Here is a 144,179-nt window from a genome sequence, read left to right on the forward strand (position 1 = left end):
CTGAAAAAGCTTCTTTATTATCATTCTATTTTTCTATCAAATAAAGTGAAGGAGCAGAAAAATAAAACTTCTAAATTTGAATTCTCAGCCCTCTTTTAACATTGATACATGTTATACATGCATGTCCTATGCTTATCAAATGCAAGAAGTGGGAAACCAATTATGATCGTAAGCTTTTATCTTTGACAAGTGTTTATAACTTCAAAAGGTTGCTCTCTAGTTCAAAAAGTAGATATTAGGGGAGTCAACATTTTTAGTTTTTTCATTACAAAGCTTACAGAATCAGCGAACAGGTTAAACTGGAAACCAATGTGGAAACACTAAATCACATTTCAGGGAAAAGTCTTTATTTAGGGTTAACAAGTCGATAATAAATAACAGAATATACTAATGTAATAACAGATGGTCTCATGCACTTAAAACATACAATAAAGCTGGCTTACACTGCTGTTTGGACAAACTGAGAGAGGTACTTGGCAATACTATAAATCTGAACAGTTTAAGGATTATAGAACAAATTCTTTCTGCTGTTGATTTTTTACATTTCCTTTATACAACTTTGAATAAATATCAATACATCTATTTATTCTCAGATCCTGTCTTCACTTTTAACATGCCGGATAGCTAAGCCACAGCAATACACAACTGCCAAGAAAAAGCATTTATGAATTATACTGAGTAATATTCCTAGAAATATATCATAATTATACCACTTTTGTGCAAGCTGTTTAGTTAAAACCAGATTTTAGAAAAAATTGCAGAAAGTTTAAACTCATTTAAACACATTCAGTGCAAAGGCTAATCTTGTCCAAAAATTAGGATACTGTAATGTAAGCCAGTATATTCAAATAATAAAACATGGCCAAATGATTCAAGAAGCAGCAAAGGAATGGTTTTATATATGAAAGATCAATTTGATTCTTAATATGCAGATACTGCAATATTGGACACTTTTCAAATCTTTGAGATGCTAAATAATCTTAGACTGAATAAATGGGCTTTTTAAAGAAACAAATTTACATTAACAGCATTACAACGGCCAAAAAATGACAAACTATTGTAATAGAAATCAATTTGATTAAAAAATTAAATATTCCAATTAACACTGAAAAAAGTGTTTGTAATCATTATTTACAGTTTGTCAATGATACCAGTGTATAACTTCTTGCAGCCAAAGTATAGCATATACTGCCATTTCCTATACCCTCATTCAAGCATTAGCTAGTGGTATGGTATATAATTTAAACGCATCAGTTTAATGAAGGAGATCGATCTGTAGTCCACAGTAACTCTATATATGGCCACTTGGTTTGCAAACAGCGTTTCACTGGAGTGTCGTCAGTCTGTAGCATTGGCTCTTCAAAGCCCATAATAACTGCTGTTCCTTCTACATACATGACCTGTCAAAATAAATCCAACTAGATCAGTCTATATTATCTAAGAAACCTTTTATGAGTATGCAAACATCCATCCTTCATGAAAGATGTATGTCATAAAATATACCACAACCAAAGGATGTGCACTTTTATATTTGTTTCTGTTTGTGTATATACACAAATAGTTCATTCTTATTTATAAAAGTGAGATAGAAGATCCAGTGCCAAAACTTCTGATTAGGGCATATGCAGCACATGATTTGCATGAAGAGACCAAAAAGGCTAGAGCAGAGGGAGAGGCCTGATGAAAACTTGATACAAAAGTTGTGTGACAATCGGTTATTCAGACAATGAACTCAAATTGCCAGTATCTTTCAGGTCAGAAAAAGGATGAAATAAACACAAGCTTAATGTGAAATTCCTTACAGAAAATAAGAGAAAGAAATATTTTGACCAGATTTTCAGGTGTGAAACAATATAGTTTTGAAATAGAGATTTTTCTTGGCAACAAGTTTGCATTTAACTCTTACAGCACTAAAATTTGCTCTACAGGTAAATATTACTATTAATAATAAAAAAAATACTGAAATATTTTTCATCCAAATAGAAGAGAAAAAACAGGTAACAAAGTGAGTTAACATAAACACACACGTGTCAAGAGCAAGGCAAGTGGTGAAAATTACAGCTGCACAAGAAAAATTTAATGAAGCAAAAGATGAACAAACTAATTCACTATTCATTTCATGCCTTCATGCACCCAGAGCTGGCACTTAAGTCAACAAAAGCTGCAGGTGCACAGCACTTCTGGAAGTCAGGCAACTTGTTCAAGTATCCAGCGTTAGGCAAACCAATGTTCAATGTTTTGTTCTTCAAGTAGCCAAAATGGCACAAGAAAAAGATTTTTTACCACAGCTTACCTATCCAAAGTCAAAATATTTTCATTTCTCATTAAATGCTAGCTATACCCCAATTCCTTGGAGTTAGAGTTAACTAGATCCTAAAGTCTCTTGGAACAAATTTAATTCTTAAAACTCAATGAAGCAGCAAAGATATCTTTAAACATATCTGAGCCAGCATTTCCTAGAAATAGTTATTTGTTCAGCAAATATGTGAAGGTCAAACATTAAAATAAATACATGTGCATATATTACCTAAACATTGTTTTTGAGTTACCTTTCCCTACATTTTAGGTTTCACAGGATTTCATTTTAAGGAATGTGTATTCAAATGTATTAAATAATGACTGAACAAAATGATCTCTTCACTTGTAACTGTCTCTGTGATTATTTATTCTCACACACTACTCAGATAGCTAATACATGCACTAATCCAGGGGGAGTTCAAAGTGCTTAATTCTGCACAACATTTATAAAAAAAAGCAAAAACGGCTTATTTTTCATCTACATTTTCTACAGAGAATTTTGAGCTGTGGTAGAAGTTGGAACCAAAAATTTAAATTTGGAAATGCTGATGCTTCACTGGAGTTTGTCTCATGTCTCCATTCTCATGCATAGGAAGTGCTTTGCTCTGAGTACCATGCCAGGAACTACCACCTGATGCACTGTCTCCACTTTCAGGGAGGCAGACCATGCTATAGCACATGAAATGTAGCTCAACCAGGAGTCCCAGACTGTAGAAGAGATAGGAGTATGAAACAATCTTTCCAAATTCAAATATTTGTAAATGGAGGTTTGGGGAAAATCAAAACTATGTGTAGAAAGCAGACTGTTAGCTAAAAAAAAAGTTTGTGAGTACAAATATTTTACTCACCTTAGCAGAAACTACTGCTAAATGTTTAGTAGTTTTATATAGGTATATAAGGAATGGAATTTCACAAACTCCTTTTTTAGAGGCTGTTGAACTGCTATCATATGGTGAAAACTATTGGTTTCTTCCTGACCTAGGGTATTTTTTTTCTCAAATCATACCTTTTCATTATAATTAGATTGCTTCAATCCATTGTAGTGATAAACAGTGAATGACTCTGGAACCCTGGAGTCCTAGTATAAATAAAACAGTTAATTTCATATAATAAAATCATTGTATCCTGCCAACTTTTTCTCATCATGAATACAAGTTGCAGTTGGTGGGACAAGGAGGTAATAAAAATGATCAGATACAAGATCCTAAAGATTTTCTAGGCTTTGGATTCTCCAACCAGGACAAAACAAAATACCCTGATGATCAGTCCAATTATATTGTAACTGAACAGACAAACCAGTATTTTCAAGAGTAACTAATTACATTCACTGCTCAACTGGAAATAGCATGATTCTTCAGTACCGAGCACAGATAGTCTGATAATTCATTTAATCTTTCTATTACCCACTGCATCATCTAATTATGATGTTTTCAGTCATTACAATCTTTGGCAGGGTGGCTCCAATGTTTCCCAAATCACCTGTAGTATATCACACTGCGGCACTGCTTTGGTACAGCCATCTGACTCTGCATATTACATCTTTAAGGGACATTGCCAAGTATATTTTAAAAATGTCTTAAGCATTCTACTTTTCACTTCAAATCCTGAAAATAATTTTCCATAACTTTCACACATGCAGGCTTTCCTGTATTTCCTGCATGATGTCACTATTTGTTTAAAAGTCATAACTTCCATTTATGTAATAGAGATATCACGATCTGCTTGTATCCTAACATCATTTATGTCACCAAAAGTTTGGGAATAGTATTTGCTAGCTGCTGTAGATCTTTATGATATTGCTACAAAGCTCCATGGGCATTACATTCTCACAAGAGACTAAAATCAAATTCAAACTAATAATTTTCAGGTGATTTCTCACTTCTGGGGAACCAAAAGCAAAAATATCAAGGTCTCCCAAATCAAAGAGCCCACAGTACTTGTGTGGTTAAGGCAAGCTGTTTCTGTAGCCAGTCTCTCACAAAAGACTGGCATGCTTTAGCCCTCATATCCAATCACCTCTAATGTACTGCAGGGTTTTGGTGGGGTTGGCTGGAGGTAGCCTCCTGCACAAACCCAGACCAGTTTTATGCTTTTGGAGCTGTAGCAAGATGCCTTATCATCTGCTCTGCCCTCATGCCTGTGTACTTCTAGGTAACAGACAAAATGAAATTTATATTTAAGATACTTGACAATGTGCCTTTAACTGAACTTTAAACCTGCAACTTCAAGGGAGTTTCCTTTTAGTGGAAAGCCTAAAAAACATAGGAAGGTTTTTATAATGTACAATTTTTGTAATGTTGGTTTCTAAAGGAAATCTATTCAACTACATAGTGCAAATAGTTACCTGCTGACCAGAAGTGTCAAATAAATGCAGTATTTATTAAAAATACTTCTGCAAAAAGGTTTTGCACATTAGATAAATAAAAATGTTTAATGCATCACACCAAAAGATGCTGTTAAGCAAAATACACAATGTTTCATGCTATAACATAGAAGATAATGACTATGTTACCTGCTCAGGGAAAAATTCTTGCAGAAAGGGACCCAATAATATAATTCCTAGTCCTTCTGGGTCTAACTTGGTCTTCATAATGTTTACACTAAGACAAAAAGAAAAGTGTAAGTAGTGCATTTTTATTTTTTCATGGCTCAGTTATGCAATTATACAATACCTTTGTCTGCCAAATATACTGATGCTGTTCTATTTATAATCTTAAATGACAAATGGACCAGAAAAGCAACTTATTTCCCCAAAATGCAGCTATTCTGAAAATCAAAATAATCTGTTATTTAAAACGGAGGTAGTAATGATAATTTTGCGAGATCACCTTATTAGGAAAAGTCATTTAAAAACCAGTCTAGATTCTAACTTAATAGTTTAGAAGACATCTTAAAACCAACTGCTAGCTTGAAATTGAATACACAAACCATCTTTTAAATACAACTGTGCATGAATTAACAAACCTGTTTTTAAACAAAGATCTAAAAAGTTCTCAATTAATTAACTTGAGATTGATAAATTTAATTCAGGCTTATCGAAGTCCCCAGTTTATCACTGCATATTTACTTAGTGCCATTTATACTAGAGAAGTCAAAAGCATTTACATTTATTTTAGTATTACACAGAGAGATTAAGAATGTACAGCAAGTAGTTTGAAAGTTTTATTGGCATAAGCATGGGATATTTGCAGGTCACATTAAATGACTGTCAATAAAACATTCATGCTTGTATTTCTGCAGACCCTATTCTATAAAGTCTAAAAATATATTCATATTTCTTCCCTATCCCTCTGCCTAGTATGATGAGTACCATCTGGTACTCTTAAGTTCTACAATACTGGCCTTTGAATGAAAGGTTTTTGAATTCACAAAATGGTAATTAACTAGCCCTCCTGTAAATCATGCTGGATTTTAACATTTGAAATAAGAAATACTCAGCACTTCACAGAACTAGCACGGACTGTCTGTAAGATATAGGACTTTAAACCCATTGTTGGTTCTGAATGGAATATTACCCTTTCTGTTACAAGTCTGGAAGTACTTCTACCCCCCTCCCCACCCAAAGGCAGCTGTCTGAAAACTGCCCAAGAGTTTTGTATTGTTTGAAAGATGACAGAAGAACATAGGTGGGGCAGATTTAGGTTTATACAAGCCTTTCAAATACTCTTAATTCACATAAGAACATATATGAATCCTTTCACTTGCTAATGAAATACAGCAACTGTTTAAAAACTTAGACATATTAAGGGTTTAAGCCTAGAAACTTAATATAAATGAAAGCTAGACAAACTTTAAACAATTTGAAGACATCTCTAATTTTACTAAGAGTGCCACAGAACTTTAGTAACCAGAAATGAGCAAGTTGCTAATAAAAGACGATGCCCCTAACAACAATGCCTTCACATACATTGTAGGAATAGATTCACAACTAAAATAGAATTATTCCACCTAGTGAATATGCTTTTGCTCCACAAAAATCTTTCCTTGGCATCTTCTCACATATTGAGGCCTGAAAGGACTTCATTCTTTTGAGATTTGAGATGCTCAAAACCTAAGTGGCAAACTACAGGACCTGACATGTTATATGTAATGCTATATAAAGATATGCAAAGATACAATAAGCTTGGAAGTATATGCAGGTATATCCATCATTTTCTTAAAATTTTAAATGGAAATAGAACAACCACTTACATGGAATATAAGAATCTGAGCCCTGTTTACATTATTACAGCTCCCGTTCTATACTTTATTAATGGGACATGTAACCACAGGTCATGTGTGCAGACACACAATACATATAACCTGAAGTAATTTAACATTTATTTTATTCTGCAATAAAAATCACACTTCTATGCTGAATGGACATAAAATCAACTATCTAGGGTAACTTTACCTAGTTGACTTCGTAGTAAAGCTCAAGTCTACAAGGAGGTTTGTAGCTTAATCAGGATTAAGTAAAAAATTACTAAAACCCAAGCACCCACTTGAAAGGAAGCTGAAAACAGAAAGAGGAATTTTCCTTTCAGAAATGGAAATTATAAAAAAAGTTTCCCAAACTTCCTAAGTCAGGTTCTTTCCTTAACACTAACGTTTTCACTATTTTAAGGACAGAACTGGGTGCCTACATTTGCCTCTTAGGCATTTCCTTTATTGTTTGTTCCCATAATTCACATCATCATATTCCTATCACTTCCATGGCCTCTCCTCCAGGTTCATAAAGAAGAACAAAATAAAGGTCAGTTTTACTATCTGGGATGTGCAAGTTTGAAAGGAAAGAGACTGTTCCATTCAGGTATCAAAGATGGCTTTCGTTCTCGGAAGAGTACTCAACTGCCTTATAACACAAATGCTTTAGACTAAGACAAACTGCAACTTGGTCTAATGGCTAAACACAACTAAAGTCTTGGAGATGCAAAAGAAGTTCAAACTCAAATTTTTCCCCTTCTGGGCTAAGTATACAAAAAAAAAATAAAAATGCAGACCTTAATACTAAAAATAAATGCGCTTACCAAGCATTTGGAAAACATGCTGTTAATACAAGTCTAAACAAGAGTTATATGTTCTGCTCCAAAAGTAAAGAGTTTTATCAAAATAATCACTATTAGAGCTAGAACATATGTAGTACTGATGGATAAATGCAAAGGGTAAGTGCATCAAAATCAATCTGAAACAGTTTTAAGTTCAAATGCTACAGATGTGTGACATTGTAGTAGGCTCCCTTGAAAGTCCTGGTTTCCTCCAGCACAGATTCATCTTGTTACGTTAGGTGGTCATAAGCAAATATGTATACATGAAGAAAAACATGTCACAAGCAGTTAATAAATAGAAGCTGAGACAAGATTCTTTTCTAAATTAAAGACAAGATTTAAAACCTCTCTAGGTTGTTAATACAAATAACTCTCACATTCCGAGACATTACACTAATCTGTTTTATTAACAATATTATCAAAATATAACCAAACCATTTACTAATGCATTGATAAAGGAGGAATTTAACTACACGACTTATACTTACTACTCAGGATCTGATACAAGATCTAAAGCCTTCATTACATCCTCTAGAAGTGTGTCAGATATAAATCCATTATCTGTGAGAGAGAAATGTTTTCACTTGGGGGAAAAAAGAATATATTCCACAAGCACAAATCCACTCAAAATGATGGCAATTAAATGTACAGCTTAAAACATTACAGCCAGATGTAAAGTTGAAAGACAAGGTGCTAAAAATGCACAATTTCCATACACATTTCTCATCATGACAAAAATTCATAATTTACAGAAATTAAAAGAATGAAGTACCATCTTTCTACCTAACAGAAATATGAAAGTTATAAATATGAAGGCAGTTTTATTAATAAGTATGTACCACTTGAAAGCACAGAAAAATAGTACTAAGCTTTATTTCTTATAAAAATGACACCTAAATTTCATGCTGCTTCCAGTTTCCAAATAAAACTGGTGAATTTTCCAGCACTTTTCATATAAACAAGTGGAATCAGGTGTGACTGCACTGATTAGGCAAGTTATTCTTCAAAAGTGTAAAATTAGGGTGAGTCACTTGCCAAAGAGACTCTCTTACAGCTTAAGAATTCTATTTTGTATTGTGTATTGCTCTACTTGGCTGTATTAATCAAAAGGTTTATTCAGCCTTTTAGGCTGATAAACAGCTGCACTCATAGCTCCTTGATTTGCTGGTTAATCAGTAAATACTACACTCCCCCAAGTCTGTACTGAGCCTAATGATAAGCAGGATGCATTAAAATGCAGGAGACTGTGCTATTAGAGGTGAAATATTCTAGATGTATGATACAACCATTGTCCTATTTCTTTAAGGGATTCTTTATACATAGAACAGTCAAAATCAGGATAAGCCTGTAAAATAATTTAGTGAACCCATTTCAATTCAAAATCTCAGTCCAGCAATCAATGCAAGCCTTACCTTCAGGATCATATGTTTGAAAAACTCTTCTGGCTTGTTCTGAAGGAGCTTCAGGCGCAACAAGGGCCATATCCTTAAAAAATTAAAAGAAAAAGAACATTCTATGATATTCTTAATTTCAAACAAATGCAAAGTACCTCACTAGGGAAAGACTATGCCACCCTAAAAATAATTCACTCCTTCAAGTAATAAAAAACTACAATTTAAAGGTGGAGTGGATTAATTAACTTCAAATTAATCCCATACATAGCTGAAACACAAGGAATATGCCAGGGTTTATTTATATGTCCTTATATAAAGAAGGGCATATTAGACAATATAGAAGTCTGACCACGTGAATGTCATAGCATAAAAATGCATAAACCAAGAGCCAAATATGTTAACTGGAGATTCATACTGGCAATTAAATCCTTTTAAATCTAAAAGGGTAAATACAGTAAATCAGAATGAAATTGTTTGCTAGTTTAGCAAATGTACTATGGTGAATATCAGGAGAAAGTGAGTTGGAGGGCCCGATTACAGCAAGTAGAAAGAATTTAATGAAGAATTCTGCCCATCAAAAACAAATGAAGAACACAAACTACTCAATTTAGTAGTAGGTCATAGTTATCAAAAATACTTTTGATAACTACGATATGTATTAAACCTTTGATTCAAATGCAATCAAATATGCTGAAAACTCATGCACTATGCTACACAGCTATGAATGTACAAAGGTAAGTCAGGAAAAAAAATTAAACTTGCTATCAATAGATCAGTTTTTCAACGAAAAGACTACAAGTAAATGATACAACAGATTATTATTTAAGAATATAAGAAAACATATGAAATAGGTAAAGAGGAGTACGTCCTGCAATACAGTTTGCCAAAAAGTGACAAAAATATTGCTAAGTAGAAGTAACTTAAGAAAATGGTGCCAAAAATTCTGCATCTCCTTTGACTTCTTAAAAAGGTGTGTCAGTGTTCAAAGGACAGTCAGCTACAATATGTAAGAGTATTTGAAATTATAAGACCCCTGCAGGATTTTTTGGCGGTTTACAATCATGAATTTTTAGTTGTTCTTCCTCTTCCTTTCCATTGAAAGACACAAAGAGAATCACTGCGTATGATGGCACTTCATGGGTACCCAGCACTGTATGGGTTTCACTCAGCCAAACTCAAAACTTCCTTTTGTCAGCAGTCTGTTGACTTAAAAATGAAAAGGAGCCAGTATCATCTGGCTTAGTCCGCATTATGAAGTTTAGCCAGCAAAACTCCAGCTGACAAAACTTTGAACATGTCCACACCTAAGGCTCCTCCTGCAGCATCAGAACCCTCCTTTCAAATGCCAAGTGAAGTAGTACTTCTACTGCTGTCTGAGAACTGGCAAACACTCTTATACTTTCTGCCAAGTGCCACACAGCCCTGTCCCAAGGTGCACTGTGTGCTCTCGCAGCTTGGCTCCACACGGCTCCACTAACCAGGCACCAAAAGCACATGCATGCGCACACACACCCTTATGGCTGGACAGAAGCAGCTGTTGTCTGCTTTTAGACATTCCAGCGATAGAGGCATGCGAGTGCAGACAGGAGCCTTACAGGTCCTCATTAGTGGTAAAATATTTATACAGAAAACATTATTATGGACTAAGCTGATACCATTTGAGTAACATTTTCTTCAAAACTTATTAAGTTTATGTATTTTGCACTAAAATATATCAGAAGTCATCATTTTCCTGAGGTATCCCACAAAATACTCAAACAAAGTTGGCAGCAGATTTTCCTATTCAATTGCAGGTTGCTTTTTGAAGATCTACTTTGATTTTGTTAAAGCATAAAAACAAAGACATTTACTGACTGAACGGATCTTGAACAGATTTTAGGTGACATATTAGATCTGTGTAGACTGCACAGGCTTCAGTTACTATTATTCCATTTAAGGGAGTACAAATAAAATGGCAATCAAGCACCTACGTGAAAGAATCAAAAGATTAGTATAACAATCCACCATTTGTTAAGCATTAAGGAAATTTCCTCACAAAAAGAAGAGAAGTAAAATTATATTAAACTAGTATTTCCATTTCAATTAAATTCTCTTCAAAGACCCCAAATCAGCCAGGTATTTAACTCATCTCCAAATGAAAGTTGGCATATACTAAAATACATTCTTGAATAGGGACACAAGTTTTAAATTTGTTCACAAACAGCCCTGAAAAGCAGGATTGGCATGTTCAAGATCTACAACTGGTATAAAGTAAAATACTGGGGATCTGCAAATGTGATTAATCATGATTGTTTGTATAACTTAAAAATAAATGGCATTCCTATACAAGGAAAATTATTAAAAAGGCACTGGAGTGAGACTGATGATTACAGCATTGTTATAGAATATTCTGGGAGCTTGCATCAGTTTAAAGCAAAACTCATAACAATCCCTCTTCCTGCTTTTAAACATATTTCCATTTAAATATTTAAACATGTTTATTGCAAAATAATACTAGCTGAGTGTCTTCCAAATTATTTCATTATTGGATTGCAGAGGAGAGAGGAGTTTTTTGGAACCCAATTAAATATTTTATTACCAGGTAAGATGGGAAAACTGGGTGATCATTCTGCTAATGACAGTATTTGCTCCCTCTGAACGAGGCTCAATCATGCTCATGAAATGTATGTAAGAATATAATTGGATCTCAAGTACTTTAACAAAACTGTTTTGCCTTTGGAATTCATTTAATCTCCTCAAGCAACCAATATTTTAAAAAACATTTTCAGTGAAGAAACAGCACTAGCAAACCCCATCACGTATCACAAACACTGAACAAAGATACTATTTTATCTATGTAATTTCTTTTTTCAAGCTCAAGTAACAATTTCTGGCAAGTTCACTTGACCTAGGTTTGCACAATGATGTCTGCTTCCCACTGTTAATGTTTTGAGAAAGATTCCTTTCTTGGTTTAAAGTGGGCAGTTGTCGAGGTGAACTAGAGATATTTTCACTATTTCTAAAAAATGTGCTTTATCTAGCCTAAGGAAGAAAGCACAAGAACCAGAGTCATCCCCTAAGAGGAAATTTTTTGTAGTAGCCTCTTGTTAAAGAGCTGGCAGCATATCAAGCTACTCCGTCATTAATGTGTTTGATTTTCACTTTGGTGGGGCATAAGACTTGGTCAGATGTCAGATTGTGGGGAAGTGCATGGGTTCTCAAAACGGTGAAAGCAGCAAAGAGTGGAAGCTTATTCAAAATGTGTTGGTTAACTTTATCAACAACACATACTTTGTTAAATTGCTCCCTTCCCCATTAAAATGTGATGCAAACTGAATAAAGATAATTTATCCTTCTCCTTGCCTCACCCCACCCAAAAATATGTTGTGTAACCTAGTATTTAATTTTCTTCAGTTTCACATAATGCTCCAAATATCTTCAGCTGCCTTAAAATATCTCCAGGAACTTCCTAGAGATGTAACCTGTTTATTTAAATTATCTTTGCTTGCTATCTTAAATATAATACTGCAAACTTTAATCATTTGATTGTAATCTAAATACCTGTCTGCCTATCCTTATTTTTAACAAAGCATCTTGAAGGAACAAGGAGAGAGCAATTCTATGCATAAGGTGGCATCTAGGGAAAAAGCACTATTTTTTTTTTTTTTACTAAATCTTTACTATGTTACTTAATGTATTGCATAACTGTTATACATTAATTCTTTAAAGGCATAGCATTTTGCTGCTCAATGCAAGTCTCTCAAAAAGAAATCTGCCATATTTCTTTGCCTACAACACATCTCCAAATAAAACATGCACTTTATTTTTCAAGAGGCAGAGGGAAGAAAAAGATCTTTCCTTGAAAATACTGGTAAAGTATGGTATTTTTCCAGGGCAAACCAAGGCAGCTGGAGTAGCCAGGAAGCAAAAACACTGTGGCTACTTTGTTAACCCCCTAGAAGCAGGATGCTATTGGTGCTGCTGGCTGGAAAAAAAAAACAAAAAAAAAAACTGACCCCACTTCTCTTCCTGAACTGAGCTGGGTGGGCAGCTAACAGCATTTGTCAGGTCAGCTGAGGGCCTGATCCTAGCCAACAGGGCCTGAAGCCTGGTTGAGGGACCACTCCGCTAATTCAACAGGAGCCTCTGCCCTGACATCCAGGGCGCAGCTCTACTTTAGAAATAGCACTGTTGAGCTTCTGCTGCCTGAATCTCTGACAGGGAAAAGAGAAAGTGTTCACAGCCAGCAAAAAGGGAGCCCAGAGCGTTCACTGTGTTGCCTCTATTATGTTGTACATGCAGTGTTACTATATTTTCTCACATACAGTATGCCCCTGAATCTAATACACATCTTGTTTCTGAAAGGCAGAATGAAGAGGGAAAAATCTTTCCTGTGAGTGAAGATTTTACTGGTATTTTTGCCCATAACTGGCAGAAACACTATTACCATATTTCTTACATATAATGCACACTGCAATTTTCAGCTTCTGGTGTTTGGGGAAGCATTATATGTCATACCTGCTCCTCCCCCCAGCAAAGACTCAACCTACAGCAACTAGTATTACCATATTTTCTCACTTATAACACATACCTAAATTTTTAGCATCTGATTTTGGGGAAAAAGGTATGTGTTGCACACAAGAAATATAGTAATTTACATGTAGATTTAACTATGCTATGGGTTTCATTTTTCAAGTCCCTTGTAAGAAAACATATTGTTTTAGAAGTAAAACAAGTGAATCTAAAAGTAAATTTATACTTTGTAATAATACTGTCCTCTGAGAGCTAAAACAAATGAAAATCCCAACATACACAGACTGCATCCCTATATACTTCTGTAATTTTACCACCTTGTCCATGCTTACTAGCTCAGAAAACTCAAAGCAGCACTGAATATTTTTATAATTTGGAAAATGAAATGAATAATGTACCAACTTCAGGCAGTGAAGACTAAAAATGTAAGACATCTAACAAAAATGTACTTCAAACTGCCCAAATTGAAATTCCATCACATCTGCCAAAATATATAAAAAAAACCCTTCCAGCACAGTAAATTGTATCTGATACATCCCACACGCTGAAAATTCCATACAAGGCAGTCCCCTCAACAATTTATTGCAATTATTATTTTCAACATTAAGTACACGATGTCCTAAAATACAAGAAAGTCATGTTTTACCCCTTGGCTTTTGTGATGTACAAACAAGCCTGTTCACAGTACTTTTGAAAGTACTTCTCTTTAATACCAGTTATTTTAAGATCACGTTTACCCTTAGAGGCAAAATACACTCTTAGTAAATTCTAACAAAAACATTCCAGAAGTTTTCATCCCACAAGTCAAAAGCACACACAAAAATCCACATAATGACTAAGCTGCACAAACATCTTGTTTGAGTTCTACTATACTTTATTTTGTTTTGGAAAGATCTCGACCGTGGCTTTGATGACGTGGACACAAGGGAGAGTGGCTAGAAGTCTAAAGGTTGAGAGTTTGAGACCATGGCAGAAGTGCTCATGGCATGATCATGTCAGATTCCAATGAATCTGTGAATTCTGCTAAATACCTTGTTGCAAGGATATGAGAAAGGAAGGAAAGACCATCTTCCCTTTAAAATGAAGTCTACTTGTACAAGGAATGTTTTGAAGTTGTACACATACATACTATTGTGGTGCTATGATGCTTTATTCCTATTAAAGCTGTCCACTGTAGAAGAAAATCTTTCTTTTTCTAGGTCATCTAGTTACAAGGGTATTTGTATATATTGTTGTTTTATTAAATACTTTAATTTGATAAAACTAATTCCATTTGTAAAAGCTGCTTCTGAACTAGTCTGCAGATCAATGCAATTCCTGAAGCATCAATGACCACCTTTTGGCATTCATACAAACTCTATATCTTGTTTCTTTCAAATTAATTACTGTCATCTCAGGGATACCTTGAGCAGGTAGCTGGACTGAATGACCTCATGAGTCCCTTCTAGGCCTAATTTCTTTAAAAATTTATTAACTTCTAAAACATAGTACAGTAAGCTCTCTCATTGGAAAAAATGTATAGGCTAAGATTAAAAAATAGATTCCTAAACTTTTATTTAACCTACATGGAATGATTTTCAAGAATGCTAAGACCCTAGCAGTCAATTTCATTAGTCAATTAAGAGTGGTATCTTAAAGCCAAATACATCTCTCTACACATGATTCTGCCAATTCAGCACAATACTGACAAGTGAAATTCTTTCTACTCCAGCTCATGACACATTTCATATCTATAATCCTATTCATTACACCACCTTTCATGATCTAGATTTTCTATACTTTTAATTTAGTGTTTGTGGATAGATTTCAAAACCAATTCAAAATAAATGGCTTGAGTAGTGGAATAAATAAAGCGTATTTAATGCCTAAATAAAAATGCATAGATGATTTGCAAGCCAATAAGATGAAAGCAATTATCATATTAAGTATAAAGGAAACTGGGCAACTGAAGGTACTATAAGTTGAAGAAAGGAAGGTAGGTGGTTTTGAGGGAAGTGTTTCACCATGTCTGCTTGTTCTTACCAAGTAAGAATAATTTTATAGTCATAAGAATAGTTTCTTTTTCCCATGAAGAGAGACTGGGTGTGATTCCCTCTTCCCAGACCCTTTAGGTCATTAAATAACTTAACTTAAATATATTGGCTGGAAAAAAGATACAATGTTGCATCAAGTCATTTAAACCAATATTTAACATGCTGAATGAATTGCTGTTAAACTCTGCAAGTGCTTCGCTGCTTGCTGCATGAAGCATTGAAATCAAGCTGGTGTCATACATGGTAGCAAGCTACCCAACCATTTAACTACTGGGTCACCCATAAAACCTTACATGTGATCAATTCAGTTATGGCATCAGATGGCTTCGATGTAACAAAAATCAGTAGCACTTACACGTCTCTCTTTTTGGTTTCTTTAGTGACAGGAAAAAATATACATTTGATTGAATATACCCTGTACTTTTTGTTTTAAAATAAGACTGCCCAACTTTGTTGCAGCTGGGGGCTGCACGCAGTCCTGAAGCTGTACATGGACTACATGCTGTGACAGCAGCATGTAGCTTCCCCCACCACATCACTTGTCCTCCTCCACACAGACTGTACATAGACTCCCGAGTTCTTCCCCAAAAGAGGCAGCCACCAATTGGATGGCCCTCTTTTAAAATACTCTGATATAATAAAAGGATTAGTCTGTCTGTTTATATGTCTGTCTGTTCGTAATGCTTTTGGGCAGCTGTGCATGTGCCGCTTAAAGTGTGGGCGGCGAATGGCTGCGTGGCCTGGGCTGTGCGGGCCCAAGTTTGAGCCACTGCCAGGGAAGTTTGTGGTGGCAGTGAACACACCCTGGCTGCCCAAGCAGCGGGGCTTCCCCACACCTCCCTGCCCGAGGGTGAAGGAAGGAATCCTGGTGGTAGCACCCCACCCGGATGCCTGGCCCCACCGCCCCCCAGAACAGCTGGCAGGGAGGGGGGAGGCAGTGTGTAGGGAGGGAGGCTGATGTGGGCTAGGCAGATGCGGAGCAACCAGGGCAGCAGTACAGCAGGGCCAGACCTTGAGCAGTGGGGATGGGGGGTAGATTAGGGCCAGCATGTGGTATGCTACCTAATGCTGAGAGGTGTTTGTGTAATGTGTAAGGCAGAGGGGAGGGGGGAATCCCTGCCTGAGCAGGGAGTGGTGACAGGGAGGGCAGGGGAGGGAGCAGAAGGAAGCCAAGCAGATGCCTGCAGTCTCTGCCACAGCTCCAGCCAGGGAGCAGAGGGGAGGGGCCATCCCTGCTTGGCTGGAGCACAGAGCAGAGCCCCATCCCAAGTTGTAAAGCAACTGGGATGCTGGGGGGACTCTGGTTTAACTTAAACCAGGAAGTGGTCTGGGACAGACACTGCATAAACCAGTTTGACCCAAATCAGTTAAGTCTGATACTACATTCAACCAGATTTCTCTCAAACCGGTTTCAGCCATTTTCAAACTGGTTTATGTGAACTGAACATCCGTTCTGCTACAGGTTTAAACCAGTTTCTGATCACTTAAACTGGTTTATGTGTAATGTCTGTCCCTATCCTACAAGGTGCCACTTTCCTTTTTGGCATACTTCTTACATGCTTCATATTTTTTTTTGGTAAAATAATTATAATGGAGAAACTTGTTCTGGACTGCAGGACTTTTTAGACCATCTAGCTGGGGCTTTGGTGGTGGGGAGATGTTGCCTGCACTGCACTGCACTGCAGACAGGGAACTTTCCTGCGCCATGCTGCAACCAGGCAGTGTGGAAAAGCCCTGGCAATTAGGTCCTATTGGCAGCCCACCTCAGACCTGAGCTGGACCATTCTAGCTCGCTGCCAGGAAATGTTGCCGACTACTACTTTTGTAAGAGTAACGTTAGCTGCTCTTAAATAACTAACGAAAGAGCAACACTAGTTTTCAATCCAAGTAAATTACTACTCAAGAACTTTCTGTTCTATTATTAACCCTTTCACTGCTAAAGGCATTCTTCTGCTTACCTACATCAAATACACAGAAAATGAAACCAAAGAAAGCTTTATTTGTTTACAAATAATTGGTAACAACCAAGCAAGTTACACATTAACTTGGGAGGCAGTATTTCATCACACGCATGTGCATAAATGCATGTGTGCAAGGGGGAAAAAATTATGGAGTCCAGATTTTTAACACAATATTCTCTATTCTTTAGGAAGGTCTGGTAATTTAGCCCAATGGCTGTGGTCTGGACTACATCTTAATGGATCCCATGGCCTTGCAGGGGCCTCAATCTGCCCCTCCCCCCCCCCATGCTCCTTCCTTCGACAAACTTAATGGCAGGACGCCATTCTCCATGCTGCCCGGCTGCATTCCTGGCCCTGTACATGCTGCAGCTATGCACATGCACGCAGCATTTATCAGTAACATTATTGGCCACATCAGCCAAAAAAAGCCCACTGCCGATAATGTCAGTTTTCCTTTTATCAGTGCTGATACAATACGGACCGGGAATGCTCTGTACAAATTGTACATTTGGTTCACATGCACAGCTATGGCACTTCCAGCAAAGTCAAAGGCCTCCTATCAAGTTCACCAGTTATTTTTCTTTCCTTCACTAAGCACCAAAATAAGTCACATTATATTAGGGCAGTTTGTTTAGGACACAAGGACTGTGAAATAATGAAAACACCAGTCTGGTATTTTTATATTTGCCAAAGTAATACTGTGCTTCAAAGAATTTATTGAAAAAGCTACCCCAACAGTACCATTATGATTGATGAATGACTATTGAAGGTCCTTGTTTTAGAGGACTTAATATGGTCAGTCCACAGTTGAATTTCTGACTTCTAACATTCTGATTTTAATTTAGTACAAAGAAACCTTACCTTTTCATAGTGTTGTCTTGAAAGCAAATTATCATTGCTGAAATATATCCAGCAGTTTCATCTCTGCTCAAAGTCACCAGGAATTCCTGGTAGAACATCGTGGGTCAAAGCTATCTGTAAAGGCAAGTGGCTCCAGTGTTGATCCCCACCAGGTTTCAAATAGGTATATGTGACATACTAGGTGTTTCACTGTAGTATTTTTTTGTGATAGCTGTGTTCATGCTGTAATATGGATGCATGCCTGATTTTCTCTGGAGAGCTAGTACATGTGGAAAGAAGAGTCAGAGTCCCTACTAGGTCCTGGCTGCCTACCAGCAAGGAGGAAAAAAAAAAAAAAAGACAGCCCCCAGCACACTCCAAGAAACCTGAAGGTGATAAGCAGGACAACAGGCAGAGCAGGGTAAACAAGCTGATATGGTCACTCTGAGGAGAGAGACCAGCTGAGCAGCCTGGGGGCTTATAGCTGCATGGACTGCAGAACAAGCAGCTGAGCTAACTTTAGGGCTGCTCAGGGCTGTGCAGGCTAGCTTTGGGACAGAGGGACTTTGGAGGTGGCCGAGAACCTCTGACTGGGTGGCCACTGCCCCAACTAATACCTTTATTGAAGAGGAGTTATCCACTTTTCTAACTAGAATTTTAGGGTACACTTCTCCCTGTCAAGAAGTAAAGTCCCTCCCTCATGAGCCGAACTGAAAGCAGGACCATGGACAACCAAAAGGCCAGGGTCTCAGAGCTGGAAGGAGTCAGGAATTCCCTCTCCCCTCAGAAGCCACATGTGATCTGGCTCCAATGGGGTACTCAGGAACCAGAGGTTGGGTGGGTTGCACACAAACTCCCCTCTTGGGTGGATCTGTGGTAAATTTTTGTATTAACGATAGAGGCTTTCTATCGTGTGGATAAAACTCCCCATAACTCCCCCTGATCTATGTAGATAATGGGTTTTCAGGAAGGTTCTCCCCCTTTTACATCTTCTTCTGTGATTTTTTTTTTTAATTTCTTACAGCAGAACAACATAGGCCTTTAATTAACAGGATCAGTCAACATTTTTAACACAAACTGTGAACAGAACTACTGCCAACGCTATCAGTTTTGCAGTTTTTCAAACTAGAAATGCAACTTAAAATTTGAGACTGCTTATATGTTTTAAACAAACCAGTTTCCACATTCTATATGCATGTTACATGGCACCTCAACAGGAACTACCAACCTCTATAACGAGATTTATTGTACAAAAAATTAAGTCCTATCCCCGAACCTCCTAATGAAATCGTAATGAAGTAAGGGCAGGCAGTAGCCAACAACCATTAGTCGCCTCTTCCTCCAGCTCCAAAGAACAGGTCATATGATCCATGAGAGAAAACAAAAAGCAGAATTTTCTAACAAAGTAATCTGTAGTAAAACCAATGTGCCTCAATAACTATCTTCTCAGCAGGCACTCCACAAAACCCAATGTATCCATTCCGGGGGCAGGGGCAGGAATGGTTCAACATGGGAACCAACAAAACAGCTCTTGGATTACACAAATTCTGAGGAGTAGAGACCTAAACTGTATTCAGTATAGTGTAACCATAGTAACACTGCCACAGAAGTTAAAGCTGTCTAAATGTTTTATTTCAAAACAATACAAGAGGCAACAACTCATTTATTAGCAATCCTTCTATTTCCTACTCGGAGAAGAAACTATAGGACATACTTTCAGAAGGGACAGAGTTTGCCATTACATTAGATTCTGTTGGCTAGCTACTAAATTGATATTCATGTATGGCAAGGCCTTGATTTTAAAAGCAACTTTTTGCAAGTGAACAGCTGCAACAGCAGCAGATAGGCAAATGTAGCAGTCTTGCTGAACTGATAAATTCAAAATCCAGTCCCCTTCCTCTCCTGAAATTATTCATAGATGCTAGGGTCAGAAGGGACCTCAATAGATCACCGAGTCCGACCCCCTGCATAGGCAGGAAAGAGTGCTGGGGTCAGATGACCCCAGCTAGATGCTTATCCAACCTCCTCTTGAAGACCCCCAGGGTAGGGGAGAGCACCACCTCCCTTGGGAGCCCGTTCCAGACCTTGGCCACTCTAACTGTGAAGAAGTTCTTCCTAATGTCTAGTCTAAAGCTGCTCTCTGCTAGCTTGTGTCCATTATTTCTTGTAACCCCCGGGTGTGCCTTGGTGAATAAATACTCACCAATTCCCTTCTGTGCCCCCGTGATGAACTTACAGGCAGCCACAAGGTCGCCTCTCAACCTTCTCTTGCGGAGGCTGAAGAGGTCCAGGTGCCCTAGTCTCTCCTCATAGGGCTTGGCCTGCAAGCCCTTAACCATACGAGTGGCTCTTCTCTGGACCCTCTCCAGGTTATCCACATCCCTCTTTAAGTGTGGCACCCAAAACTGCACGCAGTATTCCAACTGCGGTCTGACCAGCGCCCGATAGAGGGGAAGTATCACCTCCTTGGTTCTGTTCGTCATGCATCTGCTGATTCAGGATAAAGTGCCATTAGCTTTTCTGATGGCTTCGTCACACTGACGGCTCATGTTCATCTTGGAGTCCACTAGGACCCCAAGATCCCTTTCCGCTTCCGTGCCACCAAGCAGGTCATTTCCTAGGCAGTAGGTATGCTGGACATTTTTCCTCCCTAGGTGCACCACTTTGCATTTCTCCTTGTTGAACTGCATTCTGTTGCTTTCTGCCCATATGTCCAACCTGTCCAGGTCTGCTTGTAGTTGTTCCCTGCCCTCCAGCGTGTCCACTTCTCCCCACATTTTTGTGTCATCTGCAAACTTGGACAGAGTACACTTCACTCCCTCGTCCAAGTCGCTGATGAAGATATTGAAGAGTATCGGTCCAAGGACAGAGTCCTGCAGGACCCCACTGCCCACACCCTTCCAGGTCGATACTGACCCATCCACTATGACTCTCTGGGTGCGACCCTCTAGCCAATTCGCCACCCACCAGACTGTGCAATCATCCAAGTCACAGCCTCTTAACTTGTTCACCAGTATGGGATGGGATACCGTATCAAAGGCCTTCCTGAAGTCTAAGTATACGACATCAACCCCTACTCCTGCGTCCAGGCATTTTGTAACCTGGTCATAAAAAGAGACTAGTCAGGCATGATCTACCTGCTACGAACCTGTGCTGGTTTCCCCTCAGCATAATTTGTCCTGCTGGGCTCTCGCAAACATGAGCCTTGATAATTTTTTCAAAGACTTTGCCTAAGATGGAGGTGAGACTGACTGGCCTATAGTTGCCTAGGTCCTCCTTCCTCCCCTTCTTGAAAATGGGGACCACATTGGCCCTTTTCCAGTCCTCCGGGACCTGGCCCATGTGCCACGACTGCTCAAATATTACTGCCAGTGGTTGCGCAATGATGTCAGATCATTAGATCCAAGAGGTTACAGCTTTCCCGACACACATTCACTTTTACTTCAGGACAGGACATTAGTCTGGAAATACCATACATCTTAGTTCTAAAAGCCAAGTTTAGAAAGCTGTCTAGATTCTGTAGGTTTACAGACAGTAGATCATTCTGAGGAACCTTCACTCAGAATTAGTGGCTTCTGATGCCATGCAGGTCTTTCATAGATTCAGAGATGCTGCTTACTTCAAAACTTTGTCTATGGCTGCTCCTTAAAAAACAAATTTCAGGCATCTGTGAGCAAGCATTAAAAAAACCCCTACATAATTAAGAATCCATTCTCACATATTACAGTAAGAAAGCTGGTTTTGAAGTATGCAGTTGAATCCAGATGTCTGACTGAACAATGGTTCAATAAGAAACTTGTTCTTACAGTGGTACTTCCCTTTTCTTGTTGTCCCCAGAGTTTGCCTCACTGGAAATACACAGTACCCAAAGCCGTTGCTAGAACAGAACTTTTAAAATGAATGGTTTGTATGCTTCAAAAATAAAGCATACTGAATTCTTTTCTATGAAAGGAAGAAAAGTATATAGCACTAACCACAAACTTCCATGTGCTCTATTTTCCAACCTTAATGCTGTAATAGGGCATTTTTAATATTAACCTTTACCATATACTTTGGGCACAGTGATTTTCTTGATTATAGATATTAATAAGTATACTAGTTTTCCAAATATGTTAGCAACTGTCTTCATAATCCTAGCCCACCAAGTCTCTATCATCTCATCAATGTCTTTCATTTGCTGTCTTAGGGGCAGCCTCTGCCTAAAATGCCTGAAGTGAGTTTTCTAAGTTACAAAGCACATGTACTGGTACGTGTGTGTGTGTGTGTGTGTGTGTGTGTGTGTGTGTGTGTGTGTGTGTGTGTGTGTGTGTGTGTGTGTGGAGACAGAGAGTTTTGGGACTCTCTCCATTGTCACTATTTTTGTATTCCCTGGAAGAGTACATGTTATCACAATGAACTTGATAAAACAACTTAAAATATTAAACTAAAGTGTTTGATTGTTTAAAAAATACTTAGTATTAAAAAATTTAAAAGACATCTTAGACATGCAGACAAAACATTATCCAAGTGTTTACTTAAGTGTGACTTCTGATGTTACATGGAAAGAATAAATAAAGACATCTGCCGCATAAGGTATCAATACCAATCTAGTCTCAGTAACAGATATCACTAAGTGTACTGCCAGCTTACCTAGGGAGAGTTAAAAGCTTCCTCCAGCATTAAAGGTAGTTTTCCTTACATTTTTTTTAAGTTTAGTTTTCAATACGTTCCTGTATGTGCCCTCACTGAAAGTGAAACTGCTTTATCAGAAAAGGTCAAAGGTGTTATTCTATACACAAGAACAACCCTATCACCATGAAAGGGGACAACGAAGGGGATGTAAAACTCATTTCCCACCACTTCAAAAGAGAGTTTGAAGTGGATTTCCAAGGGTATTAGTCACTGTACTTGTAAAGGATGAAACTGGATGCTGTATACAGGTTCTAAGGTTTTATGTGAATTCAACAGCTGGTCACACGCATTAAGATTTCTGTGATCAAACAACAGCCAAAAAACAAAATGACTTCAGTCAGGATCTTGACATCTTTACAGTTTCTGATTTTCCAAGGGATATGTTTAGGAGCCTATATGCTCTTAAGATGTATATGTACTTATACAGTTCTGCATGATTTCATGAAGAGAACTAATGGTGGTGCATATAATTAGCATAACACACTACTGACCAACATGTTGTTTAGAAACTTTGACAAGAAATTCAACAGCTTGCTGAAAGACCATGGAGGATAACACCAGCTACATTGCTATCCCTCAAATGCTAAAGCCGTCTCAAAGAATAAAGCAGCTTCTTTCTCCTCTCTTATTCTTTCACAAGTACAAGGGTATTGATTTTGGCTTGCCTAGATTTCTGAAAACTGGAATGTGCTATGGCATTAATGCAGTTTGTCAAAAGGTACAATATATTCTTAAGACAACTTGTTCTTCTCTTCTACTCACTTCTTACCAGATTAATATTTACAGTAAGGTGATGTCTATAGTTGGTATTTAAGAATCTGCATCCAGCAGCCAATGCAGCTGCAGTAGTTTGCTGATCACAAGGCAATCTTAACTAGTGATGCCATGGCTTGGGTATTTTTTAAATGTGATAAGACTTTAAAGAAACTGAGAACAACCCACAGAATAGACAATGGATCTTTAGAGTCATTAGACTTTAGTGGAAATACCTGCTTCAGTACTGACAATGCTCAAATAAGCAAGACTGAAATGGTAACCATAGTACTGAGATGAAATCTGAATGCACAATCCAAAGCTTAGACATACCAATGAGGAAAGGACCTTTACCACTCGATCAGGCATCCTTTTGGGGAAATGAAATTACACTTTGTGCCTGCTGAGTTGCTACAAGCATCAATTCTGTAGGCAGTGCTAGAACTGTATGTTTCAATTAACCATTTATACTGAATGGGGATGTCTATTCCTCCACATTTGAAAAACAAAATATCTACCCATCATTTGGTGATTCAGGCCCAATGTCTTCTATTGTATCAAACATTGCTGGAACCAACATTGGTTTCACACCTGGAAGGGATACAGAATGATACAATGATGTTCTCAGCTTTCTTTTCTACTGGCATGTTGACTTTTTGAATTTATTTGACACAATGACTTCCAAGTAATAAAGCTGTACTGACCAATGCATTTTGTGTGTTTAGTGTTTGCAAATAATTATTCTGCACTGTCTACAAAAAAAGCTTTTGGGAAAATTGTACTGTATTGATGGTTAGAACTCAATATCTTGAGCATAAGTTTGATATAGTTACTGCATGCGGCTCATACCCAGGAAGTGCGTTATGTTAAATTATTCAGGTTACTGTAGACTCATATTCATAAATTCATCTAATCTCATTCTATACCTGAAAAGAATTCAGTCTTCTTACTGACGTTAAATTTATTCTAATAAGCCAAAGGAAAATGAAAATAAAGTAATAGTCAACACTTGCTTGGGGAGAGACTTTGGCTAATATTTTTGCATAAATGGCTTGTGTTTTAATGTAAGTTTTTTACATGTTAATTTTCTATGACAAGGTAGTTTTATTCATATTTATCGCTATTGCCCATTTCACTTGAATAGCCGAGCTGCTTTTCCTCTGTGCTGCCAAAAAATTTTTAAGGTGGCATAAAAACATGTTTCCAGCATCAGATGGTCTGCTAACAGGAGCACGAAACAACTGCCACTTGAGGGCTGCTAGTCCTCCAATGCCTTCCCACAATTCAAAGTGGCTCAGCTTAATTCAATTCTGAGAAACACGAAATGTGTTCCTAGAAATCTCAGCATTATATACAAGGAAGAACACCAAAACAGCAATATGAGCACTATTTTGCAAGATGGTCACTGTGTTGAGTAACACTAACTCAAAAGGAGTACCTGGAGCACCAACACAGTGTGCTCCATTTAAAGTATGGCCACAGGACTGGAAAAAAAAAAGACAATGCACTTATCCAGAGTAGGCATTTATCCAAACTTAGGGTGAATACACACAATGTGGGAGAACTGTCCCAAGTTTATTCTCATGACAGAAAAACTTACCCAGAACCGCATGTACAGACATTCGAATACTGAGCCCCTGAAGAGAGGACAGCTTGCAGCGCCGACACACTGTAGCCAGGGAAGGGCTCTGTGCACATATCTACTAGCTCCCTTAGTCTGCCTCGCAACAGATGACAGCAGTGCCTAGGGCAGCCCTGAGTGGTTAACCAACACAGCCCATGATCAGTGTGTATTATCATCACACACAGACATTTGCTCTTCCAGGGAAAACTCTCCTCAAAGTGATTTGACCCTGGTTGCGCCCAGGTTATTTTTCCCTTGGAGTGGCCATTTTTACTCTGGGTGAAAAAAGCCTGAACATCTGTACATACAAGGCTTTAATGTGAACAAGTAATACTTGTTAAGTCAGCAATACCTAGTTTCTCTCATTTTCAAAGCTTTTAAAAACATCCATGACAGTGATTGTTAGAAACTAAAAACGAGTGGGAGCAAGTCAGTTTTGGGGCTCCTAATACCACACGATTAACTGTGCTGTGTATTCAACCAGTACTGCCTACATTGCTTTCGTACCAATATCCCTAAAACCAACTAGCTGCCATCCATCTGCAAAACATTGTTTCAAGATGAGAAAACTGAAATGCTTTCAAGGAGAGCCAAGATTCAAGAATATGAAAGTGGTATCTTTTACTGGACCAATTTCATGGTTGAGATAGATTTAGAAGAGCTTTCCGGTATTACAGTACCCTTCCTCAGGATCTCAGAGGGGAAGAGAAACAAAAGCAAGTGTATTGTGATACCCGAAAGCTTGTCTAAATCTATCCCAACCATGCAGCTGGTCCCAGAAAAGAAAACCCTCCATAAAAATTCTTGCCCCTTCAATGGAAGCCTATGCCTGAAACTTAAGATGTTTCAGATATAACACTACTTGCTTATATCCGATTTTCAGAGGCTAGAAAGATGATGATGAACAAGTGGCACTACCCTAGTCTGCAGCAGATGGATAATTTCATTCATGTCATGCATTCCTGAGAGTTGGAATGGAATAAAGCTGTACGTGAAATTCTAGCAGAGCTCCATATGGACAGTACTGAAAAATATCCAGTGTCATTATTCAATCAAATCTATAGGTAAGCCCTTCTGCTTCCAAAATGAGCATGTAATATTCAAGGTACTTCATAATTCTAGCTAGCCTTGTCTGCATTTTGAAAACTGGCATATAGATGCCTGCTGCCTTATAGCTACCTGCTGCCTCACAGCTTATTACAGTTACCACTTGCAAAGAGGTGTTTTGTCCTGTTGAACATCACCAACTGTCTCAACTTGCCACATGACTTATGTTCTTTTTGATAGTTTCTGGCAGGAGACAAACTTTTCTGCTGATGCTAAATAGCCTCAGCTGTCCATGCAATTTCCCACTACATTACCAAGATAACAGGGAACAGATTCAGAGCATCTGATCCAAGTAACCCTACCTCTGCATCAACCAGATCTGGATCCCCTGTTTTTCCTGCTTCATTTATTAGGGAAAAGTCCTTAACCGATGCAACTCAGCTGAAGAACAACCTTGCAATACTTTCTATTCTCATAAGCAATGTCCATGAAAGCTTGCAGAGGCACTTAACATATCAGATGAAAGTTCATTTGTTTATTACTGTTGGTCCGAGGCCACCTAGGAGTTTTCATGTTCAAAAAATGGGGCGGAGACTGTATCTGCCTAGAGAGCAAGGCTATTGTATCAGGTAAATTTCCACATTTAAAACAAAGTTGCTGATCATGAGGAAAAAAAAAAAGCCATCTTACCTTTAGTTAAAATACTAGATTACACTTAGATTGTTGTATACAGAGGAACTTTCTTGATATTATAAAATGATACCCAAGAGAGAGAGAGCCCTTTTAGCAATCAACTGCTTCTCAGTTCTGTCACATCTAAACTGCTGTGCTTCTCACTCTATTGTTGTCCATAAGGAAGGGAGGGCTGTGTTGCCCATTTGCAGTGGAAAGGAAGAGCCAGAAGACATTAAGACAGAATAACACACGTTAGCAGCTGGGAATAAAAGCTAAATAGTTACAGCAAGGTTACTCCTCGCAGCAATTGAAGGCAAGTCTGATACTTTCTCAACATTTAGGTGTGGCAGAAAATAACTTTTAAACCTTCCCAGGATGCATAGGAAAGAGCCATATAAAAAGCATAGCTTCACAGGACTGTGTCAGTCTAGCCTTTTTTGTCTGATGTTATTTCTTTTTTTTCCTCAGTTCTCTTTCATTATGAGAATGAAATCAACACACCTACGATCTCACCATTTCTTCAGTGATTGGACATGACTGATGCACGTGAAAGAGAGAAGTAGTTAGCTGTATTAATCTGAAGTGAGGCAGAAGACTGGGTAGATTTGGAACCAGACACTGAGAAAAACCTACCCTACTGCAAGCCATGAAACAAAAGATATGAGCAAAAGAAACAGCACTAATTTTATTATTCATTTCCATTTTGACAGTTTGCCTTAATAACTACTTTGGAGTAGGGACAAAACAGAGCTCAGAGGTTACTTTGAAAAATATTTCAAGTAGCCAACAACTCCCCCATCCTCAAAGAGGGTAGGGCTCATTTGCTCTCCTTCTTGTAGGCACTTTCAGGGTCTCAGAGATGGTACTAGCTTGGGGATCAAGGATAGGTTCCCTACACAGCTTCAATATAGAGACCTTCATCAATTCATGTTGACTCCGGCCCTGCCTATTAAAGTATAGGCCAAGGCAAATGCACCAGGACTGGGCTATACCACAGCATTGTGACCTATTCCTTATATGAGCACTCAACTCATTGAGGAGAGGAAGCAAAAATGGTGCCCATGACTAGACCTTTCCCACTGCTTCGCTTTTGTTAAAAGTACTTTAAATGAAAACAAAATGTTGCATTTCATGCTTACCAAAATATTTTGTTCAAGATAAAAACATGGTTTCATTTTAGCAAGAACATCATTTTGTTTCAGAGGCAACCAAGTTTTTCCATTAAAAAAATTCCCAACTTAAACCCTTTTGAAATCTGTTTGGTATCTACTTGTCTGAGGCAGGTCAGTATCCATCCATGTGTAAGTGTCTTCAGAAACTTAAATTTGAGCTCTTCTGGAATGTCAAGGTTAACTGTTTTTCTTACCTCTTTTGAACACGTCTGGATTTTTTTTTTTTTTAATTGCTTTGGAAAATACAGAGACAATCCACTTGAAACCACCTGCATGGATGTGCCAATAGGTTTTCAAAATATATGAAGGTAATGAACCTGGAAACCTGGCTTCCTGGTTTACAAACAATAAATATCTGCAGATCAACGTATTTACAACCATGAACTAGCTAAAGCTTGAAGCTAGAGAGCCATCAAAAGGAGCTGTTCAGGATATTTCTCTACGATACAATTCAGCTTTCTTTTTCTTCCTTTTTTTTAAATCTCTCTGGAGGATGTGGATGCCATTTGTTCATGTCAGACCAGGGCAGCCCTTAAAAGCAGGTCAGGCTATTGAAGTGTTGAGGGACAAAACAGAAACTCTACAGCTGAATTTCAGAGAAAAATTGGCTATCCTTTGCAGGTTCTCTTGGAAAAAATCCTGTAGTCTAAATTACTGTTCCTCTCAAGTGTGGCATCACAGAGTACTCCCAAACACTATAGTATATTTTATAGGGAAAGTTTTGGATGCTGTTCTTTCTTTTTCAGCGTTTTATTGCTGAGTGGGCTAATGGCTAGATGCTCAGTGATGTTTGCCTTAAAAAAAAAAAAAAAAGTGGAGGGGAGAAGGAATTATTCATTTCTTATTTATTAATACTATTTGGATTAACAAATTTGGATCATTCTACCTCAGTGCACAATAATAAGTGAAGGTACATGCCCTTTATATCTGTTGGATTTGTGCTGCCAATGGCTGCGTACATGCATTCAAATGGCCCAAGAGAATTCTCCTGAGTTTATTCCTCTGGCAGAAAAAACTTACCCAGAGATGCCTGAACATACATTCCAGTGCTGAGCCCCAGAAAACCAGAGAGCTTACAAGGAACTTCTGTGCACACATCTTACCTTCTGCAGGCTCCCTCAGTCTGCCTGGCAACAGATGGTAGCAATGTACAAGGTAGCCCTGACTGGCTTATGCAGACTACTCAACTGGATTGTGAAGGGGTGCATTCTGGTCCATGCTTGGCTTTAGTGGTAGAAGGCAGGCCAGAAACAAACTGTCTCTGGGGGAAGGGTGGAGGAGAGAGAGGAAGTTGCAGCAAAGCACCTGGGCTGCTGGAGAATTGTGCTGTGGTGTCTCTCAGAAGGGTAACTTTGTATAGATATTCATTCTTCCTGAAGAAGCTCTCTTGGAATGATTTAACCCTGGGTGTTTCCAGGTTATTCGTCTCCTGAAGCACCATTTCTGCTTGGGAAGAAAAATCCTGAACATTTGTATACTCGTGGTTTCTCCTAGGAGAGCAGCAAATCTCCCAAGAGAAAGCAAATGTTTGCCAGTCAGTGAACAGGAAGGCCAAAGCCAATGAACAGGAAAAGGTCTGATAAAGTTGATGCACGTCCAATTCTTTTTGCTTCCCCTGAATTCTATACTGATTTGAGAGAGAGAGTTAAATTATTGTTTTCTGCACTTTAGATTAAGAACTTTTTGTTGGTCATTAAGTGATGGGAACAGTAAGAAATGATCATTCAGAGACAAAGTCTCTGAAGTCCCCAGTTCAAATTCCTGCTTCCTCATAAATTCACTACGATCCTGGAACACCGGAGTCTGTCTCTCCACCATTCAGTCCTCTTGCTAGAGAATGGGGATAACAGTACATCTTTGTGTCACAGTGGTGTTGTAAGGTAAAATACAATAAAGATCATGAACTGGTCACATTCCTTATGAGACGAGGTCATGTAGGTACTTACAAACTCCACCCTGGATGGAAACAGCAGCTGATTCAGACTAACAGGCTTGTGTTAAAACTAGAAAAATCTCTGAACTGTCATTGTTTATGCCCACAAGGAAATGCATGACATAGGGACAAAAAGAACTAATATCTCCTTGTTCCCAGTTATGTGTTTTAGCAAAACTGTTTTGTTCTATATAAGGCACAAGTGTTAAGTGATATTAAAAGCTACAGCACCTTGCATTCACAGCAGGCTAAGTGCAAAAGCAAATTCCTTGGGGGGAGGGGGGCGGAGGGAAACAAGAGTGAAGCCTGAGAATGGCAGTTATAAAAGTTAATAGAAGATTGCTGAAAGATAAGCAGAATGAACAAGTGATGAAACATGACAGGAGAAAATCTAAAAAGCTGGAAACAGAATGAATTATCTATAAAGTAAGCCTACGCTAAGACTAATTTAAAGCATCTGAGAGAACAGGCTATGAACAACTAAGGTCAGACTAATAAAGCTTTCAATAGATGTTAACTCAAAAGAATTTGGATGAGTTCCTTGAAGAAATAATGACAGGCAATCTGCAGTCAAGAGTCACTAATAAAAGCAGAACTCAGTTAAAATGATACAAGCAACTCCTTGTGGGCAGACTGGGCTACTTACTGCATTTTAACTTAAGTCTGAAATGTAGTGATGCAGCAACCCAAGGTAGGTGATCCTTTATTCTGTATCTGAGAGAGCACCATCTCCTGACTGAAGCTCTTGTAGCACTCTAGCAACAGCAGGCAAAAATGTTTAACGTTAGTTTTGAAGAACAAATACACAACACATGGAGGCAATTTCTCCAGAACACTTGAGTGGTACAGAATGGATGGCCAACCTCTTTTCAGGGAAAGGAAACAGAGCACAGGGGAACTGGAAGTTTAAGTAAGACACTTTTCCTATGTTGAGCTTTTATTGTTTTGTGAGCAGATTGTTCCCGCATGAATCATCTCTAATCGTGATGAGGAAAGGTTACCCGGGTCCAGTTAATGTTTCTGTAAATCTTCATATGCCCCAAACTAATTCATAAAATCATGCTTTAGAAACAAGGTTTGGTCATTATCAATTCTTATTTAGACATCTGAGGTCAACTTTCTCCCTCCAAATGCCTTCAATTTGGGAGTTCTTTGCTTTGAAGCTTTATGTTGATTTTAATATATCAGTTACTTCGCTACTATTAGTGAACTAGGTGAGGGAAAAATAGGTTTAAGCACAAAAATCTTCGGGGGCACTCAATTCTCTTCTGTATTGAAATTAGAAAGATAAGCATCTGCTAGAGCCACTTGGCAGGATTTAAGAGTTCTCAGTTAATCAGATACCCAGACACTGAAGCACACTGAATGTCGATGTTTATCCAGATAGAATTTTCAATACACCAGCAATTCTTAATAGTTCCTGTTTTTTCCAGCTGAGATGACTATAGGACATAGATGACTTGGGTACTACTGCCTTAACCAAGGATGAGAGTATAAACTGGAACTAGGTCTCCTCCTTGCAATTCCTTTTGTGAGCAGTGAATGGTTTGCTTTAACAACGGTGGAGCATGATGAGCTGGTGATAAAACTGCCACTGGGGAGTTGCTGACAAGAAAACTTAGCCTTTATTTGGAAAACCTAATGCTGGTCTTTCTAGCATAATATTACCCCATGGATATTAATTGGGTCCTGTGCAAAAGGGGAGGGTGCCCAGGAGCACTCCACTTAGTGCTCTGTCTCCCAGAAGCAAACAGGCCAATATTTCGATCTTGACTCCAACATCCAAATTGGTAAAGCCACATTTTGTCCTCAAAATCTCAGTAGAAAAGCATAGCAGTTAGCATGCTCAGAGTACCCAGAGAACATGCTCTAGCTGGTACCAAGGCCATACGTTCTACTGATGTCAAGATGCTGCTGGTATTGCAGGAGAGCAGCAGAGAATCTGAATTAAGAAAAACCAGCCTTCTGAGGCAATTTCATTTTTCAGTATCAAATATTTCTGCTGAAAGATAGTAAACACAAGGTATCACGAATCAGGACTCTGGTAACAGTCCATGTATGTTGACCAACATATAAACCTAAATCACAGTACCAGTGCCTGAATGGGTGCTGGCAGTACCCTTCTGGGCCTTAAGCTACCCTTCAGCCTAAAACCTCAGTATTTATGGCTCTTAAAAGTACTCAGTGAAGTAGAATCCGTCTTTCCTTTTTGTGAAACAAGCACTCTTTGCTTTCTACCAATTAAAATGCCTTTTTAGTAAAAAAAAAAATAAAAAAAATAGAACCTTCATCCAATAGGTAGAGGCAAGGAAGAGACCTAAATTCCTAAGTTTCCACCCCACTGTCCCAGAATCTGAGGACTGCATACATCTATTCAAAAGACTGAACAGATGTTGTTAGCATATTGTTAAGATGTCCTAGTTCTCCTAAAAGATATTTACAGCTGACATCTCACTATAAGGTCTCTTTCCTAGCTGCAATAAGCATCTTCTGTATCTATGTTTAAAGACATTACAATTCACGAAAAAAAGTATAGTTTGAGTTTTGAAGAGCTCAGAAATTATGACCATACCCAGGACTGAAAGTACCTCGACAGACCAAGTAAAGTAATTTATTCCCCCAAATGAAGTAAAAAATACTAATCACTAAGACACCCCCTACACATGCAGGTAAAGGTGCAATGGGATCTAATGCGCAATCCAGTCACAGCTCCTGCCATGCCACACGTGAACAGCAGGAGGTACAATTGAGGGACTGTTTATTAGATCCTATTGTCTCTTATTGCCGATGCTGAGGAAGCCTGATCCCAAGCCCCTCCTAGCAAGCTCCCACAGCTAGAAGCCCCCCTCAGCTGAATGACTCCCAGCACCAGGGATGCCCCACACAACCCTAGTGCTGGGGGGATTGTGGCAGCTGTGATCCAAGGTTCAGGGGTTTCATGCACCCCTGAGTCCTAGAGGTTTTATGCTGGGCATGGTGCACATTTGCTACCTGTGCAAATTAAAGCTCACCAGCAAACAGCTAAAGTTAGCACACATTTTGAGGTTTAACTTTACAGCTGGTTGGAGCTGTTTGTTGCATAAGTACTTTGCTTGTATAGTTGGTCCTAAGGTAATTGTGCAACTAACTAGTTAACTGTATGATACCCATGTAGAGGGGGCATAAGGGCTAGATTCTCAAAGTACCTAAGCTTTATAAAGCTTGAGTATTGTAATTCCTACCTTCTAGGCATCCTGCCAGGAAGCAGAATCTTCAACCCTGAATATCATGCCTAAAAAAGGGCATTTTTAAAGTCCATTGGACAGGAAATGACCCAAGCAATCCCAAAAGGAAATGCAGAGAAAAGGGATGGGGTTCAAGACTCAAGGCAGCTAATCTGCACAGGTAAATACTTGACCCCTACTCTGCCCAATACGGAGCAGAATTTTTAACCCAGGTCTCCCACATTCCAGGTGAATGACCCAACTACTGGAGTAGGGTGTCAGTCTTCCTGGTGCAAGAGGTATTTAAATGCTGAGGATGTTAGTGGCACATAAATGATGGGTTACATCATCTAAAGAGGCAGATGTAGCCAACCAAGTATCTACCAATTTATTAGAGGTAAAGATCTCTTAAGGTGGTATCTTTTATTGGACCAACTGTGCAGTTGGGATAGTTAGACAAGTTGAAAAAGTTCTTGCATTTTATATCAGGTCTGAACAGTTCGAGCCAACAGAGCACAGTAAAAAAACAATTGTAATGGGATAGCGGTGGGAGGAAAAATTCCTAGGGGTACCAGGCAAACAATTAGCTGAAGAAAAGAAGCTGATCATTGGGAGAGCAAGGTCTAATAAAAAAGGAAGAGGTTCTTTCTTATCTTTCATGTGTGGGGAGAATTCAGGGATCAGGTAGGTTATAATGTGCCAGAAAACCAATAGCAATGTTAAGTCCTTGGGTCTCAATAGCAGCTTATGAATTTTTGTCCCCAAATTCACCTTTTAAAGGTGTTCAGTAGATTTCACTTGAGCATGAGAGTAGTGAGTTCAGAGAGGGAGTGGCCATTCTGTGAGAAATGGCCCCTAATGGTGTATGTGTCTCTGCCCTTTACATTTTTCCTGTGAGACTTCACTTGGGTATAGAGCTGCTGTTTAGTCTCACCCACATAGCTGCCATGCAGGCATTTCGTGCACTGGATCAGATGCATAACATTGTTAGACGTGCATGAATGACGGATTCTGATGGTTTTGTTATGGTGGAAAAGAGGGTGTTGATTGTAGAAGCAATGGAGATGTCTTGACAGGTTATGCATTTCTCGCTAAGGCAAGGCTGTGTCCCATCTGATATCTGTTAGGCAGTGGGGAGTCTGCCTTGAATAAGTTGGGCAAGGTTAGGGGGTTGTTTAAAAGCCAAGAGCTAAGGGACTAGGAATCTCTCTCAGGGCCTGATTTTGTTGAGTATAAGCTGTGCTTGTTTGATGATTCTTCTGATTGGTTCCATCTCTACTGGGCTGTCGTTGTTGTATAAACAGAAGATTTTAGGTTGGCAAGGTGGTCATTGTAAGTATTCTCCTCACAGTAGATGCAGTAGTATCCAAGGGCCGGACTCCAGATTATAGCTTTTTTGATGTGCTTGGGATGACTACTGGCCTTGTGGACATGCATATGGTGATCAGTGGGTCTTTTTGTATATGGCAATTTGTAGGATGCCATTCTGGATGTGGATGGTGGTATTTTCTAGAAAAGCCGATGTTAGTGGGGAACACTTCAGAGAAAGAGTTTGATTGAGAGGTGATAGTTGTTTAACCTGTGGTGGAAGTAAATAAAGTGAGTCTAAGTGTTCAGTTCAGATGATGAAAATATCATCTATTCCAGAGGTTCTCAAATTGTGGTGTGAAGACCACTACTGGTCCGTGAGCTCTATTCAGGTGGTCTGCAGAAAGGTTGTGGAACAATCGAGAATATCTGTACTTGTAAGGTAAGACTACTGATATTAAAATATGAGCTGTGTGCTTTGATTTGTAGAAAATTAAAAAGTTTATTAAGTGGTCTGCCAAGACGCTTAGCAATTTTCAAGTGGTCTGTGGGAAAAAAAAAAGTTTGAGAACCACTGATTTATGCAATACAGGTATATGGCAGGTTTGATACTGCAGTTTTCTAAAAGTTTTTCCTTCAGGTGGTTCATGAAGAGGTTAGGATATTGAGAGGCCATCTTTTTGTCTGCAGCTATGCCCACAGTTTGGAGGAAATACAAATTATTAAAAGTGAAGTTACTGGAGTTGAGGATGAGGTAGAAGATTTGTGCAACATGTTGCAAATGAGAGTCTTCTAGGTATTTCAGGCAGGTAGCTGTGTCTTCATGGTATGGGAAGTTAGTGTACAGGCTGGTGACATCCATGGTTGTAAGTATGACCTTCTTGAGGATGTAGGCAACGTTCTGGATTGTGCTAAGGAAATCTGTAGTGTCTTGTAATGAACTTCCTCTTTGAGTGACAAGTGGCTTCAGAATGGTTTCTATGCATCTTGATAATTCTTTAATGAGGACATCACAGTTGTATATGATGGGTGTGCCAGGGTTACCTTATTTTTAGATCTTTGGGAGCATACTGAAAGTTCTTTGGGCAGGAGTGTGGAATTATTTTTTTCCAGAACCTGGTATGGGAAGGATTTGATATTTTCCAGGTACAAATTATGGTGCTGGGTCCTCCACAAGTTGTTGTTTTTTTTAATAGTATTTGGTGTCAGAGAGTTGCCCATTGGCTTCACTAATGTAGTCCAGATGGTTGAGGATGACTTTAGCTCCACTTTTGTCTGCTGGGTTGATTACTATTTCATTGCTGAAACTCAGGGAATCAATTTACAGAAATTATTTGTATATACAATGGAAGAGACCATGCAATGCAAGAGGATTAAACACTGCAAGTTCAAACTCCTAGCCACTGGTGACAGGGAGAAAGAAACTAAGGGGCACTTAAGGCACTCAGCCCCTTACGCTTTCAGCTGGAAACGTGCATTCAGCAAACAAGCACGGGTACTACAGAAATTGCCGACAAGCAGTGTGGACTAGCAGGCACTAGGTACACATAGGCACCAACAAAGAAATTCATGTATTGGCAAGCATTTGAAGAAAGAACTGTTCTTCAAGACCAAAGAGAGGCTTATCATATCTTACATTTGATACAACACTTAAATGATATTTAAGTAAACTAAAAAGTGCTTAGGTCATGCTTTGGAATGAATAAGATTGCTAGATGGTATTCGCACTTGACCTATTTCTATTAAACTAAACACTAGCAATATTAAATGTTATGGAGCCCAGAAACCAGTTATATATTAGGAAATCTTAGGCAGCTAATTAATGTCCTAGTTAACGAACTAGGACATTAATTTTTGAATCTCTAAACACAGGACATGCCCTAAGTAAGTTAAGGAAGTCTATGTCCTCAGCAGCTTACAAAATCTTGACATGACATTATAAGTATAACATGAAAATAAAACAAGACAACATTTAGATAAAATGGTGTATATACATCTAGGTAATTCTGTTCCTTATAGGTTAGTTATTTTTTCCTTCATTTCTTCTAGACTTCACATGACAATTGATGATTTTAGAGTTTTGAATATGGCAAGGTAAGCAATTTATCAAAGAAATTTGGCATAAAAGAAGATACCAAGAGAAGACTGAGAAGGGAAAGGTCTAGACTTGTTGACTGAGTAAAGTCAGTTATAATGCACCAGTCCAACTGATTTCAAGTTTTGTTTGGGATTTTTTTTAACCATATGCTGCATAAACATACATCTAACTTGAAGCCAGCTTATATTGGAAAAAGTGGGAACAAGGATCAAGTGCGTTTCAAAATCTCCTCCTGAATTAAGCCTGCGATAGGGAAGTAGCAAAAAGAAAGAATATTGATAGGCATCTTGAAAAGGCAGCTATTACTATGGTGCTGTGATATGTCTGTATCAAATCACCATATTTACTCAAATTTGAGTCCTCCCGCCTCCCATCAGCATGGGGGGAAAAAGCCCCTTGTCTTAGGTTCACATAAAAAGTGGGGTGCAGGTGGCTCTGACTCTGGTCCTAAGCCCAGGTAGGAACCAGAGTCAGATCCACAGAGGCCTCTTGCCCCTCCCTCCACTTGCCCTCTGCAGCTTCTGTGCCCCCCACTACTGTCCCCTCACTGTCAGAAGCAGCTCAGCTCCAACTCAGGCTGGGTTCCCTCCTAGGCACACAGCACATCGAAACTCCATCCCCTGCCTGGCCAATCAGTAGCACCAACACTGCTGCACTTCCTGCTCAGCCAATCACCAGCACCCAAACTGCTATACAACCAGCAGGGGTGTGCTTCTACTGACTGTGCTCTGGGAAGGGAACAAAGCCCGGGGAAAGAGGGCGATAGGTCAACTGGAGAAACAAGGTAATAGGTCCAAAGAAAACACATGGTTAAGGAAAGAAACTCAACTGAAGAGTAGGAGCCTGTTCTGAATAAGTAGACTGACCAGTGCACAAAAGTAAGATTTGCAGGTAAGAAAAGATCCTGCTCAGTCTGAAACCTCAGAAGGAGCAAAATCATAAAACTGCAAGGGTATATTTCAAGATCTTGGCTATTTTAATTTCTCTCTCTCTAGTCCTTTTAAAGTAAGTCACTGTGATTAATACAATTCTTTGCCAAACTGATATTCCAACTACGCTGTGCCCAAAGGTATTATTAACAATTGGTAAGGAATCTAGAGTACCCACAGTCTAAGCCAATCATTCTCAACCTTTTTAGATTCAAGGCAGTCCTCAGACTCAAGGTACCAGTCAGAAAATGTCAGTTCTTATTTTTCATTCAATTTTTGACTACAGAAAAAAATAATTGAGTTCTTTTCAAAGAAGAATTGCTCTAAAAGACCACAAAAGGTTATAGTTTTTAACATTATGAATTTCTGTTTGACATTTCTGGGTTCATCTTGTGAAACATGCCTGCACACCTAACAATGTTAACACTGTGTGGCACCTTGCAAAACGCTTGAAAGGATCTCAAGGCATCCTGTTTAAGAATTGCTAATCTAGGTCAGGTTGCTCAAACTCTCGCCCATGGGCCAAATCCAGCCTGCAGAGCTGTGACACTCAGTCCACAGGGATCACCACAGGTCAGAAAACTTGGCAGCAGGGAGCAGTGCAAGCTCCAAGCAGCTGGATCCAGCCTCACCTGTGCAGTGGGCAGAGCAGGGTCCACCCCCATGTTTTCAGATTGAGCTGGGCTGCTTCCCTCACCCCTGCTCACATGTCTAGATCAGGGCCAAAATGCCCCGCCCCACCCCGGTCCCTGCACACATCTGGATTGGGGCCACTGTCTCTGTTCCCACTACCATGTGAATCCAGACCAGGGCCATCCTGTCCTGCCTTCACTCCACAAATCTGGATCAGGACCTGGCTGCTTCCCCCCACCCCTTATGTATTCCGATCAGGGCCATTCTGCACTGCTTCCATCTGGATTACGGCCACTCCACCTCACCTCCTCTCCTCCCACGCACCTGGACTGGAGTCACTCCGCCCTGCCCTTGGCAGACAAATGACGATCAGGCTGCATAACCCCCTGCAGCCAGACCTGACACTGCCTATTTGGCCCACAGGGCAAAAAAGGGTTAGGCATCACTGGTCTTGGTGAAGTTCTAGGAAGAATGCATACAGAACTGGAACTGGGGGCACAGGTGTTAGACACTGATTTCTGTCCATGAGAACTAGACAGGAGTTCCCAACACACCAAGGTAGGGCATCAAATAACATGGCCTAATCCTAGGCTCAGACCTCAAGACCCAGAAATAACACTGAGACTCATTTGCCTTGGAAATGTGGGCACAGTGCATTGCCCGCAGGTTGATATCTGTGCAGTAGGATACCAATTCTATAATTGATAAGAGGGACCAAATACAATGCTCTTAATATTCCCAATGAAGGTAAAGGTCACATTTGTAATTTTAATATTGCCATATGACGTAAAAAGTTCTCCTGGGGAGAAACTGCTAAGGAAGAGTTTTTATGTTTAGTGGGAGAAAATGGAAGAAAATGGAAACCAAGACTGACAAATTCACCAGAAAAAGTGCCTGACATTTTTAAGACAGCAGAAACACTGTAACAGGAAACATACAATATTAATCTTCAAGATAAATCTTCCTAGAAACTATAACTTGTGGAGACCACTGCTCCTGTGTTTTCACTTTGTCCTAAGTTTCAGCTCTTGTTTCAGGATTCATACATAAGAAAGTTTTCATTGTAGGGTTTCTGAGTTAGGGATGAGAACAACTAGCAGCTCTTTTAATTAAAAGCCACCACTTCAAGTCTTAGCTACAGTTAAGAAACTTTATGCAGATAATACCTTTTCAGAGAGGGGAGGTAAAGTTAAATTAATAAGGGAAAATGTTTTTACATCCACAGATAAAGGAATACCAAGTGCGTAGAACATTCAATATATGGTTTGTAAACTGAATAAGAACTTATTTCAATCTTACCTCAAAAGTTCTGTATGTTGTAAAGTTTGCAAATGTTAAAATGCTTTCCAGCTGATTTTAAACAGTTAATATACATGCACATAAAGATGTTCATTAAGAATTTTTAAATTTACCTCTTCTCTAATCATTAAAATGTGCAAAAAGCACTGTCAGACAGATGGAGTTGCAATCTGCCACTATACACTGCTTTCAATCTTTCCCACAATTGCAGCAATTTGAGATTTAACACACGACAGCTATGGCATACTAAACTACAAAAATCAGTGGCTGAAAAGTTTGTGTTCTTTTTAAATCCAACACTTTCAGCTTAGGAAAACAAAGATTTCCTAAACATCCAACTACATTAATGAAACTTTTTGAACAAACATGTTTTTAAGGGAAGAGTGTTTAAAAATGGAAAGGTTTGTTTAAAAATGCTCAGTGATTTAAATTTTATATTAAAGGCAGAAACTTACATTGTAGCAAGATCTGAACACTGGACTTATATGGAATTTAACTAACTAGAGTCAAATAACAGAAACCAAAGTTATCATACCTTGGCAAAAAAGACTGTGAGGTGTGTTTCACTGCCAAGTATCCAAATAGGGAACTTTGGAGATTTCAAGTAGGAGCCAACCTTAGAGAAAAAAAATGTAAAAGCACAACAAAAACAGTTATATATTTAGTGAAAGTGCCACCCTCCCTAAAAGTAATGTGAAGTAATTTTGCTCTTTAACCCACAGTAGAGCTGCTGCTGGTATTCTGGATTAAGAGCACCACTGCTTCTACCCTTAATAAAGGTAGAGTCCACCTGGTTGATTGATTTGACTAGGTATACAATAAAAAGAATCCATATTTAAATAAATCAAAATAAAGAGGAAAGAAATAAAAAACCAGACCCATCAAATATAGTTCTTGGTCTTTGTTCAAACCAAAATGAATGTCATCATCACCTCACTTGTGAAAGGAAAACCTCTTCAATACCCCAGAGCCTAGGGCATTATACCAAATGCAGTACATGAAGTGCATTTATGTCTACCTCAGTCTGCTGCTGCATATCCATTTAAATGAAGGGACATGCATAATTGATACACTGAGGTTCTGACATTTTTAGGTATTTGCAAGGATTACAAAATACGCTGACAGCATTAGGCAAGTCAAAAGGACTCAAGGAAGACAAAAACAAGTGAACAACCCCTTTCAGAAATGTTACCATAACAGTAGTGTGCATGCATAAAGATAACTAAAGAACATCAATGTCAAGGTTCCAAAGTATTACAACTGAAATAGCAAGAATTTACAAATGTCTCCTAAACGAAGCTTCCAGGACTGAGAAAACTAAGGTTCTCTACCACAAGAATCTGTAATTTTTTTGTTTTCGATTTTTAAACATGCCAGGACACCTACACATGACACTCGAAAAGCACTGCAACTGGAACAAAGAGATACTAAAAAGCACCAAAAATACCAAGTAAATATCTGTGGCATTTTGCTTTTGTTTCTAATATAGGAAACAGTGGCAGCAACCTCAGAATTGCAAAAAGAATGTTGTAAAACACAACATCCATCTCGGAATTTAATCTTAACTAAAAAAAAGTGAAGATTAATAAAAAATTTAATTGTTAATATACCACCATTTATCGATTTCCCCTGCAGTGTTTTCTTTCTTTTTTAAACCGCTGAGGGTGACCAGAAAAGGTGATATTAGTTACTCAAACTGGTTTTACTTCGATGCATTCAAAACTTTGTGAAACGGATAGTATTTCTGAGAGAAGCCAGACTTTTACACGCAACTGATTATTTTGTTCAAGGAGAAATTGCCACCAGCTAACCATAGTCACTCTTCAGTGAATGAATAGCATCCCTATATAACAATTCCTTTCAAAGGTTACTCATAAAGATTTATTTAACATCATTAGAGATGCATTGTTACATAACTTTATCCTGTTTCAGTTTGAAGCCAGAAGTATTATTGCTAAATAATATTCCTCAAGATTATACTCTTCAACACTTGAAGATATTTTCAGAAGAGCATAATGCTGCAGAAGTAGAAAACATTTTAAAATTACACAAAAAAGGCAGCTTACCTTACAATATCTCAGAGATTCCATTACGGTCAAAAAGCCTACAGTTGCCTGTTTATGTATGCCAAGAAGTTCTGTTTAAAAACAAATCCCAAATATTTTAATACACAAAAAATACAAAAGCCTGGTTTCAGCCATTTTCACTTTCTTCTAAAAATTCCTTCAAAATAACATGATATAAAATGATACTCAAGCCTACAAAACCATGCTAATTTTTTTTTAAAAGAGTAGAAAAAAGGTTTAGGTAAGGTCATTTAGCTACAGACTTTAATACTTCTTTTATAAAATGAATAGAACTGACTTAGTTTTAACAGAAGCCTGCTAGTTACAGCTTTGTTTCAGAAAGTTGTTAGATTGAATGATGTAAAAATTTGAAACTTCTCCAATGCCAGGGACAGCAGACACCAGCAATCAAATATCACAATTATTTCACTGATTAAGGTCTATTTATTGACTAAGTTGTTTTCTTAAGCATCCATAGTAACAATGAAAACTGTTTTGAATATATGATACATAATCCAGACAGAACTAAGACAGGGACTTCAGTAGGTTTAGACACTAAATTGAACTCTTATGGTCACATTGCTACATAAGGGCTGTATAAAGAGCAATACAGGAATCCACAGATTTCAGAATTCTTAAGAGAATACTGAACAAGCCAGATACAAGTGATATTTAAAGCAGCTAAGGTACAGTACGGAATATCTGGCTTCTCTATTAGTACTAAGGGGAATGGCACTTCAGGTAGAAGTTTTCTCCCTTCCAGGTACACAGCAGCACAGAGAAACTGCTGTCACATAATGAATGTTCAAATAACCACTGAGAAAAAGATCTGGCAAGGGTGACAGAACTGCCTACTTTTTTGTGACATGTAAAAAGAAGAGTCATCTCTGCAGAACTTCAAATAATTTTTCCAACTATTTAGTTGGTCTAATAAAAGATATCACTTTTACCCAAAGAAGCTTAAGTTGAAGCAGTTCACCTAACATTAGAATGCTGTCACCTAGTGTCAATACGACACAATGCAGAAGTTCTCACAGAACTGTACTTAAGATGGTACATAATATATTGCTGCTTCTTTCAGGTGAAACTGTCACCTTCCAGACTGATGCACATGACCCAATAAAAATGAAACCAGTAAGATCTGGTACAGTCCACCAAAATGCTTCATGAAGAAAATAAAGATGAGTTTCAAAGACAGGACTCAAAATAAACTGGGTACCACGAATAGAAAAACATGTTCCAACTATGGAGAGCTGTGGGAATAAGAGAGAAGACCAAGACCATGTAAAGGAAAAAGTGTATGTGGTCAGAGTGAAACACATTCAGAGATAATTTTCTGAATAAATTATATTGACTAGAAATTTGTAGGAAAAGAGTTACCTAGCACCTGCACTTCTGTAATTTCATGAATTAGAGTATTTTACACTACCTGCAAAAGTTTTGAATCCCTAGATTTTATAATCCAATACCTTTTTGAAAACTAAGCAAAAACAAGTTTGCTCAAAATATGAATTTCTAAATGTTATGCTACACCAGGGAAAACCTATCCTAACTGAAATTAAAAGGCAACACATCGACAAGTCATAACTTTATCAGGAATTAGTATCATACATATATTTGTTCAATTTTATAAATACTGAAGTTTCAAATACACCTTTACTAATAAGTCGGTCTGAATAAAATTGCTTTAGGGTTTGAAATACTTAAAGGAATTGAAAAAATAATAAAAAAGCAAGAGACAGGGAGGTAGCCAAAGGAGACCAAAAGAGGAATAAGACAACAAAAACAGCCAGAAAGGGCTGGAAAAGAAAAAGCAGTGGTGTTGCCAATGCAGCAACTTCAGTTTCATTACTGAAAACAGGGGAACTTTAGAGTCTGATGTAACTGATCAAAATATGCCCTCTGTACAATTTTAAGAAACAACCCACCCCACCCAATTTGGATAGTCTGGGGCCAGAATTCCATTTACTATCCCCCACATACATAACTGAAATAATTTTTTAAAGTTACACTAAGTTCTGTATCAATATTAGCTGTCTAATCCTCACAAAACTCTGAGGTTTATGTTTAGGTATTATTTTTATTTGATGAACACACTGAACTAAAGGACAGTATAGTAGCTTCTCATCTACAGAACTAGATAACACGTGTACCAATACAAGTTTCTAGCATACAACTGCTATACCACATACAATTAGGTTAAAATATAAACTAAAATTTACTTACTCATTCCTGAGCACTCTCTATCTCCATCCCACACATTAGAGACTGCATGTCCCGTCAGCAAGAGATTAATTAAGCTTTGGCTATGTAATGGAAATAAAGACCCTATGAAAACTTAACATGCAATAAAATTCTGACAATTTACTTACTCTTTAACAAAATAAAGAAAAATTACTCACATCTTACTATTTACTACACTATTTTTTTACTGCTTATTTTCATTATTGCCGAGATAATCTACACTTATCTACCAGCACATTTAAATGCAGTACTGCTAACTTCTCTCATAAAAGTTTGTATGCTTTTGTTGTTCAGTATTAAGAAGATATTTTCTTAAAATCAAAAGGCTGCACAGTTGAGCTACCAAGAAGTCAGACAAAAATTATATTACAATTAAGTTGCTTTTATTTACAGCAAAATGACAACTGAATTCTCTTCATCCTTTGCAAACTGGCCAACTTTATATTATTAGTCTATTACTGTACAGCAAAGAACATTATTAATGAATTATTCTGGTAAAAGTTTAAGTGGCAGCAAGCATAAAATCATTATTACCAACTTACCTTCCATGGCCATAAACAGGATCTATTAATGGTTCTGTTGAGTCTTCAATTTCGTTTTTTATGTTTTCAATACCCTAGACAAAGTAGAAACTACTCACTGGAATATTTATAAAATGGTTTTTTTTTTCCCGTTAAAGAAAGAACACACATTTAAAACTAGGAGATATAATATAAAGTAACAATCAGACAAGACATAACAGGGACTTCCTATACTGTCTGGCTACAATGTAATGCCTTTACCATACAGAGATCTGAAGCTGTGACTTGAACTATGTCCTTCATCCTTGGGATAGTAAACGTTACAAACCTGCAAGGCAACACGTGTCAATAATGTATAATCCTGCTACAAAAAAAATTAGCATGTACTGGTCCTAAAATGAAGATCAGTTTTCAAGCCTTCCTCTGGTAGAAGGATGCAAAATAGTAAGATGGAAGGGTCTGTTAAGTAAGGAAGGAAAGGGAATGGCAACCAATGGATCTCATTTTGATTATATAAGAGCACACAAGCAACTGAAAAACTAAAACTAGAAAACAGGCCTGCTTTTACTTATTCCAATTACTTTATAAAAGTTTTACTTTTGTTTGTTTAGCACTGCAGAACATGCATCTGTGGGACAGCAAAAAAAGATGCTATTCCTGTCTGTGCAGCATCAGTGTTACAACCAGTTACAAGGCCCGTTCTTGCCTCGGCAACATCCATGCAATCCCAAAGACACCAGATGGAGCAGAAGACAGAAATAATGGACACAAAGGGTCTATTTACACCAGTGGTTGTCAGCCTCCATCATGTAAAAGGCACCACTGAAAAAATGCTAACTTAGCTATCACTTTTTTTTTTTTGATTAAAGAAAAATAATAGAACAATTTTCTGTTCAAAGAACTCAAGCCACAGCAGGTCAGAAATCAGGTTTGCACACCTAACAATGCCAACATTGTGTAGCACCCTGAAGCATATCTGAAAGTACCTCAAGGCACTGCAAGGTGCTGAATCACTCTGATTAAGAATCACTGATCTACACATCTTCAGTTTCTGTGGAGGGAACCTCCCACCCTGCACATGTTGAACCTGAAAATGTTCTAGAGGCACACTTCTGGGTTTAGTGTCTGGAGAACTGATGAAGATCAACGTACACACTGAAGCTGCTAGGATACTGAAAGCCCCATGGGCCATTTCATAGGGATGGTAACAGACAACTACAACTCTAATAAAATAAACAATTAGCAGGTCCTCTGCAAGAAGATCTTCTGAGCAATTTTCTTTTTTCCATGGATTTCACTTACCAGGTAAAAAAAAAAAAAAAAAACCCTCAAAAATTAAACCCAAGTTTCTGATTTCTAGGCTGAATGTGATCTTAATCAGACAGAGTTGGAAGATACCAAACACAGATAAATTGTTTTAAATGGAAGAATACTGTCCACCCCTTTTCTATACCACTACAAAATACCAGACAACATTCAGAACACAAATTTAATTCTAAATTTATATTTACAAGTTTTTGTGCTGGATGCCCCCTCTCAGCATGAATAATTTGGCCATTCTAACCATAAATTTAGAACTAACTCTGAGTTTGCTGCTCACCTTCAAGCAAAGAAAAAGGAAACAATCAAAAATATTCTTTTTTAAAAACAAACCTTGGTCAATATCACAGAATACAGAAACAGCAATACTCCAAATCTGTTTGTCCACATTGAATACTGATCCCAAACTGCATCCTTGAGTTCTGGAAAGCTTCTGAACGCTTGCTTGCTAAAAACAGAAAACGGGAGAATTAATTTAGATGAAGCATTAGAATAGTGTCAACAGAAACAAAAACAATGTTTGGACTAAATATGAAATTATGTAAATAAAGGAGAGTAAAGTTGCCATTACTGTAAAGATGAAAATGTAGTAATTTCTGCACTTAACATACACATCACAAACCATTTGTATTTACCTATTTATCAGAGACAACAGATGATTTTAGAGACACTTGTAACAATTCACACAATATTTTTCTATCAATATGCAAGCATGACTTTAGATTGTATAGTCTATCTTTTGCAGATAGTATACAATTGTGAATTAGTACTAAATGACGAGATTAATAGTTATAAACCATCTTTTAAGTTGCAATGAACTGAGTAGGTCTACCTGCAGAGTGGTATCTGTTATTGCATGTTAGCTTGACTAGCACTCAGTTTAAGTGAGGGGGATAGGTTTTACTTTTAGAAAAATGTTCATCAACCTAAGAAATTACTTTCCTCAATAAATGATAAAGAAGGCCCCATCAGAAGCCACTTTATTCAATGGCAGACTAGTCTTTGAAATGCAGCCTCAGACAAATCATTACTGAAGCCTTTAAAAAGGCAGCTATTAAAATCATATTGAGAATATGATCATCATAGATGTTGGCTGCACAAAGCCTTAAGAGAAAGCAATATGTGCAACAGCATTTATAAGTAAAAAATAGGGAGAAAACTGGTGTGAATAATAAGGTAACTGCCCTCGATAATGATAGGTATACTTGAACAGGCAGCTAGACCTTAAGTGAAAAACAGGGGTGAGGAGGGAGAGAGGAAGAGCTCTCTTTGAATGCAGCACAGTGATCTGCTTGTTTTGTTTTGGGACACCATGCAGTCAGGGCCAGATTGCTGTTCTGGAATATGCAAGCACTGATCTTATTTTCTGTAATTGGAGCTTTGAGTACTTACTCGTTTAGTGTACAGCAAGTATACATTTAGGCATATTAAGCAAGCTATTTCTTTATGTTCCACATACTTTTCTTTTTTTTTTTTAAACACAAACTTTTTCTGAAAAACTTTGTATAGTTATAGTACAAATTTATTTTTGCATGAGGAAAAGTTTACCCAGGTTATTAAGGACAAAGCATACCTTGTGATCTCAGAAAAGAAGCACAGGAGACAAAAATTTCAGAAACCTACCCTGCCCCTCTGCTCGGTTCAAAAGGCATAGAAAAGGTACATATTCCCAGTGAAGTGGGCTGCATGAAGCTGAGGAGGATAAATATCAGAGGACATAGTACAGGACCAGGGAAGGGACAAGAATTGGTAGCAGAGTTAGGCAACAGAAGTCAGAGCTTCTCACAATTTCTTCCTCCATCATGTAAATGGCTTTAAAAAATTATGGACAGAGACCATTTTCTTAATTATCCCTGTAGTGAGGGTGAGAAGCTAAAGGTCATTTGAGTTTTAATCAGAAATTTGCATTTTAGCAAAAATATTCTTGAACTTCTAACAGTGTTCTCAGTTTGCTCCTTATACTCTCTTACAAAAATAAAATATAAACTATGCATTTTGAAAACAAAATTATGATCATTCTCCAAGACAAATCTAATGGCATGTAATCTTCTTATGAAGGACTTATACAAAAAGAAGAAAGAATAGTGCTAAAGCTAAAACAGAGAGTATCAGGGATATCTGTTAAGGTGAAGTATTTCTCAAAATACTTCTGCCCTATGTTACAGAGAGATAGCCTGTGCTGCAAACTGCTTCTGGAATTACAAATCAAACAAGCATTTCAGCCAGAATAATTTTTAAAGAGTTTATCAAGTCAAATTTAGAAGTTTAGTTTCTTTTACTCAAAGCCTTCTAACTACTATGTCTAAAATATCTGAATCTTGCATTTTGCCCTTGACTACACTAAGTTCTTTCACAGGTAGATTTCACAGACATTAGGGCTGGAAGGGACTTTGCAAGATCATCCCTTCCAGCCCTAATGTCTATGAAATCTACCTGTGAAAGAACTTAACATAGTCAAGGGCAAAATGCAAGAGTCAAATATTTTAGACAAGAAATCTGTAATGTTTTGGTCCTAGTGGAAAAAAAAAAGGGGGGGGGCGGGAGAAACAAAGTACTGTTTCCCTTTGAAAGGTAAAAAAATACAGTGCACAGATGAAGATTGTTCAAACAGTATTAAATTCAGTTTGACCCCATTTGTATATGTCATATAAAAAAAACTGTTGCCATTCAACATGGAGATTTTGAATATTAGTGTGACAATTAGTGTATTTTAAATGTTCCAACATGTTACTTACTGAATTAATGCATGAAATCGCTCAAAGCCAAGCTCTTCGACAGCCAAGGCAGCTATACACAAGAGACACTTTTCAGCACTACACATGGCAAAAAATGACACAAGATACACACAGCAAGCTAGTATACTTTCAAGCTTCAATTATGTTTAAATTTTATTTCCCCTCTTTTTGAAATCTAAATTTTGGTTTCAATTTTGTAAGTGACTGGTACAATCTACTTCAAGGCAACAATAAGGGTCTTAAGCATACAAATCAAGGAATACACCAATATTTGGATTAAATGACAGTATCTTTTTAAGAGTACAGAGCCATTGGAGTTTGCAGCCTTTAAAATATTTGGAAAAAAAAGTAAATTGTTAAATTTGTGTAAGTTGATTGTTACAAACTCCATGAGCATAAGCATACCAAAAACAATTTTGTGAGTCAACTAGAAGTACTATTTCTAGAGAAAAGCAAGCATGATTATTTGAATCATTTTAGAGAGCAGCGGCAATGTAAGAAAGCTGTATTTTTCTTTCTTTTTTTCCTTTTTTCATTGCAAAAACTCTTAACTAGAAAAGTTCCAGACATCCTTTTCTCTTCCTTAAACAAACTTTTCATAACTCTTAAATTAAGTCTGCTTAGCCACCCTTGTTATATCTAGAGCTAGAAAAAAATACAGCACATAGTATCTTCCCAGGTTCAATGCAGACTTTATATTTTTGTTCCCTCGCATGTGTTTTTGGAAGGGAGAGATAAAATGTACTTCTAACTTAAAAAAATACAAGTGCCAAGGACTTAAGTATTTGACACCTTAGATATTTTACATGCTTACTTTATCTCATTCTTCCTATATAATAGACTAAACAGATGCCATCACTTAAGGTTAAGGCATATTCTTCTGCAATATCCCTCTGATCCTATGACCACTGAAATCAGAGATACTTTTTCCATCTACTTAAATAGATGGTCAAGGCCTATATCAGTCAAATATATAAGTAATGCTACTGATTCAGGATGGAGAGCTGAATTTCAAAATTTTCCTCAAATTTCAGTAGAATAATTAATTGTACACTAGGGTTGTATTGTGAAAGGTCAGCTTATTTTGCCTATCTCCAAAACACATTGTTACTCCCTATAATGAAGTGACTCTTGCAATTTACGTATGATTAAGAAATACAGGAGATTTAGGGTGAGGAAGTTCTCTGCTTAGCACTGCCACTTATGTATTTAAGACAGTGTTTAAGAAGTAAACTTAGCTATTACAATTCCTTACTTATGACAAGTCTTAATATAAACGTATGCATGTACGTTTATCCTTCCATCCATCAGTATGTATAGACATATGTATACACACAATTTGGAAAAATAAGAAACTAAATATTTGAACTACAGTAGAAGATACTAGAAGTATGGCCAAGACTTTTGCTGTTGGAACCTGAAAATCATTCTTGGACTGACCAAGGAGCCTCAATTTATGGAGCTTTGTTAAATACAGTCCTATGGAATTTTCAGATAAGAAAGTTCAGAACTACTGGATGTAAGATGTCACAAATCTTTTGCTCTACCCAAAAAACGAGCTAATAGAAATGTTACTCTTGGTGATTTAAGTTAAGCTACTTGAATCAGCTCAATAAAACAGCTGAAGATAGAATATTATTTTGAAAATAGGAAAACACCATCTAATCTTCCTCGATGAATGGCTGAAAAGCTTATACTCACTTGGGAAAGAAAACGTGCTTGGAAAACACCTGTGCAAAGTATTTTAAAAGAAGAACAAACAGGAGACCCAAATGGGAACTAATGTAACTTTAAAGAAGTGGTTAGAACCGCTACATTGGTTTAAAAGAATATTTAGATATCCATGAATAAAAAGGAAAATGGTAGAGGGAATAAATATATAAAGCAACCTTTGAACCTGAGAGCTTTTATTATTACAATAAAGTGCATGGCCAACAAGTCATGAGTGTACATCACAAAAGCAGATGAAACAAATGTAATTGCATTCAGTGCATGTGTGCGTGCACGCAAGCACAGATTCTTCTGATATTCATGGGGTGCTACGGTAGCCAATTTCACTTTGTTACTACTGAACAGAGTGAAATAGCAGAACAGGGAACAGTCACACAACAGACTGGGGAAAGGGGAAGAAAAAAAAAAAAAAAGAGATAGCCCTAAAAAAAAAAAAGGGGGAGAGAATATTTATTGAAGACAAAAAACAGAAGAGAATGGATGAAATGAGATCAGTATAAAAACGGGTGAGCAAAGAAAATCTACATTAAATATTTTCTATACTGCCATATCAAGAGTTATATTTGAAAGTTTTAATAGTACACTAGATACTGAAATGTATACAACAATTATATTTCACTTTTTAGTAGAACTAACTAACGATTAAAAAAAATTCATTGCAATTAATTGCGAGATTAAAAGTTGCAATTAATGGTCATTTTAATCGCACAATTAAACAATAATCATACCCCCCCGCCGCAACAGCCTGTGTGCCTTGCAACTCCTTCCTGCCACCACCAACAGCGCACAGCTTCAGCCCTGACACCACCCCACACCTGCTGCAGACTCACTTGCCCACGATGAGCAGTGGCAGCAGCCATGCAGAAGCTGCTGCTCAGCACAGATGAAAAGCAGTCCCTTCCCCTCACTGCAGCAGCCACCTGGAGCCTGTGCCTGGGTTGCCCTGTGGCTCCTCTGCACTGCCACCACAACCCTGCTGGGTGGCCTGGAGGTGGCAGTAACAGCAGCAGAGAAGAGCTGCAGCACAGCACGGGCGCAGGCTCTGATCAGCTGCAGCAAGAAGAGCCCGGTAGTAGTGAAGAGCCTTCCCCGGTGCCGAGCAGCAGCTTCTACCCGGGTGCTGCCACTGCTCAGCATGGGCAGGTGAGTCTGAAGCAGGTGTGGGGCAGGCTGGAGTCAGGGCTGTGCGCACAGGTTCTGGCTGTTCCACTCTGCTGGTCATAACAATGTGCGTGATTAAAAAAGTTAACACATTAATTTGCTTTTGCATTAATTGCATAAGTTAACTGCGATTAACTGACAGCCCTAACTTTTAGATTTCTTAAAAACATCAACCTGCCAAATTGACTACTATTTGTAAAATCTGCAACATCAAGAACATTGGCAACCTTTAATTTTTTTATTTGGCATGGCAGCAGAACCAAGAAATAGTTACAGTTTAGTATTAACCTTTGCAATGGTAGAACTCTGCACTGCCATCAACCCCTATATACTCTCTCTTAGATCCTGGCCAAACCAGGAAGAATCTGAAGTCCCCCATAACTCAGATGAAAGGAAGAAGTGAGAAGGTTAAAAAAAAAAACAACTGACTGAGTGAAATAATGCACCAGCCAAAAATGAAATAGTGTTCAAATTCCATAGTCCCTGCATAATATGACATTTAACATATATAGCAGAAAGTTAAAAAAAGAGAAAAAAAAATCAAGAGACAGGTGCTGCTCATCATAAGATTCCATTTCCTTCCTAAGCACCTTATATTTTATGGAGGACAAAGTCAACCAAAACACCCAGAATCGTGCAGCAGCACAAAACATAATGGATTAACTCATTAAATGGCAGGGTTGCCAATAGCAAAACAGCTGCCCATAAAAAGGAAAATATTTTTTGCAATAATCCAGTCCACTTTGTACATACAGTAAACTACTTAGGATGGGGTTAATTCTAACAAGTGAGGCAGCGTTTGGTAAAGCCTGACAGCAACCAAAACTCGCCCCACTCTCTGACTAGACAGCCACCTTGCTGGGGACACCTGACCCCCGGCTGTCTTTCCTGCTTGGTGCAGGGGGCTGGACCCGATGATCTTCCAAGGTCCCTTCTGGCCTTATAATCTATGAATCTCACAAGAGGAACTTCATGGCATGAATGTAATGTTTGAAAACCAGGAAGCTGTATGAAAAGTGGGACTTTCAGAAATTACTGTTCTTTAGGCACAATCTTGCAAAGAAAGAATTAACAATCTATAATAATAATAGGCTTATTCTGTCTGTCCACAGCACTCTGATTGGTTGTCTTGGCAGACAATCACAATGCTTACTGAAACAACTAGAGATCTCCAGACAGACAGAATAAGCATGTTATTATTATAGATCCTAAGGCATTTCAAACAGATATGCAGGCAAGTCAGAGCTAGAATGAAGCACCAGAGCCCACCGCTGCAGAGTGGGCAGGCTCTGTCAAAGGGGAAAAATAAAAGCGGTAAGGGGACTGATCCTTTTTCTTTTCCTGGAGCCTGCCCACCTCTGCTGCAGCTGGGGAGCAAGTGGTGACACCATCTCCTGGGACTGCCTGGGCAGGGTGCCAGCAGGTGGGTACTGCCTGGGGGGTATCACCACTGCAGAGGGAAGCCCCGGGAGCCCCCACACCTCAGGGGATGTGCGAAACACCAGCAACTCACTCTCCGGCTGCAGGAAACGCAGGCAGACTCTGGGAGAGGAAACAAGATCAGGCCCCAACTGCTTTTTTATTTTTCCCACGGTGGAGCCTGCCTGCGCAAACTGCTGCAGGGTCACACAGCCCAAGCTGCAGGGGGGAAGGGAGGGGGCGGTGCCTGCTTCTGTGGCAGCAGTGCCCCCTGGGGCCGCCCAGGTGGGGTGATAGCTGTGCGGGTGCAGCCCTAGCTCACAAGCAGCACCCCACCGGATCCAATGGTGCACTGAAAGCCCAGGCATGCTCAGGGAAGCTTAGGCTTCCAGTGCCCTGTCCCTGCCACCTTCTCCAGATAGGGCCCTTGTACATGTGAGGAATATCACTGTAATTTGTTATGTAGCAAACTAAAATACATGGGATACATTTTAATTAGCTACATAAAAAAGTCATTTAAATCGAAATACACCGCCAAGCATGTAGACTTATGCAATGTAATCATTAAACAGGGCAATTAAACCACTAAAAGGGGCCATTTCCTCACGTGAACAAGGGCCCTCTTATTCTATGACTATAAACAAGTCACAAGATCAGACTTTTGACAAACTATGTATTTATATTCCTAACCCTGTGTTTACACGTTACAACTTTATATTGCCTTTTTGAGGGTGAGAAGTTTTGATTCTATTAAAGTACTCAGGCAAAGGATAACTAAAAATCCTCTATTTAAAGAAATACTTTTTCAATAAAAACTTAATCACAAATGTTTTACAAGCTTCAGCTAGTTAACTAAAAGAAAAAGAAGAGCCTTCGTTTCACTACCTGAGGAATCCAAGGGCATGTCTATGCTGTCTCTGCACCTATCCTGACATTGCTGTCAAGAAACAAGTCCTGACTAGTGACATCCTCCCCACATACGCAGCAAGATATAAAAATGCCATGTGGTCACCTTCTGGAAAGCGCCCAGGGATGCTGTCATGATCTTAACCTTAGGTGTACTCCTGAAAGCAGTACCGTGCACAGCTAACAATCTAATGGTGACATCTAGTCTCTGTTTCAGCATGGAAAGCAGAAGCAAATACATATGGCTTACTTCTCTGTGGGGATCCCAAGACTAGTGCTGAGACGGTATAGACACACCAGGGATGCACTGACAGAGGTTTTGGGGGCCAATAGCTGATATTTAAGGAGGCATATCGGCCGATACTGATCCGATATAGCTGCCATCAGGTGGTAAATCTGGTGTGGTAGAAGGGGAGGGGGAGGGAAGGGGCGTGGCATGCAGATCAACGCCCCCTGAAGTGAGGGAGTCAGCAGGGGTAGGTGCTGCCCAGGTGGGGGGGGGGAGGAGGGGGAGAGGCACAGGATGGAGGTGCGGTTCATGGGGTGGTGGCAGCTCCAGCCCCTGCCTGCACCCGGGGCGGGGGGGAGGGCAGGTGCAGGATGGACTGCAGCTGCAGGGTGGAGCCAGAGGTGGTGCTGTGTGAGGCTCTTCTTGCTGGGGGCTGGGCTGAGAGCGGGCTCCGGCAATGCTCGGAAGAGGCTGCAGCCACTCTAAATTTCGCAGCTCCATTCCCAGCCCCACACTGCCACCCAGAGCAGCCCCAGCTGAATGCCCCGCCTCCACCTAAGTGCCAGGAAAAGCCAGGGCTGTGCCAGGCAGTGGTGTGGGGCCGGGAGTGGAGCTGCAGTGAAATTTGGGGTGGCTGCATCCTTCTCCCAGTGCCGCTGGAGCCTGCTCTAAGCCCAGCCCCCAGCAAGAAAAGCCCCATGCAGCGCCAGCTCCACCCTGCAGCTGCAGCCCACCCCATGCCATGCTGCTCAGATTCAGGGGCACATGCCCCCCTCCCCACCCACCTGGGGTGCAAGCAGCGGCAGGAGCTGTTCCCACCTCACAAGCCGCACCTTCCTCCCATGTCTTCCCTGCTGGGGCAGCACCTGCCCCCTCCCTCAACCCAGGGGGGCCTTGATCCGTCCCTCCCACACTCCTTCCCTCCCCACTTCCAATTTACCAGTTTACGGGCATTTATCGGACAAATTATTGGTCCGATATCCGGCACAGACAATTTTCTTTATATTAGTACTGATCCAATATCCGAGCAATTCACCTCTAAGACATACCCTAACATTTTACCAAGTTTTCATAAGAGTCCATCACTGAGCAAAAGTACAGCGTTAGGTAGATATCCCAGGTATGGGAAAACTAGCTGACAATGTGGTTAGGTTTGGCTGAATAGCAGTTAGTAAGATGTCAGCCCCTAAAAAGCTTTTAAAAGAAGTGTAGTATTCCTTTTAAAGAATGCTCAAATTGCGTGACCTCAAAAGAAATAAAACTGAAACAACTCTGATGGACGGTTTTTATAGAATGGAATGTGACATCAGGCCAGAGTTGAGACTTATTTAAATTTTATGTTACTGAAAGAAAATCCATCTATAACAACGAAGCAGAAAGAAAAAAAATCCTTATCTAATAATAATGAAAGAGTTACACACATAGTGTATTGTACAGATGTGGAGAATTCCCTAAAAGAATGAAATATTCCTCAAAAGACAACAGGGCATTTAGAGGAGAAATTCAGCTTACAAGGTTGCTCCTCTTGATGACTTGACTCTGCAGGACTCTCAGAAATACTAGCAGTTTCTTCGGTTGTTTTGCCTCTTATCCATGTTGCCAAAGAGTATGATTCTGAATTATCAGAGCAAACCATTTCCAAAATGTCACATAATGTATGTGAGAGGAGGTTCTTCTGTTCTTCCTCTGAAAGATCAGACCTTCAATCAGCCAAATTGATGTTAATCACCATCTTAAACATGCTATTAGTGCTAAGTGTACACACCTACTTATTAGTTAGCGGGGCCAAATTAGAAGGAAGAATTATAAAACCAGCCTCTGAATGATACGACTCAAGGTGATTATAATCCATCTCAATTATATTTATTAAAAAATTAACTACTCCAAGATGAACAATTCAATCAGTGATGTACATCAATATAAGCAAATTCTACAAACCAGTACTGATGTACCAAAATTGGCAGTTTACAGCCACATGCATTGTACATACCATTTATTCCTGCAGCACTATAGCATAGTCAGTTAAAAAAATTAATCTCTTTGAAATGCAAGCTGCAATGCAAGTTACAACAATAATGATAACAATGATGATACCAACCAACCAACCAACCAACCAACCAAACTCTACTGACCTTGACACTCTCTCCAAGTAGACTTCTCACTGGCAAAAAGTCTCTTCAAAAGGAATGCCTTTGTAATTAAAAGGAATAACTGTTAGACTACAAGAGCATATGACATTTTAACACTTCAGTTCTACACGGCACATTATGTTTACATTAAAAAGCATCAGACCTCTGTCAGATTATTTGCAATCAAACTATGAAAGCTTTCCAGAATATCCTCTGTTCTCTAATTTTATCATTCAATCTAATTAGAACCTAGTATGCATACGTAAGGTATTAACATTAACTGAGGTTACCAGAACACATGTTTATTTCTAACTCTGGATATCCAAGGTAACTCTTGTGCTCAGGGTACATCTCCTTCACTCAATTCTCTATGTGAAGCTATTCTCAAGACTGCCTTTTTCTGCCCAGAGATCAAACCAATCGTTGTAAGCAGGTAACGAGCTCAGCAACTTGTAAGGTACGATTTTTAAAAGCGCATGCTGCCTCAGGTCTGACAGAAAATTCAGCACCTTCTTAGATATCTGCTCTAACTGTCTATGAATGTCCCATTCAAAATCAAATATGGAAGCCTTTAAAGCATCAACTTGAAAACAAGTTTTGCAACAGTAATTCCCATGTAACACCTATAATGCAAGCGTAAAGAAAGATTTACATTCCCTGGCTTAATTTATAATAACATAAGGTATGGCTGTTAAATTTGTTTGACCCTCATAGCTACCCTCTCATTTTCCTCCTCATCCAGGCTCACTTATCTATTCTTCTACAGGAGCTTTTTAACCAACCTTCTCCCTTGAAATATCTATGCCAGTGGCACTTGTTGCAGGGTCTCCAAGATTAATCTTTATGTTAGATGCACTTCCTCTTCCCCGCCACTGAAACTCATTAAACTGATCCCTGAATTTTAAAAACGAATTCAGAAAGGAGATTATATCTATAAAGGTGATCATGAGAATCAATAGGTTCCTGTATGTGTGAGGGATACCCGCGCTGACACCTTCCAATTACAACACGTCAGAGCAGACTTGATAAATCAAGCCTACTGGAGCGTTCTAATCAGAATGCTCCAGCAGCCTTGCTGTCACGTGTATTCAGTGTGCCTGTGTTTCAAAATGGTGGCAGGGATGCTTTAAAGTTCATCTGAGCTTTAATTAAAGCACCCCAATCGCCATTTTGAAACTGTATACATGTGACAGCAAGGCTGCTGGAACATTCTGATTAGAACGTTCTAGTAGGTTCAATTAATCAAGTCTGCTCTGACATGTTCTAATGACAGGCATTTTTTTAATTAGACAGGCTCCTGAGAGCCACTCTAATTAATACACACACCACCCACACCCTAGTGCAAATGTATAGATGTCCATCAAATTCCCATCAATCAACTCAGAGACAATGGTGCCAAATGGAGGCCTGCTACAGCTTTCTATGTTGTAACACCCTCAACAACTCACTTCGGAGGCCATCTGCTTGCAGTTTGCTCTGGCATCTCACTCAGCTCCTACTAATGGTTCCAAATACAACATTACTTCACTCTGGAAACTTGCCACAGCTAGCATGCTAAACCTACTGAGGACAGCTTGCAATGATAACTGCTAGGAAACAATCCTGATAGCTAAATTTGTAAAACAGCTGCTAAAGGAAGATAGTGATGGCAGAGGCATTGGTGCAAGCTCTTTGATAGCTCAGACCAGACTTGCAAATATAAAAGAGAATATTCTTCTTTCATATGGGCCACCTGTGTCCTTTCCTCCCAAAATTGTGGTCTGTAGACCACAGAAGTCTATGGAGAACTACTAAGCCACTTTAGAAAAAGCTAGGAGATTGACTCCAGCAATCATTTATATGACACAGTACTATTAGGAAATGTTGCGGGATGTTAATTCACAGTGAAAGTAGAGGTGGTCCACAAGATAAAGAGATGCAGCATGCACACTGAAAATATGAAAACTATCATCACAGGAAGTCAAGTGGACTGCAATTCATATAAAGTTCAGCATGAGAGTCTCCAGAATGGAAAGGATCAATTTTTACAAACCAGTTATATTAATTCCCCTCTAATTATTTTACTAATTAAGACTAAGTTTAATATTTCCCCTTTTTCATACAGTAAATATTAGCAGACACAAAACGTAACTGCTCTCAATTCTTGTGAATAACTGCCTCTTGTAAATGCTCCAGCAGAAGCACATTTATGCAAAAGAAAAAAACTGAGATTGCTATACATTCTTTCAAGTTACCAATGCCCAAATTAATCTTTCACACTTCCCAGATGACACATGACACTTCTGCAAAGTCTCTCGCTGGTTAGACTGATTGTGCCCCTTCTTCTGCCTGGACTCGTTTCTCTGATTTTATCTGATTTTGTAAATTCATTTGGCAGAACCCTCTCTTCTCCATAATATTAGTATTTAGTTATGGTTGTGTAAAAATTAAGGAAAATAACTGAGAAATGCTATTAATTATAAACTATTTCTTGAAACAGTGCATATTACCTGAACTGGTGCAATCACTGCACAAGGGCCACCTTCAAATTGTTCTAATGCTGTTGATTCAGATTCACTAAATACAAATCCTGACAACGAAAAGAGGCCACAGTTAGTAAAGTACAGAAATCAACACTGTATTTATTGCATACTTCCCCATGATAGGAATGTCACTCACCTCCCTCACTTTTAAATTATCAAGTTAATTTTGTAGATAAGACCATATCAATTTAAGAGTTTAAACAAGATTCTGTTGTATTATATTTGAAAATAAAAACGTATGGAGTATAAGAGGAAGGGAAGCAGGTTACTATATACAATGTTACCTATATCAGCAGTATACTTTACCAAAAATAGTTGCAATGCACTATAACACAATTAAGCACACTATCATCTTCTTTGTGCTGGATATCTGTAAATCACATTCTGGTGTAGTAATAAATTCTGTCTGAATCCTATTTGGAAATTGGAGAGACCTTATCTTACATTATGTGTAAAAGCAGTTTTTAAGCTCCTATTGATCATCTCCTTCCTATTAATCTTAACAGAAACCATCCGTGGACATCTTAGATCAGGGGTGGCAATGTTTTCGGGCTGAATGCCAAAAAACCCTGCAACCTGAACTTAGAAGATGTTGGTGTGCCAGGGGTGGCTGGCAGAGCAACCGCAAGGAGCCCGATCCTTCGTGTGGCACTGGCAGCACAACCTTGGCCCCTTCCCCGCCACACTCCCCGAGGCATATGTGCAGCTGTTGCCAGCAAAGAGTCAGAGTGGGGTTCTGGACCTCAGTGCAGCTGCCTGCAGCCTTATGGCTGCCTGCTGTGAGCAGCCTGGCCTCTGGGCAGGCCTGGCTCAGGGTGCATGGGGGGGAAGGGGTTTGGGGAAGTGCAACCCTGGCCTCTTCTCTGTCATGTACCCTAAAGTAAGCATGCAGTCGCTGCTGCCATGGAGCTCAGGCTGTTTGTAGTAGGCGATGGGCAAGCTATGAGCAACTGCACTGGGATCCCAAGCCCCAACTTGATGCCATAGCAGTGGCAGATGCATGCACGCCTTGGGGCACATGACTAGAAAGGGTCCAGGATTGTGCTACCCCAGGTCCCTTCCCTGCCATGCGCCCCGAGACTTGTGTGCAGCCACCACCGGCCATGGAGCCAGGCTGGGATTCCGGCCCCCCATGCACCAGTTGCAGCCTTCTGGCTGCTTACCACCTCCTGGCAGGCAGCTGCTTGGCCCAGGTTCTGGACAGCAGCTGCCTGCCCCCAGGCTACTCACAGCAGAGCTTGCAGCCTCCCCACTGCCTGCTGCAAGCAGCCTGTGTTCTGTAGCTGGTGGCAGTTGCTCAGAGCCCAGGCCAGCTGTGGCATGCCCAGCAAAATAGCCTTGTGTGGCATGCTCTGGCATATGTGCCAAGGATTGCCAACCCCTTTCTTAGATGTAAAGATTTTTGGATGACTATAGAACTAGACTCTTTGGAATTCTACCTTCCACAGAATATGTAATGCTAACTGCCTGCAAGGCAGCCACATTGAAAATGGCCCCGAAAAGAACATTTGAAGCTTTTCCTCCAAGTTCAACTGTAAGATTGAAGCACCCAAGCCCAATTGGCTACTAAAAAAATAACAGTTTAGTACTTGACATACTGTAAGTCAGAATATTATAAAGACCAAGATGTTGTTCTTTTATACAATATACCTAGTGACACTAGTCTAAATTGTTATAATTTACAAGAACCTTCATTACTTGTCAGACTCTTCCTCAATGAGAAAGGAAAGTTACTTTCCTTCGTCTAAGTCAGCAAAATGTAGATGCAATGTAATTAAGCATAGATCAATATATAAACAACAGGATGCTAGGTTAAGATAACATAAATCTATACTGATGTAATTTATACGCAGAGCCAAGATGCAAGTTACATACAATTCCCTCACCTAATTGGGCCAGGATCTCTATTACTCCATACTACTGCCAAATCTTTCATTAGTATCATTTTGTTCATCTTATGTAAGTGCCCTTATGGTATGCAGTGTTACCAAAGTACCGAGCTAAAATGGCCCCTTGCCCATATCTACTGGCATTCAAATGTATAGTTTAAGGTAGTTTCTGATGGGGATTTAGTATGGACTAAATTCTCCTTTAACACTATATGCAATCCTACACTTTTGAGCACATTGCTGTGGTACTTTTTAGTGGCTTTAATGACCAACTGTGTGGTACCATCCAATAATAAAGAAAGCCTGCATTTGTTTCACATTCTTGTAAGCCTGATGAGCTGAAATCTGCATGAGTGAGTTGTACAGCTGCACATGCTATCCTTTGCCCCTAATCAGCAGTGCAGCGTAGATGCATCCACATGGGACTGAGGGTACAACTCATTGTATTGCTAATTGACAATGCCTGCGAACAGAAGCAGCTACACTACCAGCTGCAAAAAGTACACAGAGTAAGACAGTATGTTTGAGGTAAGTTTGGCCTTATTGCTCTGACCATATTGTATCTTCTGGCCCCTTCACATGACTGCCTCTATTTCTGAATGAAGTTGATTCGTTGAATTAACAAGTCACCCTGCCACCTCTGCTTCTTTACAAGTTTCCCTTGCTGTCTTCTATACAACGTCAGTCTTTCTATTTTTTCCCCCAATATTAATTCCAGCTGCAGAGAGAATCATGGAGGAGCGGAAAGGGATCAGAGACTGCACCATCCCCATCCACAGGCTGGGGGAGGTCAGGAAGCAGAAGCTGGAAGTGGGAGGGGGATCCAGGAGACCCCAGTGATAGCAGCACAAGAATGAAGACAGAAGCAGTACCTGGACTGAGAGTAGAGGGCCAGGTTAGGCCCTCAGGGGTCACATGCAGCTTAATGGCTACCAGTTGGACAGCCCTGCTTTACATCATCACTTAAAAAAATTTACTTGTCTGTTCTGGGGATGCATTTTAACTAGAGGTGCACCAATACATCAGTCTGATATTGGATCAGCTCTGATATAAAGAAAATTTAATACATCGGAAACTGGCCATATCAGGTTGATAATTTAGCCAATAAATGGTCTGTGCACACGCACAGCCACAGCACAGCACAGCAGCTTGAAGAGCTGCCTCCAGCTAGTAAATCTGGTGTAGGGGGAGAGGAAGGGAAGGGGCACTGGGGGGGCAGATCAAGGCCCCCGTGGGAAGGGAGGAGGATGGCTGGAGCTGGGCCAGCGGCAAGCGCTGCTCAGCCAGGGTGGAGCGGGTGCAGGATGGTGCAGGGGCTCGTCCTGGGGTGTGCGGGGTGGGGAGCAGCTCCCACCGTCACGCCCCATTCACCTGGTGCTCGCCTGCTTGTCCGGCGGCTCCCACTGTGGCTCCCGCTACTAGTCTGGGAGGGTATGGGGGGGGGCATGTGCCCCCACCCCCTCAGGCCCCTCCCAGCACAGTCCTGCCCCATCGGAAAGAGCTTGGTGCAGCCCTGGCCCCAGCCTGCCCTGAGCAGATGCGGGGGCACACACCCTCCTGAGCAAGCGGTGGGAGCAGTGGGACAAGCAGGCAAGCAACGGCCCAGCAGCTGCCAGCTGAGCAGCGGTAGGACCTGTCCCCCTTGCCTCCCCGGACAAGCAGCGGCACCGTCCTGCACCTGCTCTGCCTTGGCTGGGCAGCACTTACCCCAGCCCCCCTCCTCCCCCACAAAGGGACCTTGATCTGCCCACCCTCATGTCCCTTCTCTTCTGCCTCCAGCTGGTAAGTCTGATGGGGGGGGCTCTCCAAGCTGCGGGGCTGGTATCAGAAATCAGATCAGCATTGGCCGACATGCCTCCTTAAAATTCGGTTATCGGTATCAGCCACAAAAACCTCTATCGATGCACCCCTAATTTTAACTACAAACACCTCACATTGCTCCCTGATTTTTGTGCTGTGCCAGCTTTTACTTAAACCATTTCCTTTTTTTAACACTAACATGTCTAATTCAGCTGCACGCAAACTCTAGACTAGCAACTGACACAAGATTTAATTGTTTAACATTTTCTGTTGGGCTGTGTGAAGAACAGCCACTTCATCTGGCAGAAGATTTGAGAAAATTCATATGTTCATATGTTGAGAATTCTGGATTTTCTCTGGGTTTGGAATAAAACCCAGTAATTCTAAAATTCTCTGGGAAATAGACTCCAAAACAATTATTTAAAAAATCTGAAGTGGTTTATTTTATAATTTTGAAACAAAATTCCGACCAGTGTGCTGATGAGAAGGAAGAAAGTCCTCAGGGAGCTATCTCCCTAGCTCCAATGACCCTGGCAGGCTGTTAAGTGGAAAGGCAAGTCAACAGAAAACCAAGCAGGTTTTCAGATAGCTCTGGTCTGTTGCCAGTATTTGCCAATAAGACCCTTCTCCTTTTCTTAACAGCGGCCATTCCCAAATCAACAGTAAAGTATCTGAAGTAATGACAGCATTTATATAATAATTAAACAAGTACATGACTAGGAGACCCAACACAGGGTTTCTACCCTTACCAGGAATCTGACAGACTTGGGGGCTTTACATTACCATCTCTATATCTACTTCCCATGGTAAAAAGGAAAAAGGCATCTAGTCATGTATGTTGTCTCTCTCAGTATTCATTATTTGAAATAAACACGAGCTAGCAGTAGGTATCAGAGACAACAATCCATTTAAGTAAATAAATTAAGTTTATACATCAGATATCATTATACTCAGTAAAATGACTGAATGCAGAAGAGCTGCTTTCTTTCTAACCTTGAAGTCTATGAAAACAATATGTGCTAGCATTTTCATAGTAACTTGCACACACAAAGTACTGTACCAACATTTATCCTCAACTGCATTCCTGTAGAATAGGCATATAAATGTTATTTATACTTTGCAGATTGGGAAAATAAAAAAATTGGTCAAGTTGTCCTAACCTGATCCACAGTGAGACAGCAGCAACACAAGTGACAGAACTCAAAACTTCCTAAATCCCAATTTTACTCTTACAAAATGCACAGCCACACACAATGCTAATTACTATACAACTGGAGGATACAGGAATGGCAAAGAGTCTTACTTCAGTTATGCTTTTGGACTTCACCCTGTACATTTTAATAAATTCACACACAAATAAAAATTTGTCGTCAAATTATATCTCGGAAGACAACACTGAGAATCGGAGTTTAGTCTAATTTAGTAGTGCTCAGCCTCTGGTCCATGGGCCAAATGCAGCCAATGAAACCATCTCATCAGGTCCACAGGAATCCCCATGGACCCAGAAATTCGGTGGAAGGGAAGCGGGGTGGGGTGAGGAAAGTGGTGGCCATTAGTATAGCCACCCTCCCTACTGCCAAATTCCCAAGTCCTGCACTTGGCCCCTCCCTGCTTCTGGATTGGGGCTGGGCCAAGTCACATCCCACTCCCCCAGCCCAGGGCCACCTCCCCACCCCACCCTGCAGGACCAGGTTGGGGCTGGGCCACAACCAGGTCAGGTACCTTTCCCTTGTGTGGTAGGATGAGGCACTGCCCATCTGGCCTGCCAAGCAAAAAGGCTGGTCCCCACAAGTCAAATTAGTTAAGGAAACATTGCAAAAAAAAAAAAAATGTCAACACTGTTATTTTCTTCTAAACTTTGTAAATCCTTTGCGTTTTAAAATGGCAGCCCACAACCAGATATTTAAGCTATATTTCAGAAAAGACAACAGGCCACATGTACCATTAGTAGGTTACTGAGTAAAGCAGTGTACTGGGCAGCTCAACAGGAAATAGAAAGTACATCATATTTTACTAGCCCTGCTTACTGTATTGTCATGCTTTTTATTGTGCTCAAACTGAAAAATATGAGATATATTTCAAAAGACAAGTTAGACCCAACTCCCAGTGACTTTGCTATCTATGTCTTAAAGTCTCTCCCTAAATTTTCAGTATAACAATAGCATCCTTTTAACTACTTTCCTGTCTCCTAACTTCACCTGTCAAGACAGATAAACCTGTTCTACCAGCTTTGTTATTTTTACCCAGTGAGCATCTGGGTCCAAAATGACTATTCCAGTAGAGGTGCACCAATACATCAGTGCCTTATTGCATTGGCCCCAATAAATGGAGAATTAACTTCACTGGCTACTGGCGTTTTTTGGCCAGTGTAGCTGATAATGTACCCCCTCCTGCCCCTCCCCACCCTGCCAGAAGTGTATCCAGAAGGGGTACACTCCTTAAAAAGGTTGAAAACCCCTGAACTACAACATTAAGCAGGCATAGCATCTGTGGCAGGCTGGGGCCTGAGTCTGTCCCCAGTCTGACCAGATCATTTGCAAACTAGATTCTTCTCAGTAACAGTGTGAGGATAAGCAGAAAGCACCGGGATCCCCCCAGCTGTGGAGCGCAACACCAGGAGACCCCCCCCCCCCCCCCCACACACACACACACACACACACATACACACACACACGCCTACTAGCGGAGATGGCAATTTGAAAAGTAACTTTCCTTCATTACTCTTCTAATTCCCTTCTCCAGCTTGGGAGAGACGAGACTGCCAGGGGCTGCCAGGCGCTGGAAGGACCTCTCCTTTGGGACACGACTGCATCATTACTTTCATGGGTCACAAACAGCCTCAGCCAAGACCAAGCGTGCAGGTGCATGGGGCTTGTCTCTGCTTCACAGATCTGATGCAGGTGCGACTGCCAGGGTGCCTCGTTTGTGCAGTTTGTCAGGGCCGCTTCTTGGGGTGGGGGGGGCAGGAAGAGGGCTGGTAAAGTCAGGCGGGGGGAAACGGGGCTGGGGGAGGTCGGGCCGGGGGAAGGCGGCGCCTGGGCCTGGCGGAGAGGGAGAGACCCTCCCCACGACGCTGGCGCAGGAGGGGAGGGGCAGGGCCGGGCGGTACCTTGCGCCCAGCGGCAGAAGATGGTGTCGGCGAGGCCGCGGGGCCCCGCGCTCTTGCCCCACACCAGGTGCACAAGCTCCGCGCTCAGCTCCGCCATGGCGCGGGGGAGGCTCTCGGTCCAGGCGGCTCCTGGCGGTGGGACTGGACGTGGCGGCCGACCCGCCTTCCCTGGACATGGGCGGGGGCGGCGGCCGGGCCGGGGCGGGGCCGCAGCTACCGGCCGGTCAGACTCGCGGAAACCCGCCGCTCCCCGACGGCTGCTTCCTCTTCCGGGACGCGGGTGGCGGAAGCGGAAGAGGAATTGGGCAGCGCCGCTGGCCCCGCCGGCCGGCCCACGCCCTCCTGCGGCACCATGCGCATACGCGCTGCGAGGGGTGGCCGTTGGCGGGGGGCGGGACGCAAGGCGGAGGCGGGGCCTCAAGGAGCCCCGCGGGGGGTGACGCGGCGGCTTAGAGCAGGCGTAGCGGGCGGACGCGAAGTTGAGGGCCTGGATCTCCCGCCGTCCCCGCTGCTGGCGACGAGCACGAAGTGTATCAGACGAAGGAGTTTGTTTAACGCTCCCCCCCCCCCCCCCGAGGCCCGTCGTTGGTTGACATTTCAACCTTGACCCAAATGTAAAGCCTCACCGATGTAGGGTTTTCGGTCGTAGCCCTGTTGGCTTAAGGAAGCGGCTGCTCAGTTGGTGTGATAAAAGAGATTTCTTGTCCCCAAAGCACCTTGCAAGCCTCATTGATTGCAGCAGGCTTTGCGTCGAGCCTGTAGACTTGACCCAGGAAGGTATTTAGTTGCCTTAAGTTTTATTCTGGGGTGTAATCCTCCTTGTATAGGAGTTGGCACCTCCATACCTTTGCTTTTCTGGATTGGACTCAGTCTCCAACCCTACGTTGTGATTTCATCCCATATATGAGGAAATAACAAGGGCTGAGCAAGAACTGGACCTTGTCATATACCTTTACCTAGAAAAGTACTGCTCCAAAGACCCTGAATAATGGCTTTAATTTAGGATCATCCTCTGACCTAGAGAAACATTTTTCCTAGCTGCCCAGCTAGACTTCTGCACAAGAGTCATCTCATGCGTGCTCCAGGGACCGGTGCTGGAACAGCAAGTTTGTGGCGTCTGTGGTGCCCTCCATGCACAATCCCCATAGTCTGAAGCATGTTTGAAAGTGCATCTGGTATACCTTCACAACACTTAACAGTAAAGGGAGAGAAAATAATAATTTCAGACCTGCACATACCAGAAAACTAATTTCAAAAGATGGAGAAACTTAACACCTAATAATCCTCTCTATACACTCTTTCTACTGTATAAACTGATCCAAGAATTTCACAAGACTTTCAGTCAGTAACTGATAAAGAGTTGGAGCCCATTCAGCTGTTAGCAACATGTTTTGTTCTTTGGGTTATTCATACAAGCTGTTGAAAATATTTGAAAAAAATATTCATTTGTTTGGAAGCACCCATTTTGTTCTCTTAATTGAAGAATGAAAAGCAAAAAACCTGCATGATTTTATTTAAGCTAGTAACTGGGTATCTCATCTGAACTGCTTATTTTTAATCATCTAAATTTAACAACGTGTAAATCATGTCTGATTAAATATAAACAGTTTTAAACTAGTTTCAACTATGTACATATATTCCAAGTGGTGAAAATTTACATCAGTACAGGAAATAGTTCAGGAAAGTTTATGGTCTATGCTTCCCCTCTATAGGGCGTTGGTCAGACCGCAGTTGGAGTACTGCGTGCAATTCTGGGCGCCACACTTCAAGAAGGATGCGGATAACCTGGAGAGGGTACAGCGAAGGGCATCTCGTATGGTCAAGGGCCTGCAGACCAAGCCCTACGAGGAGAGACTAGAGAAACTGGACCTTTTCAGCCTCCGCAAGAGAAGGTTGAGAGGCGACTTTGTGGCTGCCTATAAGTTCATCACGGGGGCACAGAAGGGAATTGGTGAGGATTTATTCACCAAGGCGCCCCCGGGGGTTACAAGAAACAATGGCCACAAGCTAGCAGAGAGCAGATTTAGACTGGACATTAGGAAGAACTTCACAGTTCGAGTGGCCAAGATCTGGAACGGGCTCCCAAGGGAGGTGGTGCTCTCCCCTACCCTGGGGGTCTTCAAGAGGAGGTTAGACGAGTATCTAGCTGGGGTCATTTAGACCCAGCACTCTTTCCTGCTTATGCAGGGGGTCGGACTTGATGATCTATTGAGGTCCTTTCCGACCCTAACATCTATGAATCTATGAATCTATGCAGGAATAAGTGAGGGTAATAGTTCCTTCTATCCTTACCATCTATTAAATCATTCACAGCTCTGGTAAATTATCATCACTTGTAGCAAAGTTGTCCTAAAAATATCTTCCTTCTTTCATAAATGTTAAAACAAAAATAGCCTTCTGTTCTATGGGCTTGACTATATAGTTGCAGTGCTGGGTTCCCTGGGGGTGGGGCTGTTCCTGTCCATCCAGATATGCTTTAAACCCAGATGTTTGCCAGAGATTGCTCCAATTTCATCTTCTGTGGCAACTACCAGATCCCAATGGAGATCCAGGGGTTGGGAGTAGGTACCAAAGGATAAGTCTAGAAGAGCCTTGCTGAAGATGTTTCCTTTTTGGACATTCCTGCAGACTGAGGCGTGTGAGGTATGCTCAGCCCCAGCCCCCCAGAATTAGCTGCAGCAGTGGTCTAGACAAGTCTTTAATATTCTGTGCCTGGAACTAGCTCAGAAACTTCACTGACAGTTCTGCTTAGGAGCACAGACAAAATTGGGCTGTCAGTCTGTACTTCTCCAAAGCATACATCCTGTGGTACTTCTGAATGTTTTGTATGGATAGTCTTAAATGAATTTTTCTAGTATGTTCCGACTTACCACAGAGATGTAGGTAGGTATGTTAGTCTGAAGTCAAGTGGAATGCAGGGTAGATTTACACCAGGTACCAGCAAGAGCAGTGAATTTATAGAATTTTTAACTCTGTGTAGTTCTGTGGACGGATCAGCAGGTGGCATAGCCACATCATTTTCTGCTACAGTAACTCCAGAAGTTTCAAAGATTATACAATTTAGGGCAGGGCTGCCCAATTTCAAACTGGTTGGGGGCCACATGCCATACAGGTCACAGGTCCTGGGCTGCATGCTGCAGGGTCTACACAGACTCCCCAGAACCAGTGCCACTTGCAGCCCCTGTGGTACATGGGCAGAATGAACACTTAGCTGGCTTATATTACAAAAGCCAGCTTGGGGTGGCTTATGTAAATAAATATGTAATAAATAATATGTAATATTAATTTTTAATGTATAAAATATACATGGATGGCTTATAACAGAGTATTAATACTCTGTTATACTCTGTAATACTCTTAATATAGAGTATTGCTACCAATGGACATTCCCCACATCCACAGGACTATGTGCTCCCAATAGTCACCGCTCAGCTTTGTGGTTAAGAAGCACTGGTACATGGTCCCAGAGACCATTCTCCATTGTATCCTGTATGGCAACATCTTCAGGCCTACTTCTGTCGGTGAGAGCAGGTAGCACATCTCAAGGAAGCACCTTTCCACTGCCTTGGTCATGATGCCCAGCACTGCTATGCTGTTGCCTGTCAGACAAGTTGGAAAAAGCCACAAAGCTTACCCAGGTAGGCCATGGCACTTTGCCTTGGGCAGAAGGAACAGCATGTGTCCATTCCAGACTTCCCAGGGTGATAGCGCTCCTCCTGTAACTGACAAGGTCCTGGAGGTAAAACTAACCAGGTCTGGAGTGGCAACATGCATCAGTGTAGGGACACAGCTGGGTGCCTAGGGCAAAACAGAAGTGGCAACTTGTGGTTCACAAACATGCAGCTGCTGGTTGCAGTTGTGTCCCCCCCCCCCCTCCCAAAAAATACCCCAAAAACAAAAAACAGTGATGCTAGGGATGGCTGCCCATGTTGCTCCCCACTAGTTGCACCACTGGCATTGAGCACAAAGCAAAACCAGAGCAGTGGTAGATGGCAAAGAGCCAAAAAGCTCCCTCTCTATTCAACAGTCCTCAGGAACCTCCCAAGCCTCAGGCTCAAAAGGCTGGGATCTCTGCTCTCCAGCCTCCAAGCTGCCGAGCTCCACAATAGCATGGACCATTTTGAGTGCTTCAGCTGGGAGGGGCCTGTATGTATGCACTACCATGGAGATTAAAAGGAACTTTATGACTGAGGGTGGTCAAGCATTGGAACAAGCTAATGAGAGAAGCTGTGGAATCGCCATTCCTGAAAATTTTCAAGAGCAGGTTAGACAGACACTTGGCTGAGTAGTTTGCTCCTCCCAATTCCTGTCTTATTTTCTTAATAAAATATGATACTTGGTTGAGTGTAGTCAGGGATGATCCTGTCTTGAGCTGTGAGGTCACTTCCAGCCCTAATTTCCTATGATCCTAAGACATGCCCTATTGTTATGAATATGCACATTCAGTCACAAAATGCTTCACTGGCTCTGCAGGGTTGAATATCACTGATATTAATATTATACATTCTTTGAACATGGTTAGTGAAAACCATAGATTTAGGATTGCACACAATACTAACACTGGAAGCGGGGACAATAATGAGAAACAACCCAAGATAACTCAGAATGATTTGACCCATCTAAACGGGTCTAGCTAAATAGCTAGAGTCAAACAGAGTTCAATATAGATCAATACAAAATAATTAGTCTGGTAACAAGGTGCTGATCTGGGGAATATTCACCCAATGGAACAATCTACTAGTGCTGTGGTCCAGGAAAGCACCCTGTGGATAATTGTGGAAACACCGATGGAATAGGGCAGTTCAAAGCCTCATGACAATAGAGGCAAATAGTGTAATAGCTAGTATTAACAGCAGCAGAGAATACAAACTGGAAGAGGTAGAACTGTAGCTGTTGGGGGAAGAGAGGTCAGACAGGAATTGGGGAGAGGAAAATATGAAAAGGGACTGAGTGTTCTAATTTTTCCAGCTTGCAAATTGATTGGTACCTCTTAATTTCAGTGGGCTACACTTAATTCTAGTCCATTAACCAATTTATATAGCATCCTTTTGTATTATTATTGTCAACTTTGAGTTACTTTGAACAAACAGAACATTCATGCACATAATAAACCTGAACTCTGCTCTGAGTAAAAGATGCGACTCAGGCTGTGAACAGGATTATACCATTTTGTTACTCGACCATTTCTTGGATATACTGAGATTCATATGCAGATTTAGCATTTTTAACAAAGGATGCATCTTTTTATGGTTAATCACCTCTCTTTTTTTGATGGTAATAAAAACTGTTTTTCCACCTACTCATCTTTACTAAAAGTATAGAAGCTGCTATTTCTTATGTTGTGCTGCCATCACGTGGTTCCTTATCTTGCTAATTTAAAACATATCTGAAGTTTGTAAAATACCTGCTGCAAATTTCCTATTTCCCTTTCCATTGAACATGCACTGTTCTGTGACATTTCACTTTATCTGTTGTTAATTCTTTACATTCTGATTTATTTTTTTAGAAACAACCAGGGTTTGAAATACGGAGGGGCTCAGAGGGGCCCCCCATAAGAGACGAGAACCCTGCTCTAAGAGATGAGAGCCCCTGGCCCGCCCTGTGCCTTTCTAAGCAACCCGGGTGGCGGTGGGTCCTTTCAGCTGCCACTACTGCAGACCCCCTGCAAGAGTCAGAGTGTAATTCGAACCCCGGAAACAATTGCTCTCCCTCCTTCAAATCTCTGTTTCAAACTTGTTTGTTCAGCTTGTTTTTCCAATATTCTCTGAAACTTGTTATTCCTGTACTTACACTTGACAATTAAAAACCAAAATCTTGTAGCAGATGAGATAGGGATGAAAAATATAAGCATTAATGATAAGCATGCTATATCTAGTCTACATTGTATCTAACTCACTAAGGGCCTAATCCTGAGAAGTTCTCTTGTTATCTAAGGACCAATCCTGGGTGTGTCTACACCTTCATTAATGCGCAGTGCTTACCGCACATTAAATATAGTACTTGTATAATTAAGTACTAAATAAATGCACAGTAAGCTGCTGTACTGTGCGTTAGCACCATCACACGCTTTGTGTGACAATGCACAGGAGACTAATCCTACTGCGCATTAATGTATTAGCACAGTTTTTGATGTGCACACTAATGCACTGTAGAATAAGTCTACTGTGCATTAAGCATCTCGTGTTTTACATATCTAAATCCCAGTGAGTCACAGCTCATTTTAAATGTCTAAACCCCAATGCGCAATCCATACATATTCTGCTAGGCATCTATTTTTTTATCAGTAAATTTTTCTAGGCACCTAAAGCTTTGTTACTAGGAATGCCTAGACTGACTCCAGTTTGGCTAAGCCAAACATTTTGGCACTTATCTTCCATTGAAATCACTGGGGATTCACAAACTAGAGGTCAGTAGGTCAGAGGAGCCTGCTCTGTAGGGCTGTGCAAGGCTTTGGACAGAGTTTCGGATCTGGAGAAGCTTCAGACACTTTGGGGTCCGAAGCAGCACATCTGGGTCAAAGCATTGGCCTCGTTCAGCTTCTCGAAGCAGTTTGGAGCTTCCGAAGAGCTTCGGAGCTTCCTTGGAGGCGCCTTGGAGTTCCGACCATAGGATATAATGGGGAAACAATAAAATATCTATAAGTTTGTTGTTTTTTGTCCAATTCGGACGAAATTTTCAGAGATGGTAGACTATGCAGAGAGAATAAAGCCTGTGAAGTTTTGAGCATATCAGTGCAGGGGCCTGGGGGGAACAGCACCCCAAATTCTTGAAAGCAAAACTCATGTCACATCTAGGTGTTACAACATAGTGGGGTGAAAACTGAAGGGATGGTGGCTCTTACTGAGGCCACAAAGCCTGCCAAGTTTCAAGAAGATCGGTGCAGGGGTTTTGGAGCAACTGTACCCCAAATTCTTGAAAGCAAAACTCCTGTCACTTCTATGTGTTACAACACAGGGGGGTCAAAACTGCAGGAATAGTAGCTCTTACTGAGGCCACAAAGCTTGCCAAGTTTCAAGAAGATCGGTTAAGTGGTTTGAGGGGGAACAGCCCCTCAAGCTGTGGACAAGCAAAACTCATGACATGGGTGCTGTGGGACTGACTGTGTTTGTCTTGGGGCAGGGAGGAGAGACACTACTGTAGGCCTGGCTGCTAAGCTGCTGTGTTACCAGTTACCAATCAATCAATCATGATTCACTCAGGGACCAGGGACTCGGGGACCAGCTCAATACACAGGACCAAGCTATTACATAACGACTTAACAAGTATCAATTAGCATAAAAAAACCAGGCTAAGGAAAGGAAAGAATCGATACAGACAATCAACTGCCCCAAGACAGACACAGCCTTGGCAAGAGTTTTGCCCATCAGCAGCTAGGGATGCGGGGCCCCAGAACCCCCCTGCACCGATCTCCCTGACAGCTGGCAGGCATCACAGCAGGGGCCACCATCCCTGCAGCTGTCAGCCCACTGCACCTTAAGATATGCAGGGTCACCCATGGCATGAGTTTTGCTTGTCTGCAACTTGAGGGGCAGTTCCCCCCCAAACCCCTGCACCTATCTCCTTGAAACTTGGCAGGCTTTGTGACCTCAGTAAGAGCTACCAGCCCTGCAGTTTTGACCCCCCTGTGGTGTAACACATAGACGTGACAGGAGCTTTGCTTTCATAGTTTCATAGTTTGTAGGGTCGGAAGGGACATGAGCAGATCATCAAGTCCGACCCCCTGCCATGGCAGGAAAGAGTACTGGGGTCAAACGACCTCGGCAAGGTGTTCGTCTAGCCTCCTCTTAAAGACCCCCAGGGTAGGAGCCAGCACCACTTCGCTTGGAAGTTGGTTCCAATCCTAGCTGCCCTGACAGTGAAGTAGCATCTCCTGATGTCTAGCCTGAATCTACCCTCTGCCAGCTTGTGACCGTTATTTCTAGTCACTCCTGGCAGTGCTCGGGGGAACAGGAACTCCCCCAATGCCTGCTGGTCCCCTCTGACTAGTTTGTAAATGGCCACTAGATCCACCCTCAGCCTGCTCTTGTGGAGGCTGAACAGGTTCAGGTCCCTTAGCCTCTCCTCATAGGGCCTGCCTTGCTGTCCCCTGATCATGCGAGTGGCCCTCCTCTGGACCCTCTCCATGTTGTCCACATCCCTCCTGAAGTGCGGCCCCCAGAACTGGATGCAGTACTCCAACTGCGGCCTGACCAGTGTCGCATAGAGGGGGAGGATCACCTCCTTGGACCTGCTTGAGGTGCATCTGTGGATGCATGACAAGGTATGGATGGCCTTCCTGACCACTTCTCCACACTGTTGGCCCATGTTCATTTTGGCATCAATAATGACCCCAAGATCCTTTTCTGCCTCTGCACTGACGAGAAGGGAGCTCCCCAGCCTGTAGGTATGCTGCTGGTTCTTCCCCCCCAGGTGCAGTACCTTGCACTTGTCAGTGTTGAAACCCATCCTGTTCTCATCGGCCCACCCCGTAACCTGTCTAGGTCCAATTGCAGCCTATTCCTTCCTTCTAGTATGCCCATTTCCCCCCACATCTTAGTGTCATCTGAGAATATGAACAGGGTGCTTTTTGCCCCCTTGTCCAAGTCACTGATGAAGATATTGAACAGCGCAGGCCCGAGGACCGAGCCCTGGGGAACCCCACTGCCTACATCCCTCCAGGTCAAATAAGACCCATCCACCACCACTCTCTGGGTGCACCCCTCCAGCCAGTTAGTGGCCCAATTGACTGTGTAGGTGTCAACGCCACGGTCCCCTAGTTTTTTAATGAGAATGGGGTGAGAGCCAGTGTCGAAGGCCTTCCTAAAGTCCAGAAAGACTATACCTGCATCTAAGTTCAAGCATTTGGGGTACAGTTCCCCCCAAATCCCTGCATTGAACTTCTTGAATCTTTGCAGGCTTTGTGGCCTCAGTAGGAGCTACCACCCCTGCAATTTTCACCCCCCTGTGATGTGACACACAGCCGTGACATGAGTTTGGCTTTCAAGAATTTGGGGTACAGTTCCCCCCAAACCCCTGCACCGATACTCTTGAAACTTGGCAGATTTCATGCTCTCAGCAGAGGCTACCATTTCTGCAAGATTCATGCAAATCAGAGAAGAAACAACAAAGTTATAGACATTTCATTGATTTCCCATTGTACCCTATGGCCGGATCTCTGAGGCGGCTCCAAAGCTTTGGCTACATCGAGGCGGAAACCCGGTCTGGAGCTCTGGATCGGATCGTGGCCATCCTAAGCGACCAGATCCAAAGCCAGATCAAATTGCTGCTGACTTGCACAGGCCTACTGCTCTGGGAGGCATACCCCAAGAACACTTAATACACACCAACATTACTGAGTTCAGCTTGAAGCTCAGCAGTCACAGCTGCTACTTTCATTCAAAGAGTAGTGGCAATGGTGTCTCCCACCTTTTTTATAATAGACTACTGGTTAGAGTACTTGCCCAGGAAGTGTCCTAGCCTGGGCTCAATGTTCTCTTCAACCTTGGGGCCTTTGAAAGCAACATTTCCCTCCTCCCAGGAGAGTGACCTACCCATTCAGGGACATTTATCTGGGAGGTACGAAACTGGTTCCTAGTCCTTGTTCTTGGGACTGATTATGAATTTTATATTAAATATTCATAAATTGTGTTGGGAGAAAGGACTTACGTTTCTCACAAAAATTTGGTACTTTACCTAGGTGCATAAGTGCAGGAGAGAGAGGAAGGATGTCACACATGTACCTCTTCCACTGGCTGTTTTAGGTGATCCCCCAGATCAGTATACTGGCTGCTATGAATCCCAGTTTTAGGCTCCTACCTTTTCCTTTTTAGGGACAACAGGTGCTGTTCTCCAAGGCGCAGATGCTGGAGCAGTGGTGTGCCGACCAACTTGGAACTAAGTCAGCAGAGGGGGCAAGAAGTGCAAGGGCTCCTGTCAAAGCACAAGGGAAAGGTCCCCCTGCAACACCCTACAAAGGAAGGGGGTAGCGCAGCATGGGCAGGACCTTAGCTAGCAGCTCCGCCATGCCCCTCCCTTGGGGCAGGTTTGCTGGCTGGGCAATGCAGCCCTGTGGTGTGAACTCCTGGGGGCTCTGCACAGCTTAGCCAGGGCAGGCTGGGCGCAATGTGGACAGTGGCTAAGGTCTCTCCTTGGCCTACCTGATACACAGCCAAGCCCCCACCTGTGCTGTGCCCAGCCTTCATGGGCTGAGCAACACAGCCCCCAGGAGCTCATGCTGCTTCTCCTGTAGGCAGTGTCCAGCAGGGAGCCTGGGCACTTGCCCAGGATGCAGGTGGGTGGAGCAGGGAAAGTCATGCTAGGTGCTGGGGGCAGACACAGTCCCAGCTAGTGTGCTCTCCTGGGTGGGAGCCCTAGTGTGGGCTTCTAAGTGTGCCTGGATCCCAGGTGGGCAGCAAAGCATCCTGCTCCTGGAGGGCTATATTGATCAGCCAGCAAATCTGCCTCAAGGGAGAGGTGTGGGGGAGTTGCTAGCAAAGGCCCTGCCCAAGCTGGGCTGCCCCCTTCCCCTGAAGGGAGTTGCAGGGGGCCTTTCCCTTATGCTTTGACAGGAGCCCTCGCGACTCCTGCCTCCTCTGCTGATTTAGTCCCAAGTCAGTTAGCACAATGACAGGTACCACTGCTGCTGGAACTGCCAATCCAGCTCCAGCATGTGCACCTTGGAGAACAGCACCTGCCATTTCTTCATCTTGGTAGTGCCAAGTGGCAGTGCGGGATGCCATGAGGCAACGCTGGGGAGGCAGGCACATGGGGAGGGGGTTAGTGTCTGGGCTGGGGCCAGGACCAGGTCCAGGCCAATCACATCCAGGGGGACTGGAGGCTCCCACCCCCTCAGCCCGTGCTAGGCTGCATCATCTGGCTATGCTGCCACAGGCTTTGGGGGGCTGTCCAGGGTACTGACTAGGGCAGGCTGTAAAGGTATTTGCCCAGGGAGCCACATTAAGGCACCTTAAGGCGTGCACATGTAGACACGCACTTAAATCACCTTAATGCACCTTAGGCTAAGGTGTATTAAGTGTAGGCATGCATAAATTCACATGTACACAATCTCAGTGGCACCTAACTTGGACTCATAAATTGTGTTCTGGCAGCTGAGTAGTGAAAAGTGAGACATCTTTGTGGGCTGGGCCCAAGATTCTTGGAAAAGTGATCATGTTGTGCTATTTGTTGTTGAAGTACATTTCCTGCATTTGCTGCTATATTAATAACAACTAGAATAATAATGAAGAAAATGCCATGCTGGTCACAACACACAGCAGTGTGTGGAATAACATTTGTATCCTGTATCTAGAATTCATAGGGAGCTATTAAGGACTATATTGTTACACTTACCAAACCAAGGTTTCCACAGCTCCCTTTTCCTGTTTATTTCCTATATAGCTTTGGTTACCTAGAGAAAAGAAGCAGAAAATGTCCAACACATCTATACTGACAATAGGTCTAGAAGTTTTATGTGGAACAGTTCTACCTCCTGAACTGGACTAACAAGATTGTTCCTGACTGAACTTGGGGTGCTATGTAGCTGCACCTTCTCAGGAGAAGCCTTAGGGAGGAATGCTGACAAATGCTTCTCTATTTTCCCTTTACTTGTGGTAGCTGTATCTGGGGAGTAATTGATGCCACCCCTTCACAAGATGCAGATTAGTCCCCCACTTACATCAGACAAGCTCCAGTGAGTGGTACGAGAGACAACTCAGGCTGTAAGAAAAACTTGTCTCTCTTTCCCAGCCAGGAAATAAAGGGAAAAGTAGTAACGGTGCACAAACCTGCCTCCCCTCCTGCCCTCAGATGTGCAGTCCAGGCTGATAATGCAGAAAATGGAGGTGTGTGTGTGTGTGTAGGATGGGTGAACATAGCAGGTGGGGCTGGTTGTGCATGTGTAGAATAGGTAAACCTTATTTATTCTCTTCTTTACTCATCCATGCTACAGCCTTAGGGTCAATGACAGCCTGGGCCACAAGATTATGAAACATCTATTGTCTCATCTTGTGGCATTTTTCTTCTTTTTTCTTTTTTTAAAAAAGAGCAGGTAGAGTGGGTCTACTCCACACACTTATTCATTGGCATGCTTAAACATGTTCCTCTATATGGGTTACCTCCTGAATGCAAAGCAATGTAACCATGTCTATATGAAACTGCACTCAAGCTAATTAGCACTGGCCAGAGTCAGCACTATTTATTTACACTGCTGCACAGATATGGCTACCCTGCTTCCAGTTTATGAAGTAGTGTGTGCAAAGCTATGAAGTGCACTGGTGGGGAGGTGCTGTGGTTGGCACAGTAAGTTTGTGGTGTAGACATAATTTTTTTTGCAGGACAATTTTTTAAAAGTGTTGAGACCTCTTGCTCCTACTGAAGTGCAAAACTGAAGGAACAATACAATCTTGCTTGTGAAGATCATTGTTGTCTCACCAGTAGGTTCTCACAAAACAAACTGTTGGTTTCCCTGGATGTTGTTATATATTGCCTGTTAGCACAAGTGGTAACCAGCCATCTCAAGGAAGGGGGAAATAATCCTGAAGGTTGAAAGTATGTCTTCTAGCTCAGCTTTTATGAAAGTTATTTTAATTGCAAACCAAACAGCTATTCACCCTTGTTTGTATATCTGAAGGCCCATAGTTTACCTTGTACTAAACCATTTAAATTGATGGTGATATAGCTCCATCATTTTCAGAAACATTGACAAGCATTAATTACTGCAATGGTATAGTATTAGTTATAGAACATAGCAGCTGTGCTGAGTTAATTACATCAGGACATGAATCAAGGTACCTAGTTACAAAGGAAGGAAAAGTATGGACCTCAAACCTAGGTTAGGTACAGACATTACACCTATCACACTTTAAGCATGTAGAAAGCACTCTAAAGCCATAACTGAACAGAGGTTCACAGCAAAATGGAGATCATGCTCTAAATTAACCCTTGATAAATGGTGGTATTAGACTAAAGCACTTTCTGTTAGAGCACTTCATCCAGCGCTCTAACAGAACATCTGTACTTAGCCCTTGAAATGGGCACATACACAAGAGGCAGTTGTTTACATGATTTCTTTTTGTCGGTTATCCATCATAGATTTTTCAGTCCCCTTCTTTCTTATGGGATGGGCTTGTACTTTTAGCATTTTTTCTATCTTGTTTTATTATCATAGGCTGAGACTTCCTGTCATTACATTATGATACAATACAGTTTTAGAATCAGCTAATATATAACCTTTCATTTGATTATGCTGTGCATGAGTTACTCTGTGGCATATCTTTCTTTCTACTTGTGAAAGGTAAAAGAAACTGTGGAAAAATAATTGCCAGAAAAAGTAAAGTTTCTGATTGTTAAAAATGTCAAGAATTAAATTTATGTAACCCAGGAATACTAATTCCGTATGTTCAGCTTCGTTGGTTACAAGTGGCTCAGACAAATTCCAGGAGACAGTAAATCAACTAATAACTTCATGCACACTCAGTATTCTTCAGCTAATTGCACCACTTAAGATCAGTGGACTCTGTAGTGAAAGAAAAAATAAAGAGAATAAGCAATCATGCAGAATTCTCTTGCAAAAATTAGTTAAGGAATCATTCTAGTTCCATGCATCTTCACGTTTCTATTACTTACACAGCGCTTTATTTCCTTTTACTTCTAAATAAATGTGCATGTAGCATGGAGTTATATATCTAAAAGAAAATTGATGTCACCAGGTTTCTTACAAAATTAGCATTGCTTCCATATAAAAATAAAGACAGAGATTTCATGTTTATAGAATGTAACTCATTAAAAGCTACTTTGGATTCTAGTATCATTCTCTAAGGAAACTAAGTGAGAAAGGAATATTTTAGTAATCAAAGCTTTACTTCCTCTTCAGTGCTTTAAAAATCTTTTTGTGGAGATCTGGAAGCCTATGAAGAGGTTGAAGTATATAGGAGCCTGTGAAAAATGTTTCAGAGGAATGTCCAGGGGGAGACAGACATGGGAGAATCTCATAGAAAGGGAGGCTCATAGGAGGTCTGCTCCTCTGGATGCACTCAGAGGGAGGGAGAACATGTTGTGGAAGCATTTTTAGGGAGCTGATATGAAGAGCTACTATTCTGTTGGAGATTTTAGTCTAGTGGAGGAGTTTCTTCGTCAGAAATGTCAGAGTGTGGGAAGTCAGAAAAGGGAAAAAGAGAAGGAAAGGTCATGTGGTACTGAAATAGTCCCTGTGAAGGTAACAGAAGGAACCTGTCATGTGGTACTGGGGTCCTGTCCAAGAAGTTTATAGTGAAGAAGGATGATGTGGAGATGGGAGCACATCAGAAGGGCAAGAGGAAAGTCACTGAAGTACTAGAGCACATGAGTTAAGAAAATGGTTTAGAATCAGGTCCTGGTGAGATAGTTTGGGGTGTTATGAATCTCCTTCACCCAGAGTTGAATAGAAAAGATTATTTTGAAGTTTAATTGTATTGCAAATCTTAAAAAGATTGCTGTTTGTTATAATTTCCATTTAACATTTTAAAAAAGTATTTTGGATCAGCTGTAATGGACTTCTTTGGACTTTTGATTTTGTTTATTTTTATGATATAATACGTTTCACATGGAAAAGTCCTTTTGAAAAAAATCCAAATGGTTAATTTAAAGAATTTTGAAATGGAATACTGTGACCATTTTTTCAAATAATGTGTTGTCAAACATCAACAGGTTCCTATGTAAAATTTCAGGTTTGAAAAGGCTCTGTCAGAATTTTTTTTTTTGGGGCCACTTTTTTGCTGGTGACCCTAGGGGGAGAATTTAACTGAAAGGAAGGTTGATCTGTGTAAAGGCCAACATGAGGGGAAGTCCTAAGGAGCCTCTTGGAGGACAGCAGAAAGGAAGAAGGGAAAGAGCATCATGATAGCAGGGATGCTGCTGGGAAAGGGGATAATGGTACAGAGGACAATGACCATAGTTAGGGATACCGAAATAGCATTTTGTGAATTTTGGAAAATCTGGCATCGCCTGCAAAATCAGGCAATGCCTGCAAAATCTGCTGGAAAACAAAAACTTACTGAAAAATTAGTCAGGGCGCTGCAGCAGCCCACTGGGGTGGGAAAGGGGGGTGTGTGTTTGGGGGGGGGGGCACTGTGCTCCCCCTGAAAAATAGCTGCCAGGCCCTGCATTCTGCTCTTGAAATCAGGGGGCAGCTACCTTGAATTGGGTAAGTCCCTAACTATAGTAAATAGGGAAACCCCCTGTCTCTCAACTCACCTTTCCTCTGACACCGAATGTTGTAGCCCAAACTTTCTTTAATAACACTGATCATTTCACCCCCTCTGCAGATTTAACCAGTGGTTTCCTGCCCTTTCCTGGATCAAATCAAAGACTCAACAAAATACCATTCCTATCTTCATTTTAAGCTGTTTTTTTGTCCACACATCCTGCTCACCATGGCTCCAGCATGCTGAAGCAATCAATAAAGAACAAGTCTGTATTCTTAACCATTCCTTTATTTCCTTCATTAGTCTCAACTTGTACCTGCTTTTCACTGTTTCTCCGTCTTCCCATTTTATGAGCATCCTACTCATCCTCCCTCAAATCTCTCCTGAAAATCATTTTCTTCCACCTAATCTCCCGTAAGTGATAGAATAAAATCCCTTCTGCTCCTACTTTTGTACCCTTCCTTTAACTGGTTTTATTATAGACTGTGAACTCTATGGACTTGGGAGGATCTCACATAAAGGAAGGATCACAGGAGGTGGGATCTATATGTTAGGCATTCTGTACCACCTCATTTATGAGACTAAGAGTAAATAACAGTTTATGGGAATATGATTCACAGGAGTCTTTGTGAGTGGGTTATGACTGAGTTCAGAAGAAGCTCTGGGCAACACTGAGAAACAGAATCATTAGGTGAAAACCTGTTGTGGAGGAGTCAATACTCTAGTAGCTATCACTCAAAAAGTTTCAAATTTGGCAGTTTTTCAACCAGAACATTTTGTTGCTTATCAATTCTAGGCTGAATCACTGCACCCACTTAGGGGAGTATCATCACCACACAAGAAGAATAAAGTTACTTACAGTATTGTATGAAGATGCATTACTAAAATTTGTGTGACAGTATTTTTGTGAGTTTCACATTAAAGCTTGACATTTTGAAAACAATACAATTAGTAGTAGCTTCAGGTCATCCACATTAGCTGAACTTTTACATTTTTAAGTCACAATTTTCTGCCCAGTAGAGGGAGTTGTAGTTCTTAATATGGATATACTTAACCATGCTATTTAATTTAATTTAGTTTGGTTCTAAAGAAACCTCTAAACATAATCTCATGGTTAAGAAATTAAGGGTCAGGGAGCTACAACAATTTACAGCAGCTGAGCATCTGGTTTGAAATGCACAAAGTCAAGGATTTCAAAGTTATGACTTCCCACAGTAGCCATGACTTAGCCCCTTTTTACATATGGTTTGCATATATGCTGATGAATTTTATCCTCTAATACAGCTGAGGCTAACATTCTTGGCTGGTATGCCACAAATTAGCCTGGTACCCTCTCTGAGCGCCACTCTGATCCCATTCATCTGCCCAATTTCCTTCTCTGTTTTCTGTTTCTTGTCCTGTGCTCTCTGCCTGATCTTCTGCTCTGTTTTCTGCTGCTGTGTTGCCTGTTGCCTCCATGATCTCCTGCATGCCACACACATAGGATGCCCATGCCACTTGTGGCACTTATGACACTGGTTCACCACTCCTGCTTTACTACATGATTCACTGTGCATCCCGAATTTGATACTTTTAAATCCCTTAAACATAATGTTATACTATGGTAGGTCTTTGCCTCAAATTTCACTTTAAAAAAAACAGACAAAAAACTCTTTCCCGTCCTCTGCATTGGCTACCTATTTACTACTGAGCTACAAGGTATTGTTGGTGATGATACACAAAGCTATAGTTCAGGGCCTGTCTTTATTCCTAGGATGCATTGTATTATTTAAGATAGTCTTCTCATTTCTAAGGTGAGATACTAAGGCTGTCAGGGTTTTTAAATTGGGACCCATGTCCCAGAGACAGGAAACAGTTGTTAAAATGCTGCCTCCACACTGAAGAAAGGATGATGCTCCTATCGTTGATGGAGTTCTGAGCACTGCAAAATCAGCTCTGCCAGAGACAATTTATCCCTGGAGCTCATCAGAATTCTTCTGAAAAGCTCTTCTTTCTTAGATTCACAGATTCATGAATGTTACGGGCTGGAAGGGACCTTACAAGATCATCAGGTCTAGCCCCCCTGCACTTGGGCAAGAAAGACTGCTGGGGTCAGATGACCCTATCAAGGTGGGCGTTGAGACATTTTTTTAAGACCGCCAGGGTAGGTGACTGTACCACCTCTGGGGTGAGTGTGTTCCAGACCCTTGGCACTTGAATTGTAAAGAGGTTTTTCCTTATGTCCAACATGAAGCAATTTTCAATCAGGTTATGCCCATTGTTTCTTGACTTTCTCTGTGGTGCCTTGGTGAACAGATGCTCCCCCAGGCCCTGATGTATGCCCGGAATATACTTATAGGCTGCCACAAAGTCCCCTCTAAGTCTTCTCTTCTCCAGGCTGAACAGACCCATGTCTTTTAACCTCTCCTCATATGACCTGCTCTCCAGACCTCTAATCATATGCGTGACCCTCCTTTGGACTCTCTCAAGCTTCTTTACGTCCTTCTGAAATGTGGTGCCCAGAACTGGACACAGTTCTGCAGCAGCGGTCTTACCAAGGCCAAGTAGAGAGGGAAGATGACATCCTTAGACTTGCTTGGGATGCTTCGGTAGATGCATGCTATTGTTTGATTTGCTCTGCCAGCTATGGCATCACATTGGTGGCTCATGTTCATTCTGTGGTCTATCATGACCCCCAGGTCTCTTTCAGTTGTGGTGCTGGCAAATGATGCATTGACAAGCCTGTAAGTGTGTTGTGGATTATTTCTCCCCAGATGGATCAGTTCACATTTCTCTGTGTTAAATGTCATCAGGTTATGATCAACCCACCTTGCAAGCCTGTCCAGGTTGGCCTGTATTGCCAGCCTGTCCTTGAGCATGACCACACTCCCCATAATTTGGTGTCATCCAGAAACTTTGCCAGTATGCTTTTAATACCTGAATCCAAATAATTGACGAACACGTTGAAAAGCACTGGTCCAAGTATTGAACCCTGAGGGACACCACAGGTCACCTTCCACCATGTTAACTTAGTTTAATCTATTAATACTCTTCCCACTCCTCTTTTGCCCCTTTGAAATACAATTGAATTATACTAGGTATCAGGTATTTAGAGTAAAAGCAATTTAGTGGGATGATGCCCCTGACCAGTTGTTGGATAAGCTAAACCTCTAATATTGCTTTATCTCCACTTGGGTCTCATGTCTGGCCGATTCCTGTCTCCTCAGTGTTCCTTATCATAAAGCCCTAGGCTTTTTCATACTGAGCTCCCTATACCTAGAGCAGTCTCTGTCTTGTGAAGCAAATGTTCTTCCTCTCCTCAATAAACCTATGTTCTTGCCTAGCTTTCCATAGCTTGTTGGCTACAATTTGTTCATCACCATACCTCATCTTTTAGTTGTCTGTGTGGTAGCTATACTGTAAGTTTCTGGGGGCAAGGAATGACCTAAGTTATGCATTTTGTTTAGGAGAATGCACACTAATTCCATTCTATAAAAATAATAATGCTTATGCTTAGGATAATTCTAGTTTATCTGATTTAAATTATAATTTTCCTTTTGTAACTCTAATGTAACTATACATCCTTCATGACCAATATGCTGCATAACTTGCTTTAAAGCTGTTATAATGAAGTCTAACGCTTTGGAGAGACAGATCTGTGAATATACATTTTCCTCATTTGTATCCAAAGTGTTTCTATTGACAAATCCATCTTTCAGATGAGACAAAGTTAATGACTTGTGACCACTTGGGTAGAAACTTTCAAAAACTATGCATGTAATTTTATGTCTAATTTGGACAAGCAGTCACAGCAATCCAACAGTTTATATGACTGTAAGGACAGTAATTGCACATGCAAATTAAGTACACAATTGTAAATGCACGTTCTTCTGAAAAAAAGTATGTCTAAAAAAATCATTATAGCCCTTTTCATACAACTGATAATGTTGATCCCAGTCCTCTGGCAAAATTCAAATACAAAACATTGTATTCTGCCTACTTAGACATTTCCTGAAATGGAATATGCTGTTCTCCATCCCCATTGCAAATTGCTGCTTATCATTGTGCATGCTTGTAAATAACTACTGTGTTCGAACCCAGAGGCAACTACATTACACTTGTCAGTGAAGTAATCTATATACATGTCTTTCACTTAATTCTCTGGTGTTTTGTGAGGCTTAATTAATATTTGTAAAAAGTTGCAGTGTCCTCAAAGAATTCTGTGAAAAAGCACATTCCAGAACATTTTGGATGCAAATTTATTCTTGCAATTAAGCAGTTTCCACTGTATTATTATTAATGGTTAAAGATCAAAAACCTTTTAAAGAATTAAGTTATCTTAAAATGATCTGCTTCACTGCACAAAATCTTAGCACAGTGTCCAAGTGCAATTGTTGGGGTGACAACAACCATAAAAAGAATCGCAGCATACCTCCGCCAGAACTGGAAAAACACCTGGAAACTGAGGCTTGTAAAGAAAATTTTAAATCATAACTGCAGAGCTACCACTGCAAGTACTATTCAAAAGAAAAGTCTTATCCCTAGATGACTGTCCTCTGGAGACCAGATGAGAGAATCTGACATTCAGACATTCCATTGGGTGACTGGAAATAGTTGAAGCTCAAATACTTCCTTTTGAAAAGAATTAAGGTGAATGGCAGTGAAGTGTATCACAGACTGGACTGTATTGTTATTTGACCTATAGTGCATCCTAGAAGAGTATTCTACAAGATGTGGTACAAAACTGGGAATTTAGACATGACTTTCAAACTGAGGCACAGATGAGGGTAAGGGTAGGTGGGGCAATTGCCTTGGGCTGCCATATAATCATGCTACAGGGCTTGCCCTCCAGCTCCAACTCTGCTGCAGGGCATGAAGTGTAGGGTAAGTCATGATTTTGCTCATCTTTACAAAAATATGTTTATGTTTGTGATTTCAGCCCCCCTCCAGTCTCACCCTCACCCAAGCAAAAATGTAAAGGCAGGCTCTAACATTAATGCATTTTCTATGGTATCAGACTTTTACAGATTTTCTAGGGTTGGTTTACTGTATTATCTTACCAAGATTTTGAGAAATCCCTAAGAAATTCAGCTTCTGCTGATATACACTTTCCTCCCTCCTTCTCCACCACACAATTTCATTTTTGTAGCTGTAGGCGCAAAACAAATGCTTGCCAATAATTCCTTGTAAGTATGGTTTTGTGCTATAACATACCAAACATAGATAGATGCATGTTTTCTTCACAGCTCCTTTTTCATGTAGTGCTATAGAAAGAATATCAGTGTATAGTTAAAATTGAAATTAGCAGACTGATACATGCCAGGTTTACTGTAACATACAAGTCTGATCCTGTTTCATAGTTACAAGAATACCAATCCAAGGTTTTGCATCTTTAAGTTTCCATGTTTGTAGTGTCTGCAAGGAGAAGCTGATAGTGACAAAAACACTTGTGTTTTCTTTGTAGCTTAGGAAGTCATACATCTGCACTGAGCTGCATCTTCTAGAACAAGTACATTTCCTCAAAAAACCACAATGCATGTACATTGGAATAAGTATCCAGGGTCAGATTCTGTGCTGTGTCCAGCAGAGAGCAAGGACAAGCAAGAACCTGGTTTTGGCATCCTGGCTCTCTAGGCTGGGGTTGCTGTAATTTGCACCAGCTGGCAGCAGTCCCTAAAACAGACTGTGTGCTCACTAAGCATAGCCAGACTACCATGTGCTCAAATCACTCCCCCTCGTCTCTGGCATGCCTCTTTTATAACCTCTGAACTACAGGCAGTGGGGATGGGAGTGCAGAAGCTGTCTCTACACCACCTAGATTTTCCTACACACTGGAAACGTCCCCAGTAGGAGAGGGTAAAGACTAGATTCAGTCTCCTCTGCATTTCAGGCACATTGTAAAGGAGAAAGAGCAGGCCAGAGACCCTGGCCTTTAAAGCCTATAGGAAAAAATTCAAAGCATCTAGAGAAATAAAGGAAATCAAGAAGAAATAGATATTACCTCATGTGTGAGGTATGTCACTAGAGGATTAAGTGGATAGACAATACATGGTCTGTAAGGCAGCATTTCCCAATCTTTTTCACCCCACAGCACACTTACCTGAATAAAAAACCACTGCGGTACACCAGACGTGGCGGGGAGGCAGTGGCACCAGCTGGATGCCAATGTGGAGGGATGGCATGCAGCCAGCTGGACGGCATTTTGGGCTGGAGCCACACCTCCTGCCTGGCTGGAGCCACGCTTCAGTCTGTCTGTGTCCACAGCAGCAGCAGGTAGGGGGCTTGGCTCCAGCCCAAAATGCTGCAGCACACCTGGATGTCCCCAATGGCGCAGCAGTGTGCCGCAGCACACCAGTTGGGAAACGCTGATGTAAGGAACATATTTTGTAGCGTTTCTTCCTTTTGCTTGTCTTTCTCATTTCTGGACATATGAGCCCTACTCACTCTTGGGAACAAGACAGAGAAGGACACCGTAGCCATTGGTCCAGTACTCTGCTGTCACAGGTAACCACATCACAAAAACCCTCTAATAAACAGAGCAATCTGCACTCATTAAGCCTTTGTCCTTGCTCCCCTTCTTTCCTGCTATTTGAAGGCTGTTCAAGTATCTCACTCCCCTAATGGCTGGAAAACTTTAGATTCTCAGCTTAAATTTATTCATTATTATACCTCTGCAGAGAGAAGTTTGCTAGTATTTTCTGAAGGATTCACTTCACTGCAGAGGTACTTTGAGGTACTCCTCTCACGCTAACCTTGTGTAAGTGAGAGCAATCATATTAAAACAACACTTGAGCTACATAGAGTGACTGAATAAGTTGGGCTGATGAGATTTCCTAACTCAAGCGGTAACTTGTAGCTGCATTACCACTTCATGACTACATCAAGCATTAGCTGCATTTGCTATTTAACCTGATACCCTTTGTAGGGGCTAATTAAATTGAATTTAAAGCCAAATTTAACTCCTAGTAGCAATTTGTGTGTGGGGATAGGAATTTGGTTTGGGGCAATACTCAAGTAATAGCTCAAGTTAATCTGTCCAAGTTGACAAGCACTGAGGGCTTTATTATACATTAATTTTAGGCACCTCCTGGAGCTCTAAACCCCTGGATTGTCCATGCATTAACACCTGAAACTAGTTTTAAGCAAACTGCAGGCAGCTTAAGTTTGTCATTGCAGGGCAGGCTTTTCTCTGATCTGTGTTACCCAGCCCATGTTCCATTAATGTGTGGCCACTCCCCACAGCTGAGCTGCCCAAGTTGCAGTGCTCCAGCATCCCAAGATGCAGCATCCCCTTTCCCACCCTTCTGTTCTGCATGGACAAACTTTCCACCTCCTGAACTCTACTGTCCAGGGGGTAGCTCTGACACCAAGCCAACTCCCCCTCCCACCCTCAGGGGTTCCATCCCATGCAAACAGACTCCAGAGCACATGCCAGCTAGCCAGGTCGTAGGGCATGGATGGGTCCTGGAGTGAAGTCAAGGGGGGAAACAAGGTAGGGGACCAGATCAGAATCCTATGAGCTGGGGCTTCCTTCCTGGGGATGGGGCAGTAGCTCCCCCAAAAGCACTTTCCCTGACAGCTCCCACCTCCCAGCCATCCTGGGAAGAACAATCAACACCCCTCATACCCCAATCCTAAATTCCAATTTATTAAAACATGCGATTTAAAAAAAAAAAAAATTACTTCCTCTATTTCTTTTTAAATTCCCTTTTTTTTTTTTTTAACTTCTTTTTATCTTCAGTGGCTGACTTCCTTCATTTCACTACCCTTCCCCTCACCCCACTTCCTTTCCACCCATTCCATTTTAATTACTTACCACCATCCCATTAACTCTTTGCCTCCTAGGTTCATGTTTCCACCCCCTACCCAATCCTGCCTCAACCCATCTTTCACACCCCCATACCTAGAGCAGAGATAGAAGCCTATCTTGGCTCACCAGCCCTGTAGTGGCAACTCACAGCTGTAGCTCCTAGTCAGGCCCCTGCTTGTGGGCACTCTAGGCTAGGGACAGAAGTTACACATAAACTGGTTTAAGTAATCAGAAACGGTAACAAAACAGAAGTTCAGTGCACATAAACCAGTTTCAAAATGGCTAAAACTGGTTTTAGGCCAGAGACCATGCTGACTACATGCCAGAGACCCATGCTCTAGCATCCCTCAGCTTCCGGCCTGAGCCATTGCAGGCATGTAGCTGTATTTCCTGAATCAAAAGTGAATGTGTGTCCAGGTGTTTCTCAGTTTAATCTCTGCAGCTTAGACTAATGTGGAAAGACTGAATCGATTCAGCTCCAGGCTTTTTGACTGTCTGTACTTAGCCCTATTTGCCAGTCACATCTGTGCAGGTGGGGGAAAGTCAGAGATGGTTTTTAGCTTTAATGTATGACTGCTACAAACTTGAGCTAACACTAACACCAATCAACATTTGAGTAGCTCAAAGTACGACATGTAACAAGGCCCTGAGACAAAGGTTCAGCATGGGTCCTCCATTCTACAGTCTGATTCCACACAGGATTGCCCTCCTTCATCAAAAGTTAATACACTTCTAAGCTTTCTCATTTTGTCATCTGGGGAGGTTTTTTTGTGGTTATGTATTTTTTTATCATATAATTTGATTCAGAAGTAAATGGTAGTTATAAAAACATTATAGTCTCACTAGGGGACTAAAAACACAAACACAGTCCTGGCTGAAGATAGATAAATCATAACAATGTACTCCATCACTTCCATTTTTATGTCCATAAGATAGGGCATTAAGTACAATTTTTATCAAGTAAACCAAGAAAGGAAAAATTATAAGAATTTATTGCAGCCAATAAACAAAAGGAAAGAAAGGACAGAAGAATTTAAGAAATAATGTACCAACTCAAAAAAAATCAAGAAATGAATATTAAGTATACACACCATATATCTAAAACCATTCAATGTCATGAATAAAACTGGAAAACACTGCAAATCACAGCATCTATTTTGTTTTTCACTTGTTATTTTTTGTATGAGATCAAAGGAAGCTATTTATTTTATACGGTCCACCAAGGGTAAAGATAGGTATAACAAATATATCACTATCAAAGCTGTTACAATGCAACTATTATATCTGCATGAGCCTATAGCTATGTAAAAGCAGCAAAACTGCTTTAACCAATCCTGCTTCATACAGGGGGGTCCAGTTCAGGGCTATTTAGTTCACTTATGACTGCTACAGGATCATACAAATAGTTTCAGCATAATTTATGCTATATGCTCCCAAGCAGCAGCTTTCCACCCCACTCCACCCTTTTAAGGCAGATACATAGGTACATGGATCCATACCCCAAGACTCTGTTTGCTTTTGATAGGCTAAAGCAAGCCTTCACTTCTGCCCACCTCCAAATACACTTGGGCTTCACTTCGCTTTTCCTCATGGACACCAAGACATCAAGTTGTGCTATCTGACCTATCCTTTTACACTGTCCAGCCCACAGGTGCAATCTCATCAGGACACGTGACTGGGAAGCTGTTCTGGGGTTGGGATCTTGCAGCAGTGACAGTGTGGTCTGGAGCCAGGGCAGAGCTGAGATCTGCTACCCATATAGGAGGAGGAAAGAAGGTGCCCAGGGCTACTCTGCCCCAGCTCTGAACTACCCTGACACCAGTGCAAGATCCCAGCCCCAGTCACAAGCAACTCCTTGCCCATCTGTGCACCCTGCCTGTGCTGCTGAGGCTGGTCTACATGGAAACCCTGGCCCTGTGCCATCACATTACTGATGCTACTGGGATCTCCTTGGAAAATGGCCACAGCGATGTGAGCAGGGGCTGTTGGGAAATGGAGTCCGGCCACCAGCCAGATGCACCATTTTGCATACTCTTGGCCAAGAAGAACCTACCTGGGAACTCGCAGAAAATGTTCATGTACCAGACTTTTTTCAGATGGACCCAAAAAAGCCTTGGGCTACAGGTGTTTGGAAGTAGCCCTTAAAAGGCATGACACTACATCAGGTAAGATTCTTCATCTGGCAAAGAACACTTGACTTCTATTAACACTGCACATAGGTAGTCACCTGGCTCCAACTGAGTTTGAGCAAGCACTCTGCTAACCAAATTAGTGGCCTGATTGGCTCTGGCTCTACATGCAAGGGTAGCCAAAGAGCTGATCTTCACTGTGGAGTGTGCTCTCAGTCTGGAAGCACTACATACTTCAGATTCTTTTTCTATTATACTGCTGCCTAGCCAGATAGTCCCAATTTTTAATTTGTGCATTTGTTTTCTCTTTCCTAGATGTGGTACTTGAATTCATTGAATTGCATCTTGTTATTTTGGCTAGGGACACACATTACACATAAACCAGTTTTTGCTGATCAGAAACTGATCTGTAACAGAACAGATGTTGAATTCACATAAACCAGTTTGAAAATGATGAAACTGGTTTAAGATAAACCTGGTTGACTGTAGTATCAGACTTAACTGATTTGGGTCAAACCAGTTTATGCAATGTCTGTCCCAGACCCTTTGCTTGTTTAAGCTAAACAAGACACCCCCAACATCCTGGCATACTGTCTGGAGCTCGCTGCTCCAGAGCAGAGCTGGCCCCTCCCCTCTGCTCCCTGGCTGGAGCTCCAGCAGAGACTTGCAGGCACAGCAGGTTCTGCTGGCTTCCTTGTGCCCCCCTCTTCCTCCATCTTACCACTCACTGCTTAAGCAGAGATCCCTTCCTCTTCTCTTCCACAGCACAGACTGTAGTCAGTATGTGGTATGCTAGATAATTCTGTGTAAGGCAGATAGGTCAGTGTCTGTTTTGGAGCTAATCAACAGCTCAGTTGGTAACATCCCTGCATTCCTTTCTTTGGAAAAAGCTGTTTAAGAAGACCTTCAACTAATGAGCAAGGCTTTGTTTTCTGATGGGGTGCTAAATGCCGATAACAGAGCTGATAAATGCTCTGTTATCAAGGGGGGTGGGGAACCCCTCCCTAATCGCAGTGTCCCACCAGGGCCTGGCCACACCCACTCAGCTCAGCCCTGAAGAAGGGAAGGGAGGGCTGCTCTAGCACCTCCTGGCTTCTAGCCTGAGCCACTGCAGGCATGTACCTGCATGTCTGGAATAAAAAGTTTATGCCTAGCCACCTCCAAATCAGTTCAAGCTTTGCACGTTAAACTAACCTGCAAAGATTGAATCAATTCAGGCCCAGGCTTTTTGAATGTCTGTCCCTAGCATTTCAGACCATCTCTCCAATTTGTGTAGATCATTTTGAAATCTAATCCTAACCTCCAGAGTGTTTGCAACCCCTTGCCAGCTTGCTGTTATTCTCTCAGATTTTATGGCTACAGACAGACATTCAAAAAACCTGAGCCTGAATTAATTCAATCTTTGCAGGTTAGTCTAAACTGGCTAGGCTAAACCAGACATCCCCTCTGGACTGAAAAATTGCACATGCTTACAGTGGCTTCTGCTAGAAGCTGGGAGGTGCTAGAGCAGCCCTCCTGTCTCTTCCACAGTACTGAGCGGGGATTGGGGGGGGGGGGAGGGAGGAGGAGGAGGAGCATGGCCAGGCCCTGGCAGGATGCTCTGATTAGCCCAGCAGGGAATTGATAACAGTGTTTATCACCCTATTAAGAAGCCAACAGAGGGACATTGCTAGCTACCTGTTGATTATACCTGTTGCTTCTATCTGTTGATTCAGCATGATTGTAGCCAGCATGTGCTCTGCTAGCTAATGCATAGACACCTCTCAGCAAGGCAGAGGGGTGGGGGAATAATCCCTGCTTAGCAGGGAGAAGCCAAGTAGACCCTGCAGTCTCTGCTGGAGCTCCAGCCCTGCTGTAAAGCAGAGAACCCTGCCAAGCCCATAGAGCATGCCAGGATGCTGGGGGTGTCTTGTTTAGCTTAAACCAGCAAAGGGTCTGGAACAGACATTGCATAAACTAGTTTGACCCAAATCAGTTAAGTCTGATACTACAGTCAACCAGGTTTACCTTAAAGCAGTTTCAGCCATTTTCAAACTTATGTACACTGAACATCTGTTCTGTTACAGGTTTAAACCAGTTTCTGATCACTTAAATTGGTTTATGTGTAATGGCTGTCCCTAGCCTATAAGTGTATCTCTATTTCAGTCTATAGATTGTCATATTAAGTCTCTGTGATATCAACAATTTCATAACTTTTGGTTGAATACAAAGATTGCTAGCTCTGTTTATTTCCCATACTGTTGTGTGAATGCTTAAATGCTCAGTAAGGTAATCCCATTATTCTCATTCTTAGATTCACAGATTCATAGACACTAGGGCTGGTAGGACCATGGGAGATCATTGAGTTCAGCTCCCTGCCCCAGGGGCAGGAAGTCAGCAGAGATCATAGGATCCCAGCAAGATAAACATCCAAATGTCTCTTGAAGGCATTCAAAGTAGGTGCTTTAACCACCTCCGGCAGCAGTCTATTCCAAACCTTGGGAGCTCGGACAGTAAAGAAGTTCTTCATTATGTCCAACCTGAAATGGTCACGGAGGAATTTGTGACCATTTGACTTTGTCATCCCTTGGGGTGCTCTGGTGAACAAATGTTCCCTCAGATCCTGGTGAGCCCGCCCGATAAACTTATAAGTGGCCATCAGATCACCCCTGAACCTGCACTTTTCCAGGCTGAAGAGTACCATGGCTCTCAGCCTCTCATCATAAGGTCTGTTTTCCTGATTCTTGATCAACCTATGGCCCTATGTAATAGGATTGGAGTGGTGTTGTAGCTGATAGTCCAGCAAATATACAAGAATGAGCATTTTTTCTCTTCCAGGTTGGCTGATCTCATACGGCAAACTTTAACTAGGTTCGTCGGGGGATGGAGATGCAGAGATGCAGGAGGACACTTTGACATCAAGCCAGGTGATGCAAGCAGGAACAACTCAGGTAAGTGACAAGGGCCTGGGCAAGCTTGGGAACAAGAGGGCAGCACAAACACCCATAGGAGGTCTCAATTGTCTCTCCACAAATGCTAGAAGTATGGGGAATAAGCAGGAGGAACTCGACCTCCTGCTAGCTAGCAAAAACCCAGACCTGGTTGGGTTTATAGAAACCTGGTGGGATTCTACCCACGACTGGTCAGTAGACATTGAGGGCTATAGGTTGTATAGATGGTGTGACCGCTGAGTCTTGAACACTCGGTCCCGTGCGGCTTTGGCTTGAGCCCTGGGTGGTGTGCGCCTTGCGGATTCCCGCAAATTACCGAGTAGGTGTTTCCTCCGTGGGTAGTCTTCCCCTATCTCGCCTGCCACGACTTTGAATGTTCCTCAGTGGAAGGTTGAATACCCGGGGACCTTCTGCGGTGTGCGGTCTATCCGATGGTCATCCATGGGGCTCCGCCACCCCTACACCCCATCCTCATGCCACCTTGATGGATTGCTCAATCTTCATGACCATGTGCCCCTTCTTACACCACTGGGGAGCCTCTCGAGTTCCTTCCCGTCCCGTGTGTGTCTCTGAGGCCGACTTCCTTACTCCATCAGGGGTCATCCACGCTTGGAGTTCTCGATTGTGGAAACTGTGCTTGACTAGGGCACACCCTCGCCTTAATGCCTTGATCCAATACGAAACTCTATGGGCCTTATACCACCTTATTTTATCTCTGTAGGCCCCTCCTGACTCTCAACACCTCCACACCGGGGAAACACAAAAGAAAAACATGAAAGAAAAACACAAGACAATGCGCCTGACATATCACTAGGAATCAAGGTAACTCCCTCCACTGGTCCCATGCGCCAGGACACCAAGTGCTGAATTCCCTACGGTCTAGCTAAGCGCCAGCCTTCATTTGGGGTCGTGTGCTCCTGGCTCCCTGCTCGGGTCATCTCTTCCCCCCTTTCCACTTCCTCAGTGGGCCCAGCGTTGTTCTGCTCCTCTCCCTGCCGGGACGTCCCAATTCACATGCCTCGCCACTCCCCGGTGTGTGGCTGACTATTTTTTCCGTTCGGGGTCAGTGCCCTATTTCTCTGTGGCCTTTCCAGCTGCTTCTGCCAGGACTCTCCCGACGGAGAGAATTCCTCCTCCTCCCCACTGTTCCCAACACTCCCACCTGTTGTGGCGAGGGTCTTCGCATGTCCTTCGCTGCCTCCTCTGGTGCTGCTGTCCTTGCCAGTTGCAGGGGCTGCTTCTGGCTCACCTACAATGTTGGCGGTTTGTTCCCAGCTGCTGTTGCCACTGCTGGCACCTGGAGCCTCCTCTGGCTCCTTCTCCGCTGCTTCTTCCTCCTTGGGAGAATCCCGGCGTGGGTCCGATGTCCCCACACTCCCCGGGTCCGCTCTCCACCCTCCTTTTCCTCCTCCGCCAGCCATTTTTAGTGCTACCAGCTGGCGATTGCCGGTGACGTCATTGGCCAGTCCCAGCTGAATAAAGATGCAGCTAATGAGCTGCGCAGGTTTCTCTCTCTCCTGTCCCTTCTGCCTCCCATAATTCTCTCTTCTTGTTCGGGGTCCTTCCCCCCGTTCTCTCCTCGGACAGATGGGATAGAGTAGGGAAAAAATGAGGGGCAGGGTGTAGTGCTCTATGTTAAAGAGTAGTACACGTCCTCAATGATCAGGGTATGTTCAGAAGAGGGGCAAACTGAGGCACTCTGGGTTAGAATGCAAAGGGATCATGGGGAAAGGGACTTGATAGTGGGCGTCTACTACAGACTGCCTCACGAGGGGGACAAGTTGGACCTGGAATTTTCAGGTCAGCTAACGGAGGCCATAAGGACAAGAGATATGGTTGTCATGGGTAATGTAAACTACCCAGACATCTGCTGGGAGGATCAGTCAGCCAAGTCTGAACACTTATGTAGGTTTCTAGCCTGCATACAGGACTTCCACCTAGCCCAGGAGGTACACAATCCCACCAGAGGAAATGCTTTGCTGGATTTGGTCCTTGCCAGAGGCAATCACCTGGTGAGGGATCTGTGGGTGATTGACTACCTAGGCGTTAGTGTCCATCGTCTGCTGGAATTTACTATCCAGTGCAGGGTGGTGAAAGCAAGCGGTAAAGCAAAAGTCCTTGACTTCAGGAGGACCGACTTAAATGAGCTAAGGAGATTAGTAAGAGAGACACTGGGGACTCGGAGCTTCAATGAGGTGGGAGTCCAGGATGGGTGGTTGTTTCTTAAGGAGATGATCCTCCAAGCTCAGAGGGAGTCAGTCCCAACGCGAACCAAAGGGGGCAAGAGTGCTAAAAAGCACCCTGGGCTCAGTAAAGGCATCCAGGAATGCCTGAGGGCAAAAAAGGTAGCATATAATCGGTGGAAGCAAGGGGCTATCACCAAGGAGGATTACATCTCCGTTGCTCGTGATTGCACAGAGGCGGTTAGGAAGACCAAGGCAGAGACGGAACTAGGGCTGGTGACCAGAATTAAGGATAACAAAAAGTGTTTTTCAAATACATAGGGAGTAAGAAGATGGCACTAGGTAAAGTGGGGCCCCTACAGGACAGGCTTGGCAATCTGGTGATTGCAGCAAAGGAAAAAGCTGATCTCTTCAACAAGTTCTTTGCCTCCATATTTCTGAGCAGGGACCAGGACATCTCCCCCACTAGGATTATGGACAGGTTCAGGGGACACAATGCCATGCCTAGGGTCAGGGATGATCTAGTTAGGGAACTTCTAGAGGGGTTGGATGTTGTCATGGCGGGATCCTACAGGAGGGCCGTGATCTCCTCCAGGCTCCCTTCCCGTGCCAAATTGGCCCAAGGGCACCCTCAGATTCTCGCCCACCACATCTTTGATGTTCCAATATATTAGGGAGGCTGCCTTTATGCCCTCTTGGTTACTTCTCAATGGATTCTAGGACCCTGTGGTTTCCCAGACCCCTCATGGGTCCCACTCTACAATGGGTGCTTCTGGTGCACCCTAGCCTTAGGGGCTATCCGTGGCTCCAACCACCCCTTTCACCACACCCCAAGCCTCGCAGCTAGAATAGATGTTGTTCGGTCTCTCTCCGTCTCCACTCTCTCTCTGGCACTCGGGCTCTCGGCAGCCCTGTCCCTCTCTCTCTCTCTTTCTGCGCCCTCTCTCAGGGCCTTCTCTGTAATGCCGCCCTCCTCTGGGGCCTTCTCAGTAAAGCAGCTGTCTCTTGGGGCTCTTATACAATGCCACCCTCTCTCGGGGCCTCCTCAGTAATGCTGCCTTCTTCTCCAGGGTTCACTGCAATGCTATCCCCTTCTCCAGGGCTAACTGCACTGCTACTCCCTTCTCTGGGGCTCACCATGCCCACACTGGGGCTTCTCAGCAATGCCCCTTCTCTGGGGCTCACCAGTAAAGCTGTCCCCTGGGGCTTCTCAACTGCCCCTCTCTGGGGCTGGGGTCTGTGCACCCTGAATGCTGCGCCCTTGCTGGTGCTGGGGTTCTCACACTACCATGAGTCCCCTATGGGGCCTCCTCCAACCCCTAATAGCCTCACTCAAACCACCAGTGTAACAAATAGCAACATAAACACAAGCCCTTTGGCTATAACTGAAACAGAAGCTGCCCAGCTATAATCACGCACAAGCCTACCTGAGAGTCATCTCGCAGCCATGTCAGACACTGCTCCTTTATCAGGCTTCACTTCTCTTCTACAGCAGAAAGCTCCTTCCTTCTGGGATGCTGGCAGGGAACTGCCTCTGGCCTCAGCTCCTAGGGTTTATAAGGGCCAGGCCCTGCCCCTTACAGTCAGCTGACCTCCTCTGGTTCCCCTGGCAACCCGCAGCTGGGCTCATCACTCACTGCTAGGACTCTTTCTCTAGCAGTTTCCCCTCTTTAGGAGCAGGTTACCTCAGTGCCCGGTGACAGATGTTTTTAAATCAGCAGGTCTGGATGCTCTTCATCCAAGGGTACTGAGGGGATTGGTGGAGGTTATAGCAGGGCCCCTGGCATGGCTGTATGAGCACTTGTGGTGCTCTGGTCAGGTCCCAGAGGACTGGAAAAGGGCCAATGTGGTCCCCATTTACAAGAAGGGGAGAAAGGAGGACCTGGGTAACTATAGGCCAGTTAGTCTTACCTTGGTCCTTGGGAAGACCTTTGAAAAAATTATCAAGGAGCACATCTGCAGGAGCTCACCATGGGACGTAATGCTCAGGGGCAACCAACACGGGTTCATTGAAGGCAGCTCCTGCCTGACTAACCTTGTTTCCTCTTATGACCAGGCCACAAAGTCCTTGGATGTGGATGTTGAGGTGGATGTTGTTTACCTGGACTTCAAGAAGCCTTTGACACTGATTCTCAAATGCTCATAAAAAATTCTTCAAATTCTTCATTCTTCAAATGCTCATAAAAAAAACTAAGTGACTGTGGCATCGATGCCTACACAGTCAGATGGGTGGCAAATTGGCTCAATGGTCACACCCAGAGAGTGGTGGTGGACAGGTCGTTCTCGACCTGAAGGGATGTGGGCAGTGGAGTTCCCCAGGGCTCGGTCCTTGGGCCTGTGCTATTCAACATCTTTATCAGTGAATTGGAAGTGGGTGTGGAAAGCATTCTGTCCAAATTCACTGATGACACAAAGATGTGGGGAGAAGTGGGCATGCTGGAGGGGAGGGACAGAATCCAACTAGATCTAGACGGGTTACAGAGGTGGGCAGATGAGAATAAAATGGAATTCAACGCAGACAAGTGCAAGGTACTGCATCTAGGGAGAAGGAACCTGCAGCATACCTGTAGGCTGGGGAACACCCTTCTCAACAACACAGCGGCTGAAAGAGATCTTGGAGTCATTATTGACCCCAGGAGGGACATGAGCCGCCAATGCAAGGAAGCGGTCAGTAAGGCTAACCGCACCTTGTCATGCATCTACAGATGCATCACGAGCAGGTCCAGGGAGGTGATCCGTCCCCTCTATGCGGTGCTGGTCAGGCCGCAGTTGGAGTACTGCATCCAGTTCTGGGAGCCACACTTCAAGAGGGATGTGGATAACCTTGAGAGGGTTCAGAAGAGGGCCACCCACATGGTCAGGGGGCAGCAGGCCAGGCCCTACGAAGATAGACTAAAGGGCCTGAATCTATTCAGCCTCCACGAGAGAAGACTGAGAGGGGATCTGGTGGCTGTCTATAAACTCACCAGGGGAGACCAGAGGAAAATAGGTGAGGCTCTGTTCCCCCGGGCACCACCTGGGATAACAAGGAATAATGGCCACAAGTTGATTGAGTGTAGGTTCAGGATTGATATCAGGAGGCATTACTTTACAGTTAGGGCTGCCAGGCTTTGGAATGGGCTCCCAAGGGAGGTGGTGCTCTCCCCTACCTTGGGGGTCTTCAAGAGGGGGTTGGATAGATATCTGGCTGGGGAATTATGATCCCAGCACTCGTTCTTGCCCAGGGCAGGGGGTTGGACTTGATGATCTGTTCAGGTCCCTTCTTACCCTAGCAACTATGAAACTATGAAGCAGGGGAATTTTTATGCTATCTTTTACTGGACCAATATATAGTTGGGAGAGAAGTCTGACAAGCTCAGACCTGAAGAGGGTGCTTTGTGCCCCAAAACTTGTCACACTTCTCTCCTATCTTTGCAATCGGTCCACTAAAAGATAATCAACTCCCCCCTCCCCCAAACAAACAAACAAAAAATAAAAAATAAAAGACAACCTTGCCATATGGTCCTGTACACAGGACTTTTATATCTTGTCAATAGATGATGCCCCAGTCAGAGAGAGGCAGCATCATCATGGAAGTACTTCTTCTTGACTCCAAACAATTTGGTGAAGAGCTTGGAAGCTTTAGTAGACTGAGGAAAGACCAGCAGACTTAGCGGAGGATAAGCAGGCACTTTTCCAGCTTGACAGCTGGATCTTTGACTATACAGAACTCCTCTCCCCACTTTTGGCCTGCTGCAGTTTGAGATGCCATGCTCCCACTGTTACCTTCACTTGTAGCATGTTCTGCCTACCTACACATTCTGTGCATGAATGTTACCCTCTTTGTTGTTCAGAAATCACTCAGCCAAGAAGTCTAGCAGAAGACTGATTTACTAGATGTCCAATCTGGTTCTGAGGTGCTTTTGAGTCCAGTACTAAGAAGCATAGCCCTGCCCACAAGTCCATCCACTCCTATAAAACATGTGCCAAATCACATTCTGCTGTTCCTAAACTCTCTTTCTCTGGTGCACTTCAGAGTGGTGGCCATCTGGGATGACCCCAGTGCAGTTCTTTACCTAATTTCTGTGTTTGGTGGACATGGAGTGCACACAGGAGAGCTGTGGAAATGTAATGAATGTGCCTTGCCCAAGCATGTAAAAAAATTACATTTCCCTATTACCCCTTACTTGTAATATTTTTGCACCCTCCCACCCCCCGCTTTTTTTTGCATAGTTTAATAGTCGCCTCTTTCCAATGTAAAAGATTTATGGACACAGTTAGAAACCTATATATAAAAATAAGGAATTATTTCCTAGTTTTAATATTAACTTTAAGCAGTATGTTACAATACTGATGCAGATATATTGGGATTAGGAATTGCTGTTTTTCACTATCTTTTCCGAAGTTAAGATTCACACAGAAGATCTGTCCTATTCACTGAAGCAATTTTCATCAAATAGGAGGACAGGAGTCTATTTCTATTGTTCATGAGTCATTTAAATCTTTTGAAATATATCCCTAAGAAAATCATATACTTTTTTAAAGGATACATTTAAGAATTTTTATCATCACAAATAATCATACCCTGTTCCAGATATGACCTTGTTGGTCTATATATTATGTAAGGATAATTTGGAAAGAAGCTCTTTAAGTCAGGAGAAAATGCGAAACTGATATACTCCTTTTGTCACTTTTGAAACTATAAACCATTTTGTCTTGCATTCTGGAACTTTAGTGGACATCACATTTTGCATCACAGTTTGCCAAATGTATTTGTCTTCCATTAAGCTAAACCATGGAGAAGCTAAACTAGTCTGTCTATGGGAAGGGATTTTAGAATTAAAAAGAGGAGGAAGAGGAAGATGTTCTCTCACTGCTGTTTAAGTAGTTGTTAAGTAATCTACACTGCAAAAGTTAAATTTCAGTTTAAAAACCCCAAACAAAATCATTGCTCCTCAACACTGGGAGAATACATACAGCTCCTGGGTTAGTTCCATTTTGATGAAACCTGTCATTGATAAAAGAGAGTTCAAGCTTCACTAAACCAATTAAAATGTTTTTGCCTCGGGAGGTAAATAAAAGCACATGATAGAACTAAAGCAGAGTGGGAGAGTGGTAATCAGTACAGTAGTTCAGTATTGAACAATATTGAACACTGTAACAATAACACATAATAAATCATTTTGAAAGGTACATTGGATATATTTTTTCAAGGACAAATAAAGTATACTCATGAGTATCAAAAGGAGGCCTTTGTTATTTTTATAGTCCATTTTTAAAAGTATCGACAATTCCTTTTGAAAGAAACTTTATCCTCCTCCACTGCACAAAATAGTCCTAAAAGTAATTTTGAATATAGCTGTGTATGAACATACATTCTTTACAGTTAGAGCTACTTTCTTGGAAATGTTTACATATTTTGTGCTTCCAGACACAAAACATATTTTAATTGTTTGTATTAAACAGATCTTAAAAAAATATGAAAAATAGCTAACACTGTTTTAATTAAGCCATCCAAACTGGTGATAGGATTCCCTAATACTTTTATTCCTATTACTTTCTTTCCAACAGCCAAAATAAACAGTTCAGCACAATCAGATCTTTTAGAAGTCCTGACTCCATTGAAATCAATGGCAGAAGTCCCATGGACTCCAGTGAAGCTAGGATTTCACCCATTATTTTTAAATGGGAACAACAAGGATCACCTAGTATACTGACTACAGTACAGCCAGGTCACACTTTCATTTATTTTAATAAGAGTTCTGCCTGTGTGCTGTTTCACTGGATCACTCCCACTCAGTTAATCCATTCACCCAAAGAAATATGACAGCTAAGGAGGGAACTCACTACTATGCTACTAATAAAATTTACTACAACTAAGTGAAGTGAGTAATATAGTATAGGTAAATGTGCAGCTTGGGTTTGGCAGACAAGGTTCCTTGGGTGAATTTGATATCTTTTATTAGGCCAACCCAAATGGTTGGAGAATAGTTATTAAGCAAGCTTTCGGGTTCAAAAACCCTTCGTCAGGCTAAGGAACTGTCAGCAGTTGGTGTGTGCTCTTCCTGGATGGAATGAAAAGTAAAGACGCCAGGGGCTGGGCTGGGGAGTCAGTTGTCAGGCAGATTGTAATGTATCAAAAATCCAATGTCTATGTTTAGTCCCTGATCTCTAGTATCCAGCAGGTTGATGAAATGGAGCTCATAGGCTCATCTCTGGGAAGTGTTGTGTAAGTTTCCCTTGAGGATCAGGACTGAGAGACTGGAGAGAGAGTGGCCCTCCTGTGAGAAATGTGCCCCCACCGGTAATTGGGTGTTTCTGTCTTTGATGGATTTCCGGTGTGCGTTCATTCTGGTGCGCAGTTGTTGTCTGGTCTCTCCTACATATCTTCCATCAGGGTATTTGGTGCATTGGATGAGGTATATTACATTTCTGGAGGCGCAGCTGTAAGATCCTGGGATGCTGATGGCTCTGTTGTGAGGTGTAGTAATAGTGGAGGTGGTGGAGATATGGGGGCAGGTTTTGCATTTCTTGTCCTGGCACGGTCTGGATACTTTTGGTGTGTTCTGGGCTTGAGGAAGTTTGCTTCTGGTGATGAGGTTGGCAAGGTTCGGTGCTTGTTTGAAAGCTAGGATGGGTGGCTCTGGGAAGATCTTTTTAAGAATAGGGTCTCTGTCTAGTATGGGTTGCAATTTTTTGAAGATTTTCCATACAGGTTCAAGGGAGGGGTGATATGTCATAACCAGCAGTGTGTGATTTGTGGGTGTTTTTCTTCTGTACTGCAGCAGTTCTTCACGTGGTATCCAGATGGCTCTTTCAAACGTGCGATCTACCTCTCTGGAGGAGTGTCCTTGCTGGGTGAAAGCCTTTTTAAGATTGGTGAGATGGCAATCCCAGGTGTTCTCTTCAGTACAAATGCAGTGGTATCTGAGGGCTTGGCTGTATATCACAGCTTTTTTGGTGTGTTTCGGGTGATTGCTGGTTCTGTGCAGATATGTATGTTGGTCTGTGGGTTTCTTGTATACTGTGGTCTGTATTTTACCATTCTGGATACTGATCCTTGTGTCTAAAAAGGGGATGTTGGTGCTGGAGTATTTTAGAGAAAGTCGGATGGAGGGATGGTGACTGTTGAATTTCTGATGGAACTCAATCAGAGATTGCAGGTTTTCAGTCCAAATGATGAAGATGTCATCGATGTATCTTAGGTATAGTAAGGGTTTGATGGTGCAGTTCTTGAGCAAGTCTTCTTCCAGGTGGCTCATAAAAAGGTTGGCATACTGTGGGGCCATTTTAGTGCCCACAGCTGTTCCCATCATCTGGAGGAAGTGTTGATTATTAAAAGTGAAATTGTTGTGTGTGAGGATGAAGTGTATAAGGTCAGTAATATCTTTGGGTCTGTATTCTGGGTTGTAATCTTGTTCCTGTAGATATGTAAGGCAGGCTTGGATGCCATCCTGGTGTGGGATGTTGGTGTATAGGCTGGTAACGTCCATGGTGGCTAGGAGTGTGTTGCTGGGATGGTGGTCTATGTTTTTAAGTTTCCGTAGCAAGTCTGTGGTGTCTTAGACAAAACTTGCTCTGTGGGTGACAAGCGGGTTTAGGATGGATTCAACGAAACCTGATATTTCCTCAGTTAGGGTCCCATGGTTGGATATGATAGGTCTGCCAGGGTTCCCTTTGTTTGTGGATTTTAGGGAGCATTTTAAAAGTCCCCGGGTTAGGTAGTGGGGGCATCAAGGTCTGTAGTTTTTCTGGTAGTCTTGATGGAAATGATTTGATGGTATTGTTGAGTTTTTTGGTGAAAAGGGGAGTAGGATCTTCTTGTAGTTCTTTGTAGTAGGCGGTGTCAGAGAGCTGTCTCTTGGCTTCCTTTATGTAGTCTTCACGGTTTAGGATGACTATGGCTCCTCCTTTATCTGCTGGTTTTATTACTATTTGGCGGTTAGATCTTAGAGATTCTATGGCCTTTTTCTCTGGTAGAGAGAGGTTGTTGTGGTGGCGCGTGTTGCTGATTATTTCATTGTTCATTCTTTCCCTGAAGCAGTCAATGTAGCAGTCGAAGTTAGGGTTTCGTCCACTGCAAGGTGTCCAATCTGATTTTTTTTGGGCTTTTTGGCATTGATCCTTTCCTGAATGTTGTCAGAGGATGAGTTGTTGTTGGGAGTGGGTTCAGTTTGGTCATGAAAATATTCTTTGAGGCGCAGGCGTCAGAAGAATTCTTCTAGTTCTCCACATTGAAGTATTTTATTAGGGTATTTTCCTGGACAGAAATTTAGGCCTTTAGAAAGGACAGATTTTTCAGTTTTGGTAAGTGTGTGTGTGGAGAGATTGATAATATTTGTGGGTTGGTTGCTTGGGTTTGTGCTTTCATCCCCTTCTCTAGAAAACATATTTTATTTTTTGCTTTGGTTAATTCATTTTTTTTATCAAAACATGTAAAACACATGGGAATGGTATGCTGCCCCTTCACAAAAGGAAGAGCACCACTTCTTGAAAAATGGGCCTATGTTATCTTTAAAATGTCCTAATTCTGACTTGAAAAATTACCCATTTTCAGTGGAAAATTGCCTGTTTTTGATTGAAACCTTTGTGTTATTCAGTGAAAGGGGTTTAGAAAATGGGTTTGCTATGGAACTAACAAAAAAATGTGAAAAGTCCTTGAATTGCCAGTAATTTTTCATTTCACTAAAAACATGTCACATTCATATAGGAGGCAACACTATATCCCTTACTCAGTGCCCAATCTTTATTCCATTACATCAATAATAAAACTCCAAGTGACTTTAATTGGAGTGAGATCAGCCTCATTCCTTACTCAAGGACAATTCTGTTGTTTGTCTAACCATTGAAGCAGCAGGATTTAGCACCAAGTACCTCACTGAAGTCACTGGCAGTTACTTAGGACCTCACTGAAGTTACCAGCAGGTTTCCAAATAAATAATTTCCACTCTCTGACAGGTTTTCAAATAAAAACAGCATTCCAAAACTGCAAGTTTTAGAGGATTTTTCTTATTCTGATGGAATTAACATCTAATTTTCTCCCAGATTTATGCATCAAAGTAAAAGCTCATCACAGATGAGCTGCTCAGTCCCAGTATATGCAGGAGACAATATCAGTATTTATCTATAACATGGGAGCGGTCCTTTTCTGGACATGGCTCAAGTCAATTCACAACTGCTGCATCCACTCTCTGGGCTCAGCAAATTCACAACTGGTGTATCCCTATTATTTCACTTTCAATTTTTTGCTACCTTTGTATTTCTTATATTATTTTTTAATCAGATGATACCAGTGGCCTGGCCCATAACCTGAAGTGTCTCAAAATCCTTACAGATCTATTGACTGAAGTGTGAACATTCTGTGACCTTTCTTAGCCTGAAGCTACCGTAATGGAAAGGTTGTGTGTTCAGATGCAAGTGATGTCCTAGAATGGCCAGCAACCTTTTCAGGTCCAAGTCATATGGGCAGGCAGGTGGGCAGGAGGCAGGACCTGGCCACTGCTGCTACCACTGCTTCCCTCCATGACAGCATGAGAAGAGCTCCTGCAACCTCTACTTCTCTCCATGGTGGGGCAGGGTGAGTAACCCAGGGTTTCTCCACTTGCACAACCATACCTGAGGATTCCAATTTAGGATGTGAAAGAACGCATTCTGACACAGCTGATCCACTTCATTTAGTGATGTCTGTTTATGGCTTAAGTGAAGTTCAATGAATTTCTGCATCAGCCTCTCTCTCTTCTCTTTCCTACTGCCCTCCCCCCCCCCCCCACTTTTCTAATATGGTTTGTAATAAACTCCACTGCTTCAGCTCTTATAAAACTGATATATACTGATAAAACCAAATACTGGGTATAATTCAACATTTAAAAAAAATTCTTACCTGCCAACATATATTGCAGATCAATCAATGATCACTATCACTCCCAGTATGCTTATGTGAAGCAAGGCAACAACTATTTGTAGAATGCTAATTTTTTTTCTTTATATGGAGAGCTCATGTGTAATCTAGAAAACACTTCACTAATTGTCTGTTCATAAGCCTCCTTAGAAGTCACTTGAAATGTAACAAACTTAGCATTACAGATGGTCAGGGATTTTTTTCCAAAACTTGGACAAAGAGAACAAACTCTGAATAGCTGCTGATTAGGGCATTTGCAGGGGACATTCAATATCAGCTTCATGTTCCTGCTTTAGCTAGGGACATTGCCTATTCTGGGGTCTCTCTCAAGAATTTCAAAAGTTTAAGATTCATTGTGCACTGAAACAAAACAAATTCTAAAACCTCCAGTGTTTTCATAAAATGTTAATACTCTTTCCCAGAATGCCTTTGTTATAACATAGCAATACTACACTGAAACAGTGGCAAGGTAAATTATGAACAGCACCACAAGAAATGAAAGCAAAAGCAAAACAATATATAGAAAGATGGGAAGATGGTGAAGAAGAAAAAGGAAGTAACATTTTAAATAATACTCCTTTTAGAAATAGCAGCAGTCCTCTTCCTTGATTTTACTAGATATTGCAGTGGACATTGGCTAGCTAAGGATAAAACATTCATTTTTAATTATCCAATGGCCATATTATCCCAATTCAAAATATGTCTCCATAGCTGTGGTAATAGATGGTGCCTGTAGACATGTGGGGAGGCTGCAGACTCGATTAATTGAGTATACTAATTACCATGCTCCAGTAGCCTCCACATCTCCTGTAGTGTTGCCAAATCTATTTGAATCTATTCTGGGAGGTTTCTGGAACACCAACATGCCCACAATATGCAATGCTAACTTGCCTCCGTGCTTACGTATATTAGTTACAGATTACAGTGCATAAACTTTATGTCAAAAAGGCAAATGCACATTACTATTACATTTTAAAAACACACTGGACTGCTGTATAAATTGGATTCAACTTTTAATATTTATTTTAATGAATGTCCTATCATTTATCTCCTGGGTGACTCTCAGCAGTTTCCTGGATATTTATATTTAACTCCTGGAGACTCCAATGCAATCCTGGAGGGTTGGCAACCCTAATTTCATGTATCAGCAACCCTGTGCTTCAAAATGGCAGCAGGGGTGCTTTAACTAAAGCTCGTTCAATGAGCTTTAGTTAAAGTGACCTTGCAGCCATCTTGAATCGCAGAGATGTTGATACATGAGACACTGCAGGTGCTTTAATTAGAGTGCCTCTTGGAGCCACTCTAGTTAAGGTCCCTGTCCGTCCCCCTGTCCCCCAGCTCTGGATCACATGTATAAATGCCCAGATATTCTGGTTCCTGCTGGAGGGGAACCTGGGATTGTGCATGACTTTGGGCATTTAAATATTTAAATATTTAAATGTTAGACATATTCACCAGCCAACCTACATGTCTTGGATAGTCATACAAATGAAACTGGTGGAATGAACAATAATAACAGTATGATCATTTCCCTTACCTAAGAAAACTGTGAGAATACACACAGTGTGTATACCAAGACTGATATGTGTCACCAGCACTGGTGAGGGACAGGACTGGAGCACAGCATATTCCTGTGACCTCCAGCAAGATAGTCCAGTTGATGCAAGTTAAAACATCCTTGTGGCTGCTCTGACTTAACCTCTCATTCTAGGACAAAATGTGCAAAGAAAGATATCTGTTCCCCCAATCCAGTGTCTTCCCAATTTTTATATTGTGCTGGACTACTATCCCACAGTATGCAATACTAGCAAATTCCCTGTCAAGAATGACGGGGAGGGCAGGTGGGGATGAAGCCCTGCATCTGGCCACACCCCCCCCGCCACCTCCGGGTCCTGGCCTGCTCTACACTGTACTCACCCCCCACCGCTCCAGATCTGGCCCCACTCCACCCCCTCCCCTCACCGTTCCAGGTCCAGCCCCACTCCACCCTCCCCACCACTCTGGGTCCAGCCCTGGCCCTCTCTATGCCCTCCTCACCCACTGCTCCACGTCCACCTCCCTCCCTCCCTGTCTGATGCCTCCCCCTCTCTGCCAGCTGTTCTGGGAGGCACTGGGGCTGGGTGGTGGAGGGCACTGCCACCATGATCCCTCCATTTTGCCCTCAGGCAGGGAGGCGTGAAGAAGCCCTGCTGCTCACGCAGTTGGGGTGTGTTCACCACCACAAGCTTCCCCAGCAGTGGCTCAAACTTGGGCCCACACAGCCCAGGCCACACAGCCAATCACCACCTGCCCCCTCAGAGGCACATGCACAGTTGCCCAAAACTTAGGGACAGACAGACACACAGACAGACTAAGCCTTTTATTATATTAGATATTAAAGTGCTCTTTAGGACCCATTAGAACAGAACTCATGTTTTTGATAATGGCCTACAAGTCTTCTTCTTGGAGTATGTAGGATGCAGCAACTGAAATCAAAGAGAAAATCAACATTAAATACAAACATTATAGTTGCAGCGCCCACTAACTGAGTGAGTGGTAAGGATTTGATTTCCACCAGTGACAAAAAAATCCCATACACAACATCAGCAGCCACTCTGGTCATGTTTTTCCTTGCTCTCTCATTAGCATCTCTGAGTAACTTAGGAGAGCTCCAGAAAAAAACCTGGAGATTAGACTCAGATTTGAAGAACACTGGAACTAACAATAATGGGAGTCTTCCTAATAAAAGAATGCCAGGACTAAATTATTTATTATTCCCAGATATTTCCTTTACTTAACAGTGACTATATAAAGATGAATCTCAAGCAGTAAATGGAGTTTTTGTTAAAATAGGAAGTAGAACATTTTTTTCTCTGAAAAAAAAATTCTATCTTGGTTGAATAATCTTCCATTTTGCCAAATGAATTACTATTCTTTATATTATTGTTACTGAAAATTCATTACAAACTGTCAGGCTGTTCACGTTGAGTGAAATGTGACTGCTTTTATCTTCCACAGGTCTGGAGGACCATGGATCAGCTAAGAAATTTTGACATAGACTTGCTAGGGAGCTAGAATGTCAACACAATCAAAGATCCTATGGGAAATATTCTCAAATTGGGCTAAGCTCTCAATAGGCAGCAATCCTCATCATAAGGCAACACACATGCTACATAATGAAGGAAAAGTGAGTTTGATTAGCCTGTGCCACTTTAGAAAAGCTGAAACAACAGTTCTCTTGTTTTCCCAAAGGCCTGTCAAGGTCAAGGATGGTAATTGTAGTTTGGCCAGACAGTTTGAGGAAGTTCTCATTACAGTAGTATACTATGTGGTAGGGTCCATTTCTATTTTGCCATTCAGTTGATCCCTACAGATATAAAAATTTACACTGAACCTTAAAAAACCCAGAGAAATGATCTAAAATGTAATCGTCCTCATCTATGTTTAATACAATCTTTTCACAATACCGCAAAATAATAAATCATAATTCCTTCCATTCTTTGTACAGTAGTCCTTTGGAACCCCAGTCAAAGAACCACAATGTGATCGGCACCATATGAACAAGTAAAGAACATGGGCTGTTGTCCCAGAGAGCTCACAATGCAGCTGTCAGGATGCCTCAGATAGGGCAGCAAGGGTATGTGAAAGTATTAATAAAGTGAATAAAGTTTAGTATAAAACCTGAAGTCTCACTTCAGCACTTGCCCACATGTAATTTGCACAAGCATTTCGGCTAGGAACAGAAATTACACATAAACCAGTATCAGTGACTAGAAGCCAGTTCAAACTTGTAACACAACAGAAGTTCAGTGCCACTTTCAAAATGGCCCAAACTGGTTTTCACAGATTTCACAGACATTAGGGCTGGAAGGGAGCTCAGAAGATCATCAAGTCCAGCCCCCTGCCCCAGGGGCAGGAAGTCAGCCAGGGTCACAGGATCCCAGCAAGACAAACATTCAATTTTTTCTTCAAGGCGTTCAGACTAGGTGCTTGAACCACCTCCAATGGCAGGCTATTCCAAACCTTGGGGGCTCAGGCAGTAAAGAAATACTTCCTTATGTCCAGCCTAAAACAGTCTTGCAGGAATTTATAACCGTTCAACCTTGTCATCCCATGGGAGGCTCTGGTGAAAAACTGTTCCCCCAGAACCTGGTGTACACCACGGATAAACATATAGGTGGCCATCAGGTTGCACCTGAGCCTGCTCTTTTCCAGGCTGAAGAGTCCCATAGCTCTTAGCCTGTCGTGGTAAGGTCTGTTTTTCTGACCTCTGATCATGCACATGGCTCTCCTCTGCACTCTCTCAAGCTTCTCCACATCCTTTTTGAATTGTGGAGCCCAAAACTGGATGCAATACTCTAGCTGCAGCTTCACCAAGGCCGAGTATAATGGGAGAATGACACCCTGGGATGCTTGAGAAGCATCTATGGTTGCAAGCCAGCGTTTTGGTCGCTTTACTAGCTGCAGCATCGCATTGCAGGCTCATGTTCATCTTGTGGTCAATGATGACCTGCAAGTCTCTTTCTTCCGTAGTACTAGCCAGCATAGCACTGCTAAGCCTATAAGGATGCTGTAGGTTTTTCTTCCCAAGGTGGAGAACCTTGCATTTTTGGGTGTTAAACACCATCAGGTTCTCGTCCGCCCATTTCCTGAGCCTTTCAAGGTCAGCCTGGATTGCTCTCCTGTCCTCAGGTGTGGCTGCTTTGCCCCAGAGTTTGGTATCATCGGCGAACTTGGCCAGTCCACTTCTGACTCCAATGTCCACATCATTAATGAAGATGTTGAACAATATAGGCCCAAGGACAGAGCCCTGAGGGACCCCACTGGGCACCATGATGATTGACTTCTGTCAACCACCACCCTCTGAGTCCAACCACAGAGCCAATTCCCCAGCCAGCAGATCATGGTGATCTGAGGCTGCAGTTGGCCAGTTTTGCTAAGAGGTGATTATGGGACACCAGATCAAAGGCTTTTTTGAAGTCAAGATATACAACATCAATCTCCTCTCCCTTGTCCACGTGATAGGTCACCTGGTCATAAAAGAAAATGAGATTGGTCAAGCAAGACCTACCCGCAACAAACCTGTGTTCGCTATCCCTCAGGATGTTGCCATGGGCCAGTCCATTGAGGATGGCCTCTTTGATAATCTTTTCTAAGACCTTCCCCAGGATAGAGGTCAGGCTGATGGGCCTGTAGTTTGCCGGATCCACTTTCCTCACTGTCTTGAAGATAGGCACCACATTGGCCTTCTTCCAATCTTTGGGCACTTCACCAGAGCGCCAGGAACTCTTGAAGATCCATGCCAGGGGCTGAGCTATGATGCTAGCCAGATCCTTGAGTACCCTGGGGTGTAAACCATCAGGGCTGGCTGACTTGAAGGTGTCTAGCCTCTCAAGGTGTTCCTTCACAAGTCAGCATTTGATGGAGGGCAAGGGAAATCCCTCACCGAAGCCTCACTGTCCTTTAATGGGCAGGGGCAACCCGAGGGACTGATGGAAAACCGACGCAAAGTACCCATTTAGTAGGTTGGCTTTTTCCTGGGCGTCAGTTGTCCCTTCTGGTTTAGCCAATGTTGCCCTTGCTTTTCCTCTGGCTCCCCACGTATCTAAAAAAGGACTTTTTATTATCCTTGATACTTGTAGCTAGTTGGAGTTCAGTCGCAGCTTTGGCTTTCCTTGTTCACTCCCTGCAGGTCTGGACCATTGCGGAATATTCCTCCTTGGAGGTGCATCCCATCCTCCATTCTCTGTAGGTCTTACTTTTTTGCCGCAGGAGGTCCGCTAGTTCCCTGGAGAGCCAAGGGGGCTGCTGTGCCCTTTTGGTGCCTTTCCTCTGAGATGGAATGACATTAGTTTGTGCATCAAGGATAGCTCCCTTGAGGAGCAACCACTCTTCCTGAACTCCCCTTCCCTTTGGGTCATGGTCCCTTAGAGCCTCACCAACAAGCCTCCTGAGCTTGTCAAAGTCAGCTTTCCTGAAGTTGAGGACTTCTGTATTGCTGACTGTCTTGCCAGCTTTATGGCAGATGGTAAAGGTGATCAGCTTGTGGTTGCTGTCACCCAGCTTCCCATCAATTGTTAGGTCACCGATTAGGTTGTCCCTGGTTGCCAGTACCAGGTCGAGCAGCGCTTTACCTCTCATTGGCCCGTAGACCTCTTGTGTCAGGTAGGGGTCATCCACTCATGAGAGGAAGCTTTGCAACCGCTCTTCCCACTAGATGTCTGGGTAGTTGCAGTCTCTGATGACAACCATGGACCTGGAGCATGCGGCTTCAGCCAATTCCCTGGCGAACTCCCGGTCAAGCTCTTGACTTTGGGTGGGACGTCTGTAGTAGGCTCCCACCATTGTGTCCCCTGTGCCGTGTTCCCCATGGTTTTTAACCCAGAGGATCTCCAGCCATCCACCCTGGTTGCCAATGTCAGCTAGCAGGGACACGTAGCTCTCCTTGACATAGAGAGCTATGCCCCCACCCCTTTTGTCTACTCGATCCCTCCTGTACAGGGTATAGCCATTTGTACCTGTGGTCCAGTCATGGGTGAAGTCCCACCAGGTCTCCGTTATCCCTAAGACATCATAAATTATTTGCGTTAAGCAGGAGGATAATTTCCTTCTGTTTATTCCTGAAGCTCCTGGCATTTGTGTACAGGCAGACAAGTGCCCCCTTGGGGGCCCTTGCCTACCGGTTGTTCCAGGGCTGGAGCAGGGGTGGGCTCCCTCAAGCGCCTTGGCCTGCTGGCTTTGCAAGGGTTGCTCAGTGGGCCAGCAGTGGCGGTAGTCCCCCCATCCCCCAGCAGGCTTAGTTTAAAGACCGGTGGAGCAGGTCAGCCAGTCTGGCTGAGAAGAGCCTCCTCCCCAGCGGAGAAAGGTGGAGGCCATCCCTTCCCAGCAGCTCACTGCCTCTGTCACCAAAGAGTGGGCTGTGGTCATGGAAGCCAAAGCCTTCCCGATGACACCAGCGCCGCAGTCTTTGGTTCACTACCTGGATCCTCCTCTCCCTCCTCAGCCCATAGCCTGAGATAAGATTTTATTAAGATAAACCTGGATGGATGTAGCATCAGACTTATCTGATTTAGATTAAATTTGTTTATTAAACTTCTGTCCCAGATCCCCTTCAGATTCAAGTTAACTCACAGTCTCCCAGTATCCCAGAATGCTTTGCACCTCCCCTGAAAACCCTCCCTCATAGGGTGGGTGGGCTAGCCTTGGCCCATTCTATCTGCTCCAGCTTAGCAGGAAGGCATGCTCTAGTGCTCCCCAACTTCTGGATTGGGCCCCTGAGGTATGTGGCTGCATTTCTGGAATCAAAAGGGAATATGTGTTCAAGTGTTTATCCATTCAATCTATGCAGCTTAAACTAACTTGCAAAGATTGAACTGATTCAGCCTTGGGCTTTTTGACTGTCTGTACTTAGTCTTTTTCAGGTTCAGTTTTTAAACTGTTGGCTTAGGTATGTACTTTGCTGAATATCTTCTGCCTCCTTTTCCTTTCTCCACCCATTCTTATTTTTCTTGGTTGACAGCAAAGTAGCTATTGATTGAACAGTGTTCAAGAAAAGAAGGTACATAATCGTAGAAATTAGTGACAGGAAAAGGTCATCCTCTGAATTTCACTGCTTTGTCCAGGTGAGTTTTAAATGTCTTAGTTGATGGGACTCCCATTACCCCTTTTATGAGTCTATTCTGAAGTCTAGCAAAATGTACATTAGGAATTTCACCCTGATATTCATCCCATATATTTCCCTCTGTTCAATTTCAGCCCTACATCCTTAGCTTTAGATTACTCTAAGCAATTGTTCTGGCTTTTTACATCTTTCAAATATTTGTGGACAGCTATCATAGCTTCATGAGGGCTTGATCTTGCAGAAGGTGACACACTATTAGCAGCTGCCAAGCATGATAAGTGTTTATCTGGACACAGTCTAGCAAAATGGAGTGAAAATAATACAGCTTGCTGGGCAACTACACTGATCTACAATTTATGGCCACACTGTTAAAGAGACAGGAAAGCTAACTCAAGGAGTTTTTTATTAGTGTATCCTCTGTGCCTGCCTCTAGCCCCCGCACAAGACTTGTTCATTCACATGCTGATCTGATCCTCAAAACACCATTTTCCACAATGAGATGTCTCTTGTAGCTCATTCCAACTGCGTTCACACATTCCAGCTGTAGCTACTAAAATATTGGTAAAAGAAAACAAGTTGAGCCTTAAAAGATTCATAAATAATTAAACTGCCAAGTATATCTGCATATTAAATGCATTTAATTACAGAAGTTTGCTTTAGCATCTCATAGCACAGTTGTCCTTGCTTCTGCCTGGTATTCTCCAGGCTGTCTGTGCTGGGTTTTCCAGAATGCTACTTCTAATCACAATTCTACAATACTGTAACTTTCATGAAAAAATATGGCTGCTATGGATATGACACACATGTCTATATCATTTCTCCACCACATTCAGGACCATGTCAAGGACCCTTTTGAATATGCTTTGTCCACCTACTCACAGACACTAACCCTGGAAATGCACCCATTAAGCCCATCTATGGGCCACCCCACTTCAGCTGCTCTCAAGATCTCTAACTCTGAGATGCTTGAGAGCAGCTGAGGGGGATTGTCCCCAAGTGGCTTTACTACCTCAATTGGTGCATCTGTTGCAAGGAAAGGTTAATATTTCTCAAGGTGTGATAAGAAAGCACAAGAAGGAAAGGGTATTAGCAGACCTGGAGAAGTTTCTCCAAACATTTTTCATTCAGTTCTCAGCATCCATGGAAAACAAAAGCTGTTCCTCTCTGGCTATATTTAATAGCTTTCATGCCTTCACTGACACATGTACAACACACCTACTTCCTCAGTGAGAGATATAATCAACAACCACAACATCATCACACCCAAATAGCACTCCTAAAGCCCAGGTCAGAGACATTGGTGCATAACTCAAAAAAACAAACAAAGATCAACTAATCAGAAAAAATCACAGAAATACACAGCTTTGTAATGTTCCCAAATTAATAAAAAAGGTCTTTTTATCATTCACCTGTTTAATCTTTACAATGCCAGGAATATTAGACATCACAACATTTTCACAATTTGGAAAAATGGATGAAACTACTATATAGATTTTGATGGTGGTAGTAACATATAGCTATACTATTTCCAATTAGCAGTGGTGAAACACTGATATATATTCCATTAGCACAAAGGTAAAGGTGCCTCACCACTAATCATAATAAATTGCAGCATTCAACAGATACATTTTATAGGTCTTCAAATTGCTTTTGCCTTGCCATATGAATATTGCTGAACATAGTTTAATACATTTTACACGATGCAATTTTATCTAGCCCATACAATGTCAGGATAATAATAATGATATTCTAATATTAATGCAAGCACAAAATATACATATTGATGAATAATGGTCATATGTTTTTGGATCTCCTTGCCAAGTCATATTAAAATGACAAATAATTGCCATTGCTTCAGAGAAATGGTACAGGCTCTGTAGTCAAAAAGCACATTAGGGACCAACAGTGTCCATTTGTTATCCTTTGTCAGGAAAACATGGTTCTTAATGAAAGTGAATGAAAGGACACTGATTGAGGACAGTGACACTAAACCTCTTTCTCAACAGGAGCCATGACATGGGTATTAATAAGCAGATTGAAAGTTTAAGACACAGCTTTGGAACTACAGAACCACTGCTAGAATCTGAAATAAAACCCCTCTTGTAATGCAGCAAAATGACAGTATAAATGCACTGTATTAGCCTTTAGGCCATGGGAGGGGAGCGTGGACAGAAAGCAGTCCCCAGCTACTGCAAGTAAATGCCCTTTAAAATCTGAACCTAAACACATTTTTTTTAAAATCTTGTTTCTATTTCCCAGGCTGTCTTGGTAACTGCTCTTTTCTTTTCATTCCACTCCCCAGCTGCCATGAAAAATGCCAACATCAAGCAGGCCTTTTTTCTGGGTATTAGTGGGTGCCTGAAAGAGCAGATGGCCTGATGTGTAATTTGAGTAATTGTAAAACAATACATATTGGGACCAGTTTCTCAGTCATTGCAAATCAATTTGGTTCATCTGAAATCAATGGTGCAATGCTATTTACACCAGTTGAGGATTTCTCTCACTATTTTCAGTAAGAAGGCAGTGCGTGCTGATTACTTGGTGAAGAAATACCTCAGAGTATGAAATACGTTTCTGAACGTATAATGCATTGAAGAGATCATTATAATGTCAATGCCTGGACATTCCAAGCAGAACTACAGACGAGGTAGGACAGACAGCCCCCAATCCTGTAAAGACTTGCACTTGTGCTAAACTCTGTACATGTGTTTAGCTCCAGTGGACACAAGGAAACTACTCACAGGGCATGGAAGGGGATTAAGTCTGTCTCTACAGGGTGGGGCACAACTTACAGTGTCTGCCGAGTTTAGAAGATGGGAACACAGCATACCCACAGATGCATTAAGTGCCCTGACATACTTTATATTCTTTTTACTGTGCTAGTATTCAATGTACAGAGAAATTCATTATAAATTCCATATGTTTGGCCATCAGAAATTTGACATTTGGCTTTCAGATTGTAGGGAAATTGGGAAATTCCTTGTCCTTGGGATAAAGACTCAAGGACTCAAAAGCTGTGTCCAGACAAGTGCAGCCATGCAGTATGTGGTGCCACAGCCGTGTCCCAGCTTCTCCTACTGCACCAGGTATAACTTGCCACATGCCAGAGAGCGCTTGGCACAGGCATTCCCCAGGGACAAGTAGCAGTGACACAAGGTGTCCTGCTGCTAGTTGTCCCTGGGGAAACAAATATCTACTCTCATTTGGATGCTGCTAAAGAATTCAAGCCTCAAAGGCTGGAAATGTGAGGGTGGAGATTTTGGTTCTGCCCTTTGCAGAGATAGAGATCAGGCACAAAATTCACTGTGGGATTTCAGCTTTCCCAGAATTCAGGAATCTTGACTCTTGGGTTTGCTTCATGGCCACCTGTAGGTAAGAAAACATAGGTCCAGAACTAGAAACAAAAAGGTCACATTTTAACTTTTCCACAGAGAATTACACATTTGAAATAATGTTAAACAAGACATCACATTAACACCTGAAATTTCTCTTTGCAAGTTTAATTTGCAATAAGGGACTTGAAATAATGGAAAATCATTGAACAGTCCTTTCGTATATTAGATAAATGTATTTAAATGGCAGTAATATTCACAAAATGAGTTTTGAAGAGTTTGTATATTTGAATACACCTTGTTAATAATGGAATGAAGAAATCTTTCAGTGATCACATCCAACAATGATTAAACTAAGAAGGGTTTAAGCTTAGCTTTGGCAAGCAGCTAGGACCCTATAGAAGAGCTGGTCATAGAAAACAAATCTTGGATCAGATGATCAAGTCATGAGTCATTTAAACTGAAATGTGAGAATATACAAAAATAGATCTGAAATTAAGGTTCTCAATCTGCAAATGGCAATCTGAGAAATTAAAGGTACTAATTAGTGAAGGCAACTGTATTTAAGAGTTCAAGGATTTATAACTGAAGGAAATCTGATACTTCTTGTCATCGAAGTTACAAAAACTAACTGGAACTTGCAATCCAAGCAAATGGAATTTATAGGGAAGAACTCTAAGCCTCAATGAATGGATAACCATTTCTAAAAGAACATTAGAAGTAATCTGTGATGGGAAAAGGGATTTGTCAACAAAGAAGCCTACATCTTGGAGGTCAAAGTGTAGGAATAAACTGAAACTGCCAAAATCACTTGGGCTAGGGACAGACATTACACATAAAACAGTTTAAGTAATCAGAAACTGGTTTAAACCTGTAACAGAACAGATGTTCAGTGCACATAAAAATGGCTGAAACCAGTTTAAGATAAACCTGGTTGAATGTAATATCAGACTTAACTGATTTGGGTCAAACCAATTTATTCAATGTCTATCCCAGAACCCTTGCTGGTTTAAGCTAAACCAGACGCTCCCAGCATCCCAGCATGCTGTCTGGGCTGGGCAGAACTCTTTGCTCTATAGCAGGGCTGGCCCCTCCCCTCTGCTTCTTGGCCAGAGCTGTGGCACAGACTGCAGACACAGCAGGGTCTGGTTGGATTCCCTCTGCCTCACCTCCCATCACTGCTCAAGTAGGGATTCCCCCCTCTCCCATCTCCTACAGAATGGACCCCAGCCCCACAGACCCTAGACATGCAGTATGCTAGCTAGTGCTGAGAGGTGTGTGTGTGTGCGTGTGTGTGTGTCCAATTTCACTGGGACAGGCAGACAGGACAGTGTTCACTTAGGGCTTTTTGGAGCTAATCAACAGGTCAGCTGGTAAGGTCCCTCTTTCCGTTTTTGGAAAAAGCTGTTTAAGAAGAGGGACTGGGGGCTGGAAACACTCCCGTCCCTTGAGCAGTGAGCTGGGAGAAGCTTGGGATGGTGCAGGTTGACCTCCCTACTTAAAGCATCCAATCAGAGTGTCCTTCTGAGGCCTGGCCATGCCCCCTCAGCTCAGCAATGTGGAAGGGAAGGGAGGGCTGCTCCATCACCCCCTGGCTTCTAGCCTCAGCCACTGCAGGCATGTACCTGCATTTTTTCAGTCCAGAGGGGATGTCTGTGTGGTTACAAACCAGTTCAGCCTAGCCAGGTTAGAGTAACCTGCAAAGATTGAATCAATTTAGGCTCAGGCTTTTTGAATGTCTGTCCCTAGTCTTGGTGTTAGACCTGGCAAAAGAAAAGAAATTGTAAAAGGCACTTTTGATGTATAAATACAAAAGAGAATAGGAAAGAACAATTTTGGTTACTATTCACTGAGGATGGGAAGGTAATTTAAGTGTGGCTTAATATGGCATGATGAATATTGTGCCTCAGTTTCCAATAAGAATGATGATATGTTGGCAAAGATGTGTAATGGGGACAAGGATATGAAAATGGAAATTAAAATGACTACATCTGAGAGAGAGACAAAGCTCAAAGATTAATTTCTGGGAAGTGGATAATCTTTATCACAAAATACTGAAAGAACTGTGGTGCTGACATAATCTTCAGATGACACAAATTTAGGCAGTATCAAAAATATCTGTATGATATTGGACTGTCATACAGAAATAATAAGATGACCTTGAGCACCAGAATAATAGAAATAGGATGAAATTTAAATGTAAATGTGAACAATCATGTGCTTAGAGATTAACAACAGATATTTCTGTTGTTAGCTGGGGGCTCATTGTAGATGGGGGAACAGGGAGATGGAGGACTGGGTGTATTAGGCTATCATAGGATAAACATGGGCCCCCAACTGAATGTCATCCTTAAAAAAAGTTAATTTAATTGTAGGATGTGTTAGGTGATGTGTTTCTAGTAGAGCTAGAGAGTTATTAATGTCATTCTATAAGGGATGGCCGAGACCTCATGTAGTACACAGGTTAGAATTCTGGACCTCCACATTTGAGAAAGATGAATTCAAGAAAGAAAGGCTGCAAAGCTGGGCTATGAGGATGATCATGGGAACAGTGTAGTTTATGACAGGAAACTAAAAAAGCTTGGATTTTTTAACCTAGCAAAACAAAGGCTGAGAGGAAATATGACGGTGATCTGTACATCAGGGAAAATAATTATATAATTAGGAAAAAGTTGGCACAAGAACAAATGAGTATAAATTGGCCATGAATAAATTTAGGTTGGAAATTAGAAGGTCTCCAATTATCAGAAGAATGAGGCTCTGAAACAGCCTTTCTGTAGGAGTAGAGGGAGCAAGAAACCCAACTAACTTCAAGATGCAGCTTGATAAATTTATGAAAGGGATTATATGATGTGGTTGCCTATGACAGCAGGGAACTAGCTTTGATGACTTGGGAGATCTATGAATTATAAGTATTTTTTCATCCAGGCAGGGTGTGTGTACATGTTGCCATATGGTGACATTGCTACGGTGCCATGCTTTAGCATTTCCTTTCGGAAGTACTAAAGCATGGCACAGTAACAGCCTGTACTGTACGATGCATGCAGTGCAGTTAGATTGCATTGCTACTTTGCCATAGTGGCACGCTAACATGGGGGAGCGCATTACTATCACATGTAGACTCACGTGATCACATGTAGACTCACGTAATTGCTACATGGCCATAGTATGCCGTGCGGTGATGTAGCATGTCACTATGGCGATGTAGGGCAACGTGTAGATGTGCCTGCATTGTAGAAATCCTGCTCATAAAGACTGCTATAGCACACCCTTTTAAAGCATCTAATCTTTTTACTTGTAAGCAATGAAATTATTTTCATATCTCAGAATGATTTATCAATTTTAGGTCAAACCACTTATCTATACTGTTTCCATTGGTAGCTTTCCCATAACTGATTTCATATAAAGTAATACAGGTACCTGTATCAATTTAGCTAAGTGTCTGGTTATATGAATGCACAAATACCTGTTTTGTACATGCACAGTGTATGTTCATGCACAGATTTTGTGTGCACAATTTTAAATTTGCTTAATTTTGAAAATGTATCTCTTAATATTGCAAATGCCTGCTGCTTCAGGTTATATCCTAACAAAGCTTTTGTTTTGTTTCGCTTTGTGATCTGCAGTAAGCATTGTTCTGGCAATGACAGGAGGGACAAATTGTCCATAGATCTTACATGCTATCCTTGATACTGTATACTTTCAGTACTGTAGTTCTTATGTGCAGTGCTAGAAATAGTTGAATGAAGAGACAGAACGCCAATATCTTAGTGAATAACGGACTTATTTTTTTTGCCTGGAGTCTGATCTTTCTGGAAGTCCCTCTTAGAAGCTTTCATCCTATTGGGACTGGTCTAGATAATGCAGTAATGGTTTTGGATTATACAGTGCTATATTTCTTAATGGAGGAAGTCACTTGTGAGGAAATTTAAGGTATGTAAGTAGAAGGAGAAGGCTATGATTGTGCATAAAACCAAAATATTTTTACTATTCTTTATGGCACTGAAGGAAACAGACTAAAATGATGTCACATTTTGAGTCTCTACATAGGTTTCAACAATTTTTTTTCAATTTTTGAATATTTTCAATAAAAATGGAGATAAAAAAAATTAAAACAAAATCCTACTTTGGGCCCCAAACCATCTCCATGTAAATTGCCACTCACCATACCTTTCAAAGAGTTAATTTTCAAGCCTCATGATGTCAATTTAAATATACACTACATTATTAATTATGTTCTTGCTCACCATTTTAGCTGAAATAGCCCATCTTGCTCTCCCAAGCTGCCTTTTATACCTTCGCAGATGCTAAAACTCTGTTTGCCTCTCCGTACTGCCAAAACTTTCATCGTTTTCCCTGATTTCCACTAAATGTAGCTATGCATTATCTTGACAATAATCTGTGGTGCACAGACCGTTTAGGGATATAATAAAATGAATGGAATGGAATAGAAAAATAAACATCAGAAATACTGGGGTTAGTATTAGTCATTTTCATGCTTACTGAAACAATATCAAATAGAAAATTTCTTTAAACTGCAGTGGTTGCAAGCAGCAGCAGCAGACATTACTGCAACCAGAAGGAATTAGAGGGAAAATGTAGTTTTTTTCCCATTGACAATGAATTTTTTTCCATTCATTTTTTCCACTGAAGTGTTACATTTACTTTGTGCGCAGTGGGTGTGTCTACACACAGCACTTAACTGCACAGTAGTATAGTTTACTGTGTAGTAAGTGCTTATGTCTACACATGCACATGCTTACTACACAGTAAAAATGCTTAATTGTGAGTAAATCTGCTACCTGCAAATGCAGATAGCAAATATATGTGTGATTAGTTACTGCATAGTTATGCATGTGTAGACGTGACCTAGGAACAAGTTTGCTCCCAGCTCAGCCATGCCACTAGGGGGCTAGCCTAGCCCCAGGGCTCCAGGCTGGGAGTCTCTCCTGCCCCAGGGCTGGGCTGCCTCTATGGCAGCCCTAGCCTCAGGCCTTTAAAAGCCTGCAGGCACTCAGAGCCCTGGGGCATACCATCAGGGAGCCTAAGATGATTTCAGGTCCCTGTGTTCCCTTGGTCAGGCTGCAGGCCAGCTGCCCTAGCCTGTCTGCACTCTGGTGCTGCTGCCTGGCACTGTACTGCTACGTGGCTGCCAGGCATGTACCATTCAGGCTTGCAAGCTGCTCCAGGCTGCTGTGAGACATTGCCTCTGCCGCTTGGCTGCCAGTCTCACACCGGGCCCCTGTGCTGGGTGCTGCAGGCAGCACAGGGACAGCTGCACAGAGGCCCAGAGAGCCAGCACGGGATCCACAATGGTGTCCTCCTCATCCACAGCCATGCCCATGCCCGTGTCCACCACCCAGGGCCCCAGCTGGTCCATGGAGAAGACTGGTGACCTTGTGGCACTGTGGGGTGAGGTGGAGGTGCAGCGTGAGTTTGAGCAGGGTGGGCACTCCAACACCTATGTCAATGAAGAGCTATCAGTCTGGATGCAGGAGCACAGGCATGACCAGTTGGCCCAGCAGTGCTGCCTAAAGGTCAAGGCCTTGTGGGCACAGTGAGTTTCCATCACCAACCACAATCCTCATTTGGGAAGTGTCTGTAAGTCCATGACTTTATGTGGCAAATGATGGACATCCTCATGCCCTGGGACCCAGGCCACAGCTGTACTGTCTATAGTAGCATGGACAGCCTGCCCAAGCATGTGCCCCACATCACCAGGGGAGGGCCCCTCGGGCATCCAGCAGCCGGTCCCACTTTGCTCCACAGCTGCAGCCACCACCAACAGCTTTGGGAGCCTGGACCAATGCCTGCTGTGCCAACTCCACAGCCCCAGCCCCTGCCACGAGGCACAGCTGACCACGACACTGCCAGCCAGCAGCAATATCAGCTCCTCTCTGAGGGGACCCCTAGCTGGGTGCCACCTACCATGCCCTGCTGCACTCCCCTGGCCCTGGGTTCTACCCCCACAGCATACAAGGAGGTGGGAGACAGTGCCAAACATTATTGTGCAGCCTGTGCCCCCACAGTTAGGTGGGTACAGGCCTCTCACACACCGAGGAAAGCATTGATGCCAGCAGCACTGTCCTCCTCAGCTGTAGGGGGGGCGGGGGGTGGGCAGGAATGTGGAGCATAGTCACAGGTAGCCCTCCAGGCAGCAGTAGAAGTTGTGGGGAAGCAAAAGTAGTCAAAATAGTCAAAGATATTGTTTGATTGAACCTGTGGTAATTATAGTTAAATGATAGAAAAACAAAACCTAGTCTTTTTGAGCATCTTGACAGTCTCTCTGATATTCCACTGTCAGTCGTTTCTATACCTGAACTAAGTGCTTTAGCTAGAGCAAAAATAGTCTGCGGCATTGTGAACTAGAAAGCAAACACCACTAGGAATGGCTAACAGACAGCAAAACTGCAGAAGAAAGGATAATTTAAACAGTAGAAAAGAGGACTGATAATGTCTGGGGACTGAAGAGAGATTAGCAGGAATCAGGTAGTTTATAATGAGCCATGAAATCAATCGACTCCTTCAGCACTGCTGGAATAGAAATGTTGCTGCCTCTCCTACACAGTTAGTTTTAAACTTTGGGTGAAGCAAGAATCAAAGAAGGTAGAATGCAACTGCACCACTGTACCCTCCACCCTCTCCCTCTCTGAGATACACCTCTGGTACCTGGGGCTCGCGTCCTCATCATCCATCAGTTATGCTTCCCGTGTTGGCAACTTCCATGGAGTTCTACAGCTGAGACGAGCATGTGTATAAACAAAGGCAGCTTTAGCCTCAGATGCAATCTTCATGAAGTTTCTCAGTGAATGGAAATATGAGTCTCCAGAAGAGCAGTGTTCCTGCTATATAACAGAGATAAGAAACACTCATATATAATTAGACATAGGATTTTTTTAAATTGTTGATTAATATTAACATTTATTTCCAAGAGTATTTTCTAGACTTGTTCTAGCAACTTAAATGTTGCATTACCAGAAAAAAGTAATTAAAAATATGCACTCACCTAACTGCTTTTAATCCAAAAAGGCTGTCAAAATCAGGATTTACAACAGATTTAGATTTAATCATAATAGCAGCTCAGACAGCCTAATATTAATTGTTTAAAATTTTATTTTAAACTTCAATCAGTTATCAGAAAGTTCCTGTTCAGCAGAGTTGTTAACTAATCCTGAGATCCTCAAAGGCATTTAGATGCTGAGCTCCCACTGAAATGAGAGGATCTGGGTCTAAGTATCTAGCAACCAAGTAGTCCAATTGACTTCAGCATAATTTTGGCCCCGGGCTGTCTCCCACTGCTTTGATTTCTTCCTCTGCCCAAAATCAAAGAAAACACTTGGACTTAAATGAGACTACTCACATACTTAAAGATAAGCACATGCTTATACACTTTAGTGAATCAAGACCAAAATGTCAAATCCTCCCACACAGCCAGACACCTGCATGATCCAGTTATGTTTCTAGTTTAATTAATAAGTCTTTTCTTATTGACTTCCAAGACCACAAGATGAAACTCATAGACTCTAAGCTGCCTTTAAGCCATTTCTATTTGCTAGCTTTCACTATCTGGAACAACAACAGTAATTTTCTTTGTGAAATTTGGGGTTAAAAAAAAAATCAACTATTACCACTTGCTAAAAATAGAACTCCTCCAAGCTGCAATGTGCGGCATGATCCCATACGTGCAGGTCTCCCTTAAAGCCAGTGGGGATAATGAATATGAGCTTAATGAAGGATCTAGTCCATGATAGATGGAATGGAATAATTAAAGCTGCCTGCACGGTACATCGCTATCAAATGCTAGAAGGCCTGGTCTTGCTGCAGGAAAAATCTGCTCCCAAATATCTGAGGAGTTTGTTAGCAGACATTAAGAATAGATAACAAATATATCATTTGATTTTTGGAGCTATGTTAGTAGATTAGTGGCAGATCACACAGAAATCCACATGATCTAAAAAAATCTGATAGAGCAGCTCTCATGTTTACATGTACTTCTCTCTCTCTAGTTGATAGTTCTCTACAGTGAGAGTATTTAGAAAATGGGACATTATAGTACTATACTGCATGCAATATGTCTTTTTTTTCCTCCTCCTCCTTTTTATTCCCTTCCTATGCCACTCTTTCCCTTCCTTTAATTTAATGGAAACCATGCACAGATGCCAGGCAGACAAATGTACTGGAACCCTGTTAGCATTTAATCTCTTTTTAGATAAATGCAAATATTGCTGTCAATGGTATTGGAGCCTTGTCCAGCAATCACTTGGGGAGCTTGCTCATCCATTTTTCAAGCCATGTCCATTACTATCAGTCACTGAAAATTGTGATCCAGAATATTCGTTCTTGACGAAAACAATAGAATTAAATCACAGGGCTTTAGAAAATTGCTTTCATATTCAAGCAGTGCTACACATATACAGACACCTTGTTGATGATTTTACTGCCCTGAAGAAAATGTATTGCTGCTGCCAGAAACCTGTCTTTTGGCACTTTGTCACTTACAAGTGATGATAAAATTGCAACAAAGAGACTTCTTTTTAATCTTACGGGTCATCGTTTGTACTCTGGACAGTCCTCCCTTTTGTCCTCTCATTTAGTTTAGATATGGTGGAAAATTCCTTTTAGTTGTCTCTTAACTTATTTTAAACAATACTAAACTCAAAAGTCACCCATTCTAGTTAACATGTTCTCAATTTCTTCAATATAGCAACTTTAAAAAATGTTTTTAAGTGCTTTGGATACATTTTAAATAATTTGTATACAACTGATTGTGACAAAGGAAGCTAAGTGAGCTGGATTCTAACCTGCCGTTTCAATGGAGAGCACTCCGGGGCTAGGAACAGAAATCACACACACATCGATATAAGTGATCAGAAACCAGTTCAAATCAGTAAAACAGCAGAGCTAAGTACAGACGGCAAGAAGCCCGAGGCAGAATCGATTCAATCTAGGCAGGGTAAGGCGCCCCCTGTCCAGGTGCTTGCCCACCTTGGGGGAGCCTCCCCCTCAGGAGGTTTCCCCCAGCCTGGGGTCCCCAGCCCAGGCAGCCCTGGGGAGCTGAGGGGAATTCACCCCCTCTCCCTTCCCAGCTGCTGCTTCCTACAGCTGCTGCCACAGGATAGAGGGAGGAATAGTCCTTTTGGCCAGGTGCCTGTCCATGCAGAGATATTCTTTTGCTCCCCTGGCACTAGTTTTGCCTCAGACTCACAGTAGCTGAGGCAAAACAGGCTTGGAGGAGCAGGAGAATTTCCCTCTGCTCTCCAAGGCTGCCTGAGTCTTGCAGGGGCTAAGGCAAACAGCTCTGGGGTTGGGGAGAGGAAGAATTCCCCTCAGTTTCCTGGGGCTCTTCAGGGTTGGGGGACCCTGGGCTGAGGGGGAAGCCCCTCACCCAAGGCAGGGGCTCCCTGATATCTCCATGCTAGGCTGCATTAGCAGGCATCCAGCCCAGAGGACTCCTTTTCCCTTCCTTCTGTGGCAGACACTGAAACAAAACAGTAGCTAGGAAGGGAAGGGGGACGGGGGGGGGGGCTGCTGAGGGTTGAAAACCCCCACCACAGGGGCTATCCCTCCCCACATGTGCTGTGTAGACCCTGGCTAAGGGGATGTGGAGGTCTGTCCCCCCCATCCCTATGGGTTGATGGACACAAGCAGGAATCAGGCTAAGGAGCAGAGGCACTCCCTGCTCCCTCCTCCATAGAGGTACTCCCTGCTCCACTGGAGCAGACAACATAGCCCAGGGCTGCAAAGAACCCTGGGATGCTGGGGGACTGTGAGTTAACTTGAACCAGGAAGGGGTCTGGGACAGAAGTTCCATAAACTGGTTTGACCTAAATCAGTCAAGTCTGATACTACATCCAACCAGGTTTATCTCAAACCATTTTGGCCAGTTTGAAAGCAGTTTATGTGCATTGAACTTCTGTTCTGTTACAGGTTTAAACCAGTTTCTGATCACGTAAATTGGTTGGATGCAGTATCAAGCTTAACTGATCTATGTTAAATCCATTTATTGAGCTTCTGTTCCAGATCCCCTCCAGATTCAAGTTGACTTGTAGTCCTCTAGCATCCCAGGGTGCTTTACACCTTCTCTGCAAATCCTTTGTCACCGAGTGGGTGGGGTAGCCCTGGCCAAAGCTGTCTGCTCCAACCAAGCAGGGAGGTGTGCTCTAGTACCCCCTGGCTCCTGGCTTGGGCCTCTGTATGGTATGTGGTATACCTGGTATGTGGTATACCAGGTATGTGGCTGAATTTCTGGAATCAAAAGTGAATGCCTGTTCACTTGCTTTTTGGTTCAAACTATGCAGCTTATACTAACCTACGAAGATTGAATCAATTCAGCCTCAGGCTTTTTGACTGTCTGTACTTAGCCTAGGGAACTCTGTGTGGGCAGGCTTTACTGTAAAGAAGAAAGCACCCTCTCTCCTTCCCAGGAGCTGACCTAAAAGAAGGAGGTCCTAGAGATGGGGGTTGCTATGGATCACAGGAGAAACCAGGGACTGAGAAGAGCCATGGTTTCAAAGCTAGAGGCTTGTCACTCATGAAGCCATGCTAGGGCTGGCTGCAGGGGCTCCTCTCAGGAGAGGGAGACCAAATAAGGCTGCTGGTTTGGGAAGTCCTGAGGAAAAGCTTTCCCCTGTCTGAAAGGGCAGGTTGATCCTTTTTCACAATGCTGATATAGAAGGTGTTCTTTTCATAGATAGATTCACTGAATGAGTGAACCTTAGTCCCTTCAGTGTGATGAGGGCCCTAGCATTACTGTGTTTCTGACTATTATTACATCCGTTTATTTCTGCTAAATACTCACACATTTTTTTTATTCTCTGCTATTCAGTCCTGCCATTCAGAGTTGCCAGAAGAAATATGTTAGAAAGAGAGAGACATTTTTTACATAAATTCTCCATTCCCCTGAATACTGAGTATTTTAAAGAGGGACTTTCATACTGAAGCACAGTATGGAAGGAAAAGAACATTTGTAGAAGCAGCAATTTCCTTGGCCATATTCATTTTGCTGTAATTTTTTACTTTTGATAAGAGCCTTTTCTCTTTCAGGCCAGCTTTCCCTTCAGCTTTGTCCCTCTGTGAAATCACAAGTCCTGTGTTTGTGACATAACAAAAAGTCTGTTGCTATGGAAATACGATGTAGCAAATTTAGTTTGATGAAGTACCCATCTCCTCCATTGTGGGGTGTGGATAAAAGCAAAGAAATGGGGCTTAAAAAAATTCTAGAAAGAGTTGAAAGGGGCAGGGTCTGTATTTCATCATGCTCTCTCTTCCAAGGGACTGTTTGGAGTTCCTTTGGATCCATTTCGATGTTTGCAGATGTGCGTGGTAGGTATGCAAAACTTCAGAGAACAGAGGCCCTCCTCCAGTGCCTGACCTTTATGGCATGAAGACTGAACATAATATTTTAAGGAAGTCAAGAAGCCATGATCAGTATTTTGGGTCATATTTTCTGCTCTATTTTATTCTTTTTGAGTTTTTCAGGGAGTGCAAAGAGAGCAGAAACCACGCACAAGTCTTTTGCTGGAGGTTTCTTCATCTCCCCTGGAGAGGTTGCCGATAGACCTATGAAGCCAGCTCTTATGTTTTCCTCCTTAAACAAGGGGCCACAGAAAGCATGCCCAGACTACCCTGGTGGCATGCCCAGGTGGTAGCACTGTGAACTCCATCTAATGAAAGTTAGAGCAGCACTCATGAAAACAGAACTGAGAGTAACGGTATAGAGCAGATATAATCTCAGAGTAAAAGCCTTACAAGAATTTCATATTTAGTAAAATAAATGCAAACCTTAAAAGCCTAGAAAATTCACCGCTGTTCTCAAGAGGAACACAAGCACCTGAAAATAGAGAAATGTATGTTTAGGACCTGAACAGATTAAACATTTATGCCAATAGAATCATCCCTCACAGTGATGTAAAAACAAAGACGACAGACATCAAACCCCTATGCTGAGTCAACTTCACCCATACATTGTAGAACTGCTCATGAATGAGTCAAGAGTAATACTGCACCTGTGTAGGTTATACCACTGTAACTGGTGATGTCTGTTTACAGCTTATTCAAGGGTAGCTGTTTAAGGCAAACAGAATAATACTTGCTCTCCTGCCAGCTAGTGGCAAGGTGCTATAACAAATAACTAGGGATAGCTGCATAGCTGTCTACTGCAGATTCCAGTATGAGATGCACTGGTATAAATGTGTCATCTGTCCAGGCTGCTAGGTACCCAAACAGTTAAAAGCCAAAGTCTGTCAGCTCTTGAGGGCAGCAAGACCCATCACTCCACCTGAACCATTAGAAAGGATTTGCAACTTCAGTCTAACTTCTACTAAATGCCATAGAAAGGCTCAAGTGACATTACTGGAAATTCAGTTGGACCACCTGTAAATAGAACATTATTGGGCCACAGTCTTCTGTCAGCGGCATGGTATAAATTAATAGCAGCTTTGCCAGGCTCCTACAGCCAGTGTAGTTACAACAGTACAAACTTTTAAAAGTGAAAGCAGAATAAAGGCCCAAGAGTTTTCCTTTTCTCATGAGTGTCTTTCAATCTTGCTGAAATGGAGGACACTGAAGCAATGCTATCTCATGATCGTAATTTATTGCTTGAAAACCTTTGTAATAAAAAGCTTGATTTAAACGTATTCAGAAACAGAGATACAAAGCTCAGTGAAAGGATCGTTCTTGTTTTGTCTCTAATTAATTTATTTTTTGTAAAATTACTAATTGCTCCCACCAATGCTTACATTGGCATGACACATTTACATTTCATACTAGAAGTTTATAAAATAAACACATCTAGAAGCTCTCTCCTTGTTTTCAGTTTCTATTATAGTAACTTTTGTGACTTGGTAGCTTCAAAAATAAGTGATCCAGGAGAAAAACAGATTTCTGAGACAAACTGAAAAGGAACTGATGAGATTTACTGATGCTGGAGTGTACAATGAAAATGACACAGCAGAGTAGGGGAGAAAATGGCATTTTCCAGGAATTACTAAACCTGACAACACTGGATTCAGGACAAAACCCCCCCCAAACATTTCCTCAAAAGAGCTCTAAGTACTGTTGTCCAAAAGACTTTCCCAGTGTAAGGATGTATCTTACAAAAGGTATAAAAAGGTGATGACATGTTACGCTTAAAAGAAGTAATTTCTCTTGAACTGTTTCATTACTTGAGTCAACTTTTCCTGACTTTCAGCTGACTACGTAAGATTTTAGAAGGAGAATAAAAGTGTAGCTACCTCCATGCGGAAAAACAAAACAAAACAACAAAACCAAACCAACCAAAATAAACCCTAAAACAAAACCCCAGAGGCAAGACCAAGAGGACTTCAGTATTGCCCCTACTCAGACACGCATACCTCTATGGAGAGTCATCGACGTCCATATGCCTAGACACAGGCACATAACAAAACATTTCAGATCAGCTTTGGATGCGAGCATTGTTGGCCAGCTGAAGTTGGCTTTTCTTCCAGAGTCTTAACATATTTTCTTGTATGTAACACACAGCTTTTCCTTCCAAAATTGGGGTGAGTGTATTAAGCAGGGAACAAGGTTCCTTGGTTGAATCTGATATCTTTTATTAGACCAACCCAAATAGTTGGAAAATAGTTATTAAGTTATTAAGCAAGCTTTAAGGTTCAAAAACCCTTTGTCAGGCTAAGGAAGTTTCAGCAGTTGGTGTGTGCTCTTCCTGGATGGAATGAAAAGTAAAGAAGCCAGGGGCTGGGCTGGTATGCATACAAGACAGGCAGTCAGTGAAAATGTAGATTGAGGAGTCAATGGGTGAGAGACAGGCTGGGGAGGTGGGGGGTGGGAAGAGAGAGAAGGGGGATGAATAGTGGAGAGATACTTGGGGAGTCAGATGTCAGGTAGGTTATAATGTGTCATAAATCCAATGTCTATATTTAGTCCATGATTTTTAGTATCCAGGAGGTTGATGAAATGGAGTTCATAGGCTCGTCTCTGGGAAGTGTTTTGTAAATTCCCTTTGAGGATTAGGACTGAGAGATTGGAGAGAGAGTGGTTTTCTTGTGAGAAATGTGCCCCCACAGGTAATTGGGTATTTCTGTCTTTGATAGATTTCCGGTTTGTGCTCATTCTGGTGCGCAGTTGTTGTTTGGTCTCTCCTACGTATTGTCCATCAGGGCATTTGGTGCATTGGATGAGATATATCACATTTCTGGAGGCGCAGCTGTAAGATCCAGGAATGCTGATGGCTCTGTTGTGGGGCGTAGTAATAGTGGAGGTGGTGGAGATGTGTTGGCAGGTTTTGCATTTCTTGTCATGGCACGGTCTGGATCCTTTTGGTGTGTTCTGGGCCTGAGGAAGTTTGCTTCTGGTGATGAGGTTAGCGAGGTTCGGTGCTTGTTTGAAGGCTAGGAGGGTTAGCTCTGGGAAGATCTTTTTAAGAATAGGGTCTCTTTCTAGTAGGGGTTGCAATTGTTTGAGGATTTTCCGTACAGGTTCAAGGCAGGGGTGATACGTCATAACCAGCGGTGTGCAATTTGTGGGGGGTTTTCTTCTGTACTGCAGCAGTTCTTCACGTGGTATCTGGGTGGCTCTTTCAAACGTGTGATCTACCTCTCTGGATGAGTGTCCTTGTGGGTGAAAGCCTTTTCAAGATAAGTGAGGTGGCAATCCCAGGTGTTCTCTTCAGTGCAAATGCAGTGGTATTTGAGGGCTTGGCTGTATATCACAGCTTTTTTGGTGTGTTTCGGGTGATTGCTGGTTCTGTGCAGATATGTATGTTGGTCTGTGGGTTTCTTGTATAACGTGGTCTGTATTTTATCATTCTAAATACTGATCATAGTGTCTAAAAAGGAGATGTTGGTGCTGGAGTATTTTAGAGAAAGTTGGATGGAGGGATGGTGATTGTTGAATTTCTGATGGAACTCAATCAGAGATTGCAGGTTTTCAGTCCAAATGATGAAGATGTCATTGATGTATCTTAAGTATAGCAAGGGTTTGATGGTGCAGTTCTTGAGGAAGTCTTTTTCCAGGTGGCTCATAAAAAGGTTGGCATACTGTGGGGCCATTTTAGTGCCCATAGCTGTTCCCATCATCTGGAGGAAGTGTTGATTATTAAAAGTGAAATTGTTGTGTGTGAGGATGAAGTGTATAAGGTCAGTAATATCTTTGGGTCTATATTCTGGGTTGTAATCTTGTTCCTGTAGATATGTAAGGCAGGCTTGGATGCCATCCTGGTGTGGGATGTTGGTATATAGGCTGGTAACGTCCATGGTGGCTAGGAGTGTGTTGCTGGGATGGTGGTCTATGTTTTTAAGTTTCCGTAGAAAGTCTGTAGTGTCTTGTATAAAACTTGCTCTGTGGGTGACAAGCGGTTTTAGGATTGATTCAACGAAACCTGATATTTCCTCAGTTAGGGTCCCATGGTTGGATATGATAGGTCTGCCAGGGTTCCCTTGTTTGTGGATTTTAGGGAGCATGTAAAAAGTCCCCGGGTTAGGTAGTGGGGGCATCAAGGTCTGTAGTTTTTCTGGTAGTCTTGATGGAAATGATTTGATGGTATTGTTGAGTTTTTTGGTGAAAAGGGGAGTAGGATCTTCTTGTAGTTCTTTGTAGTAGGCGGTGTCAGAGAGCTGTCTCTTGGCTTCCTTTATGTAGTCTTCACGGTTTAGGATGACTATGGCTCCTCCTTTATCTGCTGGTTTTATTACTATTTGGTGGTTAGATCTTAGAGATTCTATGGCCTTTTTCTCTGGCAGAGAGAGGTTGTTGTGGTGGCGCGTGTTGCTGATTATTTCATTGTTCATTCTTTCCCTGAAGCAGTCAATGTAGCAGTCAAGGTTAGGGTTTCATCCACTGCAAGGTGTCCAATCTGATGTTTTTTGGGGCTTTTTGGCATTGATCCTTCCCTGAATGTTGTCAGAGGATGAGTTGTTGTTGGGAGTGGGTTCAGTTTGGTTGTGAAAATATTCTTTGAGGCGCAGGCATCGGAAGAATTCTTCTAGTTCTCCACATTGAAGTATTTTATTAGGGTATTTTTCTGGACAGAAATTTAGGCCTTTAGAAAGGACAGATTTTTCAGATTTGGTAAGCGTGTGTGTGGAGAGATTGATAATATTTGTGGGAGATAGATCACACATTTAAAAGAGCCACCTGGATACCACGTGAAGAACTGCTGCGGTACAGAAGAAAACCCCCCACAAATCGCACACCGCTGGTTATGACGTATCACCCCTCCCTTGAACCTGTACGGAAAATCCTCAAACAATTGCAAATCATACTAGAAAGAGACCCTATTCTTAAAAAGATCTTCCCAGAGCTAACCCTCCTAGCCTTCAAACAAGCACCGAACCTCGCTAACCTCATCACCAGAAGCAAACTTCCTCAGGCCCAGAACACACCAAAAGGGTCCAGACCGTGCCATGACAAGAAATGCAAAACCTGCCAACACATCTCCACCACCTCCACTATTACTACACCCCACAACAGAGCCATCAGCATCCCAGGATCTTACAGCTGCGCCTCCAGAAATGTGATATATCTCATCCAATGCACCAAATGCCCTGATGGACAATACGTAGGAGAGACCAAACAACAACTGCGCACCAGAATGAGCACACACCGGAAATCTATCAAAGACAGAAATACCCAATTACCTGTGGGGGCACATTTCTCACAAGAAAACCACTCTCTCTCCAATCTCTCAGTCCTGATCCTCAAAGGGAACTTGCAAAACACTTCCCAGAGACGAACCTATGAACTCCACTTCATCAACCTCCAGGATACTAAAAATCATGGACTAAATATAGACATTGGATTTATGACACATTATAACCTGCCTGATGTCTGACTCCTCAGGTATCTCTCCACTTTCATCCCCCTTCTCTCTCTTCCCCCTTTCCCCAGCCTGTCTCTCACCCATTGACTCCTCAATCTACATTTTCACTGACTGCCTGTCTTGTATGCATACCAGCCCAGCTGCTGGCTTTTTTACTTTTCATTCCATCCAGGAAGAGCACACACCAACTGCTGAAACTTCCTTAGCCAGACGAAGGGTTTTTGAACCCAAAAGCTTGCTTAATAACTATTTTCCAACTATTTGGGTTGGTCTAATAAAAGATATCAGATTCACCCGAGAACCTTGTCTGCCTATGTCCTTATACCAACACGGCTACAACCTATACCCCTTAAGCAGGGAAGCTGTTTTCTTCACTGGAAAAGCAGCAGACCTGGAGACACTTCACATGCAATGCACCTGCCAGCATGGCTGCTGCTTGCCTGGCTGAGCAAGCTGAAGGACCAGAGTCCTGTTAACACTTTCATAGCCATAGCTACTGTTGAGCACTGTAGTTTGTGCCTGAAGAAGAAAGTGAGCTGCTGGTAGTTTCTTGATGAGGCTTGCGATGTGGAAACAATGTATTTGCAGGATCACATAGGAAAAACTATGTATGCTAAGGAGCTAAAGTTTATCACTGCCATTTTGAGGATCTGGGGTCTAACCTTGTACAACAGGCCCCCTGACAGACTTTCACTTGAAAGGACAATGGGATCTGATCCCCAATTCCAACAAAGGTGCCTCCTGCCATGCCACATGTGCATGGCAGGAGTCATGATTGTGGGATCATGAATTCCTTGAGTCTCAGGGCAGTCCCTGCCGGCCAATGATCAGCAGATTGGGATGGCCCCAGCATTTGAGCCTGAAAAACAAGGTATGCCAGGGGGCATCAAGTAAATCCTTCTGGGAACACAGAATGTCCAGGAAGTGTAGCAACCCAGGAGACAATCTGGGTGAGATAGTAGGCAGCAGGAACTTCTTCCCTGATGGTCCACCCAGGCTGTTTCCTGGGATGCTATGTTTCCTAGACACTGTGTTTCAAAGAAGACTTATTTTAATGTTACACAATTAGCTATGATTCTGGAAACAACTTTTTTTCTGCATTCTGCTTTCTAAAAATAAGGTCCATGTTTTATTTGGGGGTGTGTTAATATGGTATTATATTGAAAGGTGGCAAATGTACCATTACGATAGATTTTCCCACAACTTACAGGAGCTGTGCTGATATATATTGACTAAAAGTTTATGTTAGGGCATGCACAGATGTAAAAAGTTCTATTGCTGAAAGAGGGAGGATTTATCATAGCTTAACTTAAAGGCTAGGGACATTCAAAAAGCCTGAGCCTGAATTGATTCGATCTTTGCAGGTTAGTCTAACCTAGCTAGGCTGAACCAGTTTGTAACCATACAGACATCCCCTCTGGATGGAAGGAAATGCACATACCTGCAGTGGCTCAGACTAGAAACCAGGGGGCACTAAAGCAGTGCTGAGCTAAGGGGGCAGTATGGCTAGGCTCTGGCAGGATGATCTGATTAGGGAGGGGTTCCCCCCCTCCCCTCACTGCTCCTGACCAGTAAGGAAGCCAACAGGGAGTTGATAAAAGAGCATTTAGTTACACAACAGGGAGCTGTACATGGAGTTGATAGCATTTATCAGTCCATCAAAACAAAAGCCTCTCTCATTATCAGGGATCCTGCTTTTCTCTGATTAAAAAAAAAATTCCCAATTTCCCAATTTTTGGAGTAAAAAAGATAACCCTAAATCCACATTTTCCTGTAATTTAAATGAAACACCACTAATATCTCTATATCATGATGTGCTAATGATATAGAGAAATAACACCACTAATATCTCTATATCATGATGTTTTGATCATAGAAAAATGTGGATTTTGTGTTACCTCTTTAAATCTGAATATTGGAGATTTTTTTATTAGAGAAAACCAGGATCCCTGCTGACTAACTCCAGCTCTTCTTAAACTACTTTTTCCAATGAAGGAAGGGAGGGACATTACCAGCTACCTGTTGATTAGCTCCAAAAAGCCCTAAGTAGACACTGTCCTGTCTGCCCTTGTCCTGTCTCCCACAGCACAGACCATAGCCAGCCTGTGGTATGCTAGCTAATGTAAGGCAGAAGGAATGGAGGAATCCCTGGTTGAGCAGGGAGTCATGGTGGGGGAGGGGGAAGCAGGAGGAAACAAAGCAGATGCTACTGTACCTGCAGTCTCTGCTGGAGCTCTAGCCAGGGAGCAGAGGGGCAGGGGCCAGCCCTGCAAAGTATCTGGGATGCTGGGGAATTCTGGTTTGAGTTAAACCAGGAAGGGGCCTGGGACAGACATTGCATAAACCAGTTTGACCTAAATCAGTTAAGTCTGATAGTACATTCAACCAGGTTTATCTCAAACTGGTTTCAACCATTTTCAAACAGGTTTGTGTGCACTGAACTTGTGTACACACTCAAGATCAGTAACTTTCCCCATGCCCACTTTCAAGCAGTGTAGTAGTTCACCTGTCCCAAAAGACAGAAATAACTAATTGCCCAATTCTAAACCTATTAATTTGCCTCTGTTAGGGCCAAATGCAAAATAAATGTTGTTTTCTCAGAGCACTGAGATGCCAGCCTGAAGCCTTGTCATCATGCACATAGGGGAGAAGATCAAGTCTTTACAAGGCAGCTGAATGGGTAGAAGTATGAGCAGGTCAGAAACATAGTTTGCGAGTATAGTCACAGAACACTTCCTGCTCTCCCCAAAACCACCTAGGGAAACAGTGAAGTGCACATGTCCATATCCATTACTCACTAGGGGCTTTATGCGTGTGGAGGCCATAGTCCTTAACTCAGTTCTAGGGCTGTGTGTGTTATATACTACAGATGGAGTGACTGATCACCAGTCCTGGTTTTCTCTGATAAAAAAATCCCAAATTCTCCTATTTAAAATCCCAAATTACACATTTTTATGTGATTAAAATGAAACACAATTTTATATATAGGTATTAGTTGTACACAATGTTTTATTGATATACTTAAAATTTTTAAGCTATTTGGAAGCCTACCACTCAATCACTAGTGCCTCAATCACTATAATAAAATAAATTCTAAATATCTATATGTTTTGGTGTTTGATTTTGTTTTTTTTATCATGGAAAAATCAGAGGTCCTTCTGCCCCCTTCACTCACCAGGATGCAGGTCCAACTGCGGCTGTCCTCCTTGCTGCTTTGTGGTGCTGGGTAGCCCTGATATGCTGGTGCCCTGCCAATGCTGTTGACCCTCACTCCCAAACCACAGCCCCCCACCTCTCCCCAGACCTACTGGTTCACTTCACTCCTGGACCTGCCTTGGCACCACTGGTGCCCCTCACTCTGGACCCACAGGTCCTCCACCCTCCCCAGCCCTGCTGGTTCCCCTCACTCCAACCTGAAGTCCCCTGACCCTGCTGGTGCCCTTCACTCCCATCCCACAGTCTCCAATCCCCCCCCAGCCCTGTTGGTGCCCCTCACTACTGACCTGCTGCCTCCCGCCCCCAGCCTCCCTAGTGTGTGAGGTAGGGGTGTCTGTGTGGGGCAGAAAGGGGTGGGCAAAAGTGATGGCAGAGGGTCATGGGGGGGTTATGTGCCCCCACCCTCCAATTTATGCACCCACAGTGCGGCATGGGGCTGCAGCCTGGCCAGATCAGCACTGGACAGGAGCCGCCACTGTGGCCCAGTGGGCAAGACACAGCATGAGATGGAGCATTGCACTGCTGCTGCTGGGCAGGCAGGGGGGCACCTTACCTTGGCAGCCATGATGTCGTGGTATTCCTGGTGACAGTCACAGGGGCAGCAGAACCAAGTCTCCCCACCCCGCTGTACCCTCTAGTGCCAGGTCCCACCTGCTAGGCCACAGAGATGGCTCCTGCCCAGTGCCAGTCCAACTAGGAAGCAGTCCCATGCCCCAACACCCTACCATGGGCACAGAAATGTGGGGGAGGGGGGCACATGCCTTGCTGTGGCCCCCAGGCACGTTGCCTATGTCCCTCTGCCCACCACACATTGTCTATGCCCCCTTCAGACTTACTTGCAGGAAGTTGCGGGGGCTACTCTCCACCACAGTAGGCAAGGCTGGTGAACTCAGACTGGTGGGATGGGTGGAATGTCACATGGGAGTGGGGTGGGGGAAGGGATTTGCTCCCATATGCCTCTCCACTTGCCCCACCAGTCTGAGTTCACCAGCCGCGCCTGCGCCACACTGCCTGGTTGTATTGCTGGCCATGTGCACATGTGCGTGTGCACATGCACATGGTGCCCCCTACCTGATCAGTCTCCTCGAGCTCCTTTCAGGTTGGAACTCTTACAGCCTGCAAGGGGGAACCCACAGTTTCCTGGGTTTTTCTCCTGTAAAGGAGAAAATTGTGCTTTTCCATGGAAAATGGAAAACCTGAATACCTGCTGATCACAGGGTTTCACATGAGTGCAGAGCTTTTATTTAAAGCGTCCCCATTGTAGGCTTGGTTCTGCTGGGAAAGATGACAGGATATGGTCCAAACCTGCTTTGTTTTCTATTGAAATGTTGTCATTTTATTAACCTTTATGATAACACCCATATTATATACAATAGAAGATAAGAATTTTTTAGGTTAGCGCTGAGACAGTTCATTGAATGAACCACAGAATGCTATTACCTGCTATGGACAAGAAGGTTTAAAAAGTTAGAGAATATGTTTTCTCTATTAAATTCTATGTTCTTTTAGAGTAGTTGTTACAGAACCCGATTAAGTTCTTATAGAACCCAATTAGCATCATCCATATTAAATTAAATGTGTTTATTGCAAAATGGAATATAAGAGCCTGCTGAAGGCAAATCATGCCTTGTTCTTTTACCAGTCCTTTCAGCAAGGATCTCTTCCCACTCATTCCAACTCCATCAATAATTTATAATTGCTCTTCAGGAAGCATAATATTGGACAGTAACAGTCACAAAGAGTGAACTCCTCCTCTGTTAGCTTACACAAATATTTGCCGATTGCTGTGACTTCAGGGAAAGCTGAAAGACTAAATCTCCATTTACAGCACCAGGCTGTGCTACCACAAATTTTTACAGTTCTCACTACACTTGTCTGGTTCAGGCTATTGTTGCTAAGTAATCCAAGCCCTGCTCCAATTCTTTTCTGGTTTATATAAGGTGGTTCAATTTTGTTGCTTTCAGGTTCTAACCAGGGCAAGTTCACATTTTCTGAAAGCTGGTGTAGTTACCTTTTACCTCAAGATCTATTGCATCTCAAGAGAAATCCTGATATCAGGTTGCAAGAGCAACTGAGATTTTTCTGCTTTGCAAGCTATTTTATGGGTCCCAAGGTGTTTTATCTTGCTTATAGTCCATGAAGCTTGCTGTTTCTCTAAGCAGAAAACTAAGAGCCCTGTTCTATATTCTGCAAGCGTGCATGGAGAGGCCTTAGCGTAAAGATAATCAAAATCTTTTTTATTTGAAAAATGGCAGGCTTTATAGGTCTTTATGTTGTCACAGTTTTGTTTGGTTTGGGGTTTTTTTTTAATGAGTAAAGTCATTGCTGACCTTAAAATACATTTCAAATTAATTTGTTATTCTGGTTGGGCCACTGATAGCATTAGCTCTGTAACAGTGACCAAACTCACTGGATCAGAAGAGGAAGATGCCCAGAAATCAGCAAACCAATTGTACTGTGCTATCCATAGGAAGCAATTTCTCCTACCTAAGCAGCTATAAGACAGGGTGGAAACAGACATTGCCTTTCATTGCCTTTGTGCTGCCATAATTTTTTTTTAGATATATTCCAGCACAGCTGATCCACTTCATTTGATGATGTCTATTTCTAGCTTTAGAGAATAAAATAAATCTCGCATTAATCTCACAGGATCCTACATAATCAACAATGCTATTTATTCATGGATCCCATACACTTTTCAAAAGCAGAGAAGCACAGTATGATTATTTACATTTAGTATATAAGTAAAATTGGACACTGAAAGTTTAAAAGGACAAATTCTTTTGCCTAAGTCACTTTGCTATCTGACTTAATATTGCCTGTGAAGAGTTTTCCCTCCATTTGGGGGTACTTTGCTGGTGGAGAGCTAGTAGAAGCCACTTTATTATATGCCTGAGGTCTCAGTATAGCAAGTATAGGGACATGTGAAGGACAAGACATAGCAAGGCTCTGCTGCACTCAGTTCTTCACTGGCATTATGTCTCCGAGGAGATCTACAATACTGATTTCAGTCATAGTAGTGCATATCCAGAATAAATCCATTTGCCTCAGTAGAGTTACATTCTGGATTTAGAACGGTAAAACCGAGTGCAGAATCAGGAATTTTAATAAGGGCTAAACAAAATAATTAACATATTTAAAATCAATGGCTTCCTTTTTGGAAGCTCAGTATAATTTATACAGCTACATTTACTCTAATGAATGGCAAAGTCTGAGTGAGAGTGCAAGAATACTGCAGCATAAGGATATCACACTAAAAAAGGCAAATTCTGCCCTCAGTTATACCTGTACAGCCAGATTTACATTAATGTGTTTTCATGAATGCATCTGAAATAAGAATCTGACACATCCAAGCAAACTGCTAGGATATATATTGCTCTCATCCACTGAGACTTCAGTAAAAAATGCCATGAGAAATTATTAGTTAAGATGGAGATTAGTAGAAGAATTCTAAGGTAGGTAAGTAAGTGGCCAAAAGGGTGACATGACAGCCGGCTATGCTGAAAGCAGAAGCATCAAGCTAGAAAGCATACTCTAGAGTTCCTCAAGCATTGATCTTGAGGCCAGTACTGTTTGATGTTTTCATTAATGATCTTGTCATAAAGAATGAGTGTGCTAATGAAATGTGGTAACACACAGGTAGGATGCATTGTTAACAGGCCTGAGGATCAGGATATCATACAAGAAGAACAAAAAAGACCTTGAGGAATGCAGTAACAAAAATGTAGTAATACAAGATACAAGGGATGAAATTAAGGACAAGTAACAAGAATTTCTGCAGTAAATTGAAGCTCACCAGTTTGAAATATCTAAGAAAAGGGACCTAGGGGCACATCTACATGAGAAATTTACTGCGGAGTTGCCTAATTAGCTCCATAGTAGCAGTGCTATTAGGATGGAATAAACTAATTAACTCTGTGTAGGTTAGTACTTATAAACACAAGTACTATCCTGTGTGGAGCTTTTTATGTCACAGCAACACACATGTAAATGCTGATGGGGCATGAGGGTGCTTCAGTGTGGGGACTGCCTGCTGGCTAGCCCCTACACTGAAGCACACTTGTGCCTCAGCCAGCCCCTCCCAGCACATTGAACTGGAAGAAGCAGCCCCAGGCTGACCCCCAGAGCTCCTTGCCAACCGGGGCTGCTCCAACCTGGATCAACATGATGTGGTCCCAGGCACATATTGAACTGTGGTGCCTGGGAACAATAAACTCTGGCATGATATATGCTGGAGTTCATTGCTGCGTGTTAATTGCACATGTAGATGTGCCCTGGGTGTACCAATTCAATACAGGATGCCTATGAGCTACCTATGTGATGTAGCTGTGCAGAAGACAAATGAAGGCGAGGATATATCAAGTAAGGTATTCCAACAGAAGCAGTATCGATGCTTTTATACAACTGGAATGCAGTGTACAATTCTAGGCCCTGGACACATGTTCACTTGCAGCTCTTCAAGGTACTGAGGCACTTTGTAGATCTTTAGAAATAAAGTATGATGGTAATGTGCACACATGCACAGTCCCCTGGCTGGAGTGCTACAAATTCACCCCAAAGGTGTGCTGGCCAGACAGTTGATGTTCAGGGATTGCTCCTTAGTTCTCCCCACCCCCAGAGAACCTGTCAGCAAACCAGATTACTAACAGCCTGTTCTCTCCCCTGTTGAGGGGACAGGAGTAGTGGTCAGTCTGCAGCTGCCACCAGGAACAGCAGCTGTCAAAGGCAGCACTCTTCCCACTCATTGGGATATCAAGAGAGTTGAAGACAGCTGCTCTCCTTGCTCCTGCACATGCCTACTGCCTGTGTGGTACAAGGGGGAGATGACACCTGCTCTCCTCATCGCTGCCACCCCTACAGGCAGTAGGGGCCATGTACAACACCTACAGACAATGAAGTGGGAGCATCAGCTCTTGGCAGCGCTCCCAAGGTACTGGTGGCTGAGGCAGGTGCTTTGCCTGCAGTTAATGTGGTAGGAGCACCAGCAAGAGCACTGGCTATTAAAAGTCCACTCTGTCAAACATATTCAGTGGAAGAAAGCAGGGCAGCTACAATTCTGATCACTACAGGCTGTTAAGAAGTCAGCCACTCTCCTTATCGGGGTAAGAAGGGAAAGTAGAAGACTGGGATGGTGGGGGCATCTGACAAAACCTGTACAAACATAGTGCTATAAAGAAGTTTATTTGAAATAGTAACTTTTTTATAGTGCATCTGCCATTTTTGTGGCAGATCCACCATCTTTGTAGTTCTACCAACAGCCTAAACGATAGAATGCTTGCTTTCATAGTTCTTTAAGGGCAATAAAAGTAATTGTGTGTCCAAGGCCCTAGACCCCTATGTCATCCTCAACAACAAAAATGACTTTAGATTGATAGATTGTAGCACTACAAAAGTAGTGATTGACAGAGCCCTGAAAAGCTTGGCTTGTTTTGTCTAGCAAAATGAAGGCTGCAATGGGGTATAACTGCTATCTATATGTCAAAGGGGTATGCCCCAGGGAAGGAAAAGAGCTATTTAGTCCAAAGAGCAACACTGGCACAAAAACAAATTTGTATAAACTGGCCATGAATAAAGTTAGAATGAAAATGAAAAGAAGTTTCCTAGTCATTAGAGCAATGATATAACTAGTTTTAAAATGGAGAAGAAACTTAACGATATGGCTGGGTGCCAGGGACAGCTGCCATGCACAGGGGCAGCAGTAATTTCTGGTTGCGAATCCCACTGCCACTGGTTTGATCTCACGGCTGCAGCAGTAGCCATATTTTTCTGAGCCCTCTCCCCTTGGAGCCCAGGGCAGCTGCCCCAGTCACTCTACCCTAGTTATGCCACTGAGGCAGAGCTTGATTAGTTTATGGAGGGATCTGTGATGTGGTTGCCTGCAACAGCAAGGGACTGGACCCAATGACCCAGAAAGTCTTTGCCAGTCTTATATTCCTAGCATCTGGATTTCCAGCTATGTCCTTTTTTGGCACATTGCAGAGCATCAGAAGAGATATATAGATGGGATCATTACAGGGACTGTGCCCCTACATGCTGGAGGACAGGGATATTGCTGGCAATTTATAAAGCATTTCATTTTAGAATTACATTCCAGTCATTATGAGAGCCAAGGAAAAAAAATCACCCTGGTGCTGTGGGCAAAGTTTGTACAGAACTCTTGACCTACCTTAAATCTGAGTTTTACTTACTTACCCTTGTTTTTGGAGTACTTGTACGCAAACCAATACACATTGGTGTACAGCCAGCATCTATAACAAAACCCTTCTGCCCCATTAATTGAAATACTGTCCCATGCTATCAGGGTAAGCATGGAGTATAGAGGAGACTTGCACGGTGCTTTGAAGATCAAACATTTGATTCAGGAGCTATCAGCCATCAGTACTGTTCTCAATTTCCACAATGGTGCTATAACAGGGTTCCACTCCAGGTTTGGCCATAACGCCCCTGGAGCCCCTTCAGTGCTCATCCATCTCCCTTTGGGCAGTCACTCCTTTTCTTGCCTGTTACTCTTTGATCAATTTTAGCTTCTAGATAAGGGGAGGCTGCCCCAGGGATTCCAAACTTGATCTTTCTCTCATGACCACAGGTGGCCACAGTCATTGCCTTTAGGGACAATTATGCAGCTCCAACCTCCCCTTCACACCATGCCCATGTCTTGCAGATGATATGTTGACATATGCCTTTCCTGAGCTATGGGCTCGCAGCCCCAGTCCTCACCCCTCCTCGGCCTCTACCCCCACTCTCTTTCCTCTGGACCCCACGCTCTGCCCCCTATGGGTCCTAAGCCTCTGACCCTCATGCTCTGCCCTCTTCCTCGGCTCCAGTCTTGTTCCCAGGCTTCTGACCCTGTTTCAGGCCTGTTGGGACCTTTTCCACTCCTTAGTCCCTTCCACAGTCATCAGTGCTACTTACCCCAGCTCAGATGTTATTCAGGAGCCCTGCTGCCCAGGAGGTCCTCTCTCTCTGACACCTAGGGATAGACCTTCTGACCAGCTGAGGTCCTGGGTTTATATGCCTTAAGCCCAGCCCCCTTCTGGTCAGGGGACCCTCTAATTGGCCTGCCACACCTGTTGGCTGTTTTTCAAGCAGCCTCTTCTCTTAAAGTGATAGGCGTGTTAAGCGCCCTGTCACAGGTGCCAAGTAAGAGGAAAGTGAGAGTCCGTAAAGAATCCTGCCTTCCCTTATCAAACTGTCTTACTGAAGAGTTTGGGGGGCGGGGTGTGAAGGGGACAGACAATACCCTGCTAAATTCTTTACTTCAAGCCGCAGCAGGATCAGTTCAAATCTGCTTCTCTACTAATCAATCGATTTAAAAAATGGATTGACATTTTTGGAAAATAGCAGGCAATTGTTCATCATGGAAATATATATACACACATAATATCTGTAGACATACTGGTGCACTATACATAAACCATAACAACAGTCACTGGTGGTTTTGAGGAAAACCTAAAGGTTGCAAAAAAATCCTCCTTTCCAATTTGTTCCAAATTATATAATATCCTTCTTGAAGTCAAATTAATTAGAGCGGTATCATTTGCTTTGAGCATTAGTAATGAATTCTGATGCCATAAGAACTGATTACCTTGATTTGTATTAGACTGAAAATTCTTTGAAATGCATAATAAATGGACAGGCATAATATTATCATTGTGCTTATTTTCCACCATAACCACATTACTTTGATGAACTGTAAAATAAGGAACACAGAAAATGCATCTTTTTTTCTGAGCATATTGGAAAGAAATCAGAAGCATTTAAAATATAATATAGTTGTGTGTGTGACTTGCTTTTAGACCCTATTTCCAAACTGTTATACAATGAAAGATGAATATAAGACATTTATGGCTGCTCTGGGACTCACTTGGATGTCTCTGATTGGCCTGAACTGAGGCTTTGTTTGAAGGTTATGGGAAGACTTTGTCATTCAAAGTCAGCACCTCTGACAAGCACTATCCTCAGTAGGGGTTGACTGA

The 144,179-nt window shown here is 42.1% G+C and overlaps 1 protein-coding gene and 1 long non-coding RNA gene across 4 annotated transcripts in view; both read right to left on the bottom strand.

The window, feature by feature from the left end:
* Window positions 1–325: 325 nt before the first annotated feature.
* On the bottom strand, window positions 326–65,470 carry MINDY3 (MINDY lysine 48 deubiquitinase 3). Of its 3 annotated transcripts, XM_006271244.4 has the most exons (15): window positions 65,192–65,470; window positions 58,361–58,440; window positions 55,875–55,932; window positions 55,255–55,428; window positions 48,297–48,348; window positions 45,895–46,009; window positions 44,263–44,336; window positions 43,703–43,782; window positions 41,477–41,547; window positions 39,946–40,026; window positions 8,738–8,810; window positions 7,814–7,886; window positions 4,811–4,898; window positions 3,305–3,376; window positions 326–1,400 (listed from the first exon to the last, which is right to left on the bottom strand). In XM_006271244.4, exons 1-15 carry the CDS (start codon window positions 65,286–65,288, stop codon window positions 1,251–1,253), a joined length of 1,338 nt encoding a protein of 445 aa, XP_006271306.1. In that variant the 5' UTR covers window positions 65,289–65,470; the 3' UTR covers window positions 326–1,250. The 3 variants fall into 3 exon arrangements, with proteins under 3 accessions (XP_006271306.1, XP_019353546.1, XP_019353547.1); XM_019498001.2 differs by lacking the exon at window positions 55,255–55,428; XM_019498002.1 differs by lacking the exons at window positions 48,297–48,348; window positions 55,875–55,932; window positions 58,361–58,440; window positions 65,192–65,470 and having other exon boundaries at window positions 55,255–55,343.
* Window positions 65,471–114,229: 48,759 nt separating this feature from the next.
* The window catches only part of LOC132250938 (uncharacterized), a 56,122-nt gene continuing 26,172 nt past the window's right edge, over window positions 114,230–144,179 (bottom strand). The window contains exons 2-4 of the long non-coding RNA XR_009462665.1: window positions 127,971–128,019; window positions 122,859–123,034; window positions 114,230–116,223 (exon numbers count right to left, since the gene is read on the bottom strand). This is a non-coding gene — a long non-coding RNA (uncharacterized LOC132250938). The remainder of the gene's footprint in view (window positions 116,224–122,858; window positions 123,035–127,970; window positions 128,020–144,179) is intronic.

The sequence above is a fragment of the Alligator mississippiensis genome, chromosome 5, assembly GCF_030867095.1.
Source record: "Alligator mississippiensis isolate rAllMis1 chromosome 5, rAllMis1, whole genome shotgun sequence".
In the NCBI taxonomy this organism is placed as follows: Eukaryota; Metazoa; Chordata; order Crocodylia; family Alligatoridae; genus Alligator; species Alligator mississippiensis.

Bases quoted from the DNA above. Each gene is read 5' to 3' on its own strand.
- MINDY3 (XM_006271244.4), bottom strand. From the start codon at position 65,288: ATGGCGGAGCTGAGCGCGGAGCTTGTGCACCTGGTGTGGGGCAAGAGC. The intron at 55,933-58,360 runs GTAATATGCACT...TTAATTACAAAG, and splicing joins CAGTGATTGCACCAGTTCAG to GCATTCCTTTTGAAGAGACT. The intron at 44,337-45,894 runs GTTTGTTTTTAA...TACTTTGTCTAG, and splicing joins ATTCTGTGATATTGACCAAG to GGTATTGAAAACATAAAAAA.